General features: G+C 38.6%; 4 protein-coding genes and 1 long non-coding RNA gene across 6 annotated transcripts; 2 read left to right on the top strand and 3 right to left on the bottom strand.

Moving 5' to 3' along the window:
• Positions 1-19,216: 19,216 nt before the first annotated feature.
• On the top strand, positions 19,217-19,990 carry LOC112568403. Its single transcript, XM_025245704.1, has one exon. It carries the CDS (start codon positions 19,217-19,219, stop codon positions 19,988-19,990), a length of 774 nt encoding a protein of 257 aa, XP_025101489.1.
• A 920-nt stretch (positions 19,991-20,910) lies between these two features.
• On the bottom strand, positions 20,911-129,945 carry LOC112569474 (scavenger receptor cysteine-rich type 1 protein M160-like). Its single transcript, XM_025247275.1, has 16 exons — positions 129,921-129,945; positions 129,327-129,480; positions 128,492-128,664; positions 127,666-127,813; positions 127,120-127,289; positions 126,428-126,569; positions 125,927-126,093; positions 125,001-125,279; positions 76,775-77,077; positions 32,389-32,536; positions 30,270-30,439; positions 27,025-27,166; positions 26,168-26,331; positions 25,479-25,757; positions 23,340-25,112; positions 20,911-21,158 (listed from the first exon to the last, which is right to left on the bottom strand). Coding segments are annotated over exons 1-15 (2,748 nt in total). The 5' UTR covers positions 129,922-129,945; the 3' UTR covers positions 20,911-21,158; positions 23,340-24,804.
• On the top strand, positions 80,857-82,510 carry LOC112569502. The gene is made up of 2 exons (XR_003100441.1): positions 80,857-81,217; positions 81,835-82,510. It is a non-coding gene; the product is annotated as an uncharacterized LOC112569502 (long non-coding RNA).
• LOC112569492 lies at positions 81,796-83,848 on the bottom strand. The gene is made up of 3 exons (XM_025247300.1): positions 83,711-83,848; positions 83,388-83,481; positions 81,796-83,167 (listed from the first exon to the last, which is right to left on the bottom strand). Exons 1-3 carry the CDS (start codon positions 83,831-83,833, stop codon positions 82,764-82,766), a joined length of 621 nt encoding a protein of 206 aa, XP_025103085.1. The 5' UTR covers positions 83,834-83,848; the 3' UTR covers positions 81,796-82,763.
• LOC112569483 lies at positions 106,896-116,820 on the bottom strand. Of its 2 annotated transcripts, none has more exons than XM_025247289.1 (12): positions 116,614-116,820; positions 115,960-115,995; positions 115,622-115,792; positions 114,791-114,961; positions 113,721-114,002; positions 112,994-113,130; positions 112,091-112,283; positions 111,030-111,305; positions 110,511-110,801; positions 109,779-110,117; positions 107,459-108,562; positions 106,896-107,165 (listed from the first exon to the last, which is right to left on the bottom strand). In XM_025247289.1, the coding sequence occupies exons 1-11, from the start codon at positions 116,690-116,692 to the stop codon at positions 108,399-108,401; spliced, it is 2,139 nt and encodes a 712-aa protein (XP_025103074.1). In that variant the 5' UTR covers positions 116,693-116,820; the 3' UTR covers positions 106,896-107,165; positions 107,459-108,398. The 2 variants fall into 2 exon arrangements, with proteins under 2 accessions (XP_025103074.1, XP_025103073.1); XM_025247288.1 differs by having other exon boundaries at positions 106,896-107,162.
• Positions 129,946-138,071: the final 8,126 nt, after the last annotated feature.

The following is a 138,071-nucleotide window of genomic DNA, read 5'->3' as shown; positions in this document are numbered from 1 at the left end:
CAACACATCCACCTACAGAAGAAGAACATCTCCAAAAGTCTACACTCAATCAACTTCTGCATACTCACACAAACTCTCAGTCACGTAGCCACACATCCATTCAGTCATTGACCTATGCTCCCCCTCTGACCCCTCAGGTCCTGCCATGCATACCATCTAGCTAAGGGTCAGAGCCACAATCAAGCTTTCGCAAACCTAGAAATAGACCCACGGACATTCACCATCAGGCGTCTTCTCTTAAAGCCTCAATCTAACAATCACTCAATCTATAAAAAACCTGAGTCACTACGCCAAGACTCTCGGTCTATTTCCTCCAAAACTCCTAAACCTTCCAAACTGAACTATCCCCCTTAATCCCAGACTGGACCCTAACAACATCAACCTGCAATCTCAGGACGCGCTACTGGAACACCCCACCTCGCCTTCTCCACTCAACATTGCACCCGTTAACTTCTCACGCCACATACCTAAAAACAGGGGTGCAACTTAATTGTCCCAACGGCGCAGAGAATTGCGATGTAGAGGCCCCGCACATACCTAGTCTCCCAGCTACCCATACTGTACATCTATACTTGTCATACGGTGCACAGAGCCACGCGCCCGGCGCGACACCAGGTCACGTAACAGAGCCGTCCGCACCGCCCGCCGGCCCCCCATCTCTGCCCAGCTGACTAAAACACTTCCCAAAATATAATAGCCTCTAACTCTAAACTCCCAGACCTGGAATAGTGCAAAATCTCTCTTTAACCATCGCCTGTCCATAACCACCCTTGCTCCTACTGGCTATACATTTTATACTAAGCTCAATATACTTTATTAATCTAGTTAAAATTATATAATCCCTTCCCTGTAGGGCCAGGCTAAGATGCAAGAAGCTCTGCTAACCCCCCGTAAATAACGAAGATAGACATCAATATATACATAGCGGCACACACCCTAACACGGCACACTCTGATCCCAGCACAATTAAAAAACCCCCAACCGTACAAATAAACCTAAGACCCGCGCACCTAGAGCTTTAAAGGTACTAAGCTAGCAGTCCTATATTTTCCCATACGACCATCCAAAATCGTGACACATACCATGACCCTAAGCTCACTATGTACGTCGGCATGAGCCAATATTACACACAATATTACTCTAACATATCATTAATGAACACATTCTGAATTAACTCGCAGACACTACGTAAAATCACAACCATCACAACGACAACGTTTACGTTCAGAAAAACAAATTTGCAAAACTACACATTTATAGTTCATCTGTTAATTAAATATACGAACAACATTACAACTGCAGGCCCCCAAGATGCAGTAAAGACCCACTGCTTAAACCCAATGGCACAGGCGAATAATCCACCATGGCATCCTCCACCGACCTATTGATTAGCCTTTATCAACTTATAATACTACACTCCTTAGATAAAAACAAGCAATTCAAATGCTTGGATAAGCCTTAAACGCGAAAATCTAGTAAGCCATATCGCAAAATCCTATTCATGCAATCATTCATTTGCCTCATGCAAATAAATCTCAGGATACAAAAAGACAACCCACGCTTCCTTAAGACAAACATGTCTATTGCCCATATTTCGAGACGATTACACATTCTGTCGCTAAAGCCTCAGATTCAACATAACACGTTCTCATTCTGTTGCCCAGATTTGGGTCAGGGACGAAAGTAATCCAGCAGGTTTGTCACGCGCTTAACCAGAAAACTGGATACAGAAAGGAAACCTAACTCCCGTCCCATGCCCAGCGTTCATAAAAAGAAATCCTATCACCTACCGAAATCAACACATATCATGTTACAACCTTGCGATTGAAAACGACAAAAATTTATGCCTAGGACCTTCACAACCCGTATAACAGGACCCTGTAACGAAAAAGACATCTACAATCAACAACACCTCTTGCACAAATCCAACGTGACTTACACGATTGGCTGAATGAAAGTAAAAGTGAATCGAGATCTTTTTAAGCCATGATATAAACATAAATATCATTCTACATTTACAGTTACGATTACCGCTGCAATGCTGTATCAGGTAAACCGACTGTTGTCGCACTTTTGGGACATCGGCCACGGTACCATGCACTCCCACATAAGTATAAAGCACATACATAAAGACACCAGTAATAGAAATATTGTCCGCCGAAATTAAATACATACTAACTAACAGTCTTGCATTCAAAACCTCCACTAAAACCAATATAAAAATATTATACATAAAGACTACAAAAATTAATATAACTACCTCAGTCTACAAATTACTAATAGTGCAATACAAACATACACAACACGAGAATATCATGGGCAGACAGACTTCACATCAACGTAATTGCGTGCGCGACGTCCATAACTTCAAAGTAAAGAACACACTCAGAAACACAATTGTACTCAACACTCATCAAAGTTATAAATACTAATATGACGCCCTAACCGATCATGCCAAACGCATTTTCGAACTTGCAGATTGTTATTACACAGGACTTAAAGCTGCTTTCTACAAATTCTTCATTTATTCTGCATGTCTATCCTTATGTATTCAGGAACTCTGTCGCTGAGAGTTCCACCTACCCCGACTGAACACCCTGCTACATCACACGCACCGCTAACATAGGTAGACACTGTAAAAATATAAAACATACCACATACTGACAAATCGGACAACAAAAATTGTCATAAGAAGACAACTACACTACCCTCAAACACCAATCAATACTGCCTAAAGTTCTCTTTAGGAAAAAAAAAGACATTTTCGGAAAAGTATCCGCATCTCGACAGGTCAGCAATTCCATACAGCCACTCGAACCCAAATACTCAATAGGTATTTTAAATTTCATTCAATCACCAAGATGATACAAAAGAAATACCGTAAAACCATATAACCACCACCGATGTGAACTGAACAAGTCTCTCGACAAAAGTCAACCTATACCAATGGGTCTACCCCACAACAAATTCTACAATCGCACCAAACACCACCACAAAAAAGAGGAAAGACATGTCCAATTTCTCGAAAAAAACGTTCTAAATTTGAACTTATGTGTAAATCATCGGGAAACATCAAGGTAAATAGAAAAAAGTTGGAATCCAAATCATCTCGTCCCCTCTTTGATCTGACAAAAATGTTGTTGTTGCTGCATAAACGACAAACAACTTATCTAACAAAACATATACACACATACTTTCCACCCACATTTCTGTCACTTCGTTTATCGGTGTTAAAGACACCATAGACTAGGCCAGCCCTTCGAAACTATACTCCATTTCATCACAACGAACCACCGCGTAACACACCAGACCCGATGACACACCGCATAAACATTAACAAAATCTCAAGCCCTTTCACGTTTTCTAATCCGCAACTACACCTAGGGACAAGTTGTTGCTTACCAGTAACCATGAGCAGTACGTACAACTTAGTAATAGGGAATGAAGTACTTTCCCGAACCAACTCCTAATCCGCTGCCCTCTCGTCAATTACACAAGTCGATCACTCGACAAATGTTCAGTCCACGGAAAAAAAAATGGGAGAAACCCCTCAAGGAAAAACGTCTTCTTCCTCTTCGGTCTAGTCTTTTTACTACTAACAGGCCGGAACCGCACTGCGGCAGAATCCGGCGCCGATGGCACCCACCGGCGCTCCACAATCCGCTGACGCCGAAGGCTGGCAAGCCTGCAGTAACAAAAGCCTAACTGCCCTCAGAATAAATTTAAACTAGTATTTACCAGTTCATAAATCTAAACTACACAATCAACCACCTGACGCTAATCCACTAAAGAGACCATCAAAAACTAACGTGGTGTACTTTAAACTAACAAATTTTAATTTTACCGCAGTAAACAAACAAAACGAAGGTAAAACTGTAGCCCACTGAACACTATCACGCGAACGACGCAAAGAGTAAAATCAAAAGTACAATCAGCACGATAATAAAAAAAAATTAATGTACAACAAACGAAACTTAGAATAAACATTTAAATAAATATTAGCTTTCTTTTTTCTAAGTTGGTCAACGCAATGAATTGAGTAATCCCGGGCACCGGGACAAAAGGCCGTCTCAAGCAGCAAATTGCCCTACTATTTAAACAAACAAATAGCTATTGTGATTTAATTATTTCAATTGCAAAGGAATAATCGAAGGAACAATCCCAAAGTCCATCTCCCTCCTTATTACAGTTATACATAATAACCTCCGCGATTATACACATAACCCCCTGTGACATGACCTCATCGAGGCACAAGGCCCGGTGCACACCTGTGGACAATAGACACATCAATTTCATTTCTATTTGAGGCATACAAGAAGTATGGGCAATAAAAAGACATGACGGTAAGTAATAAGCCAAACACGCACGACACGGATAAGCCCTTATAGGGGTTAGACGGAAAACGACAAAACCTGGTTAATCATCTACTAGTCGGCGAGAGTTTTGCCACCTTGAACCAAATACGTAAATTGACAAACAAATAAGTAAAAGATAAAAAAAGAACTAAGGAAAAACGTTAGCAGAGAGCTAACGCGGAACAAAACGTTATGTATCATCTCGGGACTTTCTCGCTATTGCCGCGGGACAGCGAATACAGTATACAAGAAGAATACTGGCGTAACACAGTGATAATCCACGTCAGTCAGTAGCTCGGCCGGACCAGTGGGAGCTCTTTCTGGGCATGCCTCGCCATACAATTATGGCGTGCAAGAAACCCACACACGTTGAGCGAAGAAAACAACTCCAGAATAGATACGCCCAAAACAAACTCCAGAAAACGGCACCGGACCTCCATCTGTCGGCTGAAAGACATTTCAAACACCTAGTAACGACGAGTAAAAGGATCCCCCGACTTACAGCCTAACCATCACATCCTGCCAACACCTAAGAAGCAACCGCATGATGCAAGACCGGAAACGTTCATGCTTGCTAACTGTATCGTAAAGCCATTGTTTTTATTAATAATAAATAGACTTCTATAAGAAATAGTGCGACAATAGAAAAGTGGGAGGACGTCCAAAACTTTAATACAAAAAATAACGTACACCAAAACGAACATTTTATAACATAAATACAGGATTAACATGGTAATTCATGCAAGAAAGAACATCGCCTCCGAGACAGCGGAAACTTCATCACTACAATAATGGAACAATTTATCGTAACTTAATATACATGAGAAATGAATAATATTGTGTAAAATCTTTCTTCAATGAAGGATGAATCTATACTTGAACTTTGCCTATTTCATTAAAATGGTTTGAATGGAATAACATCTATTCGTCGCCTCAAAGGTACCCACCCTCAACGGTCAAATATTTTGTGGAAAGAATCGCGTGTCGACGGGCCGTACATGCACATATCGCCTGGTTCAAAAAATAATTCTCAGCTTAGAGTTTCCATTAGCACCACAAAGATGCAAAAAAAAAAAAAAATAAATATAATAAATAAGTAAAATACAAATGTACACAATCATTCTCACACTTTAAGAGAAGGTAAGACACTTGACAACAACAAAGTTAAACAGAAGTTAATACATCCAAAACGGAGTCGACAAAAAAGACAAATATAGAAAACACAAATGAATCCACTTACTTCCGCTGAACGTCCCCGTTCGACCGGGAAAAGAGTGCGTCGTACCACTTGCGCACGGTGCACCGGGAACTAGGGGGGTCACTACAATCATATATAACATATAAACAGAGGCGCGTTAGAACACGCGCTCGCCACCATCCGCGCGGGCCGGTTTTAGGAGGCACGTGTATCAACACCATGGAAGACTCCGAACACTTATAAACATTGGATTAGCTGATCAATTTCGAGAAATAACGCACAATTAGTGGAATTGCTAACCTCCCACCGTTACAGTACCGCTATTCTTAAAGGGCGAAACAATACTGAATAACTATAAACCTTGTATTATGGTCGCACATGGTCAAAATTCTAATAAACTTAGAATGGGTTTTCGGATCCTCAATTTGTCCCCTCTCGGACGTTAAACCCTGTGAGCACGTTCCACACGACATAACAAAATACTGGAGAGAGATGCGCCACCAATCGCCAAAGCCCACGGGAAAGACTCAATGGACGCACAAAAGAAAAACATAATCCGATCGACAAATGCCGGATCACCAAACGACCCACGCACCCCACTGGTGCCTCCCCAGGGTGGCGCAAACTGTGCTACTGGAACCCAAGACTACACCCAGTCTAACACCCTAGTCACAAACAGCTACTACACAAAACCACAAAACCTTGGAAGATCGGCACACCCATCAACGGCACAGGAAAGAAACACATACACGAGTACCGCGCACAGACATAGTGGACCTTGCGAAGCCCTATGACTGTTCGAGTCAACCTTTTAACATGAAGCCAAATCGTCAGCGAGAGAAACCAAATAACGGACTGAAGCATCCATACATGAAGAGGGCTGAACGTCATCAGCTGCACCCACAATCTAAAGCAGACTTACGCCATCCAATCTCTGTTCGGGGACACACAACACACCATCAACAAGTACCCGCCAAATCAAACACAAAATAAGAGAGATCACGACAACGGACAACAACACAGAAAACTACCAAAAACATTCTTTGCGTCCTGGCGACGCGAAATGCAAGATCGGACCCATCGACCCTTACCCCCAACTACTGCACGAACAGATCGGCAAAGTTGGCTACGGCAACATCAACCGCAAGAGGCCTCCCTACTGAATCGGGGGCACAGATCACCGTCTACCACGCCGAACAACGGACCCCCACCGCACAAAAACAGAACCGCTGATCGCAGGACCGCCATACACAAATTGCACTCACTTGCTGCCTACCTTGAATCAAGCATCACAAGCACAAAACGAGTCCTTCCTGGCGCACAGGCAGCGACCACAACCTGTCCTCACCAACCCTCTCAGTTGAACTGAAGTTAAAACGTGATAACAAACCCCGCAAACCACCTGAACCTTCCATCAGCACCACTAAAGCAGTCTCACCCCGCACGTAAATTAGCCCTGCTTATTAGACGCACGTAACACCCTGCGATACTACAAAAGTAACTCCTACCGGCAGACATCGCAACGCGCCAACACGGCAACAAACACATCCTCTATTGACGAAAGGAACCCTGGACGAAAGGGGCACGACACATCAGCCAACAAATAAAAGACGTACACCAAGATCAAAAGGAAGAGCAAAAGAAATTTGATCGAGACCAGTCGCAGCCGATGAAAGCCATGCGGCACACGGAACACAAGAGCATAAACACTGGAACGGCCCCACAACGCCGAAGACTCGCCGCAAACACCACAGCACGAACAGCCCAGGACACGCTCTTAACGAACGCGCCGTCACTCCCCGTATGACCGAATACTCCAAGAACGTACAACAAAAGATCGAGCCAAGAAGACCCGCATTCCTCCACCACACGAACAGACCAGAGAGGAGAACCTCCATATAATCACTCGGAAAGAAGCGCCCAGCTAGCGAGACAGCTCCACCTCGTGGACACGTACCTGCGATCCTGAACATAGAGGAAACAACAACCAAGCCTCACACACACCGGGCAAAAGAATATGGGAAAAAAGAAAGTCCAAAGAAAGGACACATCCATCATCATCCCACTACCCAACGAAAGGAAAACCGAAAAGTGCCCAGAACATGACAGAACCAATCAGCCCTGACAAGCCACCCAAGCAAAGATGAAAGCTCAGACATCCTCAACCGCTTACAAACCTATTGCAGGAGAACTGCTGGCAGAAACAGGCGCTCAGCTGAAAGAACACGGTAGAACAGATCTTTAACCCGTTTTATAAGAAAAAACCACACCATCAACCGTGAACTATACCCAACTCAACGATTCAAAAAAAGCTTTGATCGCGTCTAGCACGATGGACGCTGAATCACGACTCATCACCATACGAAGAGACTGATCCAGAGAAGAGCACACCACAAAAAACGCCCTAGCACCGGTACACCAACAACCAACAGCGATTCCGGAGACGACGGCCGCAGATACCTACTTCTCTTCCCACCCTCTTAAACACGCCTTGAAAATAGCCAAGCAAAACTCCACAACACCATACCTTCAATCCCATCGGTGCAGACCCCCTGTCAACCTCCCTTGGGCAGAATGACATCGACCCATGCAACACAAACAACGAACTCACAGAGATACAGATGAGACCTCCAAGAATAGCAGGGCATGCAAGAAAAAGCTCAGAAAAAAAGCAATGGAGTCGATACCACCAACACAACAGCAGCATCGTCATGAACGGTCAGAACGAAGAGGCGCAGTTCAATTACTGGGGCCACCCTGTCTAAAATGTTGACAGCAAATCCATATCAGATTGTATGCGCAACTTCCGCAATGTCCAACGCACAGGACCTGGCAAAGCAACCAATCAAGCTCATACCATGTACACTGTACAAGCCCTGTACGTGTCAATCCACTACTACGGCCGCGAGACTTGAACCGGCTGCCCAGCGGAAACGAAACTCCAACCGGAAACAAGTGCTAAAAAATGCCTCCGCCAAAGGAATCAATCGCGAACACCAAGGACCAAAACGAATACGTATCGGACACGTAACCCTCCCTCGTGCCCACAAAACCCCTCTGCAATATAACGACGGAAGCCTCGCCTGTTCGGAGCCACGGTACCCCCAACATTACCCGTCCAACGACATCCTAGCAAGAACCCTCAAGACACGCGTGCGGGTCGTCACCGGGAAAACTGGCACCAAACACAAAGAATGACCTGAACGCAGATCCCGGACTCGCTCTCAATCTTGCCCAAAAAGGACCGAGAGGAAAAGTCTGCCTGTTGCTCGCTGCCGCCTACCCCACCCTCCCCCGGACCGGCAAGGATGACTGACTCGAGTTCTCTCTGACGACATTAGTCTTATATTCTCAACTATATTGGCTGTTTTCTCTGTTTCACAGAAAATGCTAATTTTTATCGATGTTGGCACAATCACTAAATTACCACAACAAGAGAACGACTATCCTATTATATTTTCATTTACGAACGCCAGATGCTGTTTTACACCCTTGTGAATCATAGCATCCACATCCACCACACGCGACACTCAAACCAGAATTGTGTTGTTTTTTTTGACTGAAGGCCAATTTCAGCCCCGCTGCCCTTTTACAGGTACAAAAAAACTACTGCTTTCAACCTACATACTCCTCGCAATCTACCACTAATAACAAACATAACTTAATTGCATCAAGCCTCTGTGATAAGTACAGAGAGAATAACAGTCCATAGTTAGGGGACGGTCTCCTTGCTCTCGTCTTTTATTCACACATATCGGAATTTTCATTAGTCCCATAAGTATTTCACACCAGAATAGGGTGCAGTCACACAAACACACACATCACAAACATTAACAGATAAGACAATTATTACTGTAAAACAGAACAATAATTAAAAAGTGCAAATGCCGCGTAAAAAAAGGTGATCAGAGAGTTGGAGAAACACGATCTAACCGGAGATAAGAGAGGAGAAAAACTCTAGGTATAGACGATAGAGAATGAACGACATAATAGAAGACCGGTATAAACATAGAACAAAAAAAGGGGCGAGAAGTAGAGAGAAACAATGAATTGGAAGAAGAAGAACAGCGTAGTCAGAGGCATTGTATGTGCGATAGGGAAACTTAATGTGAAAATTAATACACCTAATAGCAAATGAGGGAAGAAGATTTACGTAAACAGTACGCTACAACTCTTGCTTGCTTATGTTTATAGCACAGTTCTCCTCCTCCTCCTCCTCATCACATCATAAATCGATCGTCGTCGTCATCATATTATCATCACCATCATCATCATCATCATCATCATCAACAATTACTTGATACCTGCCATTATCGATGAAGCAGTAGGGTGATAGGTTCTCTCCATTGGCCGATCTGTTCAGTCTCTGTCGACCTCGACATCACCACCCTTCACATATCGATGAAGATAACGCCTTTGATTTGGTGTTTGATTTGTAGACACGTCAACAGTTTAAAGACTTTAAGATGCGAGAATTTTGTCTTATTTTTTACCATCTGACAGATAAATGCTAAATGGATTGTCGTACTTTTCAACATGGTTACTTTGCTTTTACCTTCTTGATTGCATACATAATTTTTTCTCGTCTGATGTGATTTTGCATACTAAAGTTAATCATTTACTATTTTTGATACGTGCGTGTGAGAATCTGACCAAGTGATTAACTGGTCCTTAATCAGATAGTTTTTCAGTAGCACAGATGAATCAGTTACTAATATTTCAGCTTTCAAATCTGATTGCTGGTCTCGATAACGTTTGTGTCACGATGCATAATCAATGGTCGAGGTCCTACAAATTTTGAGACCTTCAATCGTAATAGAAGCACCTGACCTCGTGAAAAAGAAATATACCCTTTACAGCGAAACACGCTGGCCCAAATGAAAAGACGATGCCAGAAACCGCTCCGATGGCGGGTGTATTTGCAGCCTATGCTTAGAAGAAAGAAAAAAAAGGAAAAATGAAATGAAATAAACAAAATAAGAAGAAGAGAAAAAAGGAAGGACCAAAGAAAAGAAGAATGGGATGAGAAGAAAAAAGAGAAGAAGAAAAAAGGTTAAATGAAACAAGAAAGAAAAGAAGAAAGAAGGAAAGGACGAGAGGCACAAAAGGAATGAAAGGAAAATGAAGAAAGATAGAAGAAGGAAGGCGAGAAATGGTAACAGAAAGGAAAGCAAGGAAGAAAGAAAGGAAGAAAGATTTAAGAAAAAATGAGAAAAAGAGGATGATGGAAGAAGGAAGAAAGAAAATAGCAAAACTCAGTAAGAGAGCAAGATATCCAGGCTGTCAGCCTGTGAATATCATGCAGAAAGAACCATCAATCAATTAAAGGGATACTCAAGGCTTTGATAAGGCGTGGCGACGGTCAAACGTTCAAAATACTATATTTGTTACAATGACAGAGCACGAGACAACTACAGAGAAATAAAGATTCGTTTCTCACTTAATTACCACTAGTAGCACTATTTCGGTTGCCGATTTTTATAAAACAGTGAGAATATCCAGTGAATATCGACTCTTGTGTCCTTCCGCCGAGTAGCCACTGATAAATTCCGATGTCAAGCAGACGAACCTGCGTGTGGTGGACTCAGTTCAGAGACGTACAGAAGTGTCTGTGATCATTTGTACAGTTCAGTCAGTGACGTACAGAAGTGTCTGTGATCATTGCGAGGGGTCGGGTGAATGTGTCGTTATCGTGTGTTTCGTGATTGGGTGTAAATTAGTGTGAAAATGAACGTTTCAAAGGACAGTTTTAAAAATTATAGAAAACAGTCTGTCTCACTTGGTTGTCAGTCTTGATCTGTGTCATAACGTGATGGATAAAGAGATTTCGTCTAACAAAACGAAAGAATCCTATGTAATTTCTCTTCTTAATTACAACATGCTACAAAATCTTCAACTTTTTTCACATGAACAGACGCGAAAATAGACAAGATTAAAGTGGATCCTACTCTTTACGAGATTCAAAGCAGTTTTATTTTGCCTATAGCCCTTTACAATCCCTTTAAGTTTAATTTCCCAGTAGTATGTAAACAATTTACAGAAGTTCTTACCCCCTGACCCTCGGCTGCTGACGATGACATATCTGATGTATTACCTATCAGATAACACCGCTGAAGGTTCATTAATGGTATTGTCTGTCTTTTTAGGCTAAAGTAAACTGTGTTTTGCTTTTTTTGTGCGTATGCATGATTTGTTTCTACTACACGCTATTGTGATTTTAATACATATATGTATATAAGGCCATACGCGTGTATGAGCAGTATGACGATGCGTGATTCTTGTCTTAGTTTTTAATCTTGTGCAACTCTCTTGTTGTGTCCATGTGGTACTCGGACGTTTCGCCGCCGGACGTTTCGAGCCGGACGTTTTGCCGACCGGACGTTTTGCCAACTATGTTTCGTCGACGGAGGTTTCGGCGCGGGGCCCTCAGCCGACGGACGTTTTGTCGACGAACATTTCGGCATTTCACGCGAGACCTTTAGCACCGAAGTCAAGTGTGCTGTGACACCCCTTAGCTCACACATTCTCTCGCCATTGTATGCAATGTGTGTCTCTGCCATTCTCACGTTCACCTTCCACCTGGACAATATTTCTGTTTGGTCATCTGTCTCCACGTTCCCTCGAGATAGTGCTTCATTCATGTCATGTTAGAGAGGCTCGTAGTCCAGCGCTTGTTAGGTTTTGCGGAAGTGCTTATGCACGCCAAAAAAAAAAGAGCTGATGCTGATGCATGCGGAAAAAAAAGTGCTGAGCAGCTGCGATCGGCGAAGGATCGCAAAAAGTACCCGCCCGATAGTATATAAGGTGCAGAAGCTGAGACGCAAAGACAGTAGAGAAAACTGCGAATAATGTGATAGCTCGAGACAAGTGACGCAGCCCGTGACGTAGACCAGCGTTCTCAACCTTTACTTGTGCGACCCCGTGACGAACACCGTACGTCCGCCGACCCCCCTTAGCCAGCTAGATCGGCTGGAATGAGCGGGAGCCTTAGCTAACCTCCAACGCGCGTCGAGAAATCAACAACGGAAGAACAAAGTTCGTATCTGCAAAAAGATAAACTGTAATGAAATTTTACTAAAGCAAATTCTGCGTCTAATAAATATATTTTTTATTAATTTTATTGACACTCTCTTTGATTAAATGCTTGCTGTTGCATAGAGAAGCGAACCTGTGTGCGATGTTCGTACCCACTCTATTCGCAGCTCAGCCTCTGCGTCCACACGATTTCTGTATTTCGACTCAGTGCTGCCAATGCTGATAATCCTTCTCACACATATACGAAGTGAAAATGGCAGAAGAACTTTTCATTGCTTTCTCAGAAAAGAATGATGTCACCTTGACGCTAATCCAGAATGTTGCACTGGTGTTGTTGGAAACCATTTTCAGGATTGGTCACTCGAAAGTTGATGAGCTGCTCTTCTTCTTCCGTGGACAACCCGCTTGTGCTAGGATCAGTCAGAAATGGATTACGAATCCAATCGTATTTAGTCACATCAATTCAGCGAAATAATGCTGAAACCTTTCTGCAGTCCGTTTAGATGGGCAATAATACATTCTTCACCTGATCAAGATTCAAGTTAACGTCAGCCTTGCACTTACACAAGCAGCGAAACATCAAAATAGTTTTCTCTTGCGTCCACAACGAAATTTTTCGGACGAAAGCATCATCTTTCCTTTGTCAGTTGTTTGTAATATGGTGGTGTCTTTCCCTTGCAGAGAAGTATTCACACAACGTTCAGCTTCTCTCAAATATGTCCGATAAATATGCCATTAGCAGCAGTCATCGGTCGTTCTTAAGCCCCCACCCCGCACTGTCTGTCATGCCTTCTGTGAGACCTATAGAGTACTAGGAGTGAGCAGTGAGCACGTGCGAGGGAAAGGGTGAATGATGGACGTTTCCTGAATGCGTGCCTTTTAGATTTTTTTTTTTAAAAAAAGAGAGAGTGTGACTGGAGAGGGAGAGGGGAGTCAGCGATGAGAGATGGGAGAAAGAGGGCAAAAGCGAGAGGAGGGAGATTGGGAGGCTTAATTGTTGAGAGGTTTCAAGATCAAGATCTCTTTATTCTGCGCCCTCCAGGGTATTGAGAATTAGGAAGTATCAATGCATATACATTCACATTCTTACATTAAATATAGGGTCTCTCATTTACATATATTCAAAATCATCCACTCATTCTTTCCTTTTTGCCAATCATTTCGTGTAAACTGGATATTGTAATCGAGTAGGTTAAAGCATCTGGACATATCAGAACATAGGATAACCACTCTCTTGTTCTCCCTCACTCTCTTTCACAGTGTTCTGTATTCTTTACATTTCTTTATCACAGGGTAATGCACTCCCATCCATCCCTGTGCTACAATATATCCCACACACACACGTTTTATCAATTTAACTAATTTACTGTCTTAGTAATATCTTTACAAATTGAGATAGTCTACTGAGGGTCTTTTTATTTTTGAGCTAATAAAGATTGGAATTGTGTAAGCATTTGGGTTACGAGTATAGTAGCTTGGTAAGTATTTTTGCGCTGGGTATCAAATTTGTTACAATTAAAAAGATAGTGAATCATCCCCTATGTCCTTGTTTGCAGAGTCTACAGAACCTTTCATTTTCTAGGATATCTGTTTGCCTACCTTTATTCACTGGAAAGTGGTTATTCAAGTGACCTAAATTTATTAAAGGGAGGTATCATGTGGGGGTAGATTTTAAGTAGGTTTCTAGTAAGAAGCTGCTTTTAAACATTCTATAATTTGAGTATATTTGTTTGGAGTCTAGTTCCCTAACCAATTCTGGATATACTGGTCCTGTAGGGACCTATCTACTTTTTCTTGAACCAAATCACCTGTGTATGTTTATGCTTTTCTGGTTTATCCATATTCCACTTAGGCCAAGGTCTTGCAGCGTTGTGTCTGGATAGTACTTGATATAGCTAGACTTAAGAATGTTGTTTCATGTAGTTTAAGAGTATTCTATATGTAGTGCTTTGATAGTTTATTACTGTTGCTAATCAATTTAAACCAAAAGCTAAGACATCCCTACTTTTAATAAGAAGACTAACAGGGAAGCGGACCACATTCTCCAAGCACTATACAAGATGGGTGGACTTTCTTATTTTGAGGACCATTTTATAAATCTTAGCTGTAGTTACCACAAATGTCACTAATTCCTGATGCCCATATTTCACACCATAGGTAAGTACTGGAAGAACAATTCTGTCAAACATGTCGAGTGAATATCTAGTGGTAGCTGTGACTTTTTACATTTTTTCAGTAAGCAAACATGCTCTTGAGGCTCTGTCATATAGGTCTTTTTGTGCTACTAGAAATTTGTTATTGTAGTTTAGTTTCAGCCAAGATAGAGTAATAATCTACTATTTCAAGTTCTCACCGTTATAAACAAATGTTGGTTTCTTTCTTATTTTACCTCTAGAGAAAATAACTATTTTTGTTTTGTCTGAGTTAATGTCAGGTTCCACTTGTCACAGTATTTTTTTCATGCTGTCTAAAGCATTCTGTAGATTTCTGGTTTCGGATAAAATGACAGTATCATCTGCATATAGAGTATGAATAATTTAAGAAGCACATCAGTTTCTTGGGGTGAGGTTATTGGTTCAGTTTGCTATTTCTGGAGACCACTAACAGAGTCTGCTAAGAGATGCTTTTCAGATCATTAAGATAAATTGCAAATAATAGAGAGATAGTTCTCCCCTTGTCTGACACCATGACTACTTTTAAAAAACTCTGACTGGTTTCCATTAATCTTAACACAGGATTTTGCCTTTTGTATATATCCTTGATTATATCATGAATCTTCCCTTGGCTCCAAGATCTAGCAATTTTTCCCACAAGTAAGTTCTATCTATCTTGTCGAATGCTTTCTGTAATCTATAAACCGCAGAAAACTCGTTTTTTTCTACTTAGTAAAATTCGAGGATGCTTTGCATGGTGAATAGGTGGTCAAGGGTGGATAACCCTGCCGAAAGCCTGCTTGTTCCTTCCTATGAGATCATTTTCCTCTAGTAATGTTTTAAGCGTACATTAAGGACACTTGTGAATAGCTACCAAAACAGCTAAGGATTGTAATGCCACGGTAGTTATTTGGATCACTTTGTTCTCCTTTGTTTTAAAAACTGGTTATATAATACTGTTGCCCATTCTGTGGGGATGACCTGTTGCTAATATGAGGTTAAAGAGGGCTGTGAATAGGGTCAGAGTCTTTGGTTGAGAAAATTTTAAAATTCATTATATATTGTCATTTCCCACAAGCTTTATTTTCCTTTAGCTTTTTTAGCAATTAGCAACCTCACTCTCTGTTACTTCACTGTTGAGATAGTTATTGCTAGTTTCAGTGGTATTCACAAGTAGGTCAGTTTCAGTGTGTAATTGCCAGGATTGTTTATCTCCATGAAGTGCTGTAAAAATCATTACAGTTGGGGTTCCTTCTTTATTTTATCACTGTTTTCTTGTTCATAATGTTCCAGAAAACCTTTGGGTCCTTACTTCTTAAGTGTCTAATTTCCTAAACCATTTTGCTGGTAGAGTTAAACTGCTTCTTATTTCTCTCTTGTATCCTGTCCAGCTCTATTCATGCGTGATTGGGATTCTGGTTGTTACACGTTTTCGCTTGCGCCGTGCTTTAAAGAATCGCGTCTTTTCCTGCGACAGCTGGGTTAAACCATGGTTTGGTTTTAGGTTTTGACTAGGACTTGCTGTTTCTTTGGGTTGCTGGCATAAGGAGTAGCCACATCTACTAGCACTATCCAGCATAATATTACATACCTCTTGGTTAGTGCATCAATCTTGTGTAAGTCTACTTCATGATTCTTGTAACAGCTCGTTGACTTCATTTGTTAAGTGGCTAATCTTGTTTGAATCTAGGGAACTAATAAAGTCATCTTTCATTCTGTTTTTCCATTTGGTTTCTTTATGTTGTTTTCTTTACTTATCATCATTTAGTAATGGAGTACTTTTGGTGAAGTTTTGTTTGGAAGTAGTTTGAGGTGGAGTTCTAGTGGACAGTGAATATCAGAATATAACTCATTAATTCTAGACATTAAAGTCTTCAATATATTAAAGAGTTCTCTAGACAGTATGAAGTAATCTACTATGCTTGAGTTTTTACAGGTAAGCTTTCCTGTGTTTGTCGGGACCTGCTCTTCCATTGACAATTGCAAGGTTTAGGTTTCTGCATAATTCAATTAGTTTTTACCATGTTATTAGTACTTTTGTCTTGGGAGACACGTTTTGGTAGATCATAATAATTATGAGACTACAATCAGGGTTCAGTGGTCATCACTCAGTTTTCTGAGATTTGCCCAGTTCTAGCATTTAGGTCTCCCATTATACATATATGTTCTGTTTTAAGAGCAAGAGGGTCTCTCGAGTTCACTAAATGCATCTAAATTTACATAGTGTGACCCTTCAGGTGGGTATGTACATGCCCACAAATAATATCCTGTCCTATGGCTTCCTTTTTTTACTTTTAGAAATAAGGCATCCTGGTTTATCTTGTGATCAACAAAAGAGTAATAAGCACACTATCGCTATCTATATTATTTTTCCAGATTGCTCTTCAAAAATAGTTACATATTGAGCGAGCGATTCCCTTACTAGCATAAGAACACCTCCCGATCTTCTTACGCATTTGCTACGGTTCTTGTAGAAAGACACATAGCCATCAATGTGGATCGAATCAGTGTTGTCTAACTTGCTTTCACACAGGCAACAAATATCGTATGACTTAATCAAGTCTTCTAGTCTGGGAAAGTTAACTTCGAGGTAACGCCACATACATTCAGGTAAGGCAGACAAAAGATTTACTGAGTCCACAGGTTTCTTAGGGTAGGTACTTACTACCGTAGGCCCGCGACGGCATGAATGTCATAACGTGCATATGCCGTCGCAAATGTTCAGTACATGTTGTGCTCGCTAGTTGGCAAGACACAGAGTTATCCCCCCTTGGCTGGCCTAGGCGTGATGATCGGTCGTAAGGTTCATCTTCAGGTTCTAGGAAGATACTCGCTGCCGGTGACTCGGACAGATACTCCAATCCAATACCAGAGAGGCGTAGTCAATAGCCTTCACCCCAAGCTTGAAGAGTCATCTGGGTCTCGATCGCTATTGGTTTGGATGATCCTGCAGGGGGAAAGTCCAGGAGAATTCTTGGTGCACATATTTTGCCGTCTATAGTCCACCCCATGTAGCCCAGTCTCTTGACATAACCGAGCAGCCTGCGCGAAGGGGAGTGATGTCGTCGTTGATGAAGGTGCGCTCGTAACCGGTTTACTTTTAAATTCTTTTCTTTACCATCACTTCATTCCTTTTGCGCCTTAGAGACAAACTTGACCAGCACAGTCGGTCCCCCTGGCTCCTTCCTGCGCGGGGACACACAGCAATGTCAGTAGCAGAGATATCTACTCCAGTATCTTTGATTACTTGATTGCTTTCTGCTCACTTGTTCTGCCGTCTCTCCAGTGAGCACGTGCGAGGGAAAAGGTGTGAATGATGGACGTTTCCTGGAATGCGTGCCTTTTAGATTTTTTTTAAAAAAAGAGAGAGGTGTGACTGGAGAGGGAGAGGGAGGTCATGCGATGAGAGATTGGGGGAGAAAGAGGGGCAAAAGGCGAGAGAGGAGATTGAGAGCTTAATTGTTGAGAAGGGGGATTGTGTTTTGAGTTTGGAAGTCAGAAGTCACTGCATTGCCGAGACAGTGTACTTGAATAGGGAGAAGCGATTTGGAGTTTGATCGCCCTCACCACTCGGTTACACAATCTAAGCTAATTTCACTAATACCGGTATAAGAAACTTTTAAGAAAGGACCACCTTCGCGACCCCCTTGTAGGCACGTCGCGACCCCCCAGGGGGTCGCGCCCCACAGGTTGAGAACCGCTGCTGTAGACCAAGTCTGCATTAGAGAGTTGTGCAACTGCTGACAGCTTCCTGCCTTTCTGATTTGAGTGCTGGACTGTTGTGGTCACTGTTCGACTCCCCTCACCACGCACCACTTGGTTACACATGTGCAAGATTCTGAGAAGTAAGTAAGCATCTCTCTCTGTCTCTCTCTCTCTCTGTCTCTCTCTCGAGAAGTAATTAAACGTTAAAGCTTTCAGCTCGTTTGTACAATTCTCTAACCACAAAACCAAAATTATATAGATATGTGTATGTGGGCGCAGGTTCCCTCAATGTCTACTTTGTTTTCACATGTCAAACTCTACACTCCTGCCTCTGTGTCTGTATAATGTCTGTCTGCTGGAGCATATTATATAACATCACGTTAAACTTTGGAACTTATCCTAGTGCATCTGTGCATTTCAGATGGAATTCACATTCACAAAGAGGAATAAGCGAAAGCTGTTGCACGAAGGCTACGCCTATGTCATGGACCGCACCAAAGCCGACAACGTCACAATTTTCTGGCGATGCGAAAAACGACGAGAGTGCAAAGGAAGGTTAAAGACAGTAAAAGACGTTCTGGAAGGCCTTCCATCCACCCATTCCTATCCCGCCAAGTGTAGCCCGTTGCCTGGCTTTGAAAACGGTTGGTGATATAAAACAGCTCGCCGAGCAGTCTGAAGAAGCCACAAGTTCGATAATCAACAACTGCACAGCAGAATTTCCACTCGCCGCCGCAGGTTCTCTTCCAAAAAAGGAGACTTTGGCAAGGATGATCCGAAGGATACGGAAAGCTCCAGACAGCGACATCATCAGCGAGGAGCTGAAGCTTACAACGAGAGGAGAACAATTTTTAGCGTTTCAGACGGACGACATCGTTATTCTAAACACTCCATCCAATCGTGACGTTTTAGCACCTAACGCCCACTGGTTTTGTGATGGAACATTGGACAGCGCTCCGTTAGCAACACAACTTTACACCATCCGTGTTCTTGTTGAGGATTCTCACACTCTGCCTCTTGTTTACTGTTTGACAAACAACAAAACCAGGGCCACATATGACGCGATCTTTACTTACCTCAACGGCCAGAGAGGCCTCAACCCAGAGACCATCACAATAGATTTTGAACGAGCCGCATTAAACGGCATCAGTGAAAACTTCCCAACCACAGCCGTGCACGGGTGTTTTTTTCACTTTGGCCAATGTCTTTGGAGAAACCTCCAGTGGCTTGGACTACAAGATTGGTACTTGGAGCCAGAGAACTGTCTTCTCATCAAGACCATTCAGGCCTTGGCTTTCGTGCCTCCTGACGACGTCATCGAGGCGTTTCAACAGCTCATGGATTCGCTGGATGCCGACACTGACGAGACGCTTTCAGACTTCCTCGCCTACTTTCAAAGTACATGGCTGGGCATTGTGCAGCGAGGACGCCGTCGACGCCCGAAATTCGACGTCGCCATGTGGAACGTCTACAATCGTGTGGGAGACAACCTGCCCAGAACTAATAACTCGGTCGAAGGCTGGCACCGTGCCTTTGATAAGTGAATGTCTGTCACGCACCCAACACTTGGCAGGCTTGTCAGCAAGTTACGCAAGGAGCAGGCAAGCACCGAGCTTATGATGGAACAGCTTGCCATGGGCGTCAGGATGCGAAAAAAAAAAAAAGCAGTACGAAAAAGTCAACACACGACTGCAAGCGCTTGTTGCAATGTACGCACAGGAGGATGTTTTAGATTTTCTCAAAGCTGTTGCGCATAATCTGTGACACAATCAAAGTGAACTGTCTGTGAAATCTGTGTGTAAAATGTGTTTGAAATAAAAAATTGTTGTGTAATCTAGTAGTTACTTTTATTCTTTGAGAAGTAAGTAAGCTCTCATTCTCTGTTTGTCTCTCTCTGTCTGTCTGTCTCTCTCTGTCTGTCTCTCTCTCTGACATAATGCGTCGAAAAGTCTGTTGGCTAAACGTCCGCTCGGCAAAACGTCCGGCGGCGAAACGTCCGGCGGCAAAACGTCCGGCCACGGTCCATGTGTAGTTAGTTGTAGCTTCAAGATGTAATCTTGCGTCTGATTGGCTGTATGGCCGCCAGAGACTGAATGTCGCAAGGACATGGAAGTTAAGAAAATTGGAGCACGTACAAGACAAAAATAAAGTGCTATACTGTATCTGGTTTTCCGCTATTTTGAAGTAAAAAAGACAAAGGATTGGCAAGGGAATGGCGAAAGAGAGAGAACAGTATGTGTGAGGGCGCATAAAAAAGTTTGTTTAGAGAAAAGAGTAAGATTTTAGACATGTTTGTTATTTATTTTTGACATAATATAGTTTTACAAACTTTTAATTAACACCTACAATAAAAAATAAAATGTACAGATTATAAAACAATGTCCGCTTATTATGTTGTAATAATCAAAATAATAGTGAGACTTTATGAGGATAGTGTAAACACAGAAAACAGTAAATCAGCGTTGAATCGTTACGCTAAGGTCGCACGTGTAATTCGCGTTGTTTATTTCCTTGGACTGTATTGCTCTTATGCAAATCTTAAAAGTTGGTATCGAATAACTCAAGAAAATTTAGAGTGGAAGAGCGCCAACGTTTGCCAAAATTTTATTGCACCTTTATATGATTAACTTCAACATTTCGAGGTATTAGTGCAGGGGAGACAATCACCCGTAGGAGAGACCTTTACAGATGTTATCACCATGCCCGAGTCCGCTGAAAAGTAAAACAACAGGGTAGCAGTGTTGTGTATTGGCAGTTTCCTGTATAATGTTAAAAAAGTCAAATGAATTTACATGTTAAAGGAGAATAATGAAAGGTAACAATCCTTGTAAAAGTGAGAGGCTTCTTCCCCTTTTTACAAAATGATTTTTTCTTGTCAGGCTTTCTATTTGTGTGTGTGTGTGTGAGATTATAGATACAAGTCAAGAAAGAACAGTTTTTTTCTCGGAAGAATAAACACTGTGATCTTTATATGGCACGAGAAGAGTTTTACACGTTGTGGTAACTTTGTCTAAAAGTTTTGCAACACCTTTTTTTGATAGTCGTCTTTTTGTATGTAGTATGTAAATTCTAGTGGTCATGAAAACATGTAAGGAGATTATGTGGAATGATTAGATATGGTGCTGTAGTATTGAAATATGGGTGGCCTGTTCTGTGATGTGAAGTTTAGTTTGAATCTCATTAACAGCTTGACTTTTTGTATTGTAAAATATGAAACATTTTCTTTCATAATAATAGTATTACAAATAAAAAAATAATAAAATCATCTCATTTATCGTCTAGACCAGGGATGCACAACCTACGGCCCGCGGGCCATATCCGGCCCGCGACGCGGTGTGTAACGGATAAGTATTTAGTAGAGGGGGTTAGGAGGGAAGATCGACAACCGTGGTTGATGTGATCTAGGGTAGTGGGCTGGAAGTTGTTTGCCCTTGAGCAAATGACGTAAACTGGGACGTCAAAATAAGGTGACGTAAAAGATAGAGGAAAATAACGTTAGAGAAAAAAACGGAAAGCAGAGAGCTAACGGCGGAACCGAAGTGAGAGCTGGTGGATTTTTCTCGGGACTTTCTCGCAACTGCTGCGACAGCGGAAAAAAGTATTACGGGAAGTAATACCGTGGGTAAACTACAGGTGGATGTACTTCACAGGTCGTGAGTCACTGTAGTCCGTGTCCGCACAGTGGGGGAGCTCTGTGGCTTGGGCATCCCGCAGTACAGTTTCTTGGTGGGGCCAAGAAACCAACTGGCGTAAGCGAGAAAACAACGGTCCCAGAACGGAAAAACTTGGTGTAAGACTGGTGCACCGACCTCCATCTGTCGCCTGGGAGGGACAGTTCTTAACAGCCGGAGAGTAAGCGCCGGTGGAGGAAAGGTTTCCTCCCGGCCTTCCGCCAATCTAACAACATCCTGCCAAACACCTAGGAGGCGGCCGCATGCGCAAGACCGAGACGTCCTACTTGTAACTGTTGGTACTGTAAAAAACATTTATTTTCAATAATAAATAGACTTCGTGGAAAGAAGATCAGTGGGACTAATTAGAATAGAGGACTTGGGAGGGTCTCAAAGACTTTAATGTAAAAGGTTAATGTTTCATCAAGAACGAACATTTTGTTTTATTCTTCATCAGTGACAATATTTATGAGAGTCGATTTTATTGTTAACTTTAATAGTACGTGGGATGAATGAAAACATATTGGTAATATATCTTGTGTGACGAATGAAGGAGTGAATCTATGAGTGTGGATACTTTGCCTTTGTTACATTTGACATTGTATTTGAATTGAATAATTATTCGTGCCTCTAAGAAGGTACGCCCACCCTCAAGCGATCAGGATATTTTGGTTTGTGGAAAGAATGCGCGTGTCCGCGGACGGTCCGTGACACGGTGCCATCCGGCCCGCGAAACTTCTGCCCACAGTGCAGGAAATCGGCATGTTAGTAATAAAAGAAGACCTTAAAAAAAACGAAAAAAAAAGGGAAGAAGAAGTATTTATCCCCACGTAGGGGCGTCTCTCAATCCTTTTTTCGATGGACGAACATTTCGATTCAGTGCTCCGACTTGGTGTCTCTAGCTATGATGAAGCCGGGCATTCAGAAGTTGGTTTCGGGAAAACAACTTCAAATATCCCACTAATTACTACATAATTAATGGCAAGTACAACTTGCTTCTAATAAAAATGGTATCTGCTCTATTTTTTTTCCTTTTTGTATTTTTGCGGTGAAGTGGCCCGCGACACGGTTGTCCGAAATGGATATGGCCCGCGACACGGCTGTCCGAAATGGATATGGCCCGCAGGCCGAAAAAGGTTGGGCATCACTGGTCTAGACCAACTGTACTGGCTAGTAGGCTGGAGAAAAATTACAGGCTATCATTATAGACAAAGGTTCACACTCGACTAGACGATGAATTCCAAACACTGTCCTGATAAGCATAGGAGCTTCTGCCGAACCTCTGATGCTGATCAACAAGACTCGGGTGGAAGGCGTCAGTGACTTGGACAGGTATGTCAGGAACATTCTGAAGACAATAATAGCACATTGTGAGGATCGTGTAATTAATGCGAGCTTGAGATGGCAGACCGTCCTACCCCGCGAACTAGTGTCTATAAGAAGAGTGTACCATGATCTGCCTTTGTTTTCAGAAAACAAAACGAGAGACATTGTTTTGGGCCTTTGAGCTTGTCCAGATTGTGGTTAAAGAATCTTAATACGAGAAATAAAAATGAGATGATCTTTTCAGACCGTCATGCATGAATACCAGTCTTTGACGAGTTTCTGTAAAAACCTGAAATGGATTGTGGAGCTGCTAGCAATATTCTAGGTCTTTTATTTAAAGAGAAAAATTTGCTATTCGTTTTCTGAATAAATTGGTAAATAGGAATACTTTGCAACAGATGTCCTTAGGGACTAGTTTATTAAATTTATTTCGGAATGTAGGAAATAGAACATTCAGTAACTGGCTATCTGTTAATATGTAATTTCTGCTGGCAATACAAAGCCAATTTTTTCAATTTTGTGTAGTCTGATCAGATTGTCAAACTTCGGGAGATTTCCATCAGGATGACCACCTGCATGCACTGGACATATAGTGGGATGCCAAATGTCATGGCTGTAACCTCTGGCATACCAGACTAACATTATGTTGCTCACACTTGAACGCCATCGGCTTTTCTGCTTGTCGGTGAGATATTTAGAAGAGATGGTGTGCTGAAACAGGATACTGTTATCAATTTTACATAATATTTCCCATTTCTATTCCTGTACGAAAATCTACTTTGAAACACCTACAAAATACTAATTACAAATCTTTTTACTAAGAAACAAACACACACAGAGTCATAAAGACACATGTTCTAACCTATTTGGACAAATTTTTCTCTAGCACGACAGAACTTTGCCTAACAATGCAGGTAATGTGCATTAAATGTGTGTCAGATAAATTTACATTTATTAGATACTGCCATTCACATTCATATCTGCAAACAAGTTAAAATGTCATGTAAAAAGGAGTATAAGAGACTGTATAAGGATCAAGAAAGATTTAAAAACCTTAAATATGTCAGTTTAAAAGTCTCTTTGAAGGTGTAATTTTAAACACTTACCTGTTACTGGTCTTTCTTCTGGCGGATGGTAAAATGGCGTTGGTCACATCAATAGAGAAATAATGAAAAACGGAAAGTCGCACTGCTGACGGCAGCAAAACGCAAAGCATTTGGCAACTGTTGTGTACATGTGTCATGGTCAAAGTGTTACACACTTACTTATTTGTGTAGACAGAGGAAAACGTGTTTGTAATGCTATTACTCAACTCATTTGAAAATATTTTTGCACTAGCTTCTGGACAATGAGGGTAAATATCAACCTTGAACACCGAGAGTGATGTGGTAAGATGAGGTCAGCGGAAGTCTGTCGTCATCATCAACGGTGCGAGTGACGACGGTACAGGTGTACACACCGCTGTGTGTCACGTGGTCTGCCGCTAGGATCCGTAACTCCCCAGTCGTGCTGTTCACTCTTCCTGACCACGTGATGGACGCGGGGGGAGGGTTGCTGTCAGCCTCACACCACAGGGTCACGTTGTGTCCAGGGTTTAACTCAGAAAGACTTGACAAGGGCTGTTGTTCCCCGGTGTTGTTAGTCCATGTTATTGTAATGATCGGCTTATCTGTAAATGTCAAAAAAATATTAGTAGCTGCTTACGTCGTAATTAGCAACATGTAATTTGAAATAGTAGGAGGTTGAAATACTGTGCATAACCCAGCAATAGGAGAATAATAAGTTTTTAAAGTTGTTTCCTCGACATATTTTTTTTTTTTTACAAAATATTCTTGCTAGGTATCAAGTTAGAACGTTATTCGTTTTTACTTTCTGATACAATATGGGTGTATTTAATAGGATCAATGTGTTGCTATGTTTCGTGGAGTTCCATTAAATTTATATTTAAGTTAATCATTATTGTAGACTCTACATGCAAGGATTACGCCCTGTCGGTAGGAAGACAACACTTGAGGTGCTATCAGAGTGTACTCACAGTAAACGTTTAACACAAAAAGTCCACTCCGTAGGCGTTCAGCAGGACCAGAGGCACCGTCAGGATTAGAGGCTTCACAAAATACTTGACGCCCATTGTACTCTCTTGTCACATTTTCGTAGAACAGACGATTTCCTCGAGAAGGACCATCACGTTTGCCTGTCCATGTGTAATCAAGTACCCCAATGTACTTTCGTGGTTTTACACACACTAGAACTCCATGTGTTCCCTCCATAAAAGGGTACTTTTCGGTCTCCGAAACTATATAAAGTGTGTAATCTGTGACAACACACAATCCAGAAACATAAAATTTCCATTCTTAAATATTTAATTATTCTTAAATAATTCAAAATTATTTAACAGGTAATGGTGTCACAATACCCTTCACTTCAAAACAAACACACATAGGATATAGGGGGCATACGTACAGGGCATAACATACTGACGGGGGAAACTATACGAGACACTAGATGGTGTGAACATAAGCACTTCCTAGCGGTGTGTTTTTTCCTTTATACTAAGTACACAAAAATAATTAGGTTGGAATGTTTCATAAGTTTATGAGAGATAGAAATAATGAAATATTATCATGAATATTATCATGAATGAATTAACTATATGGAGGGGTAAAATAAATTGTAAAGTAAGTTTACACATACTAAAGGTTAACAAGGGTAACAAAATTTTACCTTTGCTGCAAACCACGCCAACGTCATCAGAATAACAATCCATACTTTTATTCCAGCCACACTCAAACAGACTGTTTTCGTTACCATCACAAAAAAACCCAGCTTCAAGTAAAGGGCTTTTGTTTACTCCAAACACCCAGCCGTCTACCAGTGCTGCACCATTTCTAGTTGGGAAAGGTTATATTAACACAATTGTCTATGGGTATTGCATAAAATCTTTCAAAAAATACATAAAATTAATAGAAAGAGCTTATTTTAGCAACAGCTAAATTGAGTTTTTTTATTATTATCATCATCATTATCATTATTGTAACAACAACAATAATAAATCATTAAGTACTTGGAGGATGACGAAAATACAGTTCAGACAAGTTTTCTGCAATCCCAACGCATTTTAAAAAAATATACAAGAAATATAAAGTATTGCAATGTCATTGACCATTTGACGGTGATCCAGCTACCATGACAATGTCTCTTTACTCCTGTGTGTGTTAAATATCTGTGTGAGTATGTATGCCTGCCTTTGTGAGCAAAGGAAAAATTTCTGTCTTGGGTTTCCTCGACAGACAATAAAGTCTGATTTGATTTGATTTGATTATTAAAAGTATATACTACCCTCTATGATATATCCCAGCCTGCAAAACTAGTGGGCCAGTAGTGGGCCCCACTTGTGTATGTAGTGGGGCCCACTATGACCCCGCTACTTTTGCAGGCTGGGATATTTAATATATATACATAATAAAATAATAATAAAATCACCAATGTTCAATAAGGATATGTTACACTCTATGGTATATTTAGTCTTGTTGGTACCGACTTAATAGGTTGTTTCAAAACGGAAAAAAAAGTTATCTCACGAGGTTAAATTGAGTTGTCTGCAGATGACTGTGGCAGTTTTCTCGTTGTTTATACACACTGTACTAAATTGATTATTTCCAAGCTCCACTTCTACACGCCCCATGTTACTGTCTGTACGGCGAGGTCCTGTCAGTCGTAGACCTGTAACAATGAGGTGAAAGGTCATCACGTCCATGTCGTCTGCTGCGTAGTTGTTTTCAGGTCACAAACTCGAACAAGAGTTTAAAATCTTCTCATCGCTTCTCGTAAAGTTTATATTTCACTATTACGCACATGATCTTGTCAGAAGAGCGTAAAACATAATTAATTCAGCTTAAGGCAATATTTTACTTTTATGTTTACATGACTTCTCTTAGGATGTAATGAGTTTACGTTTTAGTATATTAAAAGCATTATTTTCCTCCTAAATTTAAAAAAAGTCTTCATACATGTTCAATCGGCGGACTTGTATAATAAGCTATTTGCAATAGCGCTTTCTCGGGTTACTAAAAATAGATTGTGACGTCACGCAGCAGAGCTTCGTGTAATTGCTTTCCATACAAACACTGCACGTTGTTCTGTGTATTCTACGCTACGGCGACTGACAAAAAGCGACATTTTTGCTATTAATCTCTGAAACAATGCTGAAAACACGAGGAACCAAGCACTGCTGTTGGGGTTTATGTAAATCGGACTCCAGATGTCCAGAGCTATTACCGGAGGGGACGTTTTTTATTCCATTTCCAAAGCCTGGTAAGACAGTGACAACATGACCCATGCAGTGGGAAAGACAACAGGGCAAGTTCAAGACTGAGAAAGCAAAGCGCCGGCAGTTTTTATGTGGGCGATCTGATTTTCAAAATGTGGAGAAAATAACCAGGGGCACATATATCTGCTCTCTGCATTTTCTTGGTGGAAAAGGCCCAACATCTGAGAACGACAAAACAATGTTAGCGACGCTTACAGACGAGGAAACACAAAAGCGACAGGGAGGTGACAGGAAGGCTCCAGCGCAACGTGGCGACCAACCTGCACATTATCAACGTGAACGTGGGAGAAAAATGCTTCGCAAAGAAAACTCATCATTTCCAGAATCCACAGAACAAAGTGACAACATAACATTTGAAGACGCAGGAGAAGCCGTGGCTGAGAGTGCATCTGCTGAATGTAAGTCGGCTAGCCCAAACCACAAAGCTACACAAACATTTTAATTATGATCAGTAGATGCTTGGAGCTAAAATCGAAACTATGATCATGAGAAACGCTGCTGCAGTGAAAAATGATCGAAGTGAACCTGAAGTTACCAACAGGATGGACCCAAGCTTTGTTTTTAAAGACAGGAAGAATACAAAGTTTTTAGTTGGACTATTTCCCGAGCAGTTTGACGTTTTGTACACATTTCTTGGTCCATCAAAATACAACCTTCAATACAATGACTCCAAGGGAAATACCAGAGAAACCAATGGGACAAATGAGAAGAAAACTGGTCCATCTAGGCATTTTACCCCCAAAAAGGAACTTTTCATTACACTTCTGAGACTGCGAAGAGGACTTTCACTGAAAATGATTGCCTACATGTTTGACACATCTAAATCGTTAGTAAACAAAATTTTTATCACATGGATTCAGTTTATGTTCCTACACTTCAAGTCTATGAATGTCCCTATGTTCCCAACAAAAGATATAGTTAAAGCATCATTTTTGGAACAATAAACTGCACAGCAACGCACTCGCTGCAAACGCTAGTGTAGTACATGGGGGGGATATATTTGTCTGCTTTGCATTCCCAGAAGCCCTTGCGCGGCTAGATTGTGACGTCATCTGTGGAAAGTGCCATTATCGTTGAAAAAAATTTCTGTGACACATCGTAACAAAAAGTCGTCTTATGAGAATGTAATTCTGTTTTTTTAAAACCAATATTTAAAGGCATTTTTTTTAGTAAGCGCTAATTAATTGTCCTAAATGATCACATCTATATTCACGTTTGATATATGCAGCTGGAGCTTTGGAAGACCTGCTTGACGTAGAAAGAAAAATCAAATGGATATATTACATTTGCTTGATACCTTACCGTTACCCGGACTTTTCGGCGGCGGACGTTTCGCCGACAGTCGTTTTGGAGCCGGACGTTTTGGCGACCGGATCTTTACTCGAGGGAGGTATCGTCGACGAACATTTCGGCATTTCACGCGGACCTTTAGCCGAAGTCAAGTGTGTGACGCACCTTAGCTCACTCATTTCTCTCGCCATTGTATCAATGTGTCTCTGCCAGTTTTCACGTTCACCTTCCACCTGGACAATATGTCTGTTTGTCATTTGTCTCACGTTCCCTCGAGATAGTGCTTCATTCATTCATGTGCATCATTGTGAGAAGCAAGTAAGCATCTCTCTCTCTCTCGCTGTTGCGCATAATCTGTGACACAATCAAAGTGAACTGTCTGTGTCGTCTGTGTGTAAAATTTGTTTGAAATAAAGATTTGTTGTGTAATCTAGTAGTTACTTTTATTCTTTGAGAAGTAAGTAAGCTCTCTCTCTCTGATATAATGCGTCGAAAAGTCTGTCTGCGAAACATCCGGTTAACGAAACCTCCGTCGACGAAACATACGTTGGCTAAACGTCCGGTCGGCACAACGTCCGACTCCGAAACGTCCGGCGGCAAAACGTCTTGCCAATATTTTGAACAAAAAAAAAAATGTGTTCTAATGTTCTTAAGAGCGCGTACAAAAATTAGCCTTACATTAATAAGTTTAAACCGATTGTGACAAACACTGTATAAATATAAAGGTCTGTTAATTATTAACAATACTACAGTTTAACCATCCCTATTAGTTTTTCAGTCATATTTTAGCACCCTTAAGGTCAACGAGAAACACAAAGTGCTCCTTACAAACCGCCAGTGGCTTATTCTCCATCAACTCGATCATCTATTTACTATCGTGTAAACAGCGAGACCCTTCAAGAATCTTCAGCAAACAATTTGTAACTTATTATCTCTTCTTCAAAGTGGAAAAGAATTACTCCCCCCCCCTTCCCGAAAGCTTTCCCCTGACCTTTTGTGTGCAAATGCACGATTAATTTTTGTTTAAAAGTGTGTTGTATTATCTGGGTATTCGCATGTTTAGCACTTACTCATTCTCATTACCTACAATCTAAATCTTATGTACTTTAGCTCTAGTTACTGTAAATATATCCATAATTTCAGAGAAAAGATACCACAATGAAGACATAAAAACTCTCTGAGAAATTAAAAGTTTTGTTTACTTACTAAAGCTTTTGAAGTCATAAATGATACCGACATCCAGGCAGCTGCTTTTGTTAAGTTGTCCTATATCGCATTGCTGAAGATTTGTTTCCATTCCTTGACAATTTATATACACAAATTGAAATCGTGAGCCGTCGTTAAAAAGAAGATACGTCACAGCTGCTTGTCTAATGCTGTTAACAGACAGATAGTACACACACAATTATTTACAACATGCAGGTTGAAGGTTGCACTACGGTCTTAGGGGTGAGAGGTGTTAAAATCTCTACCAATCTCGTGGCCACTATTGGCTTATACCTCCCCTTAACCACTAAGAAATCAGTCTCTCCCTAGCAAAAAAGTACAGTGGTACAAGTGCACTTGACCAGAATCCGTCTTGAAATGTAATGTAGAGTGAAAAGTACAACACAACTACAACGCTACAATCATTTACAAATAAATATTAAACTAAAAGTGTATTACTAGTTTTACTTTCTTTGCTGTATAAGCTGTTAACTGGTCTTTTAGTGTTTGGTTATTATTGTTAGTTATATCTAGTCAGCCATGTCATTCTAAAGTCTAATTTAGACACATGCATACCACTCTTACACAACTTGTCATCTGTTCCCTCTTCTGAGAGCTACAACCCTTGAAAAAACAAACAACAGTTAGTCAATCACGCTCATACTTAGATATAGATTCTTTCTTTAAATTCATCTGTTAATAATGTTCACCTCTTTCGTGTTCTCTTAGGTGCTAAGCTTTTTGTTTAAAATAAGTATGTACATATGCTGTTTTTGAAGCGTTTTATATTTTACAGGATGGGTTTGCTAGCCTCACGACCAACCCTCCTCGTTAATCCGGGCATCGGACCGGCAGGTTACCCGAGTGGTTTCCAGGCGGAGTTAAGTAGGTACATATAGGCAAGTGAAATTCACGGTATTACAAATTATCACTAGTACAGGTCTACTTTGTTTGAAGATCAATTTAAGCGGTTTGCGTTTTTTAAGATATCGGTAGATATCAGCGATATAAAACTAAATCAGCCCCCAAAACCCATCTCTTAGTTAATTTTCCGCTACTATTCACACCTGCAATCAATGAGCACCGCTAACAGTGTAGTACGTCACACTAACAGTGTAGTACGTCACACTAACAGTGTGGTGCGTCACGTTGGTACACCAATCACAACATTGCCAGCCGTCAACAACAATTACAGCTTGAGGTCGGGTTCTTTTAAGGTTGACAGTCTGCATTTCTCGTGCTAATGTAACAGTTTTTTAGAACCAGGAGAAATGAAGACTGTCGGCGTCCGAATCATCCGAACTGCTGCTCTCTCTTTAATTTTGGTGTTGACTGCACGCAATGTTGCACCAAAGTGACGTAGTAAACTGTTAGCGTGAAGTAGTACACTGTTACGGCGCTTGTTGGTCGCAGGATCACATTGAGTACTTTGCCAGAGGATATTTAATTGACAGATTGTTGTTTTTTTTTTTTCAAAATAAGAAGCAGGGCCTTGGAAACAGCAAGTTCCTTGTCTTTCGACAGGTGAAAAGCAGTCCATCCTATATCATGTCTGTAGACTGTGTTTCCACAGATTGCATGTTTCCCTTGTTTCTACCAGAGGTCGCTAAAAATCCAACTTGTAACAGCCAGTCTGTACTTCTCTTGTGCATTACTATTTTTTCTTTGTACAGCAGTAGCGAAATAAAGCTTTCACGCAAGACTGTTCTTCAGAGTATAAAATAAGCGGTTATTGTGAAATTTGAAATTCAGATTTAATTATTTTACGTTTCATTTTAAGTCTAATGAGGTAATAGAATTGGGCGGTTTAAAAAGTTTTTAAGGCTTTAAGAACAACAAAAATAACAACAAAATGTATCATGTGATTTTTAAATTTTAAATCAAGCCCCAAAGGTAGGAATAACATAATAAGCACATTTTTATTATAATAAAACACCCCAGCATATTACGCAAAGGCAATCAAAAGTTAAAAGAGAAAGACACATCAAATAGAGCATTACTATTAAAAAATTTTAATGATAACAGACACAGGTGTTGTTTAAATAAAAAATCATACAGTGCATGCATGCTTGACATCTTGCTGTTGGATGGTGCGGTGTTAAAACAATGGTTAACTGACCTGTTGAGTCCCAGCATCCTTAAACCGACTTTTAATTCGCTCTGTTCAAATCCACTCTCACACACTGTAGTCCATTCTCCGTTGACCGATATTTCTAGACGTCCTGCCGTAGACGTGCCGCCGTATAACCGGGCTGTCATAGGTGTGGCTGTCACAACACAGATGTAGTTATTTTGTTAAATCGTGTCTTTGTTTGTTGTCTTTTGTGATTGACTGTATTAGACACATCATGTGGATACAGTATTCCATTCCTAGCTTTCTTTTAATTAAGGATGTGGAAGATTAAGCCGATCTCAACAACTACTGGTACAGTTAACGACAAGCAATACAAAATACCGTTACATTTCTCCATTGAGTTCCCACTCATAGTTGAGGCAACCTTATCCAGGCCAAAGGACATGACAGATGAGGTAGTGGGCATTATGTGCAACATCCACGACATGCGCCATTGCATATGTTGACGTGGACTGTCCATACGCGAAAGGCAAGCTAAAAGCTGCATGTTACATGCCCTCACTTCACCCGGTCATATTGGGTTATATTATAATATTGGTGTCACCTGATCCGCGTGCACACCACACAGTGGCGGGGTCTTCTACCACAGAGGGACCCCAACACAGGCATAGACCACGACTAACACTGTAAACAATCCCCATAAATTACAGTTCACCAAGGTAAGGATTGGGAGATGGGAGAGGTTAGTCTCTAGATTAAAGACAAACTGTGTATACAGTGAATTGTGTTTTAATCTTCTGTTAGTATGCTCTGCATGTAGGTATAGGTGTAGGTGTATTGATTGATGTTATGTGTGACGTTTAAATTTAGCATTAACTATAATGTTCCTCTAAAAATTTGCCAAGTGATTTAAAGTGAATGTAAATGTGTGCGTGATCAGGGTGACTGTGTTTTTTTATTACTTGTTGGTGCTTCCAACGAAAAAAAATCAACTAAACTTCTGTCGTGAACAGCAATAGATACCAAATATTATTGCACTGTATCCTGTTGACGATATTCTCCTTTATCCAAATTTATAAATGTAAGATATAAAAACTCCTTGTGTCATTTAAATTCTCTTCTGTAGATGAAACTAAAATAGAAAGAGGACGTGAACCTGTTTGGCTTACCAGTTATTGACTGTTTACTGTCTGTTAGTAGTAATAAACAGATGATGATGATGATAATGCGATTACACACTTTAGAACGCACTTGCATTCTACACTAATTTGTACAAACACTAATTTGAAAGTAATAAAGCGATTAACAACACTGTAATAAAATTTTTAATTAAGCAAAAACAATAGTGGAGTAACTGTAGATGTTTTACTATTACTGGTCTACGTACTGATGTTGCACATGACGCCGACATCCTGCCAGTGTTCACAGTTGTGTCTGTAGAGCCCCCAGTGTTTACACTGCGCCAGGCTGGTTTCGTTCCCCACACACTCCAGGCCACTGAACAGAAAAGGACCAGAGCCTGCTCCGTACTTGGCTGACCCCACGGGTACTGCTGTTGTGCTGTCGGACATCAGAAACGAGAACAAGAGGATATAGACATTGAAAACATACAGACTTTTGAATATTAATGAAGACTAACATGTGTAAACATTTGCACACTTGCACACACTTATACCCGCACAGGCAAACAGGCAATTTGCGGAGGAGCTGATCATGATGGGCTGCCGGAATATTAATTATTAAGAAAGTAAAGTGTTGAAAATATACTATTTAGTCTTTAAATACTGCATGGAATAAGAAATATGCTGGTTTTCAAAACACTGGATATTGACTAAAAGTGACAGACATGAGAAAACTATGTCAACAAAGAATCTGCATGTGTGTCTTCTATAACTCGGTGGGTAGCTTCAGGTTCCGAGCGAAGGAGAGTTGAAAAGTTTAAACTTAAAGGAACTAACACGATGGCACCAGCGTGAGTGGAGCCTGCAGCTTCATTTGACTAAAGATGAACAACTCTGTGTCCGCAGGAATTCACAGATTTAAAACTCAATTTGTCTCGTTTCGGTGGGTGGTGCTGCATGGTTGTTCTTATTTGGTGAAGTGATTTGCATTGTTATTTAAAAAAAGAAAAGAAAAAGGGTTAAGGGAAAATCAGGAATTTATTGAGAGTGTATTATGAAGTTTTGTGCAAATTGTTTAGTGCGACCTCAATAAATAAGCAATTATTAACATCTTGTGAAAAAGGGTTAAATGCATATTTTATACACCTGAAGAAAAGCCTTTATTTAAAAGTAACACAAGAGTTACAGGTTTAACCAGGGAGAGTATTTTGCAAGCTTCCTTTTTCCCTTTTTTGCGTAGGCTGCGTAAGTGAACGTTGGAAAGATTTTTAAAGTACGTGCTCTTCTCTTGTACCTCCTGGTGTACAGTCTAGTCCCGTTCTATTCCTATTGTTACTTTTAAAAAAAACTTCTTAAGAAAGGATTTTTTTAGGCAGGGATTATCTTCAAAAATCTTGTACTTTCGTTTATTCCCTAACTTATAATAGGGATATATTTTTCCTAGTAAACAAAAGTGTTTCTCTGGAGAAAAAAAGAGATAATAGATTTTAAATCGAAATGCTTAACATTCTATACCTGTTAAATCCTAGCATCCTGCAAGCTACCAAGGCCTCCTCCGTTCCAAACCTATAGTCACACACTGTGCTCCAAGTTCCATCGTACAATATCTCTAGACGTCCTGCGTCTGCTGTGCCACCAACTACACGAGCTGACATCTGCTGAGCTGAATCTGAACGAGTTAATAATACAGTGAATAAATACAATACCCTAAAGTATTTATTATTATACAGAGAACATTTAATTGTAAATGTTTTTGTTTTAAAACAATGGCAAAGCCTTTAATTCGGTTCATTTATTCTGGTATCCCCGAGAACGGTTAGTAAACTAGATTAGCAAGTAGCTGACTGTTCAGTACTAGTATAGTTTAGTAGACAGTTTTAATCTCCTGCCGCTGTGACATAATCTTTCTTATCTTTCAAAACTTGGCATAAACATGCACCAGAAATTTTTTGTTTTGCTTTTATGTTTAAAATAATAAAACGCTCATTCGAAACTTTCTAAAATTATAACGTATGACGTTTTTATAAATACTACAGGGTGATTTTCTAGTTAAAAGATGACCTAAAAGCAAAATATTAAAAACTGCTGGTTACTCGAATAAATTTATCTTTTTTAAAAGTGAAAATCAAATACTAAGAATCTTACGTAAAAAAAATCAAAGAAACATGTCAAAAAAGCTAAGCTATGTTAATTCATTCCTAAAACATTATTTTTGGTTTAAAGGATTCTTTTCATTAGAAAAAATAATTAAAACTAGATACGCTACACCACGTTAATGGGACCGCTTTTCCATACCGCACAAATTTTGTTTCCAGTCCTTTATTTTAAAAAAACATTAATACAATCAAATTTAAATAAGTCTCAATAAACAAATTAAATAATCAAGTCTTTATATTATTGACATTTACACCTTGGAGCGAATTCTCATAGATAGGGTAAACAAAATCCAGTTTGGTGATATTCAAACACTACAAGGCCAAGACATTATTTAGCCTTTGAAAACAAATCTGAATGCGTCCTATGCCAAATATATAAAGAAAGTGGTAAGTTATTTACATTTTCTTTACTGTTAAAAGTCTCTTTGTGCGACTTCTGTTAGTTGTCCAAATGCTAAACGAACTCAGTTATCAGGGCTTCTGCTAAGGCTAAACTCTTTGGAGTCCCAGGGACCCCTTCTTCAGATTTTTAAGGGGTCCCTGTTCTTAGCACAAATCTGAAGGGGAACCCATTGAAGAAAATTGAAGGGGTCCTCCGAACTTTTTAATGCGTACGGTACGCAATTTTTGAGCCCTGAGTTATGTTTACAACAGATGACTGATGAGTCGCCTGCAACAAAAGCATTTTTCCACAAAGCGTTTAAACCAGGGGAGATCATTCACCTCATCTTCATGTTCATGTTTTTTCAAACATTTATTATCTCTCTCAGATCCATAACACAAAAACGAATAACAATATCCCTATACATTACAAAAAGCAATATTTTACAACAAAGAAACATAAAAACAAACATATATACATAGATTAACATTCATTTTAAGAATAGATAGATCCATATTCAAGAAAACCCTGCAATGTCAAATTATACACAACCTAAAACAATGTGTGTAATCTTTTCATATCTCGAACAAATCAAGCAATCATAAAAAGCACCTTAAGTCCCATATCAAGACATATGTAGTTTTAGGTAATCATAAAGTCATTTTTATACATATATATATATAGAAAGAGTCAGTATTTAGTCTACTTCACAAGTTTTAAATATGGTAACCAGTATTTTGCAAACTTTTCTTCCTTTATTTCTAAACACACATTACATTTTCCAATTGTATATCTGTGTTTCAATATTTGGATAAAGGGTTCTCACTGAGGGATGACTTTTTAAAGTACACATATATATATATATGCTTTTGCGAGCAGTAAAAATAAATCAAGTACACCATCTGTCTCAAAGTTATTACTGCATCCAAACAGAACCAAGTGTTCACTGATTTCTTTGGAGCATTTAGTACATTTGTCTAATATACAATTTTATAACTTTTTCCAAAAAACATTAACATTTTATCTTTGGAGCATTTTTTAGATTTGTCTAATGTACAATTTTGTAAGTTTTCCAAAAAATCCTTAATATATTTCCATTTCAAAATATATGCTACAAATTTTCTTTTTCATCTCTCCAAGGTCCACAGACGTTATCATCTTCTATTCCCTTGTAGAATAATGTTACTTTTGTCCTCAGAGTTTTATATAGCACTCTGATTTCAAGTCATTTAATATCTTTTTAATATTAATTGATTAAATTATTAACAAAATAAATAAAATAATGGAGTAGCCGTAAATGTTTAATTATATATACTGGTCTACATACTGATGTTGCACATGACGCCGACATCCTCCCAGTGTCCACAGTAGTGTCTGTAGAGCCCCGAGTGTTGACACTGCGCCAGGCTGGTTTCGTTCCCCACACACTGAAGGCCACTGAACAGAATAGGACCAGAGCCTGCTCCGTACTTGGCTGACCCCACGGCTACTGCTGTTGTACTGTCCAACATCAGAAACGAGAACAAGAAGATATAGACTTTGAAAACACACATACATGTAGTTTTAAAATCAAGATTAACGTGTGTAATTATATACACACACACTCATGCCCGCACGTGCAAACGGTGACGTTGCGGTAGAGGTGATCGTGATGGGCAGCCGGGATGTTAATTTCAAGAAAGTAAAGTGTTCAATACATACTTGTCATAAAGTGACAGACATGACAGTAAACTACGCGAACATTAATATGCATCTGTATCTTCTTTCACTCTGCGTGTGGAAAAACCAAGTTTTCGGGACAACTTTGTGTCCTAAAGAATTTAAATTGATTGAAAGCTCAATTTGTCTCAGTTCGCTTGGTCGAGCTGCATGGTTGTTTTAATTTGATTAGCGAATCGCATTGTTCATTGCTAAAAACGGAAAAAATATGTTAAGTCAAAATCAGAAATTTGTTGAGAGTGCATTACGACGTTTTGTGTGAATAGTTTAGTGCGACCTGAAATCTTGTTCTTTAATGCACATCTTCTGAATGAGATTTGAATAAGTATTATAAGCACCTAAATAAAAGCCTGTTTCCAGAAGAGTATTTTGCAAACTTCAGTTACCGCCCGTGCGGCCCGTTGACCAAATGCATCGCAATTGCAAGACCTGCCCGGCTCACTCCCCCAAGTTGTGGATCTGACACCGCTCTTGTCCCTTTGCTAGCTACCTACATTTAGAGTAAGTAAAGATCCTGTTAAGAAGTCTACTGCACGACAGAGGAATCTCGTTTTCCCTTGTCATTGTGTAGCACAGGGCTTTAGCGATGTAACGGTTGTGTAGAACCAAAACAACAGCCACCCACACCTAAAATGTTCAGCGTTGTTTTGTAATTGATAGTCTTTATAGAGTTTATCGTCATCCCCTCCACTCCCAAGTCCTAACATCTTCCTGCACCTCTGTGAAATGTAGTTAATGAGGTGATTGTGTGTGTGTGTGTGATTTACTGGCACGTTAGTACTTAACTACTTCTATGACTCTCTCTATGACTAATATCCTTTCCCAAGCCACTTCTTGTAACAATGAAATAACTGCCGCAAATTTCTGTTTTCAGTTATGTGCACGTGAGGCTCATACATAGGTCAAAGGTAGTGCCACCAAGTCTCGTGTCTTTTGTGCTCAGGGAAGTAATTGTGGATAAAAGTAACAGTGTGGTGTCCAAGCGTTCGAGTGACCTTGTATTAAGAAAGGACTACAGTTGAAATTAGGTGTTCAATAAGCTGATTGCATTTACATTGTTATAATGAGCACACTATCAGACGTTAAATAATTTTATAATAATTTTTTGTGATCATGACACATGTGTGTGCTTATTTGCATTCACACATGTTCTTTACTTTAATCGTTTAAATCACCGGCTTTCTTCTGGAAATTAAAAAGAAAACTTGATCGATTCCATCTAATCGGTATTAATCTGCGGAGGAATCCTGGATAAAAGATTACACTTACAGAGGCAATAGAACTAAAGTTAAAAGTAGAACCTTAACTAATGCAGGTCACCGTAATTCTAGCAAGTTTTTCTTAGTAGCTGCGATTCAAAAAAAAAAAAATCAGTGTCGTGCTATAACATGTTTAGATTGTGAAAGAGATGTTATCTAGCGAGTCTGGGAGACCTCTTTATATAAGTGTACTTCTCTTCTACCACCTGGTCTACAGTTCAGTCCAGTTCTACTGTCACCGTTCATTTTCAAATATATAAACTTAGTGCTTCTCGAGTATTTTGTTTTCTTGAAGGCAGCAACTTTTGCTTAGTTCTTAACTAATTATAAGGGCAAAACCCTCCTATCAAACAAAAGTTTGCTAGTAGAGCAAATGAGATAATAGCTTTTCAAACGTAATGAGTATCATTCTATACCTGTTAAATCCCAGCATCCTGCAGGCTACCAAGGCCTCTTTCTGTCCAAATCCAATGCCACACACTGTGTTCCAAGTTCCATCGTACAATATCTCTAGACGTCCTGCGTCTGCTGTGCCATCAACTACACGAGCTGACATCTGCTGAGCTGAAATTGAATGAATTATAAATACACTAAACTAATATAATGCGCTAACTTATGTACTTCTAAATTATTAAATAGTATTGCAGAGTTAGTTTCTTTTATTGGAACCATGAATTGGAAACCACATATTAAAAGTACCGGTAGCTCTAATAAATGTCCCTGATTTTCGCTTCAGGATCTTGCTTGAAGTAAATACTTATTAAAGATTTTCTGTAGAACAAAAATAAACACGTCATAAACTCGAGAAAGCTCTGTTAAAGCCATGAGACACCGACATCTCCAATAATAAAAAAATGGAAAATAATGAAATAACAAATAAAAGATTAAAAGACCAATCATTCTCAAATGTGATATTTAAGATTTGTGCAGCATGTATTGGAAAAAGAATTAAAACAAGTTTCACCATCTCTTCGTGAAAGATATCTTGGGGATAAAATTGGAGTGATATATGACCTGACTCAACATTTCAGTGTAAATAAACAGCTTCGTTTACTAATATACCTTCACCTTAAATAAACCTTTGATATTAATAGTTGGAGTTTTATGCTTGTATGTTAAACATTAGCTGAACATTTTATACCGTACAAACAAATTGTGAACTAGATAAATACCGATTTTTAGCTCTATGTATATATTTATATATAAATTCTTTTATGATTTTTTAAGGAAGAAAGATCAGAATTATCCATTGCTATGCATCAACAAATGCAGCAGATGAAGAGGGAAAAGAAGACAATCAAGAAATCAAGTTAAGATAACAGACAAAAACCAAACAGTTCTTAACGTTTAACTCTTTCGCTACGTCAGGGTTCAACGAGGTCACACTGCCTCGTTTGTATGGAAATTCACCAATTCTAAAACATCATAACAAAATAACTGTAAGAGAGAAAAAAATTAAAACTAATAATAAGAGATCAAACTGTGTGAAACAAAAAATTTTACATTTGAATTTGGTCGGGATAGGTATAGGATAGCACGAACAGTCACTTAATAGGTAATCCAAAGCAAATTAGGTAGGTGTAATTGAATTTAAAAAAATTCAAACAAGGTTGAACAGGATATATCATGCTAGCACAAGTTACACCTCCAGGAATCGCACTTTGATAACCGCATTTAAACTTGAAATGAATAAACATTGTTCTTGTCTAAAAAAATCAGATTGATGCATTTAATAATATTATTATACACAGGCAACTTCAAAATTAAAATGCAAAGAGCCATTGCTTTTTACAGCTCGAAACATTTAACATTTGCAGGTTACAATAAAATGGTCTTATTGACAAACAACTAATCCATTATTCTATGTGCGGCACTACTTACCCACACACGGCACCAGGAGAACAGAGATCCAGTAAACACTGACGGCCCTGTACATCATGATGCTGGGTGTCGATATGTTAAAGCTGATCGTGTGTCTGACTGACAAGACACTGGACAAACATCGCAATGCGACAGCTTTTATTCCACGTCGACGAGGAAGTAACTAACGGTGAGCCTTGTCATTGGCTAACGATCACGTGCCTAATTTTGATTGGATGGCTGAGTCTCTTCTTTCCTCTTTTGGCGTATGCGAGGTGCCAGATGTATTAATGTAAGTAAACCTTGTGTGTTTTGTATTCCATATATAATTTGTAGTAACATGTATTAATGCTTTTTTAAAATCTAGTCCACAAGCAATGTTTCAGATCTATTAAATATATAATTATGTACATTAGAAAATTATGATGGAGAAACCTTTCTCTTGACAAAACAACGAACCACAAAAGGGTCTATATTCAAAGGAAAAAAATAATGAACAGCCGTTAAACTTATAGTTATATTTTATATGTCAATTCTGTAATCAGATAATTCAAACAGCAATGAAGCCATTAAGTGGGTCAAATGGTCAAACACAGTAACCGTTTCCTTGTCAACAGTGTATCGCCTGCTTACTTTAAGAACAAGTAAAAATACTGAAGTATCAAGGTGTAGAGAACTAGCGATACTCCACTATATTGTTCATCTTACTAGTTTACATTACAGTGATCTCACACTTAAACCTTATAAACTTATTCATTTAAATCCTTCTTTCCCGTCAGGTACGTGAGACGAAAACAGGGTATCTCCATCTGCTGCTTTTCCCCGGGGGCTGTCTGAGGCCTCTACCATTGAGATCCTTGTCGACTATTTACCTGTAGGTTTCTTTGGGCATCTCTCTAACCCAGCTTTGTCCACCGCATAATTCGTCTGCGGAATTGATTCTTGAGCACGTGACTTGACTTCTGTATCTACTCTTAACGCTAATGGGTTCTGTCAGCTTGTTGTTGACCTGGCAGTCAAAATTTTTGTTAAGTGTCTTTCTCCGGCATAAATTTGTACTGTCAGTCTGTGTGTGTAATTTTGCGCGGGTAAAGAAGTCGTGTGGTGAGAGAGTGAGAGAAATGTCTTTAATACCACCTCGTAACAGTTTGAAACTGATATAAAAAAGTGGTTGAGTACTCAGTGATGTTGTGTAAGACGCCCGTTAGTGTCAGGGCTGTGGGTCTACTGCACGAGACGAGGTCCCTGACTCTACTGATGCCGTCCCACGAGCTCCCTACTGCACACAGACACACGGGAAAATGCTTCTTCCATTCCATGAACTGTCAAGCACTTACCAAATCGCGAAAATTTTATTTACGAAAAGCGTTTTAATAATTGTACATCAGGTAGAGGAGAATCATCCGTCGATCTACACCAGTGATGGCGAACCTTTTTCAGTCCGAGTGCCAATTATTTCAATTTCAAAGCAATAAAAATTACTGCGTGCCAAGTCGGTCTACTTAATGACGCCGCTATAGAAACGAAGTGCTACAGCCAGTAACCAGTAAGTTTGCTGCGCGGAAAAAATAAAGCTGCTTAGTATAAAATTATAAATTATAAAATAATACTTATTTATTCAACGTTATTGTCCTGACCTACAGATTTTGAAGTCTTGGGGCAGGTCAATCAATGCGACTTCTGCTGTTGTGAGGTAGATGATAACAGTTTTTGGTATCTGGGGTATACCGTGTATTTTTCAAAGTTACACACGCCGCACTTAAATCATTGGTCAAGCGATTTCTGGCATCTGATTTGATATAATTCATTGTAGAAAATAACAATTCGCATGAGTAAGTAGACGAGAAAATTGTCAGAATGGATGTTGCTACTTTTGTCAGAGAATTGAAAGTTTGAGGCAGGTCATTCCAGACTTGAAGAATCTCATTTTCTGCCAATATCTGAGGTTCTAATGACCCATTTAACCGTTCACGTTCAATTAATTCAAGTCGTATTCGTAAGTCAATAAATTTCTGTTTCCAAATTGCGCTGGACTGAAACTCAACAAGTTGCATTTCAAAGTCATCTAATCCCATCCAAGAAAAGATGGTCAAAGCCAGAGTTTCGAAATCTACTGTATCTGGATATTTTATAAATTTGAAGGTGTCCTCGAATTTGCGAAACTGTTCAAAACGCAATGAAAATTGCTCAGCAGTTGTGTTAATTACCTCTAAAAACAACCTTTTCTGAGATTCTTTGCCAGTAGTTTCATGAATTTCTAAACCTAGGCGTTTTCAGAATCTGCAAAATGGCGGGAGCTAAGGAGAACTCTTTCAAAAACGAGATTTGTCTTGTTCAAAATTTATTATGCGCTATGACGCTATGTCATATGATACCCAAGTTAATAAAAGTAATATGAAAAAATTATGTGGAATATGATCCAACATCACTTCTTTAATATTATTTACAGTTTTCTGAAGAAAAAAATTGAAGGCTATTACTTATGATAATTTGAAATTTTAAAAAATCCATCAGCGTCGTCGCGTGCCGCACAAAATCGTTTCGCGTGCCACCTTGGGCACGCGTGCCATAGGTTCGCCATCACTGATCTACACAAAGCCAGATTAAATTGTTTACACTTTGCTTTATTCTTTTTCACCGGTATGGTTTATGTCAGTTCACCGGTTTTCTTTGTTACAGGTTATTGTTTTCTTAGTTAAACATATAAATGTTCTAAGTGAAAGACTAGTTCCGAAGAAAAAAAAACCATCCAAGTGTGCAACAATGTAAGATGATAGACCTAAGTATTTACAAAGTTGTACATCCCTAATCTTTTCTTCACTTTTTACAAATTCTGTTACAAACAACTGTATATGTATATTGTGTGCCTCTCCTTAATGCTCTTGTGTCAGTGACTGTCCATGAGCAAAGACTACAGAAAACCTTACTTGACTCTGACAACAGTTAACAACAGTGTTGACCTTCCCTTTTGACATCAGTGTCCAGTCACACTGTCCATATTCGAGATCAGTGGAATAAACTTTTTTTACTACAGTATTCAAATGGACTATAAAATAGTGAGAAGGACAGACAATGCTTTAGAGCTGCTCTCTGACTTAGACGCAAAAGTGAACACCGATGTAGATAAAATGAAAATATTGTGAGGACTCGGTGAAGCCTCTCAAACCAAGAACTTTTAATTAGGTCTTCCGGCTTTCACAGTCATCCTTTATTCTATATGATAAAAGTGTTGACAAAACATCTCCACACTGTGATCGAAACATTTGTTTTCAGATTAATTTTGGTATCTGAAGGACAAGTATCGTTAGAACTTTAGTGTAAAATGTGTGTTTTTTTGACAATCCTATTTCGCAAATTTGTTAATGTAATGTTTGTGTAATTTTGATACTGCTCGTGACTTTGACTCTCTAGTTGTAGAAACATGGCGGGAGTTAGAGATGAAAAGATCAAAACCCAGCAAAATGAAGATGTTTGTGTACTTAGTCAAGATGAAAGGTGCCTTTCGGAAGGCAACACTCATCAGTACTTTACAGCAAGAGAGGACCAAGAGATGTGACAACAGATGTAGTGAACTGTCTCTAAGATATTAATTCCTACAGCAATTATGTATGTGTGTGTGTGTGCTTGCGCGTGCTCTTTCTCAAATTGTGCGGTTTGTTGTCTAAAGCAGAAATGTCAAACACACGCCCGGAAGTGCACGGACATTTCAGCCTCACATAGTAAAAATTTTCATTATAACGAGGTGTCGAACCTCAAGTTAAAAAGCTGAAAATAGTCGCAAAAAATGTTTTTTTATAAGTGGTCATTTTTGTAGAATATATTTGTTGGTGTTGCATACAATTTATGTTGTCATTTGAAAATTCTTTTTTTTTCCTTTTGTTAAGCTACTTTATCACCTTGCATTCATGAATGTGGCTAGCTGCTAAACCAGTTTACTGACATTGTATGTTTTTAACTTTAACAAACAGAGATATTTTGCAATAATTTTTTATTGAGTAACTTTAATTATTTGTAGTGTATGGCGTTTGACAACACAAACGGGACCCATGTGAACCTCAGCTTGATGTTCCTTCTCTAGAAAGTTCTTTGTCTGCATGTCTCAGCCAGCAAACACAGATGTTGGTGACCTTCATCAAGATGAGTTCTGGCGATCGGAAAGAAACACTCATCTGTTCTGAACAACTGGAGATGGGAACACAGATGTAGTGCGAACGTGGAGTGGAGTGGCGGCACCGTGACCTACAGACCTTTATGTACTTTTAGTGCTTTGATATAGAACTGAAATTTTATAGATTGTTTTTCATGCAATGTTATCTCCAAAACGTTTGTGATGTTTAACAATTTGCAGTTTAAGTTCTTTACAGTTGCAATGCTAAATACTTTTAGGCCTTAAGTGCATTTTGTTAAACAGTTATAAACAGATCCTTCACGCTATCCCAGACACAGTTTTAAAGCAACCCTTGTTTTAAATAGATAAGAGGATTAAGGATGACTGCGTTCATTAAACGACTCTCATGTAAAATGAACAAAGCGGAAACTGTTTATAAATCGGGTGATGAACTACATTTTTACATAGTTTAAATGTGCTAATTATTTAATAAGATTTTATATACCATAATGAAAATGTGCAAGCTTGTTTCTGTCTGGATGAATATTTTACACAAACACAATTTCGTAAACGTCGGGTAGTCACGGCTTCTGAAAGTTCTTATGTTAATAAGTCTGTTTTCTTCCAGTTCAGGGTAGAGGACAAAGATTCCCTAGGACAATTTTAAATAGCATTTACTGATTTGTTTACTTTTAGTTGTTTGAGCTAATATAATCTTTTACATTGTGTTCATGTACACATCAGTCCTTGGAATCAGCACATACATAAATGTGACCCTCCACGACAAAATGAGTCTTAAGTGAGAAATTATAGATTTGTCGAATTGCACATTTTGAAAAAATACAGAGTCTCATCTTTCTTTTGATACAAAAAGTGTTCTTTTTGTCTTAAAATTGAGTGAGTTATAAACGTTTGAAGTGTGAAAGGACGGTGGCGGCCATTTTGAAAATCGTGTTCAAAGATTAGAGGCGAGATGGCCGACCAGGTTTGTTTACTACTACATCTTTTGATCGGTCAATATCTGAATCATTCTTTAATGAACGAAGACATACAGACTCTGGGCTTTCTGATAAAGTATAACACACTGGGGTTATGACAGGGAAACAGTTTAGAAAAATTAAACGTTTTAAGTCATTTCCGTGACAAATAAAGGATCTCTTATACAATAAGGACATTGTCAGAACTTGGTATAAATAAGACAACATTCAATTTTAAACGTGTGTTAATTTTATCTGAAATTTGTTTTAATGGTTAACTGTACTGAACAGCTTGTGTCAGCCTTAAACTATTTGTGACTTGGACTCTCTGATGGCAGACATCGCAGGAGCTGTAAATTGAAGCAAAAAAATGTTTGTGACCTTGATCAAGATAAGAGCTGGCTGTGGGAATCAACACTCATCAGTACTTGACAACAAGAGAAGACCTAGAGATGTGAACTCAGATGTACTGAAGTTTTTTTCCCTCTGGCATAAATTAGAAGTGCAATTGTCTGTCTGTGTGTGTGCGCGCCCGCGTTTGCCTTTCGAAACAATGTTTCAGAAGAAAAACCATTTTGAGATGCTGAATAAAGTCAGCAACGGTTTTAAGCTGTTTTATTGAAAAAAGGAATGAGTGCATGACATGTAAGACTTCTTCTTTGTTTTGGGTTTTTTTTTCTTGTGGGGTGTGCGGCTGGCGACATAAAAGTGTGCAGCTGCAGATGTAGCGAAAGGCCTGTAGTAGCATGTAAGCTTTATATTATAGACGATACTGACAAGAGTTAAATGGATCTTTTATCGTGAAAGTGACATTTCTATATTTTTGGAACGATGATAAAGGTTATCATCATCAGCTTCGTCGCCGCCGCCGTTTTCACTGTCATCGTCATACCATTATCAGCCATACATCGCGTTCTCTCAATTTTCGATGTTAAAGAACTTGCTTACCCCTGTTTTAAGAAGATCATAATTGTCCGATATTCTTCTTCTATAGAAAATTTCCTGATAAGTATACAACAGTGTTTATTATATTACATGAAAGAAAATTTGAATAATAACTATCGTTTTTTAACTTATTGCTGTTTGTGTAAATGCAATCCTACATTTTTCACTGTTTATTTCATATAGTCACGATCAAAATACTTTATCATATCACTCAATATTAAAAGATTTATTGATTTTAATGACAATTAGAAGAGTCTAATTACGATATTTGACATTTAACTAATAGATAGTAAACTTGGTCACAAGGTCTTATATTCATTTGAGCAAAAGTTAGGCAAGTCCACCAGATGTTTTACGTTCCAGGCTTAGGTTGTTCCCGAGATTAAATCCACCCTGCAATTAATCGGTTATTTTTAAAGACAGTTTACTTTATTTAAACAAGCAGTCTTATTAGTCGTTAAAAATTTTTGTTTATAATTTTTTTTTGTTACTTTTAGAAATGTGTTAAATAGTTTTCTCTTTACCCACTTGTTTGCCTGCTGAAAGCGAAGACTTCAGTGTCACGTGTAAACATGTTATCAGGAAGTGCAGACTGTCATGGATGAATACAAGTCATCAACCAGTCTCTGCAAAAACTGCATGTTATAGTTTATAGTAGGTTTACTAATAAAGCTCCAATTCATCTATTTTGCGAATAAAGAAAGAACATTTGACATTCCCCCCCCCCAAAGCTTCCCCTCTCTACTTCCCCTGACCATTGTGTCCAAATGTACGTTTAATTTTTGTTGAAAAGTGTGTCATATTATCTGGGTATTCACATGTTTAGCACTTATACCCATTACCTACATTGTAAATCTTCTGTATTTTAGCTCTTTTTATTGTAAATATATGCATAATTTCAGAGAAAGGTACAATAAAGACATTAAAACTCTCTGAGAAGTTAAAAGTTTTGTTTACTTACTCAATCTTTTGAACTCATAAATAATACCGACAACTAAGCAGCTTCTTTTGTTAAGTTGTCCTATATCGCATTGTTGAATATCTGTTTCCCTTCCTTGACACATTATATACTTAAATTGAAATCGTGAGTCATCGTTAAATAGAAAAAACTTAACAGCTGCTTGCCCAGTGCTGTTAACAGTGTATTATGAAGTTTTGTGTAAATTGTTTAGTGCGACCTCAATTCATAAGCAATTATTAACATCTTGTGAAAAAGGTTTAAATGCGTATTGTATACAGCTGAAGAAAAACCTTTATTTAAAAGTAACACACGAGTTACAGGGTTAATCAGGGGAGTATTTTGCAAACTTCCTTTTACCCTTTGTGCGTATGTTGCACAAGTGAATGCTGGGATCATGCGGCCCTTTCACCAAACTCATTGTAATTACAAGGCTGCCTGACTCAACTGATTTCTGGCCAACTACATTTAGAGTACATCACCTGTAAAGACCCTGTTGTGAAGTTTACTACACGATGGAAGAAATCATTTCAAAGCACAGGGCTATAGTGATGTGGCAGTGGTGTAGGAACCAAAGGTACAGCCACCCCCTCCCACCTAAAATGTTGAGCTTTGTTTTGTCGTTCACTGTCAGCATAGAGTTTACCCTAACCCCTCCACTCTTAAATTCTTGCATTTTCCTACTTGCACAGTAAGTACTCAACTACTCGCACACTCGTAATCTCTTTGACTAATCCCTTTCAAAGCTACTTCTTGGAAAACTATAAAAAAAACTGCTACTGATTTCTGCTTGAAGTTGTGTGCACGTGTAGCCCATATAAAGGTGAAGGGTAGTACTACAAATCCTAAAAAAAAAAATCAAAACAGACTTTATTGTCTGTTGAGGATACCCATGACAGAAATTTTTCTTAGCTCACAAGGGCAGGCATACCTACTCATACAGACATTTAACACACAGATAGGAGTAAAGATACAAGATGTTTGGATCTCCGTCAAATGGTAATAAAATTCCAACACTTAAAATTTCTGTGTGTATATTAAATAAATAAGTTGGCATTGCAGATTGCAACGAAATGTCCGAACTCCATTTTGTTCATCCTCCTAGTCCTAGTTTCTATGTCAAGGCTGTGATGAATGTACTGACTCGGATGAGTTTTAGAAGCATATCCTAATCTGGACGACTTACAAACACCATCACTTCATATATCTCTTTCTGTGTAGATTGCACCAGTCCATCAAAGCAGTTTATGTTTATCCTAACAACAAACATTGGGTGACCAAGGGCCTAGAAGCAGTGATTAACAAAAAGAAACACGTGTTCTTCATGGGTTCTGCCAACGACAGAAGATTAGTACATAGAGAGGTCCATGATGCTATCCGTTGGGTCAAGGTGAAGCACAAGTCAAAATCGAGTCTCAGTTTGCTACAGGTAACATCCGAGTAGCTTGGCAGGGACTCAGAAACATGGCCAATATTGACGATCGGAGTCAGGGGTCGAAAGCAAAAATCTCGATCTCAGGTGTTGAGAGTACGGCCCCGAGTCTCGTGACTTCTCAGTGCAAATTAAAGATGTGCGTAGTTCTCTTTCCCCCTGCAATTAATCGGTTATTTTTAAAGAGAGTTTACTTTATTTAAACAAGCTCTCTAATTAGTCGTTAAAAATTTTCGTTTATAATTTTTTTTTTGTTACTTTTAGAAATGTGTTAAATAGTTTTCTCTTTACCCACTTGTTTGCCTGCTGAAAGCGAAGACTTCAGTATCACGTGTAAACATGTTGTCAGGAAGTGCAGACTGTCATGGATGAATACAAGTCATCAACCAGTCTCTGCAAAAACTGCATGTTATAGTAGGGCTACTAATAAAGCTCCAATTCGTCTATTTTACGAATAAAGAAAGAACATTTGACATTCCCCCCCCCCAAAGCTTCCCCTCTCTACTTCCCTTTCCCCTGACTATTGTGTCCAAATGTACGTTTAATTTTTGTTGAAAAGTGTGTTATATTATCTGGGTATTCACATGTTTAGCACTTATACGCATTACCTACATTGTAAATCTTCTGTATTTTAGCTCTTTTTATTGTAAATATATGCATAATTTCAGAGAAAAGATACAATAAAGACATTAAAACTCTCTGAGAAGTTAAAAGTTTTGTTTACTTACTCAATCTTTTGAACTCATAAATGATACCGACAACTAAGCAGCTGCTTTTGGTTGTCCTATATCGCATTGTTGAATATCTGTTTACCTTCCTTGACACATTATATACTTAAATTGAAATCGTGAGCCATCGTTAAATAGAAGAGACTTAACAGCTGCTTGCCCAATGCTGTTAACAGTGTATTATGAAGTTTTGTGTAAATTGTTTATTGCGACCTCAATTCATAAGCAATTATTAACATCTTGTGAAAAAGGTTTAAATGCGTATTGTATACAGCTGAAGAAAAACCTTTATTTAAAAGTAACATACGAGTTACAGGGTTAATCAGGGGAGTATTTTGCAAACTTCCTTTTACCGTTTTTTGCGTAAGTTGCATAAGTGAATACTGGGATCACGCGGACCTTTCACCAAACTCATTGTAAGTACAAGGCTGCCTGACTCAACTGATTTCTGGCTCTGACACCGCTCGTGTCCCTTTGCCAACTACATGGAGAGTACATCACCTGTAAAGACTCTGTTATGAAGTCTACTACACGATGGAAGAAATCATTTCAAAGCACAGGGCTATTGTGATGTGGCAATGGTGTAGGAACCAAAGGTACAACCACCCCCTCCCACCTAAAATGTTGAGCTTTGTTTTGTCGTTCACTGTCAGCATAGAGCTTACCCTAACCCCTCCACACTTAAATTCTTGCATTTTCCTACTTGCACGGTAAGTACTCAACTACTCGCACACTCGTAATCTCTTTGACTAATCCCTTTCAAAGCTACTTCTTGGAAAACTATAAAAAAAAACTGCTACAGATTTCTGCTTGAAGTTGTGTGCACGTGTAGCCCATACAAATGTGAAGGGTAGTACTACAAACCCTAAAAAAAAATCAAAACAGACTTTATTGTCTGTTGAGGATACCCAGGACAGAAATTTTTCTTAGCTCACAAGGGCAGGCATACCTACTCATACAGACATTTAACACACAGATAGGAGTAAAGATACAAGTAGTTTGGATCTCCGTCAAATGGTAATGAAATTCCAACACTAAAAATTTCTGTGTGTATATTAAATAAATAAGTTGGCATTGCAGATTGCAACGAAATGTCCGAACTCCATTTTGTTCATCCTCCTAGTCCTAGTTTCTATGTCAAGGCTGTGATGAATGTACTGACTAGGATGACTTTTAGAAGCATATCCTAATCTGGACGACTTAGTAAACACCATCACTTCATATATCTCCTTCCGTGTAGTTGCACCAGTCCATCACAGCAGTTTATGTTTTATCCTAACAACAAACATTGGGTGACCAAGGGCCTAAAAGCAGTGCTTAACAAAAAGAAACACGTGTTCTTCATGGGTTCTGCCAACGATAGAAGATTAGTACATAGAGAGGTCCGTGATGCTATCCGTTGGGTCAAGGTGAAGCAAAATTCCAAAATCGAGGCTCAGTTTGCTACAGGTAACATCCAAGTATCTTGGCAGGGACTCAGAAACATGGCCAATAGTGATGATCGGAGTCAGGGGTCGAAAGCCAAAATCTCGATCTCAGGTGTTGAGAGTATGGCCCTGCCTAATGCTCTTAATGCTGTCTTTGCTCGTTTCGAGTCTCATGACTTCTCAGTGCAAATTAAAGATGTGGGTAGAGGACGACAGCACAGCAGAGGCTCTACGAGCATACTAGTTATTCCGCTTTCCGTAGTTTGCCGGTGGACCAACGAGCGTCGACGAGATTGAAAGAGAGGTCGAGTTAGCTCTCGCCATAAACCTGATGTCTCAGAATGCGGGTTGTGGTTACATCTTGAGCGCCCTGGAGGGACCTGCCAGACGTCGAGTTTGGATACTCCCGCATGACGCAATAGATACGCCGAGAAAGATCTTGGGTGTCCTAGTGGAGGCGTACGGCGAACGGAAAGATGTCGACATCATTGCCAGTTTCTACAATTGCTGACAGCGACGTGATGAGGCGGACGACGAGTACGCCTCGACGCTCCAGAATTTGCAGGCGAAAGCGAACGGCCAGTTTGTTAAGGGGCTTAAAGATGGCCATGTTCGAAGCGAAACGTCCAGACATCTGGCTGATCACGAGTCCTCTTCTGTTGCTGACCTTGCAAGACCGCACGGCATGTAGAGAGAGAGGAGGGCAATGATGACAAGGAGGATGAAATAGATCACCTAACCGCACGAATCAGACAGTTGTAAATGGAGGCGGCCTCCCAACCTCACAGAGCACAACAAAAAAATGTCCCCTCCATTCGCACGACACGACCGGCGGCACTTGTGTGCTATTGGTGCGAACGAGAGGGGAACCGGGAGGCTGATTGTCAACACAACAAAAATATTTGCGACGACAGCAGGCGAGACAACTAGACGGTCAACGAGCCTGCCCTCCCCCAAACAGCTTTAACAGGCGAGATAGAAGGCGGCACGTAGCGTCGAAGCTGGGGCGATTAACAACATCTCGGAAGACTGCAGCCCGACCGGTCAGGGAAAGGCACTGCCCCCGTCGTCTGTAACAGGATGACAGGGAAAGAAAGTGTAGCTGGCCTGACTGGAAAGTGTCCGACGGCGGAGGTTGTAATTCATCGCAGTTGATTGATGGTGTTGCTCCACACCGGCAGTGAAACGACGGTCAGTGAAGAGTGGGCCCGAGGGCACATACAGGACTTACAGCTAAAACATCTCCTTGCGAGGGACCGGCGGAGCAGAGGTACCACACACAGGAGTGGCGGTGGTGGACATGTTTTCGGCCAGTGTCTGAGGACGCTCCTAACCTGGTGGTCAAAGACCTTGTCGATGTGGGCACAAGTGAGCGCAGGAGGCGCGTGTCGCTTCTACTAGGGAAGAACGTCCTTGATCGGATAACGGACTCTACCGCAGATGTGCCGCAGGCAGTACAGGCAGCAGTGCATGAAGCTCATCCTGAGAGGACAGTGTCAACAAAAGGACTGGCTAGCGCCGCTGGCAACACAAAGTTAATTCATTTTCAATGACCACAATTAAAGTGACGAGTGTGCCGTGCCACTGCCCCAAGTACACAGCCGTTACCGGGGGGGGGGGGGGGGGCTAGTGCTGGACCCTACCCTCACGGGAGCACAACGCACAAACCGCTATGTGCGAGTCGCAAACCTGACCAGCAGCAACGTGACGTTGCCGACGTGTACGGTCGTCGCAATGGTACAGGATGTGGACAGTCTTGAGTGCCAACAAGACATCACGCTGGATGACGGTGTGAACGAGTTAGTCATATGTAGTCAGGCCAACAGCACTACTAGGGCCAGGGCCACTGACACACCTGTCGTCACGTGCCCAGACTTTGATGGCACCGTTAGTCAACATCAACGACTGCAGGCGCTGTTGAACAAGCATGCGGCGGGTTTTGCTAGGGACTCGACAGACCTCGGATACACAGACGCTGTCTTCCATCGTCTGCACATCACTGACGTGGTGCCTAGTTGTGAAACGGGTAAGGTGGAAATAGTTCAGAAGTGGCCGGTGCCAAAGACTGTCACGGAGTTATGCAGCTTCCTGGGATTTGCCAGTTAGTACTGGCGATTTCTCAAGGGGTTCACCAAGATAGCTGGCGCATTACATGACCTGGTGACGCAGGCTATGCAAAAAAAGAAAAAGAGACAGAATGATATCACAGCAAAATGTCCACCAGGCTGCGTTCGACACTTTTAAGTCGGTGTTGTCAGGTACATTAGTGCTAGGGTATGCTGACTGCACACAGCCCTTCATTGTAGAGACCGATGCCAGCAACGAGGGACGCGATGCCCTTTTGTCGCAGGTGCAGGAGGGCAGAAAGCGGGTTATTTCCTATGCCAACCGACGTCTGCGCCCCACAGAGCGAAACGACAGCAATTACAGCAGCATGAAGTTGGAATTTCTTGCGATGAAGTGGGCGGTGACTGACAAGTTCAGACACTACCTGCGAGACACACAGCTCGTCGTGTACACCGACAACAACGCGCTTGTCCATTACAAGACTACAAAGCTGGGAGCAGTGGAACAGAGATGGGCATCGCAACTGGCACAGTTGACATGACTGTTGTGTATCGACCAGCCAGTCAGAATCCTGTAGATGGATTATCTAGACTTCCAATATGTGACGTGCTCATTCCGGTGTGTACTTCTCTGACTCTAACGGCACTTCCATTCCAGTAGAGATTTCTGAAGAGTGTGAGCTGTGGTGTGCACAGCAGCCATGTGATGTGCACGCGTATAACCAGTCAATGGATGATGACTTTATACCCTCTATTGGAGTGTTTCCCCACCTTCCAACCGCCACATTGAGGACACGGCAGGCTGAGGAATGTATCCTCGGGGCTATCATTAATGCCTGGCCAAAGTTACCTCCGCCTTCACAGGAACACAAGCATGCGTACTGAGAAAACAACAATCAAGACTGTTTTGTCAGGACGAGCTGCTGTTGAGAAGAGTGAGTGACACTACACCTGGTGAGGTTAAAAACAACTTGTGCTCCCAGCGCCCCCAGACCCGATGTTGTCACATTAGTGCATGACCGCATGGGCCATCAAGGATATGACCGGACTATTTCACTGTTAGAAGCCAGGGGGGGGGGTGAATCGGTGTATTATGCCGTGCCAGCAACTGAGGCTATATTACGGCAAGGCAGCCAGCCTTGTAAACAGATGCCACGTGCAGAGAAAGAACAGCGTGCCCGAGACGAGAAATGAACTCTAGGCAGCCAACCTTCACTGTATTGGTGACAGGCGCTAACCGATGCGACACCGGACCCTCTGTTACAAGCCAGAGTGTACGTGGCCGGGAATGTACACCGATGTTAAAAACTATTTAGAAATTGTGACAGGTGTGTGCTAATCCGTCGGCAAAGTGTGCATACACCTCCAGGACATCTGTTAGCTGATTGCCCACTTGCAGTGCTGGTCATTGACTGCACGAAATTAGAAATGTCAAGTGACAGCAGGAATAATGAGCTAGTGATGACTGACGTGTTCACCAAATTCACGCAGGCCATCCCCACAAGGGACCAGGAAGACGAGATTGTCACGAAGGTGTTTGTGAATGAATGGTTTCAGAGGTTTGGTGTCCCACAGCGACTTCACAGTGATCAGGGCCGAGACTTTGAAGGCAAAGTTGTGTGAGAGTTGTGCCAGCTCTATGACATCAAGAAGTCCCGCACGACGCCATACCATCCCGAAGGACAATGGTCAGTGTGAGCAATTCAATCGATCCATGCACGACCTCCTTATAACGCTTCCTGTTGAACACAAGCGGAGATGGCCAGAACACATGCCAGAGTTACCTCAGGCCTACAACAACACTCCACATGCTTCAATAGGGTTCACGCCGTTCTTCTTACTGCTTGGTCGTGAGCTACGTCTTCCAGTTGACTACTTTCTAGGCCGACCAGGCCCTTCTGCCGTGAGCACACCTACTGGTGCGACATCGGCTGCAGGAAGCCTTTCCTAACCCAGCCTGTATAATATCATGGGCCCCAACTCGGGCATACTTGGGCTTAAGATGTGCCCTACTTGGTGAAGCCACTGATCGGGCCACAGTGGGTTTTGCAAATGGTGGCCAAGTAGGCCCGACGTGGGTATCCCATCAAAAGCCCATCGTAATACCACCATTTCACCACCTTAATACCACCAGTAGGTGGTCTGCCCACCACTTAACCACTTTCTCACCACCAAAATACCACCCTTTCACCACCAACACAAAGAATGCGGCGCATAACCGGGATCAGCACACAGACAAGCGGGAGAGAGACCAGCCACTACACGTTGGGCAGTTAGTTAGTTAGTTCCCGTTATGCCTGTCGGCACGTAGGGCAGCGACAAAGGTCCTCCACTTTTGCCTGTCCTGGGCTAGACTCTCCACAGTACCCCAGCTGTGGTTTAGGGTCTTCATGTCTGCCTCCACAGTTCGGCGCCAGGTGATCTTGGGCCGACCTCGCTTGCGTTTTCCTTCTGGCGTCCAGTGTAAGGCAGTTTTTAGGATGGAGTTGCTCCCGCCTCGGAGGACGTGACCAATCCAGCTCCATCGCTTCTTCAACAGGATGGTGGCCATACTCTCCTGCCCGCACTGGGCAAGTAGTTCTTCGTTGGAGATTGTCCTTGGCCAGAAGATGCCCAGGATTCTACGCAGGCTTTTGGTGTGGAAGACTGACAGTTTGTTGAGGTCGCTGTCAGTCATTCGCCAGCACTCCGAGCCATACAGTAGAGTGGGCAGTACGTGTACATTACCAACAGGGTCAACGGTCGCAATAAAATGCAAGACAACTGGAAAAGCAGACTTGCATGTTATCACCAACCGGATAATTGGGGACGAGAGTGCTGTGTACACAGTCAGACCTCTCGCTGGGTGGCTCGCACTTACCCCCAATAGGAGTGACATAAAAGCAGTGAGGCCGCCTCTACACTTAGAGGACATTCAACTACCGGAGGCGCCATACCTTCAGGATGACGACAGTGAAGAAGAAACTCGCACAAAGTGTAGGAAATAAACGGGTCGTGCGACGCTATGCCATGACATTATGAATACCATGGATATATGTTTTATTTGCGGTGATCGGTGACACCGTAGATGACATGTACGCATTGATCAGATTTTGTTCATTTTTTCGACTTTACCACGGCTGCGTCTACAAAATGTCATTGACAGGAATGACACACGAGACAGATTGATGGAATGCCTGCCCTTATATACACATCGTGCCCACGTAGCAGTTATTTAGTGAGAATAATAGTAAGTCGGTCAGATTCAGCTGTTAGATGAAGTACAGATATTATGTTTACAAGGCAAATCTGTGCTCTGCTAGATAAGTAATACCAGCTGCTGGTAGGACTAGGCGTTGCTTGAAACCTTGATGGCATACACATCTCGGCAGCAAAAGATCCTCTTTAGAGGTTTAAATATTATATAACCCCCAATGCAAGCCTCATTAGGTGAGCATGTTTATCAGCTCTATTATTGCTGGCTAAAGCTCATCAGCGAGGACGCTGTTAAAGAAAGAGTCGGCGGGGATGTAGAGGACCGGAAATCCTGCGTTGTTGCTAGTTTTGCGGGATCTGCTGAGGCATGGCGAGAGAGAGGAAATAGCAGTGGTTGGCTGGGGTAAAAACGGCTAATGGCCCCAGCCATATCGGAGGATCCCGAAAAATTACCCTCATGATAGGTATATAACGGCAGAGCTGAGTCGAAATGAGAGCAGACGACGGCGGAGGAGACAGCGCGCACGAAGAAGAGACAACCTGATCCTTTTATCATTAAAATTTATTAGTTACAATAAGGTTCTATAACTTATTTCTATTAAGCAAGAAAACAATTATACCAAGAGTTATACAGTCAATGCCTGAAATAGACAAACATGCAAACAGAAACTATCTATTCCAGACCTGGGCAAAGGCCGGCCCGCGGGCCGGATCCGGCCCGCCTCCTGTCTCTGACCGGCCCGTCCGCTGGCCCCCCATCCCCCGCCAGTATATATACTATGTATACAGTATTGGGTAACACTGAGTTAACTATATTAGTCCGGCCCTCTAAAACCATCCCAGTTTCTCATGTGGCCCTTTGGGAAAATTAATTGCCCACCCCTGATCTATTCTATCTATTCCTCTTCGTGCATAAGGTTGCACATAAGACCTCAACCAGAGTCCACCACCGATGTCGATCGGCTAAAACCCTCTCCAGGTGACCCCATGTCCAACCCTTTCCTTTCATCTCCCTTTCCACTGTTCTTCTCCAAGTTTTCTTTGGGCGGCCTCTTTTTCTTCGGCCGTCTGGAGTCCATCGTAGGGCGACTCTGGAAAGGTCTGCTGTCTGCTGGCGGAGCACATGTCCAATCCATCGCCAACGCCTTCGTTGAACCTGCGTGGTGATGGACTCGGTTTCAGGTCTTCGGTGGAGTTCTTCGTTGGTGATGGTGTTTGGCCAAAAGATGTTAAGTATACCCCTGAGGCATCTGTTTTGGAAGACGTCAAGCTTGTTACTGATGGTTTTGGTCATCTTCCATGATTCTGATCCGTAAAGGAGGGTGCTGATCACATTTGACTTGAAGATTCTCACCTTGATCTTCTGACTGATTTTTTTTTGCCTTCCATGTGCTCCTGAGTGAGGCTAAGGCCTGGCTGGCTTTAGCCATTCGGGCTCGAATCTCCACCTCAGCATCCCCGGTGTTTGACATTTTGGACCCAAGATAGGTGAAACTGTCAACTTCCTCAATCTCTTCTCTATTTAGTTTGATGCTGTCTTGGACTCTGACTTTCACTCTCATACTGTTAGTTTTCTTTGTACTGACCTTCAAGCCAAGGTTTCCAGCTGTTTCTGAGAAGGCATTTGTTTTTTCCTGCATGTCTTGGTGGCGGTGTGACAGCAGGGCAATGTCAACAGCAAAGTCCAAGTCTCCCAGCGTTGTTGTTGCTGTCATAGTCATGGTCAATCTGATCCCTCTCCTCTAACTGTCGGTGGAAGTCTTCAGAATCCAGTCCATGGTGGGGATGAAAAGGAACGGCGACAGACTGCAGCCCTGCTTCACCCCGGTACTGACGTTGAAGGGGTCTGTGAGCTCCGTGTCACAGACAACCTGGGATTTGAAATCGCTGTACAGCATTGCAATGACCTGAACAAGTTTTGCAGGAACTCCGTAATGCCTCAGGATCTTCCATAAGGACTCACGGTGGATGCTGTCAAAAGCCTTCTCAAGGTCGATGAAATTGATGTACAGTGATGTGTTCCATTCGTTGCTCTGCTCCACAATTTAGCCTCAGAATGAAGATGTGTTCGGAGCAGGATCGCCCAGGGCGAAATCCTGTAGATAGAAGAGAGAAAGTCAGCCAAACAAAAAGTCAACAGCACTAGATCTGAACGCCTGAAGGAACAACAGAGACAAGGTTAAACAAAACTAAACAAAGAGGTAAAGATGATGGCAAAAACCGACAAAAGATACTACATAATTCTGAATTCTTCAGACAGCTTTGGGAATCAGGGCAGCTCCCTGATGCGTGGAAGTTTCAAGTTACCCAAGAAAGGAGATCTTGGAGACTGCAATAATTGGAGGGGCATAGCACTTCTTTCCCTCACCAGCAAAGTCTTTAGCAAGATTGTTCTGTCAAGACTGACGGCAACCCTTGAGAAAGACCTCCGACCACGCAAACAGAAACGGAATGTATTAAAATATTTTACTAGTACTCCTAATTTTCCTCGTCCCCTGTCTTGTAGTCTAAAACTAATTAAAGGTTGGTTGCTAAAACATCAGCCTCACCACTTTGTGAGAGGAGTTGAGCTCAGTGTTGTGCCTCTTCTGTTGTTTACCTAAACAGATCACGTGATTAGAGCGAGACTCACTTCCTGTTGCTGGGCTCATGGCTCGTCCTTTGAAGTGAAGCCTCGTCAAACGGTCTTCTGCTGTTGCGAGTTAAGGGGACATTACAGTCATTAGCCACGAATGCTAGAACCCCTGTACTAAGATTTAGGAATTTTTTTGACACTTTCAGATCGGTTTTAGGCCGAACTTACTCTGTCACGTAGAGGACAGAAGGGATTCGCTTTAGGGGATGGAAGCAAAGGTACCTGTCAGACAAGAGTAAAGCAATTAGCTAAAGCCTTTAGGGTAGCGGCATGGTGGAGCTCCTCAACAATACATGATCTCCTGTAAAAGACTTACTCCCATGTTTAAATTTTTCTATATGTTTTCGGCATTATGTACTTCTAAATATTTGTTTGTATGATAAGAAAGCGATCTGCTGTTTATAGATTTATGTGTGAGTTTATGAGTCTGATAGTGTATGTTTTTGTCTTTCTTTGTGTGCGTAAGTGTGTTTATGATATTTAAATGTTCCCAAAAAATATAGTTGTGAAAGCGTCATAGACAGCTGATTATATACAAGCGTCCAGCAGCGATAAGGTGTACAACAAAAGCAGTAAGGGTACCTTTGACATAAAAATTGCGGAGAATTTCAATTGGATCTTTTCAGAAAAGCGAGAGACAAACGTTGATGACAGAAAATCTGATGAGGTCGGCCAACATGAACTAATCGTCTCTTACATGGACATGATGAGGCTCGTGCCTGTAGGCTACAGACTCGTGGAGACAACAAGAGTCACGCGCAGGAGGTCATCTTCCTGAGCTGCCATTACCTGGGTCAGGGTGGATTTCATCTCGGAAACAACCTGAGCCTGGAACTAAAAAACATCTGCTAGATTTTGCTAACATTTGCTCAAATGACAATAACACATTGTGACCAAGTTTACTATCTATTAATTAAATGTCAGATATCGTAATTAGACTCTTCTAATTGTCATTAAAATCAATAAATCTTTTAATATTAAGTGTCATGATTTAGTCATGATAATCGTGGCCATATGACATTAGTAGCGAAAATGTTTAATGAAATGACGATGACAGTGAAAACGGTGGCGACAGCGAAGGTGATAATGATAATCTTTATTGTCGTCAGAAAAATATAGAAATCTCCCTTTCACGATAAAAGATCCATTGAACTATTGTCAGTATCGTGTATAATATAAAGCTGAAATGCTACTACAGGCCTTTCGCTACATATGCATCTGGACACTTTTATGTCGCCAGCTCCAACGCCCCCAAATAAACAAAAAACAAAAAAGAAGTCTTACATGTCATGCACTCAGTTCTTTTTTCAATAAAACAGTTAAAACCGTTGCTGACTTTATTTTTTCTGAACAATTGTTTTGGAAGGCAAACGCTCGCGCGCACAGACACACACACACACACACAGACAGACAATTGCACTTCTAATTTATGCCAGAGGAAAAAAAACTTCAGTACATCTGAGTTCACATCTCTAGGTCTTCTCTTGTTGTCAAGTACTGATGAGTGTTGTCTTCCGACAGCCAGCGCTTATCTTGATCAAGGTCACAAACATTTTCTTTTGCTTGAATTTACAGGTCCTGCGATGTCTGCCATCAGAGAGTCCAAGTCACAAATAGTTTAAGGCTGACACAAGCTGTTCAGTACAGTTAACCAATAAAACAAATTTCAGATAAAATAAACACACGTTTGTCATCATTCAAAATTGAATGTTGTCTTATTTATACCAAGCTCTGGCAATGTCCTTATTGTAGAATAGAGTCTATATTTGTCACGGAAAGGACTCAAAATACGTTTTAATTGAGGTACCCTACTGCGATCTGTACCGATTCCTACAGACAAATTACGAAATTCAAACGCTTTCCCATACTGTTTCCCTGTCATAACCCCATTGTGTTATATTTTGTCAGAAAGCCCAGAGTCTGTATGTCTTACTTCATTAAAGAATGATTCAAATATTAGCCGATCAAAAGATTTAGGAGTTAACAAACCTGGTCGGCCATCTCGACGCTAATCTTTGAACCCATTTTTCTCAAAATGGCGGCACCCGCACTTTAAAAGATTATAGCTCACTCAATTTTAAGAAAAGAAGAACAATTTTTTCGTATCAAAGAAAGTTCAGACTCTGTACATTTTTTAAAAAATATGCAATTTGGCAAATCTATAATTTCCGACTTAAAACTCATTTTGTCGTGGAGGGTCACATTTGCATATGTGCTGATTTGAAGGTCTGATGTGCACAAGAACATAATGTCAAAAATTATCTTAGCTCACCCAACTAAAATAAGAAAAGTCAGTAAATGCTATTTAAAATTGTCCTAGGGAATCTTTGTCCTCTACCCTGAACTGGAAGAAAACAGACTAATTAACATAAGAACTTTCAGAAGCAGTGACTACCCGATGTTTACAAACTGTGTTTGTGTAAAATATTGATCCAGACAGAAACACATTTTCATTATGGTATATAAAATCTTATTAAATAATTAGCACATTTAAGATTATGTAAAAAAGTAGTTCATTCCCTGATTTATAAATAGTTTTCTCTTTGTTCATTTTACATGAGAGTCGTTTTATGAACGCAGTCATCCTTAATCCTCTTATCTATTTAAAACAAGGGTTGCTTTGAAACTGTGTCTGGGATAGCGTGAAGGATCTGTTTATAACTGTTTAACAAAATGCACTTAAGGCTTAAAAGTATTTAGCATTGCAATTGTAAAGAACTTATACTGCAAATTGTTAAACATCACAAACGTTTTGGAGATAGCATTTGCATGAAGAACAATATAAAATTTCAGTTCTGTATCAAAGCACTAAAAGCACATAAAGGTCTTTAGGTCACGGAGCCAGCCACTCCATGTTCACACTACATCTGTGTTCGCATCTCCAGTTGTTCAGAACTGATGAGTGTTTCTTTCCGATCGCCAGCACTTATCTTGATGAAGGTCACCAACATCTGTGTTTGTTGGCTGAGACATGCAGACAAAGAACTTTCTAGAGAAGCACAGCAAACTGAGGGTCACAGGGGTCACGTTTGTGTTGTCAAACACCACACACTACAAATAATAAAAGTTACTAAATAAAATATTATTGAAAAATATGTCTGTTTGTTCAAGTTAAAAACAATGATAAATAAAATAGCCCACGCGCGCACACACACACACACATAATTTCTGTAGGAATGTGACTCTTAGAGAAACTTCACTACATCTGTTGTCACATCTCTTGGTCCCCTATCAGTATCAGGATTACACAAACATTACATTAATTTATGACAAACATGTAATTAACTTATTATTAGAATATGTTTGTAATTTCAATTTTAGCTCAAGAGTTCACAGCTCGTGTGGTCGGTGGCACAGCGGAGGCGGGACGTCTGGAAATCTTTTACGATGGAACTTGGAACACAGTGTGTGATGACAGCTTTGGACAGGAAGAAGCTTTGGTAGCCTGCAGGATGTTAGGATTCAACAGGTAGGTGTAGTCTAACAATCATTAAACACATTCAAGTCACAATGGTTTTTGTTTCTTTTACACGTTTAATGCAATGGCTTAATCATGAAACAAAAACCACTTAGACTGATACTCTAGTCTAGAGTGTGTTAAGTTCAACATTATTAAAGGTCCACTATTGCCTGTGATGGGAAAAGTCTTTTTTAACCAGTGGCAGTTTGTGACTCTTTTGTAAGGAAAGTAAACACCGTCTACTGACCAAGAGTGGATAAAATTATATCTATTTAGGTTATGCAAATGTTCATGACAATGGTGATATTTTGCAATGTAAGTAAAAAGCAGAATCAACTTTTTTTTGTCTCAAAAAAGTTTTTTCAAGATATTGTGTGTCACTTTACGTTTACAAGAAAAAATACTTCCTGCCATCTGTGTTTATTGAAAATCTTATGAAACGCTTGATGTTACTGACTGACTTGGCGATCCAACCTTACAAGATCAAGCTATGAGACACTTTCAATGGCTTTTAGTTTGGGTTGCTCTGCATTCTTATAACAAAGGGAGACACAGTTGTATGGTTAAAAGTTTTTGTGGTTTATTGAGGGTGGTTCAAGTTTCATGAAAACAAAGGAAGAACTCTTTCATTCGCTGCACCTACTGGATTGTTTCTTATGTAGATTAATCTCGGCGATTTTACAAAGGAAAGAAAAAGTGTGTTGCACAAGATGGTTTTGTAATATTACTTGTATTTATCGTGAACCGAAGCTAGATGGTTAGAAAAAAAGCATCACACAAAACTGCATTTCAGATATTTTGTATTCACTTAACGAGTAACGTTGCGGTTAATGTCAAGGTATGTTTTACTACACACACGCACGTGCTTTCACAAACCTTAGTCTCTATTCAGTGGAAAGAGTATGTCATTGTAAATGTCTATATCTTTTCATGTTCGTATACAGGCGGTCCGGTGGCGCAACGGTTAGCGCCTGTCATCAATACAGTGAAGGTTGGCTGTCCTGAGTTCATTTCTCCTCTAGGACACGCTGTTCTTTCTCTGCACGTGACATCTGTTTACAGGGCTGGCTGCCTTGTCGTGATGTAGCCATAGTTGATGGCACGGCGTAAAACACCAACTTCCCCCCCCTCCTACTGTTCGTATGTGACGTTTCACAGCACGTCCTTCGAGTGGTCACAGTTGTGTGTGTAGAACCCACAGTGTCTACACTGCGCCAGGCTGGTTTCGTTCCCCACACACCGCAGGTTACTGAACAGAATAGGACCAGAGCCTGCTCCGTACTTGGCTGACCTCACGGCTACTGCTGTTGTGCTGTGAAACGTTATTGTATATCTCCGGTGTATGTATCTCATGTTCTATCCTCTTGACGATCCACGATAGTTGGTATTGTGTATTCACACTTTAAACTAACTAGGTCGACCTTCCGTCTTCTTTAATTCTCTCTGTATTACTTTGAACCTAAATGATTTCTAAAAACATCGCGACTTAATTAATAAACGCATGTCTACTCTTTGTTTCAACATACGCGTGCACATCACATGGCTGACCTTTTTTCACTGACCGTTACAACGATAACCATCATCAATATAAAAAATACATGTACATCGCCTTGTCTAGGCAAGGACTCACACGCATTTCCAGTCTCTTTCCCTCAGAAACGTTTCACAGCGTCTTTCACGTACCCGATATTTTGTGTGAGAGGCGAGATTTCTGAGAAGATATTTGTGAGTACAGCTCTGAAGCTTTCGGTGGCTGTTAATGATCGGTTTTACCTTAGAGTTTTTATATTTATTTATTTATTCATGCGACGTGTCTTAAACCTTCATCAGTATTGGTGATGGTCTGTCGGCCTTCCACTAAGGTACTGTAAGCGTGAGTACCACTTCTTTTATTTTATAACAAAACTCTGTTCCGAAAGCTATTTAGTGATGTAAACCTGTATTAGTAAACTAATTTGTTAATATCGTTAGTAGTATATATTACTATATCTGAGTTTACTAGCGAGAGTAAGTCTGTAAGTAGAAAGCAGTGTGTAGACACTACAGAAGTAGTTCTACCCATGTGACAGTAATTATAAGGCAGTAGCCAAGATTCCTTACAATAAAGTAACACAAGGGAATGTTAGTGGGTCTGCACACCGCTTTGCCCTTGTTGTTCCCCACTTTCCCTGGGGGCAATGTTTCACCTCGCTTATTTACTAAAGCTACAAAAAATCAACCTTCTCGTGTAAGTAGATAAATTTAGTGATAAATGTGTAATGTTGCAAATGTAAACATGAAAAAAAAACGTTAATTATAGATATTGTACAAGTTAAATATTCCAAAAAAGGCCTTCAGTACTTTGCACTTAAATATTATTTACGTGTGTTATGTTGTTCAGGAAAGCTTCATACAGAGACCTACCTCAATAGAAGAAACACGAGTATAAGAGGGCGATCTACAGACTGAAAGACTTACAGAACCTGATACAGTTGCATGGTGTAGTCCATAGTCAAGTTTTTATAAAATGCTTGTAGGAGACGGACAGTGATTGCTTTAGTGTCTTGGGTTCGGATCTTGGTTTCAGTCTCTTTTTCTTTGTGTGTATGTGTGTGGATGTGATGGATTTCATAGCTTTTTTATTTGATTTTGTGTTTAACCACCTTTATGCAAAACAGGTTGATGAGCTGTTAGCCCTCAATCAGGTATTACATAACTTAACAAAAAATAATTTGTTAATATTACAATGGGTTGTTTTAAGAGAATATTTACAGACAAACTGCTGCCCGTCTTTACGGTGTGAGTGTTATTCAACTGGTGACAGTGACCTCATATCTACACGGTCTACACAACGTCACGTGACTTATGAGAGGTGAAAAGACCTGTCAGTTATATTGTTATGCCAAGTGTTGCACCATATAATAATTGTTGTGTTTGTAGCTATTGCTGTTTGAGTTGGTCTTTATGGGTTTTCCTGTTTTTAGAGTCTAGGTGAGTGGTCATCGTTATTGTTTGTTTACTGTCAACACTTATGGTATCATTCTCTTAGTATCTTTCTCACTATTACTACTTCTTTATTTGTTTCTGTTTATATTTACATTGATCTTACCCTAATGTATCTTCCACAATGACGAAATTGTTTTTTAGTCTCAACTTTTGGTTTCAGCAGCCGAGAGAAGAGGCTCTGTGCACACCACAGTCTGAGAGATGGATCATTCGACTGTCTGCCGCCTTGATTTTGACAAAAAAGTTTTCGTTTTCAAAACAGTCCTCGTGACATCGTTTCCCTGAGTAGATGTAACATTTGTAATAGTTAAAAAAATGGCGTCTGCTGTTTGTTTGTATTTCAAGAACTACACAAAATGTGGCTGAAAACTATTTTTTACAAAGCTAAAATATCGAAGACTGAACTCTAAGAACTAAAACATTTTAAAGCGAAACTTGATTCACTTTATTTTTTTCGTGTGAAAGCTGGTGAAACTTGTTTGGTGTAATAATGGTGGTGTGTGGTGTGTGAGTACAACTGCACACTAAAGTGACTTCTAGTGTCTATGTAACAAAAGTATTGCAAGGGAGTAATGTCCCTTTGTGTGTTTATGTTGTAGACAGTGTTCTAACGTGTGGATGTGTACTTTAGTCTCTAATCATATGTTTTGGAGGGGAGAAGAAATAAAAAAGAGAAGAGTGTGAAATAACAAACAACGATTGTTTTTAATATATTAACACCACTGACATCATGGAAGACGAGCTACCTCATCTCTAACATAAACCTGTTCACGGGATGTGCTGAATATAAAGACCAAGAACCCGAAGGTTCTACAGTCACAAGCTGTGTGTCTAACAGATTTAGTAGACATTAAACATCTACTCTGCTTCTTTCATCGTTATAATCATTTTTTTAATGACATATTGTGCTAAGAGGTAAAATACTGAGGAGCAGCTTGTCTCTCTATTTCACACACACACAGAGTGCATCATTACAAGCAAACAGACCTCAACAAACATATAATGTGTACACATATTTATTATTCATACATTTCATAAACACAGAAAGTGAGATAAATATTGGAGAACATCAGTTCCCAGGCGTTACAATTAGCAGGCCCGCTTTAAAGGCTTTGACAAACTGTCAGCGATTTAAAGAAGAGTTAAAAAAAATAATAAGCACAAATTACTAGCATAGTGCAAGAATTAAATGACAACAAAAATGTGCAACGATGCATCATTTAGTTTTCAAAGACATGCTATTTGCCATATGAGCAATAATTATGTCCACGTATAAACACTTGTAAAACACTAATCTAGGATTAGCTCTCGTGAGTATGACTCACTCACACTGTTCAAGGAAGTAATTTTGTTTGCGACGATGGGGCCGAAGTTTTATTTTAATGTCTGTGAGCGTCAGTTGTAACTTTCTACTCTATTTCAAGGGTAATAGTCTTTTGCGAAAATATTAATAACATGAACACTACACAGCTACTGCTTTCATTTGTCAAGAGAAGCTACTGAGTTCGCTTCCCAGTAAAGGAGTTGTTTCCCGTAGTGCCTCAAACGGCACTTTATTGTGAGATGTTTGTTTGTCTAAGATTGTAATAATACCTCTACAAATATTTTCATTCTCTAAACTATATAATTTACACACTTATCACACATTTACAAATCACAGAAGTATAATGACAAACAACTGCTTGCAATTTCTTAATGCTAAACTTCCCTGACAAGATTTGTGTACAGGTTGTTGTGTCTCAAGTTAATATCCGTTGACGAGTCTCTCTCATAAACATAGTATACACATACATAGTATACACATACATAGTATACACATACATAGGCCACACATAGCCCACATAGTAAACATTTAGTACAAACAAACATAGTACACACAGAAATAAGACGTAAACACATAATTTTTTAAGGTATTTACAGCATATCTACAAGACAGCATCATGTAACAGCGAGTTATGTTGCTATCGGATGTATTGTGTTTGAGAGCATCAGACCTGCCGGTGATTGTAATGTACATTAAGAATACACAAAACACTTACAGTACACAGACAGAAATATCTTCGTCAAGAATAAAACAGAAGATTAGTAAAATACAAAAGACTAGAAAAAGATAAATAATTAATGCAACGAAATTTTTGGTTTGTTTTATATTTCTAGAGCGAACCATGTTATTCTCTGTCTTAGGAGAGGAACGTCTGAAGCTGTAACAATAACAATAACAATAACAACCAACTTTATTAGTGCCAATGGGCAGTTTAAATGGGATGAATGCTCTGTTTCCAATATATATATATAAATAAATAAAAAACATTCCCATGCATACCTACACATCACACGCTGACAGTTCATCTACAATGGAGAAACTGGACTGCTGATGGCACAAAAGATTTAAGATGCCTATTGCTTTTGCATAGTGGCATTGCATAGCGGTTACCTGAAGTTAATTAAACAAATTCCCTGCTAACACATGTTCAGGTATTGACAGAATGCGGGAAGCTTTCCTAACTAGTTGTTGATCACAGAAGGAAGTCAAGTCCCTCTGTTTGATACCAATTATCTTGGAACAGATGTGAACAATGCTATTCAAACTATTCCTATCATGGACAGATTACGAAACAAGCAAGCAAACAAACAAGATAAAAGACTGGTAGAAACGGGCTAAAATTTCTTGGCTGACTCAAAAACTAACTTCCGCAAAAGGTACATTCTCTGCTGGCCACGTTTGACAATGTGTTCAGTGTTCAGAGTCCATTTAAACTGGCAATCAAAAGCAGTTCTCAGTTTCATACGCTTAAACAGTGCGGTCAGTCTGTCTCTATCTCCATAACTCTTTTTATAACCAATTGCTTGTTTGGTTGCTTTTATTCTTAAATTTATTCTTAAATTTAAATATTTATAAAGTCACATGTCAAAAAAATCTTTGTTGTGATTAGTATATATGTATTGGTGATCACTGTCGCGTACCGCGGTCGGGCGTCGCAAGACTCGCTCTCTCGCAGACACAGTCGATCGCAATCACACAGACTTCCACGTGCCCGCCGCGAGCAGCGAAGCAAATCATTCCTCGGGTGAAAAGTACAAAGTAAACAAACATGAACAGAGTCAATATCCTGACCAAAAAAAAAAAAAAAAATTCCCATCATACACAAACATTTAGATACATCCTCCAGTCAAACGAAGGGTCAAGCGCGACACTGAATGTTCACTATAACACAGCATATCCACCTCACTGAACGTCACCACGTCCACGTTACTGCAACTGCCGGTTCGATCCCAGGCTTCCAACACATAGTCTCCTTAGAACTGTGGATTACCCGCTCTTGGTACGTAATGCCAACCCCCCCCACCCTCCCAGCCTACATATCTTACGTCAGTACCAGTGACGTCAGACCTTGCGACGAGCAAGCGACGCGCGATAATCACAAACTGTCTTTAGAACATTTCTACACATACAGTCGCTTGCGGTTGTTGAGTCAGCGGAATGTGGAGTTTTTATCTTTGTGCTCCTGCTTCTTGGAGGTTGTGGTGCCCATGGTAAGCGGTGGTTGTGATGTACATTAAGAAAACACAAAACACTTACAGTACACAGGCAGAAATATTTCTGTCAGGAACAAAATTGGGGGTGAGGGAAAAACAGAAAAGATAGATAATGAATGTAAGACTTATTTTTAATTGATTTTGTTTTTTGGTGGAAGTTTATTGTGTATACATTGAAGATACCTGATGCGGCTACACACTCCAATGTCTATGTCATCCTCTATGTTAGGAGGGGAACGTCTGAAGCTATACGCGTGAACAGTAAATGGAACGATGTGGAAGAAGCAAATTTTAACATATTCGTCGGTGTGTTTTATTTCACATTCCCAAGATCTCCTTTATATCTCTTGTAGAGATAACCTCCTCCATCTCTATAATGTTTAATGTTTATTGATAATGTTTTGTAAATGTGCAAAAAGCAAAACACGCGAATCCAACTTATCAAAAATGCTTCGAACACGAGGGAAACAGGCACACAGACGTCTGAGGTGGGAGAGACTGTTAGACGCTGCACACGACACTAATATCCGCCCCGCATGCTGGGGTCGTGTGCAGCGGTGTAGTGTGCGATTCCTCGTATCTCAAATCTTGCTCTCATCTCAAAGCAAAATATCGCTCGCTCGGCGGCTCGTATCTCAAAACACTCGTATGTTAGGGCACTCGTATGTCGAGGTACCACTGTATATACATATAAATATATATGTCTAAGACTGCGCCCTAGAGCTTTAAGGGTAGCCACGCTGTCAGTCCTGTATTTTTCCATACTGGGCCATAATATTTTGACACGACTGTACGATGATAGAAGGCATAGTTGTAGTCGACATGGCTCAACATTACAACAATATTTCTCCGATATTTATTTCATTTAAGTGGACACATTTCTTTAATCACATCACAGCATTTACGGTCACTGCGGTAAATATCACAACTGATTACCACGGACATCATTGTTTACTATTCAGATTAAAATAAATTTTGAAAATTTAATAAAATTTATAGTTCATTTGTTAAATTTAATCTATTCTTAACAAAGACTTACACATGCGGGAAGTCCCCCAAGAAATTTGCAGTTAAAGACTACTTTGCCTAAACCTAATGGCAGCAGGCAGACAATATTTCCAATGGCACCTGACACACCGACTGTTATTTTACTTGCTTATCACTTTAGTAATATTACATCCTTTAGGATAAAGACAAACAAGTTCACTGCTTTGTATTAGGCTTTACAAGAAAATTTCTTAGAATTCATTCGAAAAATCCTTTTTTATGCAAGTTTGTCATGTTTGTACTTTTCTGCAAATTTAAATCTCAATGATACAGAAAAGAGAATTCTCATCGTGTCTAAAGACATTAAATATCTTATTGCTTATGATTTCTGAGTGTGATTACACATTTGTCGCTAAGCTCGTATCTCCCATACCTATACCAGGTTTTTCTGCGTTTCTGTTGCTCACAGATTGTGGTTGAGGGAAGTACACACAAGAGATTTTGGTGCGACTGCTGGTTATCATATAAAGAAGGATATCAGAGGGAACTGCAACCTGATGTCCCATGCTCCAGTCAAGTAGTGCGACAGTTTCATTTGATGGATGTAAATATAGTTTTAATTATAAGGCTTATAAGCCAATAATTTCAGTTTACATTATTTGGAAACTATGAAAAGAATACGTTGATTGTGAAAATGGTATTTTATGTGTTTGTTTAATTGTTTAATTGTAGGTAACACAACTATAGAATTTCACCATCATCAGGTGTTATGTCTTGAGACAGCTCATGCCCATGACTTCCTGTGCAAGAAGTGCCCAATATGTAATCTGGTATGTTGTATGGGTTAAGGATTAGGCATTTTAAGAAATATTTAAACACAGTTGCTGTATTCTGCAAACAAAAACACCCACAAAAGTTTATTACACTTGATTTGTACATAATATTTTCACATGGTTGCAATTTAAGTTTTTGAAAATATGCCTAATCTGTGCACATCAATTTCCCCAACGTTTTGATATAAAGAGAATTTATCAACATTGTCTAATGCCTACTGATAATTTTAGGCCATGTCTTTCAAAAACATATCTTCTATTTCATGAGGAATTAATAGATGTGATTAGTGATCTTCACTCAGATATCGATTCGAAATCTGGTGAAGACGATGAAGAGGAAGAAGACTTTTTTCCTTTTGCTACATTTTTGAACCAAGAACGGTGTAACCTTCTAATTCTGTTTTTAGCAATGTACTTTTTTTTTTATAGTATGCATACAAGACACATTCACACCGTGCATCCAGTTGCTTTCACCCACAGAAACAAGCCTTTTAATATATTTTATATGCCACTCTGGAGCAAGGCACGAGCTTATTCTTAAGTAAATTGCTGTGGCACAATATATGTCTAGAGAATATCATTTGAGAAAAGAATTGTACATAACAGTATACTACCTTCTCGTTGCTCATTCTCCTAAGTTTGAAGTGATGGTAGTAAATAAAACAGGGAAACAAACACAGTTTTTGCTTTGAGGAAAATTAAGTGAAAAGAATTTTCACTCTTATATCATGTTATTTACTTACATCATCATCATCATCATCATCATCATCATCATCATCATCATCATCATCATCATCATCATCATCATCATCATCATCATCATCATCATCATCATTAAAGGCTACTTAAAAGTCTACATTTCTACTTAAAAGACCCAAGAACGGCCTGTAGCATGCACAGAGCAGCTGGCTAATAATTTATTCCATTAAATAATATAAAAAACCCAAATATCAACGCACGACATAGTTACAAAAATTTAGGAAAGTTAAAAATTTAGTAAACAATCTGGTTTAAAGAAAGCAATGCAAATAAAAAAGAGGGATTAACAATTCAGAAAATTTAGAGACAAATAACCTTGATTCTAATGCCAAGTGCAGAATAGTCAAAATATAAAGGCAAAGAGATTTTCTTGAAAGTGAGAATTACGTTGATACCTGCCATTATCGATGAGAGGCAGTAGCGGTGTAGTCTCTCATTGGACGATCTGTTCAGTCTCTGTCGACCTCGACCTCACCCACCCTTCACATATCGATGAAGAACCGCCTTTGATTTTGGTGCTTCTGATTGTAGACACGTCAACAGTTTTAAGACTTTAAATGCGAGAAATTTTTTCGTCTTATTTTTTACCATCTGCCAGGTCATGCTATTGAGATTGTCGTACTTTTCAACATGGGTTTACTTTGGCTTTTACTCTTCTTTGATTGCATACATATTTTTTCTTCTGATGTAATTTTGGCATATAAATAGTTAAGCATTTACTATTTTTGATAGGCGCGTGTGAGTAATCTGACCAAGTGATTGAACTGGTCCTTAAGCAGACAGCTTTTTCAGTAGCACAGATCAATCAGTTACTAATATTTTCAGGCTTTCAATCTGATTGCTGGTCTCGATCACGTTTGTATCACGTGCATAATCAAGGTCGAGGTCCAAAATTTTGAGACCTTCAATCGTAATAGGAAGCACCTGACCTCTTGGAAAAGGAAATATGACCCCTTACAGTGAAACACGTGGTTCCAAATGAAAAAGGATGCCCAGAACCGGGTCCGATGGCGGGTGTAGTTGCAGCCCTATGCTAAGAGGAAGAAAAAAAGGAGAAAGGAGATAAAATAAGACAAAATAAGAAGAAGGAAGAAGAACGAGGAAAAACGAAGGACGAAGAAAAGAAGGTGAAAGAAAAGAAGGATGAGGAGAAACAAAGGAAGAAGGAAAAAAGGTTAAATGAAGGAAGGAAGAAAGAAAGAAGAAGGAAAGGATAGAAGAAAAGAGAAGAAGAAGGGACTAGCGGACAAAAGGAAGGAAAGGAAGAATGGAAGAAAGAAAGGAAGAAAAAGAATTAAGAAAGAAGATAGAAATGAGAAAAAAGAAGGATGAAGGAAGAATGAAGGAAGAAAGTAGTAAAACTCATTAGAGAGAGCAAGATATCCTAGGTTGTCAACCTGTCGATATTCATGCAGATCATCAATCAATTGAAGGGATTCTCAAGGCTTGTGATAAGGCTGTGGCGACGGTCAAACGTTTCAAAACTATATTTAGTTACAATTACAGAGCACGAGAGCAATGCAGGAGAAATAAAGGATTTGTTTCTCACTTAATTACCACTTATTAGTACCATTTCGGTTGCCGATGTTTATAAAAATCGAAAAAAAATCCAGCGAAATCGACCCTTGTGTCCTTCCGCCGAGTAACCACGATAGATTCCCGAGATGATCAAGCAGACGAACCTGCGTGTGACGTCAGTCAGTAACGTACAGGAAGTGTCTGTGATCATTGTGACGTCAGTCAGTGACGTACAGGAAGTGTCTGTGATCATTGCGAGGGTTTAAATTCGTTATCGGTAGTGTTTTGTGAGTTAATTTAGGTTTTGAAATGAACTTTTCAACGGACAGTTTTAAAAATTATAGAAAACAGTCTCTCACTTAGTTATCAGTCTTGGTCTATGTCATAAGGTCACGTGACAACGAGATTTCGTCTAAGTAAACGAAAGAATCCTATGTAATTTCTCTTCCTAAACACAACATGCCACAAAGTCTTCAACTTTTTCCATATGAACAGACGCGAAAATAGACAAGATTAAAGTGGATCCTCTTCTTTACGAGATTCAAAGCAGTTTTATTTTGCCTATAGAATCCCTTTAAGTTGAATTTCCCAGTAGTATGTCAACAATTTACAGAAGTTCTTACCTCCTGACTCTCGGCTGCTGACGATGACATATCTGATGTATTAGCTATCAGGTAACACCACTGAAGGTTCATTAATAGTATTGTCTGTCTTTTTAGGCTAAAGTAAACTGTGTTTTGCTCTCACTATTTTGCTTTTTTCGTGTGTAAGCATGATTTGTTTCTGCTACACGTTATTGTGATTTTAATACATATATATATATAAACATATATATATAAGGCCATACACGTGAATGAGCAGTATGACGATGCGTGATTCTTGTCTTAGTTTGTAATCTTGTGCGACTCTCTTGTTGTGTCCGTGTGTAGTTAGTTGTAGCTTCAGGATGTAATCTTGCGTCTGATTGGCTGTCTGGCCGCCAGAGACTGAATGTCGCAAGGACATGGAAGGGAAGAAAATTGGAGCACGTACGAGACAAAAATAAAGTTCTATATCTGGTTTTCCGCTATTTTGAAGTAAAAAAGACAAAGGATTGGCTGTGGAATGGCAAAAGAGAGAGAACAGTATGTGTTAGCGCGCATAAAAAAGTTTGTTTAGAGAAAAGAGTAAGATTTTAGGCATGTTTGTTATTTATTTTTGACATAATATACTTTTACAAACTTTTAATCAACACCTACAATAAAATGTATAATGTACAAACAGATTATAAAGCAATCTCCGCTTATTATGTTGTAATAAACACAATAATAGTGAGACTTTAGGAGGATTGTGTAAACACAGAAAACAGTAAATCAGCGTTGAATCGTTCCGCTAAGGTCGCTGGTGTAATTCGCGTTGTTTATTTCCTTGGACTGTATTGTTCTTATATAAATCTTAAAAGTTGGTATCGAAAAACCCAACAAAATTTAGAGTCGAGGAACGTCAACGTTTGCCAAAAGTTTATTGCACATTTATATGATTAACTTAAACATTTCGAGGTATTAGTGCAGGGGAGACAATCACCCGTAGGAGAGACCTTTACAGATGTTATCACCATGCCCGAGTCCGCTGAAAAGTAAAACAACAGGGTAGCAGTGTTGTGTATCGGCAGTTTCCTGTATAATGTTAAAAAAGTCAAATTAATTTACATGTTAAAGGAGAATAATGAAAGGTAACAATCCTTGTAAAAGTGAGAGACTTCTTCCCCTTCTTACAAAATGACTTTTTCTTGCAAGGCTTTCTATTTGTGTGTGTGTGTGTGAGATTATAGATACAAGTCAAGAAAGAACAGTTTTTTTCTCGGAAGAATAAACACTATGCACATTGCAGGAATACTAGTCATGTGATCTTTATATGGCACAAGACGAGTTTCACATGTTGTGGTAACTTTGTCTTAAAGTTTTGCAACACCTTTTTTTTTTAAGTGGTCTTTTTGTGTGTAGTATGTAAATTCTAATCATCATGAAAACATGTAAAGAGATTATGTGGAATGATTAGATATGGTGCTGTGGTATTGAAATATGGGTGGCCTGTTCTGTGATGTGAGGTTTAGTTTGAATCTCATTAACAGTTTGACTTTGTGTATTGTAAAATTTGAAACATTTTCTTTCATAATAATACTATTACTAATAAAAATAAAAATAATAATGCCATCTCCTTTATCGTCTAGACCAGACCTGGGCAAACGCCGGCCCGCGGGCCGGATCCGGCCCGCCTCCTGTCTCTGACCGGCCCGGCCGCTGGCGAAGGGATAGTATATATACTATATATACAGTATGGGGTTAAACTGAGTTAACTATATTAGTCCGGCCCTCTAAAACCATCCCAGTTTCTCATGCGGCCCCTTGGGAAAATTAATTGCCCACCCCTGGTCTAGACCAACTGTACATGCTAGTGGGCGAGAGAAAAATTGCAGGCTATCATTATAGAGAAAGGTTCACACTAGACTAGATGATTAATTCCAAACACTGTCCTGATAAGCATAGGAGCTTCTGCCGAACCTCTGATGCCGAACAACAAGACTCGGGTGGCAAGGCGTGAGTGACTTGGACAGGTATGTCAGGAACATCCTGAAGACAATAAATTGCAAAATAAAGGTATTCTATTAATTAATTTTTCGATTCTGATCTTTAAAATAGAGCACCCCTCCCAGTTGTCGTCACTTAACTGTACATCATTTCAATAAAAATTATGCATCAAACGTTTTACATAATATTTCCCATTTCTATTCCTGTATGAAAATGTACTTTGAAAAAACCACAAAATACTAATTACAAATCTTTTTTCTACGAAACACACACACACACAAAGCCATAAAGACACACGTTCTAACCTATTTGGACAAATTTTTCTCTAGCACGACAGAACTTTGCCTAACAATGCAGGTAATGTGCATGTAATGTGTGTCAGATAAAATTAAATTTATTAGATACTGCCATACACATTCATATCTGCAAAAAAATTAAAATATCATGTAAAAAGGAGTATAAGAGACTGTATAAGGATCAAGAAAGATTTAAAAAAAAACCTAAAATATGTCAGTTTCATAAAGTCTCTTTGAAGGTGTAATTTTAAACACTTACCTGTTACTGGTCTTTCTTCTAACAGATGGTAAAATAGCGTTGGTCACATCAATAGAGAAATAATGAAAAACGGAAAGTCGCACTGCTGACGGCAACAAAACGCAAAGCATTTGGCAACTGTTGTGTAAATATGTCATGGTCAAAGTGTTACACACTTACTTATTTGTGTAGACAGAGGAAAACGTGTTTGTAATGCTATTATACAACTCATTTAAAAATACTCTTTTGCACTAGCTTCTGGACAATGAGGGTAAATATCAACCTTGAACACCGAGGGTGAGGTGGTAAGATGAGGTCAGCGGAAGTCTGTCGTCATCATCAACGGTTTCAGTGACGACGGTACAGGTGTATACACCGCTGTGTGTCACGTGGTCTGCCGCTAGGATCCGTAACTCCCCAGTCGTGCTGTTCACTCTTCCTGACCACGTGATGGACGCGGGGCGAGGGTTCCTGTCAGCTTTACACCACAGGGTTACGTTGTGTCCAGGGTTTAACTCAGAAAGACTTGACAAGGGCTGTTGTTCCCCGGTGTTGTTAGTCCATGTTATTGTAATCAACGGCTTATCTGTTAATTTAAAAAAAGGATATTAGTAGCTGCTTACGTCGTAATTAGCAACATGAATGTGAAATAGTAGGAGGTTGAAATACAGTGCGTAACCCAGCAATAGGAGAATAATAAGTTTTTAAAATTGTTTCCTCGACATAAATTTGTTTTTTTTTACAAAAATATTCTTGCTAGGTATCAAGTTATAACGTTCTTCATTTTTACTTTCTTATACAATATGGTTGTATATAATAGGATCAATGTGTTGCCATGTTTCGTTGAGTTCCATTAAACAACAAATAAAACAATATGCAAATAAAAAGTAGAAACACTTTTTTTCTTTTTTCGGCTTTTTCTGTTTCATTTTATGAGACTTTTTAGCTATTTTTGTGAACAGTGTTCCTAGGTAAATAACTTTATATTTAAGTTAATCATTATTATAGACTCTACATGCAAGGATTACGCCCTGTCGGTAAGAAGACTGTCACAAACCTGCTGTGTATTTTGTTTAAATGTTGTTGTTTTTTATTTAGTTAGGGAGGGGATAGGGAGAAGTAATTGAAAAGGGAAGGTGGTAAAACACATATTAGTGGGCTGTCAGTGTCAACAGCCTGAGGCGTGCCGCGCCATACAGGGATGGCCGGCCGGTCTTTGTGTTAATTAAGTTCTGTTGATAGGTTGTTGGTGGTTACTTTGAACAAAGGAAAGAGTGTGATAGTGTTTTGGATGTGTGTGGTTTGATTGGGTTTTTTTTTTCCTTGACGGGAGCGGGGAGAAGGAACAGTCTCTTTGGTGTTGTCAGTGCGTCCGGAGCGGACGGCTTTTGTTTGTAACCAGTCTTGACGGACTGTGTGTTGTTGTACAAATCCTGACCAGATTTGTATTGTGCTATACAAGCCCTGACCAGACTTGGGAGTGACCAGATTTGTATTATGTGTACAAGTCCTGACCAGACTTGGATTGTGTGTACAAGTCCTGAACCGACTTGAAGTACCATACTTGTTTGTACTTTTGTTAGCATTGAACCTGTTGAGATTTTACTTTTGGATTTACTTTTGGATTTTCTTGTGGATTTTCTTGTGATTTTCTTTGCGATATAACTTCAAGAAGAAGTGGAAACTTTGTGTACTTTTCATGTGGATATAGGGTGTATTTTAGAAGCGGAAACATTGTGCTGTTTCAAGTGGAGACTTTGAGAGGAACTGTGCAAGAAGAGTGAATACTTTTGAAATTGTTGGAAGAAACGTGTGTTCGAACTGTGGGGTTGGGGAATTATTAATTGTTTTGTATTGTGTTTCTTATTTTGATTTTTATATTATATTATATTTTTAAAATTTAAATTGTTGTCTGTGTTTTGATTTATTTATGTTCCTCGTGTGAAAGGCGTTGTACAGTGCAGGTGACAAAGACAACACTTGAGGTGCTATCAGAGGGTACTCACAGTAAACGTTTAACACAAAAAGTCCACTCTGTAGGCGTTCTCCAGGACCAGGGGCACCGTCAGGATACAAGGCTTCACAAAATACTTCACGCCCATTGTACTCTCTCTTCAGATTATCGTAGAACAGACGATTTCCTCGAGAAGGACCATCACCTTTGCCTGACCATGTGTATTCAAGTACCCGTATGTACTTTCGTGGTTTTACACACATTAGAATTCCCTTTGTTCCTTCCATAAAAGGGTACTTTTCGGTCTCAGAAACTATATAAAGTGTGTCATCTGTGACAAATAACACACAATCCACAAATATAAAATTTCCATTCTTAAATAGTTAAATAAATTCTTAAATACTTAAATAAATTCTTAAATACTTAATTATTCTTAAATAATTCAAAATTATTTAACAGGTAATGGTGTCGTGTGAAAAATATTCCATTTGATAACGATTAACCGTAAGAGTAAATAATTAATTAAACAAGAAACAAGTTATTTATTGTCAAGATACATTTTTACCCCTTTTACATTTTTTATTAAAAATTGACTGAAAGTTCTTTAAAATAACAGTAAATTATATAAGAAGATTGACAAGCACAAAACCGGACATACAATACCCTTAAATTCAAAACAAACACGCACAGGATATAGGGGCATACGTACAGGGCATAACATACTGACGGGGGGAAAAACTATACGGGACACTAGATGGTGTGAAGATAAGCAGTTCCTAGCGGTATTTTTTTTCTTTATACTAAGTACACAAAAATAATTAGGTTGGAATGTTTCATAAGTTTATGGGAGATAAAAAAACAATTAAATATAATCATGTATGAATTAACTATATAGAGGGGTAAAATAAAGTAAGTTTACACATACTAAACGTTAACAAAGGTAACTATCAGGAACGCGCTTTTATAGATCTCTTACTTACTCTCTCACAACACGCACGCGTCCCCTTGCGTATTCTTATAAACATACAGTGGAACCTCGGTTAGCGAACGCCTCGGATAACGAATATTTCGGTTAACGAACAGCCACGTGAACCACACGTGACCGACCAGCATGTCATCATTTGCGCACGAGACACAGTTACGATCAGTCGTTCCTTATCTGTGCGCATCCTTCTTATTTAGTGATTTTTATCCTTTATTTTAGTAAGATAATCCGCAATCATGGCTCCAAAGAAGATTAAGAGCAATTAATAGTAGTGAGGTAATGACAAGGAAGCGGCCAACAACTGAATTGAAAAAGGAAATGATTTTAAAGTATGAAGGTGGCATGCGTCTGTCGGATATGTGATGTCGTATTACCGAAGAGTTTTACAAAAAAGACAGAAGCAACAGACACTGGACAAGTTCATGGAGGGGGAATCAAAGCAGTAATCCAACCCCTTCCTCCCCACACCTGCTTCCAACCTCCGTCAAAACGACAAGTTTTCTGATGTTTAAATGCTTTCGTTAATGTTTTTATGTTTATTCAACTTCATTTATATTGTGTTATAACTGTTCTCATTAAAACAAATACCTATATAGCCTGTAACTTTAAAATATTAGCGAGTCAACAGGGGCTGGGAACCAATTAAATCTATTTCCTTTATTTCTTATGGAAAAAACTGTTTCGGATAACGAACATTTCGGATAACGAACAGCTTTCCAGAACGGATTAAGTTCGTTAACCGAGGTTCCACTGTATAGCACAAAGATTTGTCGTGGAAACAAAAATAACTTTAAATCAATCAACATCAACTAAATAAATACATATAGTCAGTTGATCTTCCACACAGCGATCTGCAACTCCAACAGTTATCTTACAGATCTTCCACACAGCGATCTGCAACTCTAACAGTTCTCTTACTGTCACTGAGACGGCATACACATGTCCATTTCTATATACTTCAATCTGTCATATGTTTTTGGAATAAATTCATTAGAGTCTTAGTTACTCACACTTGACTGATATCCACACACACAAACGACTTGAGGCAACCACATACACGTTCCGCTGCTTATTAATAACAGGTGCTGACTCGGCAGACACCTACAGACGACTCAAAATATATTTGCTGGGGATCAACACATGACCCAGGCACCACAAATATACTCCCGGCACCACAAATATACTCCAGGGGATCACACAGATAAACTTGCAGGGATCGATACACACACAATATCCCAAGCGAACACCACACACACGTTACGTCCGCCTTTCTTCCCTGCTCACAGCCGTCTGCTCTCTTCTTGCGTCTCTCTACAATTTGCGTCATAAAATGACGTCGGGTTCTGACGCGAAACCGCGACGCATCCAACACACTCTTAAAAGCAAGGCAATAATCTTTAACCAGAGATCTGTAGGGACAGGATTGGTATCTTCGCGTTCCTCGCGCCGAAGCAGCATTGCGCATGTCAGACCCGAGTACCGGCATCCGAAACATCCGGTGACAGCGTTTTGTGGTGCAGTGTTTGGTAATGAACCCTTGCTCGATTTTTTTAACAAAAGTGAAAAAGCAGTCATGCTTGGTGCTAATTGTGCTGTATATGGATGCAGTGCATGCAAAGGAAGGAACCGGGGCCTGTCATTTTTTTCCATTCGGCAACGAAAAAAACAAAATTCCGAATGGGAACAGGCTCTTATTCATTCTGTTAACAGATGCGACAAGAGTTTTAACATTGAAAGGGCGACTATATGCTCTCGGCATTTTGCCCCAGAATGTATCATCACAACAGGTACGTGTGCATTTTCTTACGTTTTTTTTTTTTTATATTACGATAGTAATTGTTGAAACAAATGCCTGTTCACTCGACTGTGGACTATGTGTGACTGGCTATTTTAATGTGTGTTGGCAGTGTCCTGTGTAAAATTGACGCTATCACTTCCCCATTTTGCAAAAATTATCACGTTTAATATATTGGACAAGTAATGTGTATAGCTGACAAAGCATGCTTCAGATTTTTTGCATAGTATTCCATATGATTTCTGGAACATTTATTGGAGTGAATTGTAGCCATGCAATCAGACAAAATGTATTGTTGACGACACTGAGGGGACATAAGGCCTAAGCTATTTAAGCCTGACCATACTACTACTACTGCTGCTATTGTTAAGATGCATTATTTATTTGGTATGTTTTTTATTGATCAGTTTGAGTTTAGAAGTGTATGAATCCATATATATGATATGCAGTACTGTGACTTTGCAAATTGTTCCTTATTTAAGCATAATTACCAATGAATTTCACTCAACTACAACACTCCGTAAGATTTTCCTTACTTCAGGAAAGATGAATATATAGTCTAACAAAATTTTACTTGCTATTTTTTATTATTTTCTCTGTTGTTGTCAGCTGTTGGAAAACGTTCATTGGTACCAGGCAGCCTGCCAACCTTACTAATACCACCAAGAAGTGTAGAAACTCCAAAGTCTCAACCTAGGAAACCTCCAGTCAGTAGAAACCAAGATTTAGCATGAGAAGTTTTAGGTGTGGGGATGGAGGAGGGGCAAGAAATAATGTGTTTCAGGAGTCTCTGTTTACAGCCAATTCTAATTTATAATTTTTTTCTGGGGTAATCATAAAGCAGCTGAAAAACTATTCAGTATGCTCCAGCTTGAATATGCTAAAAATAATAATCATAATTATGATGTGTAAGTGTAGTCTATGTATATCATAAAACGCCTGCTGTGTAAATACCACACAAACTTAACCACCACAATCTGATTTTTTCCCCCTCATTTCTTACCAACAATTGTTCCTGTTTTTACACCACCATCATTAGTTATCATCTTCACGTCAGTTTAATATCTCTCATCACAATAACAACCTCAGTTGTCACTCATCACTCATTTCTAATAATAGTTCTGCTCATCATCCAGCATTGCTCATCTCATGACTTTCAAATTTTGTGTGCTTGTTTCAACCGTTTTCTGGTTCCCTTTTCTCTCTTTTCCTTTTTTGAACGCCGATAAAAGTCATCCATAAATGTCTTGCACTTGTGGTCTTGAAATAAATGTATATCACATCCTTAAGGACTTTCTCTTTTTTTATTTTCTTGGGTGCACACTGAGTAGAGATTATCATAAAATTTTTTTGAAACTGTTGAAATAGAACATTCCTGGAGGTAGGCCTGAAAGGATATTGCTGAAGAAGAAAATCCACTGAACATTGCTCTAAAAGTAATTTCGAGTTCTGCAAACAAAAGTTCTATATTTGGATGAAGTGTCACAAGCCCTCCTCTGTCTAGTAAAGATGTTAAGCTTAAAGTGCTTTCAGAACTGTTAGCTGAAAGTGACTCTAATATAGTCAAGATTTCCTGTTTTTTCCTCTTGGTCCTTAAGTCTGTAAGTTTTTTTCTTGATTTTTTGCAAAACTGCTCCTCCAATGTAATGAGTAATGTTCTTTTCTATATCATTAAGTGATTGATTTCCTTTTTCTGTGTATTTGATTTCTGTCTTGAAAAATTTGTCAAAAACAGTACTAATCATAATATTCAAAGCTTCAAAACAGAGCCATGGTGAGACAGCTGAAGTGACCATCTCATCAAGTGACCGAAGGTTGTCTTGATCTTTCATTGCCATGTGGAATTTTGTCCACACTTTTTCCTTGCTGCTGTTCTTGAAACAGGTCTTTGGCAGTTCAAAACATCTTTCCAGGAACTGCATTCGAGACACAAGTTCTAGTCCTAAGAAAATATACAAAGGATTTCTGTTTATACATGAGAATAGCGTGTGTCACAATTATACTTGAACACAAGCAACGGCTATTTTTAAATTACCTGAAATTGAACTGGTAAAGACAAAAGTATTCACCCCACACTTTGCCACGACACATTCTGCCACTAAAAAGTATATTTTTTATGCAATGATATAATAAAAATAATAAAAAGTAGCATAGAAACCTACTGTCAACACTCCTGCAAGCTTTATGTACCTCTGTAGGCATGCAGTTATCAGCAATCAGTTTCTCACAGACTTGGTCTACCAAATCAATGTTCACCTGAACGTTTTTGAAAAAAAATTAACAAACTAAACAGGCCTGAGTACCTTTACCAGGTGCAACATTCTATATACAACTTCCACAAAAATGCAAATTAAAAGATAAATAAGTAATGATTCTACTTCAGACATTTGGAAAAAAAAACTGCATGCAATCACACAGAAAATGATACAAATATTAGAACGTGCGTCGTAATATTTAACAGACTTAGCTTTTTTTGTGCACTTACTTTGATATTTTTGTCATGTGGTATCTTTCCACAAACATCATTCTCAGAATCAACGAATAGATCTTCTTCCACATCCTGCGATAGAAATAGATTAAATATGAGAACAAAATCAACACGAAGCATTGTTCCCTAGAAACAGCGATTTAAAAAAAATTATAACAGTTATCAGAATGCTGGCTTTTTAACTACTACCATAATCGGTGGTTACTGTGGTAAACAGCATCATACTAAATCCTTCATTTACATACTTAATCGGTTTCCTATCACGCACAAAATTATTAAATCAACCTTTTCTTTCAAGAATAGACGAAGAAGCATAGTCTAAATATTTTACAAAAACTCTTTCATTTATAAGACTTCAGTTATACCTGCAAAATCTGGTCAAGACTGTCTATCGTGTCGTGATCGCCGCAACCGGAAGTATTTTCTGCACGGCTTTTCCCGAGCAGACGATAACGGCGCTTCGCAACAGGCACACTGTTGGCGCGCGCTGGGAGATACCAATCCTGTCCCTACAGATCTCTGCTTTAACAAAACGAAAGACAGGGGCAACAACCTCCTGTCCCTAATAAACTGGTCCCTGACAGTAACACAATCTTACCTTTGCTGCAAACCACGCCAACGTCCTCAGAATAACAATCCATACTTTTATTCCAGCCACACTCAAAAAGACTGTTTTCGTTACCATCACAAAAAAACCCAGCTTCCAGTAAAGGGATTTTGTTTACTCCAAACACCGAGCCGTCTACCAGTGCTGCACCATTTCTAGTTGGAAAAGGTTCTATTAACACAACTGTCTGTGGGTATTGCATAACATCTTTAAAAAATACATAAAATTAATAGAAAGAGGTTTTTTTTAGCAATAGCTAAATTGAGTTTTTTATCATCATCATCATCAACAGCAACATCATCATCATCATCATCATCATCATCATCATCATCATCATCATCATCATCATTAATATCATCATTATCATTATACTAATAAATCATGAAGTACTAGGAGGATAAAGAAAATACAGTTCAGACACGTTTTCGTTGCATTCTGCAATCCCAACGCATTTTTATTAAATAAATACAAGAAATATAAAGTATTGGAATGTCATTGACAATTTGACGGTGATCCAACTACCATGATAATGTATCTTTACGTCTGTGTTAAATGTCTGTATGAGTATGTATACCTGCCCTTGTGAGCAAAAGAAAAATTTGTGTCTTGGGTCTCCTCCACAGACAATAAAGTCTGATTTGATTTGATTTGATTAATAATAAAAGTATATTCTACCCTCTATTATATATCCCAGCCTGCAAAACTAGTGGGCCAGTAGTGGGCCCCACTTGTGTATGTAGTGAGGCCCACTATTACCCCGCTACTTTTGCAGGCTGGGATATTTAAGATATATACATAATAAAATAATAATAATAAAATCACTAATGTTAAAAGGATATGTTACACTCTATGGTATATTTAATATTGTTGGTACCGACTTAATAGGTTGTTTCAAAACGAAAAAAGTTATCTCACGAGGTTAAATTGAGTTGTCTGCAGATGACTGCAGCAGTTTTCTCGTTGTTTACACACACTGTACTAAATTGTTTACTTCCAATCTCCACTTCTACACTCCCCATGTTACTGTCTGTACGGCGAGGTCCTGTCAGTCGCAGACCTGTAACAATGAGGTGAAAGGTCATCACGTCCATGTCGTCTGCTCCGTAGATGTTTGCTGGTCACAAACTCTAACAACAAGAGTTTAAATACTTTTAGGTTGTTCTTCTCATCGCTTCTCGTAAAGGTTGCATTTCACTATTTCGCACATGATCTTGTCAGAAAAGTGTAAAACATAATTTAATTAAGTTTAAGGCAATGTTTTACTTTTATGTTTACATTAGTTCTCTTAGGATGTAATGAGTTTAAGTTTTAGTATATTACAAGCTTTATTTTTCTCCTAAATTAAAAGAAAATTAGTCTTCATACATGTGCAGTCGGCGGACTTGTATAGTAAGCTATTTGCAATTATCGTTGAAAACAAATTTCTGTGACACATCGTAACAAAAAGTCGTGTTATGAGAATGTAATTCTGTTCTTTAAAACCGATATTTAAAGGCATTTTTTTTAGTAAGCACTAATTAATTGTCCTAAATGGTGACATCTATATTCACGTTTTATATATGCAGCTGAAGCTTTGGAAGACCTGCTTGACGTAGAAAAAAATCAAAAGGATATTTTACATTTGCTTGATACCTTGCCAATATTTAAAAAAATGTGTTCTAAAGTTCTTAAGAGCGAGTACAAAAATTACCCTTACATTAATAAGTTTAAACCTGTCATGACAAACAGCGGCACACGTCAAGAATATTCAGCAAACAATTTGTAACTTATTAACTCATCTTCAAAGTGGAAATGAATTACTTTCCCCTCTCCCCGATAGCTTCCTCTCACTTCTTCACTTTCCCCTTATCTTTTGTGTGGAAATGCACGATTATTTTTTTGTTTAAAAGTGTGTTGTATTATCTGGGTATTCGCATGTTTAGCACTTACTCATTCTCATTACCTACAATGTAAATCTTATGTACTTTAGCTCTAGTTACTGTAAATATATGCATACTTTCAGAGAAAAGATACTACAATGAAGACATACAAACTCTCTCAGAAATTAAAAGTTTTGTTTACTTACTAAAGCTTTTGAACTCATAAATGATACCGACATCCAGGCAGTTGGTTTTGTTAAGTTGTCCTATATCGCATTGTTGAAGATTTGTTTCCATTCCTTGACACTTTATACACCAAAATTGAAATCGTGAGCCATCGTTAAATAGAAGAGACTTGACAGCTGTTTGTCCAGTACTGTTAACAGACAGACAGTAGACATACATTTATATACAACCTCACGCATGCAGGTTGAATGTTTAAGTTGTACTACGGTCTTAGCGTTGCGAAGTGTTATAATCTCTACTAATCGTGTGGCCACAATTGGCTTTGACCTCCCCTTAACCACTAAGAAATCAGTCTCTCCCCAGCAAAAAAGTACAGTGGTACAAGAGCACTTGACCAGAATCTGTCTTGAAATATAATCATGTAATCTCGAGGGAAAAGTACAACACAACTACAACGGTACAATCATTTACAATTAAATATTAAATTAAAAGTGTATTACTAGTTTTACTTTCTTTGCTGCATAAGCTGTTAAATGGTCTTTTGGTGTTTGATTATTATTGTCAGTTATATCTAGTCTCCCATGTCATTCTAAAAGGCTAATTTAGAACATGCATACCACTCTCACACAACTTAATTGTCATCTGTTCCCTCTTCTAAGAGCTACAAACCTTTAAAAAATTAAAAAAAACAGTTAGTCAATCACGCTCATACTTAGATATCAATTCTTTCTTTAAATTCATCTATTAATAATGTTCACCTCTTTCGTGTTCTCTTAGGTGCTAAGTTTTTTGTTTAAAATAAGTATTACATAGGCGGTTTCTTCTTCTTCTTCTTCTTCTTCTTCTTCTTCTTCTTCTTCTTCTTCTTCTTCTTCTTCTTCTTCTTCTTCGTCGATCACTCAAATGGACACGCCTGCCTCCTGAACAAATGATGTTGTGCGCCGCAGGTCCACCAGGCTGCCGTGTAGCTTCCTCGATACTGGCGTCTCATCAGTCCAAATGCGGTGCCTGAGTTCTTCGTGCATAGGACATTCTTGCAGTAGATGTGCTGTTGTCTGACTGCCTGTCTGGCACGGGCACTGGTCTGTCTGGCCGATCCGGAGCTTGGTGTATAGGTGGTGATTGAGACGGTTGTGGCCTGTCCTCAGCCTGAAAATAATGACCTGCTCAGCCCTTGTAAGCAGGTAGTATGGGTCGTTTCGGTTGAAACGTGGGTGCTGCTGCAGCCACTTGTTGTGCTGTTTGGCCTTGATGATGGTTTTGACTTCACTGAAGGTGGTGGACCTGTCTTGCCGCTCTTTTGTGGATCCTTCCTTGGCAAGAGTGTCTGCGGCTTCGTTGCCAAAAACCCCACAGTGGGAGGGAATCCACTGTAAGACAACTGTGTAGTCTCCGCATAAGGAGGAGAGAGCAGTGGACAGGTCGTTCAGTTTCTTGTCTCTGGCAGTCTGTAAGGCCTGCAGAACAGACAGTGCATCTGTAAAGAAGACGACGTTGTTGGAGTTGTCTGGACTGTTCTCAACGTGGGTGGCACCGGTCTGAATGGCAACTGCTTCAGCCTTGAAGTTGGTGGAGTAGAGGCCGGTTGCGAGAGAAAGACGGTCTTCTCTTCCTCCTGGGTACCTGATGTAAATTCCGGCGCCACCATTTTTCACGGCTTGTTCGGCTGACCCGTCAGTGAACACGTGAGTCCACTGATCTTGTGGGAAGTTGTTGTGGATATACTCCATAGTACAGGACTTCTTCACAGCGTCTAGGGAGTCTTTCTTGCTGACACCAGGGATGCTGCAGTGAATCAGGGGGAAAGCAGTTTCATTCCATGCTGGGTTTGCCCGGCACAGGGGGATCTCTCTGAGGTCGTGTTCCAAGATGTCTCGGTGTTTTCGTTCAAGGATCCTAGCCTGGTGGATGAAACTTCCCCTTTTCAACTTTCCCTTCGTCGGCTGAGCCAGTCTGTTTCTCATGGGGTGATTTGGAAGTCTCTTGAACTTGGCGGCTTGGACGAGCATCTTTGTGTCACGTCGGTCCTCCAGTGATTCCAACCCTGTGATTGTCTCCAGTTCTTGTATGGGCGTAGACCTCATGGCTCCAGTGATGAGTCTGGCTGCTTGGTTCTGAACCTTGCTGACCTTCTCAAAGTTGGATTTTGCTGCTGTGCCCCATGCTGTCATGCCATACTCTAGGACTGGTCTGACCCTTCCGGTGTACAGCTTCTTGAGGATTCTGTCATCCGCGCCCCAGTTCGTGCCAGCCAACTTCTTCATAATTGCAAGTCGCACCTTGGCTCTGGCTTCGACCTTCTTGGTCTGAGGCTTCCATGTAAGTCTCTTGCCCCTCTCTTTGATTCTTACCTAAACACAGATATATGTGCACATTCATTCTTACTCATGTAGTTCATACTAACATTATGCCTTCTATATACCAGCTCTCTGTGGCTGTGCTTCTCTCAATCGCTATGTCTGTCCTTAGTTGGAAGAGAAGAGATTCTTCAGCTCACATGCGATTGTAGAGGGCAGAGACATTTTGTTATAAAACAGAGCGGCATGACCAGTATATCCTGTAGACCATCGTCTCACGTACGTTTTGATGATAGACAGTTAATAGTTTCCTCTTTAAAAGAATAATCCACCCTCCCCCAACTTCTAAGATCGCTGTGTATATAGTAGTGGGTCATCATGAAATGGTTGACATAGAATTGTTCATATTAGGGAAAGAAAAAACAAAAAGCAAAATACATAAAAAATTAGCTCCACCTTGATTTTAGGGACGTTTAGTCGATATTGTCAAAGAAATGGTAGCTTGTACCCACTATATTTTATGGTTTCGCTTGACAATCAATAGGTTTTCGTGAAAGGCTTGACAGAAAGTTGATCACATTCGAGAACAAAAACATCCACAAAGCAAAACATAAACAAAGCAAAAAACAAAAACAAAAACCACACAGAGTATTGAAGACACGAACTGTCAATCTTTAGTATTCGTTCGTAACCACTACGCTACAGACGCGTAGCTACCGGAACTCTCTAATGTAACCCACTTGTGGTTAAACATTGTCTGTGTTGGGCCCTCATTTATTTTACCTTTACCTGTCTTCAGTTTTAGGCCTTGAGTTATTTTGACTGACGCCATTAACTTTATGCAGCCCTTCATAGTGTTTAACAGTTGTTGAATTAGCCCCAGAGCACGTTTCATAGCTGGCAAAGAGTGAAGCGGAGAGTTTGCTTAGCAGGGAAGTGTGCAAGGTCGCTGACGTCACGCTTCCGAAGTTTTTCCCTTCAGTGAGACGTTAAGGAAAAACAATTCAGCATCCGGGACAGCAGGGTCACGTGTCCACGCGCTGACAGGCTAATGAGACCGCAGGATGGACGGGCAGACAGTAGGGAACTTTGACGTAGTTGCGGGCGTAGATGAAGAAGTTCAATGAAAGGGGTGATGAAGACGCAGACGAAGAAACAGAAAAGAAAAATAATATGACCCTATAGAGAGAGCAGTTCAGACAGTTCTCCATCATCAGGGGGCTCCCACTAAACTGCTCCAAGTCCCGCTCTTAGCAAATGTTTTCGTTCCAAGATAGGTGTGTGTGCTCGCGCGATCGTATATGCACATATTTTTACATACCATAGTCTTTATTCAGTGTAAGGAGTATGCTTATTTTCAATGTCTTTGACCTGTTCGTTTCTGATGTCGGACAGCACAACAGCAGTAGCCGTGGGGTCAGTCAAGTACGGAGCAGGCTCTGGTCCTATTCTGTTCGGTGACCTGCGGTGTGTGGGGAACGAAACCAGCCTGGCGCAGTGTAGACACTCGGGGCTCTACAGAGACAACTGTGAACACTGGGAGGATGTCGGCGTCATGTGCAACATTAGTAAGCAGACCAGTAATAATTAAATATTTACAGTTACTCCAGAATTTGATTTATTTTGTTAATAATTTATTTACAATGTTATTCAGAATGGCTCAACTCTCTTTTGATTACTGTATTTTGATGGATAAGATTCGAAATCAAGTACTTTTCAGAGTGTTTTAGACAAATAACATATTTTTATTATTGCTGCTTTTGTTATTGTTATTATCATTGTTGTTGTCATTATTATTATTACACTGTGCAACAACTTACAAAAGTTATATCAGAAATTAATTGATGAGATATATGAAACACTCTTATTACACGAATTAATTTAAATAAGATCGAGCTTGTCTAGCTTGCAAACTATTTCCTTTATTTAAGATTATGAAAAACTAGTGTCTAATGTTATATTGCTATTCGAGTGTTGCTGATGGTGATGACCTTGGAATCTTGACTACCTTGTTAAAGAAACATGATTTTCCCTCTTTAAGAACCAACAAAAGCCGCCCATGATATTCCGACTACTCTTTATTTTGACATTCATTGACTGCGATGTCTTAATGAAATCCTTCCCCTTGTTCATCGCAAACATCACTTTTGTTTACCAGGGACCAGTCTGTGGCTTTGTGTGCTTTAAATTATTTTAACCCCTTCGCCATTTACTTACTGCAGTGTGTGTTGAATGTTTGGGAGAATGGATGAGAACATCACATGGAGAAGTGTTAACCGTGACTTAAAGTATATGGTCAACCCTAGTAGATTTTTGGCGAGAACGAGGTAGAAAATTCAGGCCCAGAGCATGGATTTCAAAAAAAAAGAATTTCATTTGGCCTCATGTAAAAAAGTTGAAGTGTAAGAAAGGTGAAATAAAGAAGGTAAGAAGGTAAATACTGAACTGGCCGAAAGAGATGTGGCTTTGTATTTAGCCTCTCATTTACAGGGCAAAGCCTTGAATGTACTCAGCATTTCTTCTCTAGGGAAAATTAGTTGTGGGTTATTAAAAGATACTATTAACTTTCAGTATACTGAAGAAGCATACAGAGCAAAATTTAGAACTGTACGGCTTTTGGCCACAGAATCCATGACGACCTTTATGAAAAGAATGTCCAACCTAGGGAACAGATGGATTTCCCGCACACAGATACCGAAGGATTATGAACACCTTAGAGATCTACTACTAAAAGAACAATATCATCAAAGCTTCTCAAGAGCCTTCTCCGTCTACCTGCAAGAGAGGGGCCTACCCAGACCTGACACTTTGGAAGAGCAGGCGTAGAGGCACCGGACGGCACATCCGAATAAGTGTCTGGCAAGGAGGACCGAGACGTCCATGTTTTGTCAAGATGAACCGCTACTCCCAACCTTCATCTACACAGTCACAGACAGATAGATGCCTGGATACATCTGTTTAAGAAATGCAACTACATAAACCCTTCTTCGTACATAGAGGGTCAAATAAACACGCCACCCGCCAGATCCGTTCCCAAAAATTCCTTGTGAGAAACACATCGGTTTGAGAAGGATGGACCTAGACATCCATCACGCTGGGCACCTCAACGGCAATAAGGACACATAGACCAAAATTGTCACTACCATAGGATCCGAGACCCACGACCCCATGAAGCCACCTTTCGAGAGAAAAACCAGTCTCCGGCGAGTGTCACTGCTAGGTGTACAGCCTCAGACATGACAGAGGACAAGCACACCCATCGCATAGAAAACGTTAGGGTTAGAGGGATAGTTACTCGTCATAAGGTAGAGTCTGAGATGACCAAGGGTCAACGTGGGTGAGACAAAACAGCCGTCAATACAGATATAATCCCTTCTTTAGGATGTTCATAACAACTAAATCACAAAATCTTTGACCTAGGTGATGAAAACAGAGCCTTGCAACAAAATTTACGTAACTGTAATAAAAAAATTAGCGAAAGTCGTAAATGCACACCACAGACAAGATCAGTGACCGGAGCCCAGAAAGTTTTTGGCCTAAGGCTGAGACAGATGTTTGCCGAAATGAATGAAATCAACTTGCTGTAATGTGTAAACAACAGAAGATGACCGTTGGTGATTTTGAAGAAAAGTTGCATGAATTGGAATTTGGGCATATGAATCAGTCTGACGACGTACAGAAAGCCTTAGCAAAAAACACAGTCTTCAATGAACACAAGGAAAGTCTGTTCTTGTTAATGTGTAGTTCTTTTGTTTACTTTGAGTTTTTTTCTTAGCGGGTATTTCTAAAACCAAGCATATATTGTCGTAAGGCGTATTCACGGTCACTGTTTTTGCGGCTTGGTTATAGGGTATGAAATTAGAAGTCAGAGTGAGAGGGCGGTCTTCCATAATTTACAGTCTGTCCTCAAAATATAAAAAGTGCAGACACGTTTCATAAAATTCTTTTCGTTTTATATTGCAAAAGCAGTATAACACATAATTATTAGTATTATAATAATGTTACTCTTCAGCGTGGGGAGAATGGGGGACCTGGTCAGCATGCAGCGCCACCTGTGGAGATGGAACTAGGTCAAGGCAGCGCACGTGCAGCGTCACACACGGTGCATGTCCAAGGGAGACTACACAGACCGACACGTGTAACATCACCGCGTGCTGTGGTAACGTCACAGTTCTTATCCTTATACCGTTGGTAACGTAGCAGTGATCACCTGTAGTATCAGGACTGGCTCATGTCACACAAACATTTTACTGTCAAGAAGAGTTGCTTCATCAATTAATAATGTTGTTCTCATTTCAAACTCTTACAGACATTAGTAGTGCTCATGAATACTCTTACTTTGTGAAGTTTTCAGCAGGTGGTTGACCTCTGACCCTATGTTAATGAGGCGTATGTGAATTTAAAGGTAACGTCACGATACACAGTCACTCTGTGTATGGCGATGTTTGTGTATTTCAATAACGGAGATTTGTGGAGACTGCAGCTTACAACCGACTTTATCCAAACATAGAAAACAGTCTCTGGTCATTTAAATTAGGTAAAAATGAGAAAAGCCTAAAAAATCATTGTCAGACCACATCGCTTATCTCGTCAGTTCTGTTGTTACAGTTCCTAGACATGGACAGTGGAACATCTGGGGCAGATGGTCTTCATGTTCTCGATCTTGTTATAAAGGAACACGTACAAGGTCAAGGACGTGCTCTGAACCCAACGCCTGTGGACGACCTTGTAAAGGGAAGAATTCTACAGAGGAAGCCTGTTATGTGTGTCTAGGTAAGTGCAGGTGACTGTCTTTAGTTTTACGGTCTCCGTGACTCAGTGATATCCTGTATTCTATTTTAATGTGTTGGGGTTCGCGGTAAAGTGTCTGTGTGTCTTTGTGTGTACGTACTCTGAACATGTCGTGGAGAAAAAGATTTGAGTGAAATCGTCTTGTTCTGTCTGTTTATATTTGCCCATGTACCTAATGTAATTTTCTGTGTTCAAAACTGTTGTGTAACATCATTCGTAGTGTTGGGACCTGCTACCATCTCGACATTTAATTTTAACGATTAATATTCAAAATTGAGAGTAAAGGGTTACAGCCATTGACATTGTACATGAATACGTTTACGTCCTCAAGGCCAATAGAACACTGGGAGAATTTTTGACTGAGACATATTTGTGGACAAATCGGACTTCACGAGATGAACTACGTTCCTTGCTGATTGTGATCTTTGTAGATGTACATCAACATACCACGTAGTGGAACATGGGTGTTGTACTGACATTTAAACGGGCAGAAAAATGCTTCCACTGTGATTACTATCACCGACTACTTCTCTAGTCTAGTGCTTTATTTATGTTCCTCGACAAACTCTTCATGCACACAACTGCCCCGTCTCCGGTAGAAAACGTGGCAAACCAAACATGCGAAATCAACATTCATGAGGCCTTAAGTTGTTGGAGCTTGTTTTGATTTGTTGTGTAGATATCATAACTAAAGCGAAGAATGTAAAGAAAAAAGTCCGAAGCAACAGTAATGTGTGTACTTATAGACCAACAAACACTTATTAGGAAAATATAAGACAGGATAGCTTTGTTTAGAAATGTCATCTTGTATCTTTGTTCAGAACAAGGCTGAAAACAACTGACAATGTGAGGGCACTGTTAATGTGCTGCTCTAAACAGCTGAAAATGAGTTGATGGTGACAAACATATGAGGAGGTCAACACGTGATGTTAATTAATGACGATGCACGAGTCTCATGCCTTAGAAATAACTATGCCATTGTCGGAGGCAAGCAACTGTCTGAGTTTCCTAATTTTATCTGAAAAATCGTTGTTCTCAAAACGCGCATAGAAGCTGGCAAGTCCTGATCGCTCACGCCATTGAGTTTGATTTCCTAGTGCGGTCCTTCTTGTGATTGACAGACGACATGAATAAAGTTACAGAGAGAGGTGGATGATGCATGGATACGATAAATAGGTACATGGGTGATAATTTGTATGGAGTACGCATGAATGTAGGAATCACAATTGATGGGTGATAAGGGATATTTGAACTTATAGTATTTATGTACGTTAATAAAGTAATAGTTATTGACAAGCTGTTGTCTCAACCTTACACGCTTGTTTATCTCAGATCCCCCTGAAATGCCTTCCTTACTAGTCGACAACCAAACTACCGTCAACTACACCACGAATGTCAACAACAGTGTTGACTTTACCTGCCGAGTCGGTGCCGACAACGTACAGAGCCTTGAACTGCTGAAGGTCACAAGAAATGGTTCACAAATAGTTCAAGGCCTCAGCACATCTTCTCTCTCCTTCACAATACAGAAAGCAGGATGTGGTGACTCGGGTATCTACTATTGTCGGGCTGGCAACACACTGGGACAAACTAACTCCATGTCAGTGCAGCTCAGTGTGTTGTGTAAGTAGTGGTATGTCAGTAAAATATTACATTCAGCTTCCTCGCCTGGCACCTCACGGCCACGCTCTCTTACTGACTTGACCTCTTGTTATTACAATAATTAAATCATTGGACGTTATTGTGTCACAAGCAGTTTATTTAAGATTTGCAACCTAGTGAAAAGTTAAACTAGCAACATAAGTAATAACTTACATTTTTAAGAGGCGATATTTGTACACCTGTATATAAAGAAACGACTTTCACTAATGTTTTTGCACACCCTGCGTCAAATTGTCAAAAGTAAATTTAAAATTATAATTAAAAGAAAAAAAAGTGAGACTTCATAGACTGATTGAGAAAAACAGAAAGAGAAAAAATTCTTTATGAAAAGGGATATAACAAAAAATATTCAAACAATTTTACTATTCTCAATTAGGTTCGCCAGTGTGGGACAGCGACACCTTAGCAACAACCACGGAACTAAAGGTCACGGAAGGGTTAGAAGGACAGACAACCTTTGAAGTCATGGCCTCCCCAGTTCCAACTATCGACGGTTTCATTTTCCACCAAGGGGAGAATAATTCTTCTGCTCAATCGAAGCCAGTCAGATCCGATCTTTTTGTTGGGAAATGCGAGCAGAAGACACCGGACCTTCACCTGGCTACCTGCACTGTGTATGTTACACAAGCCACGCCTACAGATACCGGACTGTACAGTGTCCACGTCAGCAACTCAATGGGCGCCATGACTGTCACCTTTGAACTCCTTGTGACAGGTATGCATTAGTGGTTTCAGCTTCTAGAGCAAGACGTGTTTATATTGTTGTATTTACTTCTTATCTATATGGATGTCTTCCCAGTCCTCCTCGTCATCGTTGTTGTCATTCGTTCTCATTTATTCTTACTTTCATGCAATAAACTTTTGGCATTAAAAACACCAATGACAAACTAACTCAGTTGTCACTCTACTTTCTGTCAAACAACTGATTTATGTAAGGTCGAGGTTTTACTTAGAGATGCATGCGCATACTCAGCTTTAGCATTTCACTTGTATGCAGTTTTCTTATTATTTAGTCTGACAATTATACGCTAACAATTATTTTTCGCATTTTCAATAAAATTCATATTGTAAGAACCGAGAAAGTGCATGTAAAAGACTGAGATGTGATAAATCAACTTTTTGTTGCTTCTTGCTATTTTCTTTATTTCACATTTATGACGATAAAAGTACTTCGCAAATATCTTGGTACTTAGTAACTGATGAGATGAAATTCTTACTACGACTATCCTCGGTGTTTACATTTAAGTTATGTCTCTTGGTAGTGTGTATTTTTGGACATACATTAATATGTCTTCTGTTCTTAGCGTGCAGAGACAACCTTACTGACTGTCCCAGTCTCGCTAGAGGCTGTGGTGAACGTTTGGTACAAGAGTTTTGCTTGAAGACATGCTCAAGGTGTCGTAAACAAACAAGCAATCACACAAGTATTGAATATAATTTTTTTTCTCTCTATCTCTCAAATTCTCTCCGGTGTATGTATCGCATGTTCTATCCTCTTGACGATCCACGATAGTTGGTGTTGTCCATTCAGACTTTAGACTAACGAGGGCGACCTTACGACTTCTATAATTTTCTCTGTTCCTGTCTTACTTTGAACCTAAGTGATTTCTAAAAACCTCGCGACTTAATTAATAAACGCACGTCTACTCTTTGTTTCAACAAAACAAGTTAAGATTTCACCTCATTTTTTCATTGACTGTTACAAAGATAACCATAATAAATTAAAAAATACATATACATCGCCTTGTCTAGGCAAGGACTCACACACATTCCCAGTCTGTTTCCTACAGACACGTTTCACGTACCCGATATTTCGTGTAAGAGGCGAGATTTCTTAGAAGATATTTGTGAGTACAGCTCTGAAGCTTTCGGTGGCTGTTAATGATCGGTTGTACTTCGAATTTGTATATTTGTTTATTCATGCGACGTGTCTAAGACCTTCTTCAGTATTGGTGATGATCTGTCGACCTCCCACTAATGTACTGTAAGCGTGAGTACCACTTCTTTTATTTTATAGCAAAACTCTGTTCCGAAAGTTATTTAATGATGTAAACTAAATCTTTATTAGTAAACTAATTTGTTAATATCGTTAGTAGTATATATTACTATATCTGAGTTTACAAGCTGGAGCTGTAGTTACCAAGCGAGAGTAAGTCTGTAAGTAGAAAGCAGTGTCAAGACACTACAGAAGTAGTTCTACCCATGTGACAGTAATTATAAGGCAGTAGCCAAGATTCCTTACAATAAAGTAACACAAGGGAATGTTAGTGGGTCTGCACACCGCTCTGCCCTTGTTGTTTCCCACTTTCCCTCGGGGGAATGTTTCACCTCGGTTATTAACTAAAGCTACAAAAAAATCAACCTTCTCGTGTAAGTAGATAAATTTAGTGATAAATGTGTAATGTTGCAAATGTAAACATGAATAAAACGTTAATTATAGATATTGTACACGTTAAATATTCCAAAAAAGGCCTTCAGTACTTTGCACTTAAATATTATTTACGTGTGTTTTATGTTGTTCAGGAAAGCTTCATACACAGACCTACCTCAAAATAAGGAACACGAGTATAAGAGGGCGATCTACAGACTGAAAGACTTACAGAACCTGATACAGTTACATGGTGTAGTTATAAAGTTTTTATAAAATGCTTGTAGGAGACGGATGGTATCACCTCCACAGTGATTGCTGGAGTGTCTTGGGTTCGGATCTTGGTTTCAGTCTGTTTTTCTTTGTTTGTGTGTGTGTGGATGTGATGGATTTCTTAGCTTTTTTATTTGATGTTGTGTTTAACCACCTTTATGCAAAACAGGTTGATGAGCTGTTAGCCCTCAATCAGGTATTACATAACTTAACAAAAAATAATTTGTTAATATTACAATAGATTGTTTTAGGAGATTATTTACAGACAAACTGCTGCCCGTCTTTACGGTGTGAGTGATACACAACATCAGCAGCTGCTGACAGTGACCTCATGTCTACACGGTCTACACAACGTCACGTGACTTATGAGAGGTGAACAGACCTGTCAGTTATATTGCTATGCCAGGTGTTGCATCATATAATAATTGTTGTGTTTGTAGCTATTGCTGTTTGAGTTGGTCATTTTGGGTTTTCTTGTTGTTAGAGTCTAGGTGAGTGGTCATCGTTAATGTTTGTTTCCTGTCAACACTTATGTATCATTCTCTTAGTATCTTTCTCACTATTACTACTTCTTTATTTGTTTCTGTTTATATTTACATTGATCTTACCTTAATGTATCTTTCACAATGACGAATTTGTTTTTTAGTCTCAACTTTTGGTTTCAGCAGCCGAGAGAAGAGGCTCTGTGCACACCACAGTCTGAGAGATGGATCATTCGACTGTCTGCCGCCTTGATTTTGACAAAAAAGTTTTCGTTTTCAAAACAGTCCTCGTGACATCGTTTCCCTGAGTAGATCTAACATTTGTAATAGTTAAAAAAATGGCGTCTGCTGTTTGTTTGTATTTCAAGAACTACACAAAATGTGGCTGAAAACTATTTTTTACAAAGCTAAAATATCGCAGACTGAACTCTAAGAACTAAAACAGTTTAAAGCGAAACATGATTCACTTTATTTTTCTTTCGTGTGAAAGCTGGTGAAACTTGTTTGGTGTAATAATGGTGGTGTGTGGTGTGTGAGTACAACTGCACACTAAAGTGACTCTATATAACAAAAGTATTGCAAGGGAGTAATGTCCCTTTGTGTGTTTATGTTGTAGACAGTGTTCTAACGTGTAGGTGTGTACTTTAGTCTCTAAGCATATGTTTTGGAGGGGAGAAGAAATAAAAAAGAGAAGAGTGTGAAATAACAAACAACGATTGCTTTTAATATATTAACACCACTTACATCATGGAAGACGAGCTACCTCATCTGTAACATAAACCTGTTCACTGGATGTGCTGAATATAAAGACCAAGAACCCGAAGGTTCTACAGTCACAAGCTGTGTGTCTAACAGATTTAGTAGGCATTAAACATTTACTCTGCTTCTTTCATCGTTACCCTCATTTTTTTAATGACATATTGCGCTAAGAGGTAAAATACTGAGGAACTGTTTGTCTCTCTATCTCACACACACACACACACCGAGTGCATCATTACAAACACACAGACTTCAACAAACATATAATATGTGTACACATATTTATTATTCATACATTTCATGGACACAGAAAGTGAGATAAATATTGGAGAACATCAATTCCCAGGCGTTACAATTAGCAGGCCCACTTTAAAGGCCTTGACAAACTGTTAGTGATTTAAAGAAGATTTTAAAAAAAGTAATAAGCACAAATTACTAGCATGCTGCAAGAATTAAATGACAACAAAAATGTGCAACTATGCATCAATTAGTTTTCAAAGACATGATATTTGCCATATGAGCAATAATTATGTCCACGTATAAACACTTGTAAAACACTAAACTAGGATTAGCTCTCGTTAACTTTCTACTCAATTTCAAGGGTAATAATCTTTTGCGAAAATATTAATAACATGAACACTACACACCTACTGCTTTCATTTGTCAAGAGAAGCTACTGAGTTCGCTTCCCAGTCAAGGAGTTGTCTCCCGTAGTGCGTCAAACCGCACTTTATTGTGAAATGTTCGTTTGTCTAAGATTGTAATACCTCTACAAATATTTTCATTCTCTAAACTATATAATTTACACACTTATCACACATTTACAAATCACAGAAGTATAATGACAAACAACTGCCTGCAATTTCTTAATGCTAAACTTCCCTGACAAGATTTGTGTACAGGTGGTTCTGTGTCAAGTTAATATCGGTTGACGAGTCTCTCTCATAAACATAGTATACACAAACATAGTATACACATACATAGTCCACACATTGTCCACATAGTAAACATATAGTACAAACAAACATAGTACACACAGAAACAAGACGTAAACACATAATTTTTTAAGGTATTTACAGCATATCTACAAGACAGTGTCATGTAACAGCGAGTTATGTTGCTATCGGATGTATTGTGTTTGAGAGCATCACACCTGCCGGTTACAAGTGAAACATTTGACACAAAGCACTACAATAGTTATACACGATCATAAATTATTCATGACTACCCACTGTTACAAAGTTCAGCTGTTTAATGGCATCTTTCACTCACTAACCCTAACCCTACTTCAGAGATCGGCGGTCTTTCACTTGGAGATGGACTCGAAGTAAAAAAGTCCGCGCGCAGGTCAAAGCAAAGACTGAACCCTGACCCTGTACCTCTGACCCTGTACCTTGACTTGTCGCAGCTACACATGGGAAGGGGGAGAGACAGAGGGGGAGGGTGTGACCACGTGTCATCTTGCCTGTGAAGTCGAGCGCGGCAGTTGTAACGATTCGCGATTCAGGTGAATCTAGTTAGATTCATGTTTATTTTTAATTCTCCTTGCGGTCAGGGAAGAGCAATCGCGCGAGCGCTGACGCGGCTCTGCGGGACGCATTCTTTTACGTCATATATGAAATGACGTAAATGAGCTTAGCACAGCGTAACTAGGGCGACGGTAGGCAATGGAGGGAGAAGCCATGTAGTACTTATGATTGGTTGGCACAGTCTCCAAGTCTGTTAAGAGGTCGTCCTAGTTACCTGGTCGCTAAGGGGGCCTGATTGGTCAAGAGGAAGAAGAGGACCAGTTAACTTAGTAGGTCTAACGTTCCTCGAGACAGACGAGAACGAGCAGTGAGTGAGACAAGAGCTCTGAAGAGGATTATCCTTGCGTTAACGGACTTCAACGTTATCTACAACGTGCATCCGTGAGAGGGGAGCCCAGTCATCGCTTTGTATTCTGAGGTGTATTGATTCGATAGGAGTATATCGACTTCACCCATACAAAGGATACGGCGTTAGCCACAGTGGATTACTTCTGAAGGATATAAATCCGTTAACGATCTTCGGCGTTAATCTACAACGTTTAACCGTAAAAGGTGTAGCCCAGACATCGACTTGTATTCCATGGTGTGGTGTAGGTATTGATTCCATAGTTATATACCAACTTCACCGATACAAGGGATACGACACTAGCCACCTTAGATTTACGGACTTTGTGATGTAACCCGTTTGATTTAATCTGCCGGACCAGTCTGTCATCTCGCCAGCCCGTCAGACAAACATAGGAGAGGGTAGGGCGGTGAGGGGGTAGTGCTATTTTTCTTTGTTTCATTCACATTTCGCCACTATTTAGTTTCCTGAACATTAAATGTGTTCATTGTTGGCCGGACCTTTTTGCTTGAAAAGGTGGAAGAGTGCGTCGAGCGTGGTTTACATGCAGATGTTTACACGCGCTCGCAGACACATTTAACACACTCCCCCTAAAACGTTACAGCTGTCGAGAAAAAGCTCGACGTATACGTCATTACCACCGCCCTACCACCTACATCATCTTTACTCACTGTCTGCATTTTTGTTTATGTGTGTATGAAAGAAAAATTCATCTAATCAATGGCTATCAATCTTAGAAAAAGAAAATATTCAGTAATGAAACCATAATTATTATAATCATATAAAATGCGTCAGAAAAAAGGAGAAAACTTACTGCTAACATATACATTAGCCAAATGTAAATGGAAGTGCAAGTGTCTCTGCAAAAGTTTGTAAACCAACTTTCGTTGTCTTTTATCTTGGGAACCTCCTACCAATCTTCTTTTCTGTTCTTCTCTAACGGGCTTTTTGCCCCGTACACCTCGCAAAACTAATTTTTTTTCAAGTTACGATTCAAAGCTGTTACAACAAACATTTTGGCAAATCCTTCAAAAATAATATGATGTACTTCTTGTATATGATTGTATATTTATATTCCTTCAAGGCTTATATTTTAGTCGTTTTTAAATAATAGCACTTTCTCGGGTTACTAAAAATAGATTGTGACGTCACGCAGCAGAGCATCATGGGATTGCTTTGCGGGCAAACACTGCACGTTGTTCTTTCTGTTTACGCTACGGCGACTGACAAAGAGCGACATTTTTTATATTAATCCCTGAAACAATGCTGAAAACAGGAGGAATCAAGCACTGCTGTTGGGGTTTATGTAAATCGGACTCCAGATATCCAGAGCGGTTACCGGAGGGGACGTTTTGCAAATTTTTATCAGTTTATGTTCCTACACTTCAAGTCTATGAATGTCCCTATATTCCCAACAAAGGATATAGATAAAACATCTTTGCAAAGAGTGTTTAGACAGTTTAAAAATGTCAGATACTCTGTAGACTGCACACAATTCTTTTGTCAGACACCCAGGAATATGGGCAGCAAGGCAATGTGTATTCCTCTTACAAGCACCACACCACAATGAAAGAACTGATTGCAGTCACCCCTAAAGGTGCTGCATGTTTTGTTGATATATTTGAGAAATGTGGCATTCTAAAACACATTGAACAAGGAGATGTTTTGCTTGTGGACAAAGGGTTTTAAGTGTAGGATTTGCTTTTGTCAAGACCGGCTACTATAAAAATCCCAGCATTTCTAGGTAAGCGAGCTAGCCTGTCTGCAGAACAGGAGATGGATACAAGGAGGGTAGCCAAGGCACGAATTCATGTAGAACGCTTTAATGAAAGACTGAAAAAGTTCATGCTTCTCAGTAGAACTATCGCCCTAAGCCTCAGTTGTGTTGCCTCCCAAATGGTTTTTCATGGATGCTGTTTGGTAAATTTTCAGAATAGCTTATGTATTTAAAAGCAAATGAAATGATAATGTACCACATAGATTGGTGAAAGATAGAAATGTGGGAATATTTTTACCAAAAACAGACTGAAAAGAATTTTTGGTGTTAAACTGATGGTCAACCTATCAATTCATTCAGGGGCATATGACAGAAAAGTATTGTAAATAAATCTGTATAGTAATTAATATTATAGGTTACAAGTACTGTTCTGCTTCATAGTAAACAAAGAGAAAAATAAAAATCGAAACCGCATTTTTACACGTTCACGTTTTGTTTTTTTGAACAATAAACTGCACAGCAACGCATTCGCTGCAAACGCTGGTGTAGTACATGTGGGGAATATATTTGTCCGCTTTGCATTCCCAGAAGCCCTTGCGCGGCTAGATCGTGACGTCATCTGTGGAAAGCGCCATTGTAATGTATCCGACTACAACTCCAATTTTTATTGACTTTTGTTTTCAGTGGGAATATGTGAAAGACCACCTGAGTAAAAATCACTGATGATCTCGATCACGTTTCCATCACGTGCGTGATCAATGTCAAGGTCATGCTCCGCTGGGAATAAAGGAACGAGCGGCCCCTTACATACAAGTGAATAAAAGATATTATCATAAGATTAACAGACTGCTGCAATGATGTCAGGACTAGAGACTGCAAGTAAATAAAAGTAAAAATTTGAAAAAAAGTGTGCTTTAGTGGCTTTGTTTGAGACTGCATGCAATGGACTCATTGTCACTGATGCTAATGAAATTTGTTCTTCGTAATCCTCCGTTGGGAATCTGTCAGGAGAACCAGTAATTCTTATGACAGTTTTGTCTTTTAAATACTATGTACTTCTTCACCCAGTTGCCGTTGAGAGGAATGCAAAGCTTCTTTATTCTTTACATTATCTTTGTGTCCCTTTCATACTGTGACGGACTCTGGCATTCACCTACACGCCTGGACATTTTCGCATTCTTTTGACACAAAATAACTCTACTCTTTTGAAGTCCTGTTTATAATTAATAATTTTAACTATTACATATACACAATAAGTATAAAAAAGTATTCCATATTGACACTGAGCACGAGCGAAATCACCTTCTGATATATCAAACGCTTCTATTTGGGTCAGACTTTGTCTTCCTGGGCCATATACTCCAGGATACCAGTATAAACAAAACAAAACAAAACAAAACAAAAGAAAAACTCCTCAGATATTTTATGTCATCTGCCAGGCCCATCACTCCGTGGCATTAGATAATCCCAGACAAGTTGTCGTTGGAATTATCTCCGGGTTAAGTGGTAAGAGCTCTTGTCTTAAAATGAAGTCAAAAAGAGTTACACATCGTGTATTTACAGCAAGCCGATGGTATGTAAATAAAGGTTCACTTTTGGAAAGACAGATTGCCAAAGGATTTATTCTTGTAAATTTTTACAAACTTTGTCTTTTTCCCTTTTGCTGCCATGAAGGTGTTGAATTAAACATATTCAACCGCCAATAAGAAGCTTGTCACAGAAGTTTTAAGCAGAACGGTGACAACCGAAGTAGGCATGAGAAGGTTAGTTCAGTCACTTAAATTAACCAGATACGTGTTACTTTGTTGTTCTTCACGATGGCCTCTCTCAAAACAGTCTTTGCATAATGTGTCAGATTTCTGCCATGCCCCTGATGTGTTTGGTCAAACTTAGAAGTAGCGCCTACATTTTTAGATGCTGCCTTATTACTTTTCCGTCGCCGTTTACATTAAAATCATTTGATTTGTCTCTATCGGTCGCCACCTAATTGACATCTGATTTGTCCGAAAGAGAATGTAGACTAAGACCGCTGCTGCTCGTTTAAACCAAATACGTTTGCTCTTCTCCTTGTCGTCTTTCTCCTTAGCGGTTAAAGGGAAATAACTCATAGTGGAACAATTTTTAAAGATTCAGTAGTAGCCTCCCTTATGTATTCGTTAATTTACTCACAGAGGGACCTGATTTCAGATGCTATCTCTATTTGTGAGCGCCTAGTAACTGCGTTTGTATACGCCGAGGAAGAGTCTTTTTGGGCTACGGATTAAGTAATCTAAACAAAGGATGATTACTTAGCGATGAAGCATTTAGGTAAACTTTTTTAAAGTGACTTTTTAAAGAGTTATGTTACATGTACTAACATGGCATTGTAAGCCTGTTTCTTTGTTGTAAGTGGCATTGCCAGGAAGCCGGCATTGTAAAAAAGCAAGTACCGAAAATTGATGTACTTCAACAGCATCGCAATGGCCTTCTCAATTTACAAGGGCATCGCCTTGCACTCAGCTTACTAAAACAATACTGTTAGTCTTGTTTTCAAATACTTCTTAATACTTCACTGATATACATTGCCTATAAATAAAAAATACTTCACAAGAGATCTCTATACATCCAAAAAAAAATACCCAACAATATATAACGATATTTAATAAGTAATACATCCATAATACGATCTACCTCATACGACAGTTAGGAACTAAACACGAGGAGATCTAATGAACCAGCTTCTTTCATTACGTCAGTCTTATAACAGGACAAGACACACAAGAGGGAACGCATTCTTGAAGTTGTTAATAGTTAAAGGGAAGTAATCTATAACTAAACAATTTCTAAAGCCTCAGTAGTTGCCTCCCTTATTTATTTATTTACCTACGCACAAGCGATGTGTTTTATAGTTCTACCTGTGCGCATAGTAACCGGCGTTTACTTAATGTGTGCACAATATATTGGAAAACATATTTCTTCCGAAGCTAGTCTGTCATGTCTAGACATAGGTAGCATACCAGGACAAAGATCATTTTCAGGAAGATTACCTGGAATTCGGGAAGTAATTATCCTTTGTTTAGATAACTTTATCCGTAGCCCAAAAAGACTCTTTCTCGGCGTGTACAAACGACAGTTACTACGCACTCACCACTAGAGGTAGCATCAGAAAAACAGGTCCCCGTGTGAGTAAATGAACGAATACAAAAGGGAGGCTACTACTCAATCCTTAAAAAATTGTTCCATTATTAGTTATTTCCCATTAACAAAACATATTTTCCTTTAAATGCACGCAGCGTAAATATTTTTAAATGCCTTTTGAAATGGTGTTTCTCAGATACTGTATTGTATTTGCCAGGTAAATAATGAATGGATCTCTGAAAATTTTTGTTGTTATTTAATTCTTGTATTATTCAAGTAATTTGTGTGGTTTTTTTTTAATTTTCTTTAAATAATTATTAGTTTGTCAAAGTCTTCAAGGTGGGCAGGAAAATTGTAACAAATGGGAATTGATGTTCTCAAATCTTGATCTCACTGTCTCTGTTCAAGAAATCTATGAATAATAAGTATGTGTGCAAATGTATGTTTCTTGAATTCTGTGTGTTTGTAATGATGCAGTCGTGTGTGTGTGTGTGTTAGAAATAGAGAGACAAGCAGTTCTGTATTTTTACCTTTAAACGCAACATGTCATTTAAGAAAATGAAGGTAATGACCAAAGAAGCAGAGTAGATGTTTAATGCCCACTAAATCTGTTAGACACACAGCTTGTAACTGTATGACCCTCGGGTTCTTGAACTTTATATTCAGCACATCCCGTGAACAGGTTTATGTTAGAAATGAGGTAGCACGTCTTCCATGATGTCAGTGGTGCTAAAATATTAAAAGCACTCGGTGTTTGTTAGTTCTCACTCCCCTCTTTTTTTCCTTTTTGTCGCCTGCAAAACTTATGCTTAGAGACTTAAGTACACACCCACACGTTACAACACTGTCTAAAAAAAAAACACACACACACAAAGGGACATTACTCCCTTGCAATATTTTTGTTGCATAGACTCTAGAAATCCTTTTAGTGTGCAGTGGCACACACACACATACGTACACACACCACACGCACAGGTCAGAGACAATAAAAGTCAGATCGGAAGGGACGTAGAGACAGAGCTCAAGTAATTGCTTGTGGGTGGGGGGAAGTTTGTTTTCACCAGGCATCACTTATCGTAGTTCTCTCTATTACTTGTTAGAGTATTTCTTTTCTTTCCTTATTATTGCCTCAAACAACTTGCACCAGGTTTCACGTGAAAGAAAAAAAAGTGAACTGTATTTCGCTTTAAATTGTTTTAGTTCTTAGAATTTAGTCTGCGATATTTTCGCTTCGTAACAAAATATTTTTCAACCATAGTTTGTGCAGTTCTTGAAATACAAACAAACAGCAGACGTCAATTTTTGAAAATATTATAAATGTCACATCTACTCAGGGAAACTATATTACTAGAATGACTGTTTTTAAACTAAAAACTTTAGTTGTAAAAATCAAGGCAGCAGACAGTCGAATGATCCATCTCTCAGACTGTGGTGTGCAAAAAGTCTCTTCTCTCGGCTGCTGAAACCAAAAAGTGAGACTAACTAAAAATTCGTCTTTGTGAAAGATACAGCAACGGTAAGACAAATGTAAATATAAAAAGAAACAAATAATGAAGTAGTAATAGTGAGAAAGAGACTGAGAGATTGAGACCACGAGTTATGAAAGTAAACAAACATTAACAATGACCACTAGCCTAGTCTCCAATAACAGGAAAACCCATAATGATCAACTCGATCAACACTAGCTGCAAACACAACAATTATTATATGGTCAAACACTTGGCATAACAATACAACTGAAGGTCTTCTCACCTTTCATAAGTCACGTGAAATTATGTAGACGGTGTAGACATGAAGTCACACACACGTAAGTAATATTTATCTGAAAAATACTGAAGACATTTCTTGGCATATTTCACATGTACAATATCTATTATTCACTTTTTCTTCATGTTAATATTTGCAACATTACACATCTATCACTACATTCATTGAGTACACGAGAAGATTGAGTTTTTGTGGCTGTAGTTATGAAGCGAGGTGAAGCATTGCCCCAAGGGAAAGTGGGGAACAGCAAGGGCAGAGTGGTGTGCAGACCCACTTACATTGCCTTGTGTTACTTTATTGTAAGGAATCTTGGCTACTGCCTTATAATTACTGTCACATGGGTATAAGTACATCTGTAGTGTCTGGACACTGCTTTATAATTATTGTCACATGAGTAAAACTACTTCGGTAGTGCCTGGACACTGCTTTATACTTACAGACTTACTCTCGCTTGGTAACTATAGCTGCAGCTTGTAAACTTAGTAATTCATACTAATGAGGATATTAACAAATCAGTTCACTAATACAGGTTTACATCATTAAATAGCTTTCGGAACAGTTTTGCTGTAAAATATAAGTGATACTCACGCTTACAGTACATTAGTGGAAGGTCGACAGATCATCACCTATACTGATGGAGGTTTAAGACAGTTAGCAAGAATAAACTACAATAAACAAATTCGAAGTGAAAACCGATCAGTTACAGCCACAAGAAGTTGCAGAGCTGTACTTACAAGTATCTTCGCAAAAATCTCGCCAGTTCGAAATATCGAGTACGTGAAAGACGCTGTGAAATTTCTGTGTAAAAGAGACTGGGAATGCGTGTGAGTCCTGGCCTGGAGAAGGCAATGTACAGTATATGTATTTTTCTTTATCATCATGATGGCTATCTTTGTAACGGTCGGTGAAAAATTGAGGTGAAATCTTAAATTGTTTTGTTGTAACAAGAGAGAAATGGATACTCCTTACTAGTGTGATTGCTTGTTTGTTTACGACACCCCGAGCATGTCTTCCAACATAACTCTTGTACAAAATGTTCACCACAGCCTCTCGCGAGACTGGGACAGTCAGTTAGGTTGTCTCTGCACGCTGAGGACAGAACTCAAATTAATGTATGTCAATATAAATACACACTACCAATAAACAGAATTTAAATATAAACATTGAGAATAGAAGAAGAATTACAAATATTAGTGTCATGTCCACAAGCTTCCTGCCGATAAGCCGACCTATCTAGCGACGAGAGATGTGATGAACACTCATACGATCTACACGACTTCCCGTGACCCTCGTGACTGAAGTCTTCTTTGTTTACTCTCAGGGCCTCAGTCCCTCCCGAATGGAAGAAAGGAGGATCACAAAAAGAGGACTCGCCCCGTGTTTTCTCTAATTTTATTTATACGTGCAGTAGCCCATGGGGTATGGGCTTTTTTCTTACACTAACCTAAGGGGTCGTCGAATATCATGTGGTCAGCCTTTATATGGCCAACCCAGACCCCGTTGATGCCTGCAGCAGTAGTGTGATGCTTGAAGGTCCTTATTTACTGATTAACCGTCGTCGAAAGTTTGCAAAATAAAAAAAGTCACCGGAAATAAAGGATTTTGGACCAAACGATATTTTTTATTATTATTATCGTGTGCAACAGTCAAAATTGTTTTGCCAGTTCCAAATACAAAAGGAAGTTTAGGTCACCCATGGTTTGACGCGTTTACATGTTATCGCATTAAGAATGATCCCAAGGGTGGGAATTGTTTCAACTTCATTTTCTTTAGATTACTTAACGAGGAAATCACAGGTAGATACAGCTTGCCATTACTTACTTGCTGTGGATAATTTTTTGTGATCACTACTTTTACACTAAATTATACTGTATTATTTATAAGGCATTTTCCCAGACAGCTCTTAGTAACAGTCTTCATAAGCTTTCGTCTCATCAGTAACTACCAAGAATTTAGCAAAGTAATCTCGTCCTCATGGATGTGAAGTAACAAAAATGTCACTAAGCAGCAACCAGTTGATTTATCACATCTACGTCTATTACATGCACTCCCTGGGATCTTGCAATATCCATTTTATGATAAAGGTGAAGAATAATTATTATCGTATGATTTTAAAACTAAATATAATAAGTAAAAGTAAACGATTGACGACGAAGACGAAGACGAAGACGACGACGACGACGATGATGATGTTTATGATGATGACGACGAAAAAGAGGAGTGGGAAGACATCTATAATAGATAAGAAGTAAATAAAACAATAGAAAAATGTCTTGCTCTAAAAGCTAAAAACACTAATGCATACCAATCACACGGAGTTCAAAGGTCACATTCATGGCGCCCATTGAGTTGCTGACGTGGACACTGTACAGTCCGGTATCTGTAGGCGTGGCTTGTGTAACATACACAGTGCAGGTAGCCAGGTGAAGGTCCGGTGTCTTCTGCTCGCATTTCCCAGTAAAAAGATCGGATCTGACTGGCTTCTCCTGAGCAGAAGAATTACTGTCCTCTTGGTGAGAAATAAAACCGTCGATAGTAGGAACAGGGGAGGCCATGACTTCAAAGGTTGTCTGTCCTTCTAACCCTTCCGTGACCTTTAGTTCCGTGGTTGTTGCTAAGGTGTCGCTGGCCCACTCTGGTGAACCTAATTGAGAATAGTAAGATTGTATGAATATTTTTGTTATATCCCTTTTTATAACGAATTTCTGTCTTTTTGTCTGCTTTTCTCGTTTAGTTTCTGTTTTTCTTTTAATTTTAAACTTGAATTTACGTTGGACAATGCGACGTAGGGTGTGAAAAAACTAACGTTTACATACACGTATACAAATATGGCCTCCACAAAATGGAAATCATCAGTTTTGTTACTAGTCTAACCTTTCACTAGGTTACAACTTTTATACAAACTGCTTGTGTCCAGTGGCACAATAAAATCCAGTTATTTAATTAATGTGATAACAGGAAGTCAGTAGGAGAGCTTGGCAGTGAGGGGCCAGGTGGGGAGGATGAATGCTGAATGTTAATGACATACACTACTTACACAACAGATTGAGATGTACTGACGTGGAGTTAGTTTGTCCCAGTGTGTTGCCAGCCCGACAATAGTAGATACCCGAGTCAGCACATCGTGCTTCCTCTATTCTGAAGGAGAGAGATGATGTGCTGCGGCCTTGAACTATTTGTGAACCATTTCTTGTGACCTTCAGCAGTTCAAGGCTCTGTACGTTTCCGGGGCTGACTGTACATGTAAAGTCAACACTGTTGTTGACATTCGTAGTGTAGTTGACGGTAGTTTGGTTGTCGACTAGTAAGGAAGGCATCTCAGGAGGATCTGAGATAAACAGGTAAGTAAGATAGAAACAACGGATGTCCAGTACCTGTTACTTTGAATTTATATAACCGAACAAAACATATTAACTACTAAAACAAATTACGTTTAGTGGCAAGGCTTTAGTCATCCATCATCCATCATGAGTCCGTCCGTATGTCATAAACTTGCACTAATGCATGTACATCATCATTTACAAGCCTTATAAGACAAATTAATGATGACATGTACACATTACGCGGAGTGTCCAGACTCTGTCGGCAAACATGTTTCTCGCCCAGTGTAGAAGACAGCTGACTCTGGCATTGTTGTCCTCACGGCTAATGTCACGTGACAAGAAGATGACCTGCTGACCGTACTGTCCCGTGTCTTCTAGCCGGTCATTATAGAATAAAAGCAGACCACCTTGTGGCTCTCCTACATTGCTTGTGTTGCACGTGCAGTTTATGCGCGAACCTTCCATTATGACGTCAGCAGGGCAGGTGAGTGTCGGTGTCTTGGGAAAAGCTGTTACAGGTGAGGACACAAAAGAATTTTAAAAGGTAAATACCTTACTAAGAATTCAACTACAATTACCTAGTTGAACAGGTGAACCAATTGCATGTCAATGAAAAAACAACACAAACTAAAATAAACTCCGTTTACTAAGGTCAGTGACTCTGCTTCTCTTCTTTTTTATATTCTTACAATCTTAATTTTACACTGACTGCTGATACCACACCTGAAAGAATTTCGCTTACATTAGCAGGTATGTTAATTTTCTTTTTCCTCAGTAATCGTAAAAAGGAAGCGAGGGCTAGTTATTGCCTTAAAACAACTTCTTGTATACAAAGAGCAAACGTCTACGTTTTTAAATTACTAAGCGCAGATGCTATTTTACTCCTGGAGATATAAAGTGGTGGTTTGATCGCACAGATGTTGTTTTAGTCAAGGAACCGTATTTATAAAGTGGTGAGAAATATGCCCTGAACTAAAAAAACATGAAGCAGTGTTCGTGTGTTCTGAACATAGCAAACAAACAGGTAGATCTTGACTGTCTGCATGTCATTCAAAAATACTTAAATTGCAGAATAATGTTGGTCTGTTCTGTTCTCTTAAAAAATTCATTATAAAAAATAATTTGAAAACCATTTTTATTTGATCATAAGGAATATGGGAGTAACATGAATAAAACGAATGAAAAGTATTTGAAACATTTTAAGCTGCATGATTTTCATGTCCATATAAGGATAACATAGGAATAATATCAAATTCATTATAACACAAACGTTTAGACAAACTTGTTTACCTACCTACAGTAACATTGATGATGGGACTCCATGTACCTCCAGGGTTAAAGTACATTTGATATTTAAGTTCTCTGCTGACATCACGCCCTTCAGGAAAGTCGTGAGGAATCTTTGTCTGGAAACCACACTTTCCTCTCTGTAGTTTCCTTCCAGGTGTGATTAGAGACAGATTGAAGGAACTCGGGATGTTGTTTGTCTATGCAAAAAACCCAAACTTGTTTATTAATACCAAAAAAACTATAATCTGTTAAACATTCTTTCTACTGTTCCAACTATCTAAATTCCTCTTGCTTGTGGCTTGAGACAACACAAAGTAACTTTTCTAATGTAATAAAATAATGTATTTTTTCTGAAGAAGTTGGTGTAAAGTTCCCAACAAGCTCGAAATTTGCTAAAGCAAACACCTGATGCTGACAAACTTTACAACAACACTTGCAACGCATAGAACACACAGAACTGTTTAAAATTACTGACTTCTGCATTTGTATTGAAAATTTTTTTTTTACTAAAATTCAACTCCTCAGTTTCAAACATTACAGATGAATATTGTAAAGTACTCTTTTATTGTTGTATTAAACATTTGGTTTAATTTTTTCTTTAGATAAGAATATGATACTAATGTTGTAATTTACAGATTGCGAAATATTTAATGATTTGGCGAAAAAAATGTTGCTGTTAAATTCATAATCAAACTTTTATGCATACAATTCCTCTTAAATTTCAAAAACAACTGCTACAATTTTATACGAACGGGCAAAAAGTAATTATGACACGATTCAACACACATTTGCATACCTATCCTTTCATCAACCACTTAAACTGACAAATATATAACAAATCACACAGACAAACAAGGAGACAAAAATATATTCTGTTTCAATCGGATTTTCCTCAAGTCATACTCACATCACGTCCTTTAATTTCGTACCAACGACACTCGTACTGATTGTTACTTGAAAATACTTTTGTGATGTCACAGTAACCCGTCACCTGCCAGGGGGAGCTACTGACCGACGCACGACAATCTCCATATGATGCGTTTTCTGTAATTATACAGAATATTAATATCTACCTTATCGGAATAAAAATGATATCAACTGTCACCTGCACTCTCTCGTGATGTTTAGACGAGATAATAATAAGAACACAACAGGTGAATTTAAAGATACATATAAGTTTGAAAAAAGTAACTTTTTAACCAAAGGTAATGAAAATACAACAGATTTATATTGAGAGACCCCCACTAAAGAAACTCTAAATCTCTTAAATAACACCTCGTCTGAACAAACTAACAGTTTCATCTCCAGTCACAAATCCAACATTCAGTCACGTCCCCCACTAAGTCTCAACTTCGAAATGAGCCACAACAGTCTCCACTCCTTCTGCTGTCCTTCCTGATACTCAGTACTCACGTCTTCCTCCATTCCTTTTGCATTTCCTGTCTCTCTCCCAACTAAAAATAAAACAATAGGATTGTGACATCTAATCTTTTTCCTGTATATCCTTTAAACTACAAGCCACTAGGACAGTGTAATATTGAGCTCGTTTTTCCAGTCTGGAACGGAGACCAGAAGGAAAGAAAAAATCAACAACACCTTTCTATCGTTATTTTTTTAAATAATCATTTACTTACGGTCAACACGAAGTACAACTGATTTTTCCTTTCGTGAGACCATGTTGCTGGCCCAACATTTCACACTGACTTCATCGTCTTCAACTGATAAGTTCAAAAGCTGTAACTGTATTCTTTGATCATTAACTCTAGTGGTCCTTGTTTCCTGTCTCGCAGTGTCCCACGTTAGTGTCGCTGGTGGAAATCCCAGGTCCTGGCTTCTGCAGGTTAAGGTCACGTTGACACCGGCACTGAATCGTGAGGTTCGTGGGTTTGTGGTGATGGAAGGTACAACCGGTGCTCCTTGGAATACCAACAGTGGAAAGGAATCGTTTGTGATAACAAGTACACACTCAAACCATGCAGGGAAGTTTCATACAACCACCTGAGGCGAGCTAAATTGCTGCTCGACAAAAATATTGAGACAAGATATCAATCATTATATTAAAAAGTTTAAAGCAATAAAAAGAAAGTTAAAAGCAATATTTTCACTCATGGAAAACGTGACTGAACGCTCCAAGTTTCTAACATCACAAAACACAGAGCTCAAACATCATCGTGACGTGCTTCACAAACCCTTTCCCTCATCCTCCGACAGTTACCCTACCCCGTGTTACCAGACCACAGGTCACTGGCCGAGATCACACCTTTGGACCCTCTACCATGGATACTAGAGATGTCGGTTTAGGGAAAACTTTACGAAAACACATGGACTCCTTTCATTCAACACAGATTCTTTATAATAAGATATGGTGATACGAAAAATGCATTCCTGATATTGAAAGTATGACTTAAGTATAGCTTTTAAAGACAATAATTGGTAGTGATACATTGATAACATACATATATATATCCATGAAATTAGCGCTTTATATATATAGAATAATGGATTTTTAAATATTTACACTACTATAACCTTTTAGACTCTTTCCCGTATCACTCTTGCATGTACAGAAAAAAAGAGACTAGAGGCAGATCAAGACAAAAGATTAGAAAATCTGAAAGAGGGTGAGAAGCGTGAGGAATACACAAAGAGAGCAAAAGTAAAGAAGAGCTCATCATGGCGACTTACATTATTCACTTTGACTTACTCGGACACGCCTGAACATTACAGGTTGTGGTTTCATTGCTTTTTTCATGACAAGGTTGTCCACATGAGTTGGGTTCATTGCACTTCCTTGACCTTGTACGAGATCCACCACCGCAAGAAGAAGAACAAGTCGACCAGTCGCTCCAGTCGCCCCACGAGCCATCTCGTGGAACTGCAATGACAAGTACAAAGTGGACTGGTGTCCAAATAGGCAAAGTATCTCCAAGTCCAGAAGTTGTAGATAATATGAACGCGTGGTTCACCGTGTCCAGGGCACGACATGCTAATGTGTGTCCACATCTCTCTCTCTCTCTCTGTCGTCGTTATCTCCCCTGATATACCCTGTCGCTATTACACAAAGTAGCCGCTGGGAAAGTAGAGGAGTTTTGTAAACACAGGCCTGTGACGTCTCAAACCAGATATCTTCTGGTCTGACCCACTAGGGACAACATGAAGTAGTCTTTATGTCTAGCCTCCGTACGCCCAACACAGGACATAACGACACATAAACCACCGGTAAGGGTTTGAGTTTTTATTAGGTTGGTTCGTGCATGAAATGAAGAAAAAACTTGCGAGACTTCTTCAGAGAAATTGATAAATTAGTCCCCTAAAGTTGAGTAACAAGTGTACAAGCTTCTAGAGAACAATGACCTTCCATCGCGTCTGGGTCCATCGATAATGAGGATGATCACATAAGCAACTTGTCTTAAATGTTTTCAAGGTGACAACTATATATATACATACACAGACAAATATACATGTATAGCTGTGATAGCAATGTAAAATTACTAGCTTAACTGTGACCATGACAACCAAAGTAGAGTGACATTACCACAGCAGGATGTAAGGAGACAGTCAGTAGAGTTTGTTTTGTCGCCATGACACTTGGCTCCTACAGGGGAGCACGTGCGCCGTCGGGTTGTGACGCCTTTTCCACAGGTGGCGCTGCACACCTCCCAGGCTCCCCAGGCTCCCCAGGCTCCCCAATTTCCTTTTAGCTGATCTTTTAAAAAAAATCCAAAGAGATTACTGCATGGTGCTGTATTCCTGTCACGAAATCTGTTACTATAGTCTTTGGGGTTGCATTAGTAGTCTTTTAATACCTGGTGTGCAGGTGACCCATGTGGCTATGATTGTAGCATGCAAAATTCATTTACTGTTTGAACTTACCATATCGATGTCCGTTGCAGCCATAGCGACACTTGCCTGTAAGAGATATTGTACATCATTTCGTTTTGTACATCATTTCGTTAGCTTTTTCTATATCAGCAAAGACGAGCTAGCGCCGCGTACAAGTCTTAAAATCACAACTTTGTAAGTTGATTCCTATAACAGTCTTGCTATTTCATTCGCTAATACGGACTTATTTACCATAACACTCTTTCTCTGTCCTTCTTTCACAAAGTAAATCATCATACTTGCAGAAAGGTGTCACGATCAAAGAGTGTTATGGTTGGTCTGAGATACACAAACATGGCATCATGATCACACAGACTTAAAACTACTGCACAATTAATCGCATTTAATAGCACACATTAACTACACTTGCAAACCATTATTTATAAGAAGAATTCTTCTACTAGTTACACACTTTTTAATTGTTTTTAAAAGAACATAATGGAAATAGAAAAGTCCAGATCACATGGATCTTTTGTCGAAAGCATGTTATTTATTATTGCTAAAATTCCAAATTTATTATTCAAAGCTTAAAAACCTTTAAGTGATGTAATGAAAAGTATTGCTATGCAAGTTAAAATCGCTACTCACAAAACACTACAGATGCATAAACCTGTTATTTGCGTATCAAGTTCAACTGTAACTTACCGTAAGCCGGCTGGCTCGCCTTGATGGACATGAGATGGAAAAACAATAGACAAACGGCTGCTTTCTTGAGATGCACCATCGTATATTTTCCCCAGATGCTAATGATTGAGTCAACTGCTGTTTTAAAACAAAAAGTATGTAATTATATACAGCATAAAACTTCCTCGATCTTAACAGCCAACGTTTGCTGTAATTACTACACAACTGACTGTTGCCTATACACAGCCAGCTTCTAAGCTCTGGACCAGGAAGATCTTTTGCTCGTCAGGCACGTGACTCACTCGGGAATTCAGCTACATGTACTCTCTGTGCTACTTATGTTATCCAAAGTAAGCTCGGACCGTTAAAAAGAGGGAATAAGTACTGTCATGATCACGTGGTTAAAGTGGTAGTGTTGGGTGTTAAGGTCAAAGTAGAATCCCCTGTCCAAATGTTTCCCCTGTCCAGTCCGTGGCAACGAAAACAAACGCTGTTTTGCAAGGCTAAGAATACCGGTCTTCAAATTAACGGACGTACCCTGAACCGTAGATAACGGTCCCCTCTTACGTAAACGCCTGTGATTCTCAGGAGAAGCAGAAAAAAGGAAAAAGGAAGAAAAGAAAGAATAAGAAATAAAAAAGAGGAAGAAACAAGAAAGAATAAAGAAGGAAGAAGGAAATAAAAAGAAAAAGAAAAAAAAAACAAGAACAAGAAGAACAAAAGAAGAAGAACATTAAGAACTAGAAAAACACGATAAATAGCATGAAAAGAACAAGAAGAAAAGCATGAAGAAGAAAATAAAAATTAATACGAAGAAGGCCTGAAGAAGAACTTGAAGGAAACAAAAAAAAAAGAAAAAGAAGAGGAGGAGGAAGAGGAAGTAGAAGAGGAAGAAAAAAGGAAGAAGAAGAAATGCAAAAAAAGAAGAAGAATAGAAACAAAAAAAGAAGAACAATTAAGGAGAACGTGAAGAAGAACAAAAGGAAGAACATGAGAAAGAAAAAAAGAACAGGAACAAGAATATAAACAATATAAACAACAACAATAATAATACCAATAAAAAAAAGAAGAAGAAGAAAAAGACCCCCCCCAAAAAAAAAACAAAAACAAAAACAAAAACAAAACAAAACATAACATAGCAAAGAACAAGAAGGGAAATACGAATAAATACACGAAAAAGAACACGAGTAATAACAAGAACATGAAGAAGAACAAGAAAAACACGAAGAACATGAAGAGGAACAAAAAGAAGAACACGATGAAGAACTCGAACAAGAATAAGAGGAAGAATATAAAGACGAAAATGAAGAAGAACATGAAGCAGAAGAAGAAGAAGAAGAACAACAACCACCACCAGCACCACCAGCACCACCAACACCAACAACAACAACAACATGAAGACAAACAAGAAGAAGAAAAAGAATGTCATGTGATAACTAGTAATTGGGGAATAACAATTGTCTTTCTTCTGCTCCCCCAAAGTGGACGTGCGGGTAAGCAGACCAACAGTAAGTGGAATAAGTAACTGTTGGGGAGATGAGTTAGCGGTTGGAATGGCGTTGCTGCAGCGACTCCGTAGTCAACCTCGGGCGTTTAACAGCCAGAGGGAGGCAAGAATATCTGGCGGTGGCGCTGCCGTCATGTGAACGTCGTGTAGGACATAACTGTCGCCCACGTGACCAGCGAATGTGTCGCCGTGGACAAGAAAACGCATTTAACATTGTACATTGTACTTCACTCGAACGGCTCGTAACATGCCCACAATATTTTGCTGATATTTATTATTAATCCATGATTATGTCTGGGTGTGCCTGAGTTTGTGAGATCCGCCTCAAAGATTTCCGACAAATGTTAACTACGAATTTCACTATCAACATCCCACCACTAGCAAGGGAGGGGTTCTTATATCCGACTACGAAAGCAGGATGAGTGTCGACATCAGCCTTCAAGCATTAGTGTAGTTGCAACATTTTATGCTTTACCATCATCGTTGTCGTCGTCGCATAGAGACTATTAACGGTTTTCTTTGTATTCACAATTACAAGCCTCTAATTTAAAATTACGTGATTATCTGGCAAAGTTGATTTTCAGTACAACGGGTTCTGTTTGTTATCGCAATCACATCAATAAATTATGTCACCCTGATAACTTTAATAACAAGAGGATAGCCAACAGTGCTACCTTGTACACCACATGATCATACGTTAAAAGTTTAGAGACAGTTAAACGATTTTTACTTTTGTCAGTGTAAAAGTGAAGACATTTGGTCTGAGAAGATAAACTAATGTTGCGGAACTTAAACTTGGAAATCATACAGTTATAGTCATAATCCTCAATGTATTCCAGCTGTTTCTCTCTGGCCAAGAAAAAGTCGCTTCTACGTCTGTCAAAAGCAGGTTGCATGCGAGTTTCCAAAAACAAATGTCTTTTGTTTCTTTCTCCAAAGAGATGCAAATCATCATAGAAAATGTATGCCATCTTGCTGCTGAGTGAAAGAGTGAAATCGCTCTTAGTTTCTTAGCTGGTCATTTAATATTTCTGAAATCATAGTGTAGGGTGGGTGTTAGTTCTTTGTAAGTGATGTAATTATGATGCTACTCTTTATGCCCTTCTTTGAGAAGCCACATATACTAGAATCAAGTTTGAAAGAATTCTTTAAAAGTCTTTTGGGGCAACTGAGCTAAATTAGGTTTAACACTTTCTTTTTTTTCTTGATAGAAAAATTTAAAACAGTCTTCATCAATACATAATATTTAATTAAACCAAATAAATGAGAATCATACAGAATGTCTTTTTGTTTCTGCATTTAAGCTTAGTATTAATAATGCAGTCTTATTCTTAGGATATAATCAGTTAAACTAAATGAAAATGATGTATGATGTAATTTTCTGTTCAATATGTGCTGTTAAACATCTAAGCTAACCCTGAGTCTGATATATTCAGTTGAGTGTATTTTTTGCTACTTCTCGAGGAGCGTAGGGCCGCAACAGCACCTCGCCAGCGGACCTGGTATAGGGCAGCCCCCTTCAGCTGAGCCCAGGTGGTTCTCATGTCCTTTGCTTTGCTCTCTACTGTTCTTTTCCAACTTTACTTGGGTCTCCCAACTCTCCTCTTCCCTGAGGGTTTCAATCAAGGGCCTGATAACGCTGCTGGTGTCAGCTGGTTTGCGCAGGGTGTGTCCTGTCGAGCCCTTTTTTTAGCTTTTTGATGTCTTGGCGAGAGGCATTCTGGTTGGTTCTTTTCCATAGGCTTTCTGTTGGAGATCTTTTCAGGCCATCTTATTCCTAGACTATGGACTAGGCATCGGCTGGTAAAAGTCTGGAGCTTGATGTTGATGGTGTTTGTAACTTTCCAGTTTTCAGAACCATACGGTAGGACCTCCTTCACATTGGTATTGAAGATGAGAGTCTTACTGCGGAAAGATAATGGTCGGGAGTTCCAGATGAGACTTAGACTGTTGAAAGCATGCTGGACCTTGTTTTTTCAGCTTTTGATGTAATTGCTCGCTACACCGGCTTTGTTCACAATGCTACCCAGATACACGAAGTTTATTTTCTCCTTAAAGTTGGATTAAGAATGAATACTTGTTTTTTTATTCGTATTACTTTTGTCTTATTTCTGTTGCCTTTTTTAGCCAGACGTCTCTGCTTCCTCTGATAGCTTACTCAGTTTGGTTTGATGCTGTCGGTGAGGTAAGAGTCTAATATCATCTGGAAATGTCAGGTGCTCTAGCTGTTTGGTGAAGTAGTACTAGATACTGGTGTTGTCTTGCTGATAATCCAGTGTGAGCGTCTATAACAGCAAGTAATGGCCTTGATTGCAAAGATAATAATATGTGTTTTAAATAAAGGTGTGTGTAAAAATATCATCTAACAAAGAAATATAAGGATTTCTTTACTTTGAAATAGTAGGTAAATAGAAAGGTCCAAATAAACTCGCCACAGTGATGCTATGGTTGGGTTCTTAGCTTTCTTATTTGCTCAGCTTTTTTCCTTTGTTGAAATCACATTACAACAGATTAAGAGACTGATTCTATAAGCATCTTTTAACAATTTAACTGCTCGTTATCACCTCTGCACTTCTTTCGTGATCCCATGCTTATGTTAATAAGCTAATTATCTGGTTTGTAAAAGCCTTCGATATTATATTACACGATGCACCATGGATGGATAGCACATGGCAGTCACTAAAACCCTAATCAGATTAGGTTTTAATTCTCCCTTCCCGAAGAAAAACAGTTACAATGTATGAGTCAAGTATGATATTACACGTATCCGTCATGTGGCCAGGGAGAAAGAAGCAAAATGTCCAGCAAGCTACACAGTGGCGGTCTCTTAATTGCTTTGTATGTGCACGTATACATGTATCATGTGAATTTATGAACTTATTATCAGGAAACGTTAATCCTCTTCACGACTGATGGCTTTGTTATCATTAAACATTATAATTTTATTTATTCACAAAGATTTGCTGCAGATCCATAATATCACTTATGAAGAGGAAAAATATAAACAGGCATTTGAAAAAACAAACCGTTGTAATAAGGCCTTTAATATATCCGCTTACATCTTTATGCCAGAGCATTAAGATAATAACAGCATAGATTAATTTGTAATTATTCTCGCTAATTATAGTATGTTTTTAAGCTGTTGCTAGGCGGACTTTGGGGACCTGTCAGCGTGCAACGAGAAAAGCGAGGACAGTTGACACAACATTTACTTCGTGTTTCATGTGACAAGCCGAAGTAAAAGACCCAAACATAATGAGAGATAGGCAAACAGAAGTAATCAGCAAGCGCAAGCTTTTCCATATCGATTTAAAAGCTTCGTGAAATTTTCTGTTTACTTATTTTAGACTTATTAGCAGTAAAAGAATTGATATCACAAAGTTTAAACAGTGTGATAAAGTAAACATAATAATGTGCAGGATCGTGAGCATTTACTTAATCTCTATTCTTCTGGTACCAGGCCTAGGTAAGAAGACAGACATTGATCAGCACGCTGTTTCTATAGCTGGACTAGTTAAGAGAAAGATTAAGATATCATATTATTATAGCTTTTACAACCTCAAATCGCCATTGATGTTCGAAGTGCTTGAATTTTACTTGCAAGGAAGGTTCTTTTCCACGAATTTTCTATTATAAGAATAAGACTTGTTTGGTTGGCACCACTATTTCTAATTTCTTGTATATTTATCTCTAATTGATTCTACTCACTAAAGTAAAAAAAAAAATTCACTGTAAAAATTTTATCAATGTGACATTTGATTTGCATTCGTTTCCTTGTGTTTTAGTGCATTCTCTGTACGTGCGCTACAGACATTCTCGGTGTTTGTCTTTCTCGGCTTGATTACTGAAGCTCTTTACTCGTAGGCTAACCCTCATACCTCCTTCACACACCTCGAAAAATGTAAATCTTCGCTGCATGTCTCGTACTTAGAGCTGGGAAATGGAACCCTATCACTCGATTAGGCTACTCTCACATCCAGTAAAAAGTGTCTGTGCTGTGTTTAAATTTTTGATTGTGCTGTTTTTATACAAATTTTATAAATTGGTATCGAAACACACAAGAAAATTCAGAGTCAAAGATGTCAACGTTTGCCAAAAGTTTATTACACTATTATGTGATTAACTGAAACATGTTGAGGTAGTAGTGCAGGGGAGACAATCACCAGTAGGAGAGAACTTTACAGATGCTATTTCCAGGTCCAAGTCCACTGAAGAGCAGAGAGCAGAACAACAGGGTAGCAGTGTTGTGTATCGGCAGTTTCCTGTATATGTTTAACAAGTCAAATTATTTTATATTTAAATGGGGATAATTAAAGGTAACAGTCCTTGAAAAAGTTAGAAGCTTATTCCTCTTTTCACAGCTTTTTTTTTTTTGGCAAGTCTCTATTTGTGGGTGTGAAGAATTGTGTATATGACAGATTCTGTGTGTATACAGATGTAAGTGAAGTAAGAACAGTGTTTTGGTCGAAAGAATAAGATGTAGACTAAAGAGTGCTAAACCTGACAAGTACGTACAAGTGTTCAATACAGTTATAGAACATTCGTCAATGTGTCATATACACTTTTTGAATAAATTAGTAAATATAAAAACTTTTCAACAGATGTCCTGAGTGATTAATTAATTAAAGTGGTTGTTTTAAGAATGTAGGAAAAGAAACATTTAGTAACTGGATGTCTGTTAATAAATAATTGCTGCTGATAATACAAAGCCATTTTTTTATTTTGTGTAGTCTGGTCAGATTGTCAAACATCTTGAGATTTCCATCAGGCCGACTATCTGCATCCTCTGATGATATGTAGTGGGATGCCGAATGACCTGTAACCGCTGGCATTTCAAACTGACATCATGTTGCTCCCAGTTGAATGTCATCTGCTTCTTTGCTTGTCAGTGACATATTTGGGAGAGATGGTGTGCTGAAACAGGATACTGTTATCAATTTGTGCACTGTAATTTATGTATAAACTACGAAATAAAAGTTATTCTATTAATTGATTTATCGATTCTGATTTTTTTTAAATAGAGCCACAGTTGTCGCTTCTTAACTGTGTATAATTTCAATAAAAATTTTGCATAAAAAATGTACATAATATTTCCCATTTAAGAGAAGGCCACCTAGTCTTGCAGGATAGTTATAGTAGAAAATGTTGCCTACAGATGAATATGGAAAATAGAATAGTGGCAAACAAATTTAGATGTAGCTGCTGACATTCCATGCTACAGTAGGACTTATTTGTGTAGTATTCCTTCTCTAAATCGAAAAAGAACTGACGTAATTAATAAGTAAATAAAAATACGTAATTCATAAGTAATAAACTAGGACTAAACCATGATTTGCAAGGGGTTGCTCACGTTCTTGTTGATCTCCATATTATTTGCTGGATGGACATGAGATCAAAGATTTTTGACCCATTCTCACCTGTATGTAGGAATAAGCTGTATTTCCAAAGAACACATGATAGTATTTCAAGTATCTCACAAGATACAAGGTATTACAATGTACATAGCTCAATCAAGCTATTCCTGTACGAAAATCTACTTTGAAACACCTACAAAATACTAATTACAAATCTTTTTCTAAGAATCACACACACACACAGTCATACGTTCTAACCTGTTCGGACAAATCTTTCTCTAGCACAACAGAACTTTGCCTTACAATGCAGGTCATGTGTATGTACTATGTGTCAGATAAAATTACATTTACTAGATACTGCCATACACATTTATATCTGCAGACAAGTTAAAATATCATGCGAAAAGGAACATAAGAGACTGTATGAGGATCAAGAAAGTATTTTAAAATACTAAAATATGTCAGTTTAAAAAATCTCTTTGAAGGTGTAATTTTAAACACTTACCTGTTACTGGTCTTTCTTCTGGCGGATGGTAAAATCGCGTTGGTCACATCAACAGAGAAATAATGAAAATCGGAAAGTCGCACTGCTGACGGCAACAAAACGCAAAGCATTTGGCAACTGTTGTGTACATGTGTCATGGTCAAAGTGTTACTTGCTTATCTGTGTAGACAGAGGAAAATGTGTTTGTAATGTTATTATACAACTCAGTTTAAAAAGATTTAGCTTCTGGACAATGAGGGTAAATGTCAACCTTGAACACTGAGGCTAAGGTGGTAAGATGAGGTCAGCGGAAGTCTGTCGTCATCATCAACGGTTTGAGTGACGACGGTACAGCTGTACACACCGCTGTGTGTCACGTGGTCTGCCGCTAAGATCCGTAACTCCCCAGTCGTGCTGTTCACTCTTCCTGACCACGTGATGGACGCGGGGCGAGGGTTGCTGTCAGCCTCACACCACAGGGTCACGTTGTGTCCAGGGTTTAACTCAGAAAGACTTGACAAGGGCTGTTGTTCCCCGGTGTTGTTAGTCCATGTTATTGTAATCAACGGCTTATCTGTAAATTAAAAAGTATATAAGTAGTTGCTTACGTCGTAATTAGCAACATGTAATGTGAAATAGTCGGAGGAAGAAATAGAGCACATAACTTAGTAATAATAGAATAATAAGTTTTAAAAATTGTTTCTTCGACCTAAATTTGTTTTTTTTATAAAAATATTTTTACTAGGTATCAAGTTAGAAATTTTTTTGTTGTTATTTTCTTATACAGTATGGCTGTATTTAATAGGATCAATGTGTTTCCATATTTTGTGAAGTTAAATTGAAGAACAAATAAAACAATCTGCAAATAAAAATATAAAAACACTTTTTTTCTTTTTTCGGCTTTTTCTGTTTCATTTTATGTGACATTTTAGCTACTTTGTGAACAGATTTTTCGAGGTAAATAACTTCATGTTTAAGGGAGCCATTATTGTAGACTCTACAACAAGGATCACGCCCTGTCGGTAAGAAGACAACACTTGAGGTGCTATCAGAGGCTACTCACAGTAAACGTTTAACACAAAAAGTCCACTCTGTAGATGTTCACTAAGATCAGAGGCACCGTCAGGACCAAAGGCTTGACAAAATACTTGACGCCCATTGTACTCTCTCGTCAGATTATTGTAGAACAGACGATTTCCTTGAGAAGGACCATCACCTTTGCCTGACCATATGTATTCAAGTACCCGAATGTACTTTCGTGGTTTTACACACATTAGTACTCCCTTTGTTCCTTCCATAAAAGGGTATTTTTCGGCCTCCGAAACTATATAAAGTCTGTAATCTGTGACAACACACAATCCAGAAGCAGAAAATTTCCATTCTTAGGTACTGCTAACATTTTAATAATAAATGAATGTGTAATAAAAGACTATATATTTATGAAGAAACCGTAAAAATAACGTTTCAAAATTATTTATCAGGAAATGGTGTCTTTTGAATGAAAAAAAAATGAAATGATGTTCCATTTGATTACGATTAACCGTAAACGTAGATACTGAAACAAGAAATAAGTTTTATTTTAATTGTAAAGCTACATTTTTACCATCAAACATGGGCTGAAAGCTCTCTAAACTAACAATAAATTATATTAGAAGATTGACATGCACAAAACCAGACATACAATACCCTTCACTTGAAAACAAACACACACAGAGAGAGAATATAGGGGGCATACGTATAAGGCATAACACACGGACGGAAAAAAAACTCTACGAGACCTTAGATGGTTTCAAGATAAGCAGTTACTAGCGGTGAGTTTTACTTTTATACTATGTGAATACAAATAATTAGGCTGGAATGTTTCCTGAGCTTATGGGTGATAGGATTAATAAAATCTCATCATGTATACGTTTACTATATGGGGCGGTAAAATAAATTATAAAGAAAGTTTACACAAACTAGAATTTAACAAAAGTAACAAAATTTTACTTTTGCTGCAGACCACGCCAACGTCATCGGCATAACAGTCCTCCGTACTTTTATTCCGGCCACACTCAAAAAGACTGTTCTCATTACCATTACAAAAAAACCCAGCTTCAAGTAAAGGGCTTTTCTTTGCTCCAAACACCCAACCGTCTACCAGTGCTGCACCATTTCTAGTTGGGAAAGGTTATATTAACACAAACAGCTTTCAACTGTCAATGGGTTTTGCATAATATCTAAAATGAGACATAAAATTAATAGAAAGAGGTTTTTAGCAATAGCTTAAGTGAGTTTTTTAAATAATAAAATAATAATAATAAAATCACTAATATTAATAGTATATGTTACACTTTATCCTATATTTAATAAATATATATAATAAAATAATGATCGTAAAATAACTAATCTTAAAAGTACATGTTACACTCTATGGTATATATGGTATCGTTGATAACTGCTTCAATTGGTTGTTTCGTTTGCGCCAAAACGAGAAAAAAAGTATCTTACGAAGTTAAATTGAGTTGTCTGCAGATGACTGCGGCGGTTTTCTCGTTGTTTACACACACTGTGCTAAATTGTTTACTTCCAATTTCCACTTCTACACGCCCCATGTTACTGTTTGTACGGCGAGGTCCTGTCAGTCGCAGACCTGTAACAATGAGGTGAAAGGTCATCACGTCCATGTCACCTGCTGCGTTGTTTTCTTCCTCGTCACACATCTCGTGTAAGTCAGATAACAAATGTAATATTTTGAGATCTGCCCTATTGTTAAACAAAATTAGGACCTTTATGATTATTTTATTTTTAGTTTTGATATATCAGTTCTTAAAACCATATTTTCAATTTCAAGAGCTTTGTCTTTGGATTTGGGAAATCAGATGTTCAAAGATTTGCGCGAGGTATAATGGAACATTGTAATAGGTCATGTTCTGAGAATGCGACCCTCTTTCTTGATATAGATAAAAACTGCTAAAGCAGGGACGCTTCCCTTCCCCACAGTCTATGGTTAATCCTCGTACGATTAGTATTCAATTTGAAGATAAAACATTCTTAATTCTTTAATTTATGTAAAGCCTTTTATAGCTAAATTCTGTCTTTAGTATATATGTATATTATATACGCGTGGACACACAATGTTAAATGATAAAACAAGTCTGTGGACAATATAACACTTTCAAAATAAAAATATTTTTACTTACTAAAGGTTTTGATGTCACAGAGGATACCGACATCAAAGCAGTTGATATTGTGAAGTTGTCCAAACTCGCATTGTTCAAGATTGGTTTCCATTCCTTTACAATTTATATACGCAAATCGAAATTCTGAACCCGCTCCAAATCTGAGAGACTTAACAGCTGTTTGTCCAGTGCTGTCAGAAGACGGATGGTACATAAAGTATCAGTCATAACTACACTGTATGTAGGTAAATAGAAAAACACTTGGGAGATTAAAATATTATCTATACCACCACCCTGCATTTTTGTTTCTCGTTTTAATCTCCCTTAAGGAATCGTGTTGAAAGGAGGTAGGAGAAACATAATCTGCAAAATATTTTAACTTAAAAAGTCACCCGTACACAAGCAGAAGTTAAAAAAATGCATGGAATGTACTAGTGGAACATTACTGTTAGAAACTGTAAAGAAACATAAACAGTTTTTTTTAATAATTTAAAAATAATAATGCAGTGCATTCTTGATTGACTTGGTTGCTTTGGATCGTGTGTTAATAAACAATGGGTCACTGACCTGTTGAATCCCAGCATCCTGCAGGCCACCTCTACTTCGCTCTGCTCAAATCTTGGCGGACACACGGTAGTCCATTCTCCATTTACTGATATTTGAAGAAGCCCTGCTTCTGGAGTCCCGCCATATAAACGAGCTGTCATTGGGTGTCCTAACAATAAATATGCTAATGTTATTGTAGTTTGTATGTTCTCACTTTTGCATAATATTTCATATAGATGGTTTCTTCTTTACATCCTTGATAACAATTTTGTTTCATTGGTGTCAATAAACGCATGAGGCTTTTGTTCATAAAATAAATTTTAGTCAAAATATCTACAGACAGATCATTTACTCAGTTACCTCTCACTACGACACAGTAATGTATGGACACTACCTGCTGGTTAATATCAAAGCTTCTGCGCTACCTACAAAGCGTGTTTTCAGAATAATGTATTGTAGATATTAACAATATTTACATGGTGTTAAAAAGCTTCAGGCTATACTAGCGAGTTCTTGTCTACACTAGTCATGTTGCATGCAGTTACTCATCTGTACTTGGTACTGCGGGCTATTTGAACAAAACTGAAGACTTCCCAACGTTTTTAAAGGTTTACTTACATCTGTTGTGCACAGATAAATATTTTCTTTGAGTCTGCTTTTCTATTGTATTTCAGCCTTATCTGCTGTGTTATAGTCCTTGTTGCTGATTCAGTGTTAGACACGACTAACCATTTGATTTTCTTTCCCACTCTTTACAAGTACTTGCCTTAAAATAGTCGAGGAGTAAGAGGGCAAAAAAGAACAACAATCACAAAACAAGATGTAAAGGACTATTTCTTGTTCTTACTGATATTACAGATGATACCAACGCCCTTTTGATGGTCACAGCTACGGGAATAAAAAAATTTGATCTGGCACTGCGCCAGACTGGATTCTGTTCCCTGACATTTCACATCTTCGAAGAGAATGGGACCTGCACCTGGACCGTATTTGACTGAACTGATGGCTGCAGCTCCAGTGCTGTCAGTAAACATAATTGTACCACACAGAACAGTATTGTCATAATTCACATGTGATAAGATTGCATGCACATACATACTTAAACATACACGTTAATTTTTAAAAATGAAATTAAAAATTATTAACCTACATACAGATCAGAACAATAAAGTTCATTTGAATATTCATTTTAAGACCATATAGGTTTTGTTTTCTTTTAGAAAATCAAATCAAAGATCAAAACTAAACGGGTAGAGAATTCGCAAGTAAGGAAGTAGGGAAAAATGCATAACTTACAAAACAATATTAACACAAGATAAAGTGCCAAACAAACATACATTATTAGAATATAAATTAAAATTTAAATATTACTTCTTCTTATTTTTGGTTGATTGAGTACAAATCCATGTTGATTTGAGCAACTCGCATTAAACTACAACAGAGTGCTTGATCGACTGAACCTTTGCCTTCTTTCAAATATAACAAAATACCTGATTGCTTGACTTGTTTTAGCTCTTAAGGGGAAGTGATTCATAGTGGAACAAATTCCTTAAGGATTCAGTGGTTTCCTTCCTTATATATTCATTTAAGCACAGACCGATGTGTTTTATGTTGCGTGAAGGCGACAACCAGCTAACGGATTTCAGTTATTTTTTGTCAAAAAATAAAACAAAGTCACAGACCTGTTAAATCCCAACATTCTACATGCCACTTCAGCTTCTCTTTTTTCAAAATCTGAGCCACACACTGTGCCCCATTCTCCGTCGAAAAGTATTTCCAAACGCCCTGCCTCTGATGTCCCATCTGCCAGACGCGCTGACAACTGCTCATCAGACACTTTTTAAGGATAAAAAGGCATTTTGCAAAATCTGACAATTACAGTGATTTGTCAAAACTGCAAAAAAGATTCATTTTCCTTAAAAAGCCCAACTGCAATAATGCGACATAATTTACAGCATGTTGATGGACAATTGCAAGTTTTTGATATAAGTCTTGGCTTCTCGATCAGGAACTGTTATGAACAGGTAAAGGAACTGTTAATATCAAATGTGGACAAACACTAGTAACTTACACTATTTGTCAAACTTAATACGAGGTGAATTCCACGTTTTTCTCATTTATCATTGTTGCATAACTTGGTAATGTAAGCAATAACCGGCAGCAATTTAATTATTCTCTCACTGTTATAAATTTAGTTGTATAATAAAACACGTTGGCAGACATTAAATAGGACAATAAGAACAACAATGATTAAAAAAATAATGTTTCGTTCTTACTAATGTTACAGATGACACCAAACGTCTTCTCTGAGGTTGCAGTTGCTAGAATACAGTTCGATCCTGCACTGTGCAACTAGTCTGTTCCCTTACACTTCATGTGCTGTAGAAGAACAGACCTGTACCTGGACCGTACTTGACTGATTTCAAGCAACTGCTGCTCCAGTGCTGTGGGGTTAATAGGAATGCACATATAAGTATTCGCAAGTTCTTGCGATAAAACTCTTCTTACTTTCAAATACGTAAATTGTTAGAAAAATACTTAGATTATATGGTTATGTATTTAAATATTTTATAAACACTAATTTAGAACCAGTGGCTTAAAACTAGACAAAAAATTATTCTTGACATCCAGCAAGTAAAAATTTTAGTCTTTTCCGTAGAAGCACTGTGTTGCCTGTGTATCCTTAAGTCATATATTGTCATCCAGATGAGGTATTTTCAAATGTGACTATAAACTAAATGGTCTAAACTAAAAACGATGGCTTATCTTCTATGATCTCTCCGTTGATAATAAGATATTACATAGGGTCTTTTTTTTCTACGGAAATTTGCCACCATCTCTTTTTTAAGACATTTAGTTGCAAACTTTTGTCAGTATTTCACACCAAAGTTTCAAACGTACAGCAATTTCTTCAAAGATGCAGATCACGTTAGTTCTCACTCTACACTTTGTGCATTGTATTATTTTTTTAAAACAACACTAAACTGCTCACCTTTAAATCCTAGCATCCTACAGCTACCTGAGCCTCCTCATTTTGAATCCCTTCCACTACAAACTGTCCCCCATTCTCCATTGAAGAATATCTCCAGACGTCCTGCTGCCGACGTCCCGTTGACTACACGCGCTCTCATCTGTTCAACTGACAGATTTACAACACTGATGTTTTATGGAAATGGTAAGCTTTAAAGTTATGTCCATAATATCAGGAAAATCAGTAACAAAGCAAGTACTAAATTCCATATTTTGTGACTGGATAAATTAATATTTATATAATCACATTTTTTCATAACCAATCTTAGGACATGTAACTTTGCTAAAGGATTGCTTACAAAATAACATTTCAGAATTGTCCACAATAGGTCGCAATCGCGCACAAAATATCATATGTGGCTTACGTCCCTCCTTGGAACATCCCACTAAGAGACTTGGTATCATATGATCAGTTTAACATTGGAAATGTTAACATTGTAGGAAAAAATAAATCTTACTCCACCAATCATCTTTTGATAGAACATTGTTTAACAATATCAAGTTGAGGAAAAAAACATGACATCACTAAACATGTCAATCAAAAATCTATACTACCTTTACTAAAATTCCGCACACAAAACAATATTGTATCCTCAATATTTATCCGTATACTACAATGCCAAATACTCTCGGTCAACCTTATGATCTTTAACCTGTCTGTGGTCTTTATTTTCGAGTCATGTAGGTTACACCAATAAAACGCTTTACTTGTGCCTATTCAGATTGCTCATTTTTTTCTCAAAATCCAGGTGGCAAAAGGAAGTAAATGAAAAAGGTCGTTTGGTCCCGATTGGTGTAGAAAATTCACTCTTGAATGGCGACTCTAAAGCTTCAATTAAACCTATAACTTCAACCGAACCAAACATTAGCAAGTTATTAGTCAGCTACTTGAGTTGTACGCGGAGCCCACTAAGGCTTTTCACGGTGAGATATATTAACGATGCATTAAATTTGGAAATTCCAGCTACTAAGAATGTTATGGCCGAAAAAACGATGACATCTTTCTCTTTTATCACAATAATCTTGTAGTCATTCATTTACACCAAAACGTTTCTCGACTGTTACTAATAAAACATTTTATTACACTTTTTGTTTTTATAAGCTAAAGTTTCTCATTTTTGCAACAGTTCTAACTGACCAGCAAACTGTTACAAAACATTGTCTTAGTTTCTTGTCATTTTGATTCTATCTACAAATAACACGGCTTACACAAGTTCAAGAAAGGATGTAGTCTCCTATAAACAAAATTTTCTCATTCTTACTGATTTGCAAATAATGCCTACATCCTGTGAGTGATCGCACGGTTATAAAAACCTGATGACTGCACTGCTGTAAGCTGGATTCTGTTCCACACACATCAAGTCAAGAGGAGATGTCACCTATCCTTTCCGTATTTGAGGGACTTGCAGTTTTGCACTTGTTCAGTCTGTTGCATGTAAGGAATATAACAATCAGTAAAAGAAAAAATTCATTAAACAATAAGCTGCAATATACAAATAAATCTACATGGTATTTGACTTTTGCTGTTAGTATCATTTCTTAACGCATAAAGCATATCATTTTAGCGAGTTAGAGTGCGCTTCACACATTATTATTATTATTATTATATTATTATTATTATTATTATTATTATTTTTATTATTATTATTATATTATTTTATTATTATTATTATTAATATTATTATATTATTATTATTATTATCATTATTTAGTATCAATATTATTGAGATATCTGAATATATTTTGATATTCATGGATAGAAATAATTTTTTTACATTAATATTATCTCCCTTACATTTTTTTATTTGTACCGTAAGTCCGTATCGTGACAAACCTGTGAAATTCCTAGCATCCTGCAGGCAACCTGCGCAGCGTTTCTCGATAAATCCTTTGTCACACAGTGCCCCATTCACCGTTAAAGAAAAAGCTCCAGAGCGTCCCGCCTCAGAAGTTCCACACCACCAGCCTTGCTATTATCGTTCTATTTTAACAATTACATTATAAAATCATTTATATACATGTAGTGATCTTCACTGTGAATATTATATTGTACGGTTAAGACGATCAACAATAACCTACCTTGTCATGATGAGACCTTTTTGCACACATAGCCAACGTAGCGCGAGGACGAGAGAAAAAAAAACCTCAAAAATAGGGCAAATCGGCATAATCTTTGCTATCTTGTTAATCTTACATTCATGATATGTCAAACAAAAAACAGTTATAATACACACAAGCACCATTACACAACACACCCACAACACACACACACAACACACTTCCCCAGATAGCTGTCTCATTACATTATTCTCTTTATTTGTGTTCGATTCCGAAATTTACTATTTAGCTTGATTTGAGTACAGGGTTTGTTTTTTTTTTCTACATCTGTTGAGTTACTTTTATAAACCTGCATCAGAAATGTATTTGCATAGCGTCTTCCACTACGTCGTAATAAAACCATTTAGCAAGTATTTGTGTTAATTGAGCTAATAATAATATAATCATAACAAAAATAATTGATATAAAATAAAATTGTTTACTAAAGCGTTAAGAACACAAAAAAAATGTATGTCAACAACCTTCATTCCCAATGAATGTTTTTTTAACACACAACTAAAACATCCACACTTGTGTTTTATCTCTCGGTTGTATCTATGTCTTCGCGATAATAACCAAATACATTTAATCTACATCTGTAATCTAATAACTATAATCTTTAGTCATTGTGAAACACCAGATCTTCTCTTTAGGTTTCTCTATGACAAAGTTTTACATATTTCTAATATAATTACTCCACTTTTGTAATTCTTGCAGTGTCTTTGCTCAAAATACGTTTTGTTATTCTATCATTCACAGTGTTCATTGGATTCTGTAAGTAAGCACAAAACGTGCTAAAGCTAGACAGTAAATGTGAATGTCCATAACTATCGACAATGAAATTAAAAAAAAATCCTCTTACGATGTTGCAACGATGCCGACATCTTGTGATGATCACAGTCAGTGGTAATAAAACCCAGTATGACTCACACTGCTCCAACTGGTTTCCGATCCACGACACATCAAGTTAGAAAGGAGAATTTCACCCGATCCTTGTCCATATTTTGAGGTTATAGCTGTCGCTGTCATTGCAGTACTGATTGCAAACGAGTGACAGAAACTCAACCATAAACAAAAATAATCAAAAATAATATATTAGCAAGCAATCTGCAACTATAAGATATTATGCTTTGAATGTTTGCTGTTAGAATTATAATAGACTAAATGTTTTGAGAAATTTTGAACATTCGTACTTTGACGAGGTAATTTTGAATTTGTGTTTTTGCTACATTTGTTGGTTACACGAAAATCGAAAAAGATGCCATACCTGTTAAATCCTAGCATCGTGCAGGCAACGATCGCATCTTCTCGATCAAATTCATCATTGCACACTGTACCCCATTCTCCGTTAACAAACAGCTCTAGTCTTCCAGCATCCGAAGTTCCATTAGCCAGCCTTGCGATTACTGGATCTTTGACAATAGCAACACATAACTGTGTTTTGCAATTTGAAAATTCATTATAAATATTTTTAACATTAATATATACTGTTTATTTTTAGTTACTTAGACAATCTAATATCTTTACAATGTAAGTGGACGGTCATCATATTGCTATTTTTGACCGTAAGACACTTTTTGTGAACAGAGCTGCCGTATTGGCATATCGTATTTTTAGTCCATAATCTAAGTTATTAAATAACATTTTAATGTATTTCTGATTACATTTTTATAAATTGATGTATTTTATCCTTAAGTTTTATTTAACTTTGTATTAGGACTATAAAAGTAATCTTCCTTCATGCATTCCCATATTCATTTTTTATTTTTTTTTTTCTAACTGAATGATAATATTTACTGTTTTTAGCATTTTTACAGACGTGTTTTTACGACTCTGCTATTATTCATAAAAAAAATCTATTTTAACCATGTCACAACAAATTATTTTCATTTCATTTTAGTTAAAAAAACTTTTTACTATCCTAATTGTAATAATTAAAGTAAACACAGTAATACAAATAAATGTTTTACCTTCAGGATAACATTAAAATTATATTTCCCGGTCGCGATCTACTTTCGTTTGCTTACATTTTTTTCAATTATTTACAGTGTTTTAAAAAAAAACTCTCATACTTAAAGTTTACACTTTATTTGAAAAAAAGTTATGAAAGAAAATATAGATTTACACAAAGAACAACAGTTTTTTTCCAAGAACAAAGACATTCATATTCGTGCTTCTTAATTTCTTGCCCGTACAAAACATCTTCAAGATAAAAAACAAGAGGTAGTCGATTTAGTGATCGTCGAGAAACTAATCTTTTATCTAAATTTTTGTATAACACCGTTTTATCCTAACAGTTCTTATCTGATTAGCAATTTAAACTCAGGTTTATAATTCTTTCTACAGTTCTAACTGATTTGCACACAGTTATTAGACCATTTAAAGTAATCATATGAATATGTGCTTAAGAACTAGCGGATGAAAACAACAGAGAAAAAAACTGGGGTATGAGCTCTTCATAAAAAATCTAAAATTAATTTTTTAATTCTACTGCCTATAGCAGATATGCCACATCTTGTGAGTTTCGCACTGGTAGTTATAAAAGAGTGCATTGTTGCATGCTCTAATTGGTTTCAGTCCATTACATTTCAACATCAGAGAGTAGACTGTCACCCGTTCCTCTCTGTACTTAAATGAGCTTACAGCTGTTGCTGTTTTTTCAGAGCTTTTTGCAAACACAGCGACAGAAAACCCAATAAGTAGAAAAAACATGTTAAAACATTCAATATACAGTACCTGACAAAGATTTCATAAACTGCCAGTCACACGTCGCTTAAGTTTATTGTTAAATATATTTGTATATTTTTTTGAGTTCTACGATAATCTTAACAACGACAAACCTGTTAAATCCATGCATCCTGCAGGCAACCAGTGCATCTTCTTGTCCAAATCCTTTGTCACACACTTACCCCACTCACCGTGTGACGTAAATAACTCTAGACGTCCCGCATCCGAAGTCCATCAACCAACCTTGCGATTATCAAGCCTTTCAACATTTGAAAAAACATTCCAGTTTTACTTTACTAACTAAAATTCGAGAATTTATTTGATAAGCTGTGTTTGTACATTCAATTTTTTAAATCCACGGAATTAATTTTCCTAGTTCTTCTGTGGTTTTATCAACAGTTACATCGTTTGTACAGGCACAGACCATATGAGAGAAAGATTGCTTACCCACCTGGCAGTATACGGGTGTAGCCTACCCGATGTAATTAATGGCGCTACCTTATCCATGTGTACACGACACACGTTTTAGGTGTAACTTACTAATAAACCTAAAGTCCTTTTAGTCTACTTGTTCAAGTAGTTCCATGTGTCTAATGCACTGCCTGTCTCATATCCAACAAATAGAGGCATTGCTTAAACAGCTCCTTGCTTAAGACAGAAGCAATTTAGTATGTAACTTATTAACTAATTTGATATTTGGTTTTCTACAAAACGTTGTGTGATAATCAGAAAAAAATTCAAAAGAACTCAAAACACTCAAGCAATCTAATTTATATAGCACGTGTATATCGAAGATAATCGATAAATTGTATTTCAGAAAGGTTGAATAATAATTTAGATAAAACTTTCAATACAAAAGTATTGTCCCTTCACTTTGAGGGTAGCAGATCTCCGTAAAAGAAAGATATGTTCTATCCGCGTTCAACTTTCTTGCCAAAAAAGAAAGAAAATTATCGATCGAAATCCGTAGAATTACTTTCAATACACGTGGTCAAACGTGTCAATACATTTTAAAAATATAATAAATGTATAATATACATTATATAAAATACCTGAGTACATAATGAATAAATAATAATAAAAAACTAATTTAACTAGAGATGTTTAATCTTTGCTGGATGCACATACCGCTTTTGCAAGATGACGCCGATCCTCCGATTGAAAACAGCTGTTGTATGAGAATCCTGAATGTTTACACTGAGCCAGGCTGGTTTCAGTTTCCCTGACACTCCACCTTATCAAACAGAATGAGACCCGAGCCTTCGCCATACTTGTAAGACCCCCACAGGATCCTGTTGCTGTTTGTTACATCAGAAACACAGGGAGGATGCAGACTTATAAATAATAAACACATAGCTTTTGAAAGTCCTTTACCACCCATTTGTGCATAGTCTTTCAAATGTAAAACATTGAAACTAGTCACTACCATATCCAAGTTCTATGATTATTTTATAAGCTGTTTTACTGCAATTGTTAAATGTTAATTTGTCTCTGAGACGTTATTCTTTTCAACAATACAATGTGAAAGAGGAGATGCAGTAATCTAGCCGTTTAGCGAAACATTAAAGCAAAAGTTTTCACTTATTCTATAGCTCTGATCGATCTAGTTTGAGAAAAACAAGAATTTTTTAATTTCAAAGATTAATCTATGTAATAATCATCGACTAGACAGTCGAACGTTTGCATAATGTGCAGTAAACCGGAATGCTTCTTTAATTCAATTAACTTTAGTACGGTAAGATATAACATTTGTGTTGTGTATGTATTTTACTACAGTCGTTTATGGGGCAATTAATATGACCAAGTGGTACTACAAATCACCTTAGCTATCCATGGTAGTTTCATGCTGTCTTTTCAGTGAACGAATCTGTTAGACTACATACCGTGAATCACATCCTGCAGCTACCAAGGCTCTTCCTTCCAAAATCTCTCACCACCCTGTGCTCCAACTCCACTTAAATATTCAAATACCTGCTCATGCTAGTGCCACGACTACACACTGACATGTTGACTGCAATTAAACAAAATCTATTGCTTTATTCTTTTATTTGCATATAACATAGTACTTTTAGAATTTCAAAAAAAAATTTCAATGTAAATTGTAGTGATCTCACGTTCCTGTATAAATAGAATGAGAGACATTGAATATTGTTATATAGATTATTTCTGAAATAAGCATGTAATATTTACACTGTTCAATTTATAATTTTCACAATATTTGAACTATCAAATTTAATGTTATGATTCATATGGAAAATTGTGCCTTGTTTCCATGGATTCTTAACCAATTGAGTAACACAATCAAACACACACACAGAGACCTTAAAATTATCTTCCAATAATATCATTTTAAGAACATAATGTATTATTGTTTTAAAATTTAGATACACTAAAAGTATAAGTAATTAAGAAAACATTGTAATTTTATGTTCTATTTAATGTAACAAGTTAGTCTTGAATGTTTTAATGCAATATTAGTAAAACTCAGTTAATGTTTTTTAAGTGTTAGATAGCTGCTCCTTTATTTGCTGAACGGCCAGAATCAGAAAGACAATATGCTATTCATGTGGAAA

Source organism: Pomacea canaliculata, linkage group LG7, assembly GCF_003073045.1.
Source record: "Pomacea canaliculata isolate SZHN2017 linkage group LG7, ASM307304v1, whole genome shotgun sequence".
NCBI classification, from domain to species: Eukaryota; Metazoa; Mollusca; class Gastropoda; order Architaenioglossa; family Ampullariidae; genus Pomacea; species Pomacea canaliculata.
The sequence above is the reverse complement of the archived record's forward strand: the minus strand, read 5'-3'. Positions and strand labels throughout refer to the sequence as shown.

What these genes read in the sequence shown, in the direction of transcription:
- LOC112569474 (XM_025247275.1), bottom strand. An exon ending in TGGCGTGGTCTGCAGCAAAA is followed by an intron (nt 125,280 to 125,926) that starts GTAAAATTTTGT and finishes GTGTTGTCACAG; the next exon opens with ATTACAGACTTTATATAGTT. An exon ending in AGACAACTCAATTTAACCTC is followed by an intron (nt 26,332 to 27,024) that starts GTGAGATAACTT and finishes TTTCCCAACTAG; the next exon opens with AAATGGTGCAGCACTGGTAG.
- LOC112568403 (XM_025245704.1), top strand. Translation starts at nt 19,217, where the DNA reads ATGATCCGAAGGATACGGAAAGCTCCAGACAGCGACATCATCAGCGAG.
- LOC112569492 (XM_025247300.1), bottom strand. Translation starts at nt 83,833, where the DNA reads ATGCTTCGTGTTGATTTTGTTCTCATATTTAATCTATTTCTATCGCAG. An exon ending in CACATGACAAAAATATCAAA is followed by an intron (nt 83,482 to 83,710) that starts GTAAGTGCACAA and finishes AAAAACGTTCAG; the next exon opens with GTGAACATTGATTTGGTAGA. An exon ending in AGCTTGCAGGAGTGTTGACA is followed by an intron (nt 83,168 to 83,387) that starts GTAGGTTTCTAT and finishes ATATTTTCTTAG; the next exon opens with GACTAGAACTTGTGTCTCGA.
- LOC112569483 (XM_025247289.1), bottom strand. Translation starts at nt 116,692, where the DNA reads ATGGTGCATCTCAAGAAAGCAGCCGTTTGTCTATTGTTTTTCCATCTC. An exon ending in TAATGTTCAGGCGTGTCCGA is followed by an intron (nt 114,003 to 114,790) that starts GTAAGTCAAAGT and finishes TGGTATTCCAAG; the next exon opens with GAGCACCGGTTGTACCTTCC. An exon ending in AGTTGTACTTCGTGTTGACC is followed by an intron (nt 113,131 to 113,720) that starts GTAAGTAAATGA and finishes GTATAATTACAG; the next exon opens with AAAACGCATCATATGGAGAT.